Source organism: Choloepus didactylus, chromosome X, assembly GCF_015220235.1.
Source record: "Choloepus didactylus isolate mChoDid1 chromosome X, mChoDid1.pri, whole genome shotgun sequence".
NCBI lineage: Eukaryota > Metazoa > Chordata > Mammalia > Pilosa > Megalonychidae > Choloepus > Choloepus didactylus.
This window is the reverse complement of record NC_051334.1, coordinates 191,542,381-191,685,676: the sequence shown is the minus strand read 5'-3', so window position 1 is coordinate 191,685,676 and position 143,296 is coordinate 191,542,381. Positions and strand designations below refer to the sequence as shown.

Below are 143,296 nucleotides of genomic sequence, written 5' to 3'. Positions count from 1 at the left end.
TGGAAGAAGGAGACTTTCCAGTCAACATGAAGCGGTCGCAAAGGCTGGATAGTTGAACTCTGTCATTGGTTTGGCCAGGAGGCAGCTGGGCAACCCAGGGCTATCAGGCGGCCATTGAGCAGGTCTCATAAAGGGGGTCTGTGTCCAGAGGCCTGACACATTGGGGCCGGGTGCTTGCACAGGCCCATCCTACTTACCCCCACCCATTGAAGCTCCAGGCAGACTCACAGACAATTCTGTTTGGCTGCTGTGGGCTGAGAGGCAGCAAATGGGCAAAGAGCACTAGACTGTGAGTCTGAAGACCTGGATTCAAGGGCTGACCCTGTCTCAGATTCCTCTTGTCAGGCTCCCAGCACATCATTTGCACCCCGCTTCTCCAGGCCTCAGATTTCTTATCTGGAAAATGGGTGTGGTAACCTCACAGGAGAGGAAGTGGAAGATTCCCGAGGAATTATCTAACGTTGCACTGTTCAATAGGGTCACGACAAGTCATGTGTGGCTACTGAGCACTTGAAATGGGGCTCGTCTGAATATCAGCTGTGGTGTAAAAGTATTATGGACATACCAGATTTCCATTAATAAGTTTTTATTGATTACATGTTGAAATGATGATGCTTTGGATAAGTTCAGTTAAATAAAATATACTATTAAAATGTTAGCTTGTATATATGTTATTAGAATAAATTATAAAAAAAAAATCCATGGAACTGCATAACATGAACAGTGAACCCTAAATAAAACCATATAATTAGTAATAAAAAAAATCACTTTCACCTCTTTCTTTCTATTGTTCTCATGTGTCTGCTAGAAAATTTAAAAGAACATGTGTGGCTTGCATTATATTTCTACTGGACCACACTGCTCTAGCCCAACCCCTCATTTAAAAAGAAAGAAACTGATGCCCAGAAAGTGAGAGGCAGAACGGGCCTGTCCCCCATTCGCCTCAACCCCACAGGCCCTAACTCCTTATATTGTCATTTCATGGGTGAATAACCACAAGTGTGAAGTCCTCTAGGTGGGGGCAAATGGGGACAAGGCCACAGGCTCAGCTGGATAAGGTAGAACAGCTGATGATGCCCTCATTTCTCCCCATTGCACTGCCTCAGCCACAAGCCAAGCAGGGTGCAGATGAAGGGACACTGTCAAGGGCAATTGGCTGAGCCTCCTCACAGTATTTTCCCGGGGCAACCTGTACCCCAGAGCTCTCTTTGCCAAGCTGCCCTTGACCCGTTCCATTGTGGCTGTTGTCCCTGCCTACCTGTCACTTATAGCCAATGCATGAAAGTGAAGAAGATGATATAACGAATCCCCATGTATTCATCATCTAGCTTCAGCAACATTTTGCAAGTCTTGTTTCATCTATCCCTCTGCTTTCCTTTGTTTTTTTTTTTTTTTTTTTCATTTTTATTGACATTGTTCAGATAACATACAATTATCCAAAGATCCAAAGTGTACAATCACTTGCCCCTGGGTACCCTCATACAGCTGTGCATCCATCACACTTAATTTTTGTTCAATTTTTAGAAACTTTTCATTACTCCAGACAAGAAATAAAGTGAAAGATGAAAAAAAAGAAAAGAAAAGGGAACTCTAATCCTCCCCTATCCCTAAACAACCCCCCTCAATTGTTGACTCATAGTATTGATATAGTACATTTGTTACTGTTTATAAAAAATGTTGAAAAATTACTCACTGTAGTATATAGTTTGTAATAGGTATATAGTTCTTCCCTATATGTCCCTCTATTATTAACTTCTAATTGTATTGTCATACATTTGTTCTGGTTCATGGAAGTGATTTCCAGTATTTGTACAGTTGATCATGGACATTGCCCACCATACGATTCAGTTTTATGCATTCCCATCTTTTGACCTCCAACTTTCCTTCTGGTGACATCTATGACTCTGAGCTTCCCCTTTCCACCTCATTCACACACCATTCGGCGCTGTTAGTTATTCTCACATCTTGCTACCAACACCCCTCTTCATTTCCAAACATTTGAGTTCATCCTAATTCAATATTCTCCTCATATTAAGCAACCACTCCCCATTCTTAAGCCTTGTCCTATATCTTGGTACCTTATATTTCATGTCTATGAGTTTACATATTATAATTAGTTCCTATCAGTGAGACCCTGCAATAATTGTCCTAATGTGTCTGGCTTATTTTACTCAGTATATTGCCCTCGAGGTTTTGTCATCAACCCATTTTTTTTTAATATGGTTTTGTTCACTCACCATACATTCCAACCCAAGTAAATAATCGATGGTTTTCTGCATGGTCATACATTTATGTGTTCACCACCCTCACCACTATCTATATAAGGGCATCTACATTTCTTCCACAAGGCAGGAGGGAGAGTCAAAGAAGGTAGAGAGGCAAAAGAAAGAGGAAAAAAAAAGACAGCTAGGAAGCAGCAAAAGGAAAAATAACCTTAAATCAAAGTAGAATAAAGAATCAGACAATACCACCAATGTCAAGTGTCTAACATGCCTCCCCTATCCCCCCCTCTTATCTGCATTCACCTTGGTATATCACCTTTGTTACATTAAAGGAAGCATAATACAATGATTCTATTAGTTACAGTCTCTAGTTTATGCTGATTGCATCCCTCCCCCAATGCCTCCCCATTTTTAACACCTTGCAAGGTTGACATTTGCTTGCTCTCCCTCATAAAAGAACATATTTGTACATTTTATCACAATTGTTGAATACTCTAGATTTCACCAAGTTACACAGTCCCAGTCGTTATCTTTCCTCCTTTCTTGTGGTGTCTCACATGCTCCCCACCTTCCTCTCTCAACCGTATTCATAGTTACCTTTGTTCAGTATACTTACATTGTTGTGCTACCATCTCCCCAAATTGTGTTCCAAACCACACACTCCTGTCTTCTATCACCCTGTAGTGCTCCCTTTAGTATTTCCTGTAGGGCAGGTGTCTTGTTCACAAAGTCTCTCATTGTCTGTTTGTCAGAAAATATTTTGAGCTCTCCCTCATATTCGAAGGACAGCTTTGCTGGATACAGGATTCTTGGTTGGTGGTTTTTCTCTTTCAGTATCTTAAATATATCACACCACTTCCTTCTTGCCTCCATGGTTTCTGCTGAGAGATCCGCACATAGCCTTATTAAGCTTCCTTTGTATGTAATGGATCGCTTTTCTCTTGCTGCTTTCAGGATTCTCTCTTTGTCTTTGACATTTGATAATCTGATTATTAAGTGTCTTGGCGTAGGCCTATTCATATCTCTTCTGTTTGGAGTACGCTGCGCTTCTTGGATCTGTAATTTTATGTCTTTCATAAGAGATGGGAAATTTTCATTAATTATTTCCTCTATTATTGCTTCTGCCCCCTTTCCCTTCTCTTCTCCTTCTGGGACACCAATGATACATACATTATTGTACTTTGTTTCATCCTTGAGTTTCCGGAGACGTTGCTCATATTTTTTCATTCTTTTCTCCATCTGCTCCTTTGCGTGTAGGCTTTCAGGTGTTTTGTTCTCCAGTTCCTGAGTGTTTTCTTCTGCCTCTTGAGATCTGCTGTTGTATGTTTCCATTGTGTCTTTCATCTCTTGTGTTGTGCCTTTCATTTCCATAGATTCTACTAGTTGTTTTTTTGAACTTTTGATTTCTGCTGTATACATGCCCAGTGCTTCCTTTACAGCCTCTATCTCTTTTGCAATATCTTCTCTAAACTTTTTGAATTGATTTAGCATTAGTTGTTTAAATTCCTGTATCTCAGTTGAAGTGTACATTTGTTCCTTTGACTGGGCCATAACTTTGTTTTTCTTAGTGTAGGTTGTAATTTTCTGTTGTCTAGGCATGGTTTCCTTGGTTACCCAAATCAGGTTTTCCCAGACCTGAACAGGCTCAGGTCCCAGAGGGAAGAAATATTCAGTATCTGGTTTCCCTGCGGGTGTGTCTTGGAAAATTGCTCCACCCTTTGATGCCTCGGGTCACTGTGCTTTTCTGCCCAGCAGGTGACGCCTGTTAGCCTATAATTCTTGACTGGTGTGAGGAGGTATGGCCGTGTTCCCCCAGGCTCTGGGGTCTGGTTCTGAATGGAAAGGGCCCCACCCCTTTCCTCCTAGAGAAGACAGACCCCCCAGGTGGAGGTCATTAGCATTTCAATGGTCTCACTCTCTGCTTGTGCTGTCTCCACCCTTCTCCACTTCACAGCCCTGGAAACTGAAAATGACTGGGGCTTTCTCCACTGAGCCAAAAAAGAAACAGATAGTCCCCTTCAGACCCAGTCCAAGGCGACCCTCCGGCTCTCCCAGGTCAGTCGTCACCCATAGCCTCTGTCTGTTTTTTGGGGCTGCGTACCTGTAGTGAGCAGTTCACACTCGCTACTTAAAACCCCAGTTGGAGCTCAGCTGAGCTGTATTCGCTTGCTGGGAGAGAACTTCTCTCTGGCACCACGAGGCTTTGCAGCTTGGGCTATGGGGGAGGGGGTGTCACGACTTGGATCCGCAGGTTTTACTTACAGGTTTTATGCTGTGTTCTCGGGCATTCCTCCCAATTCAGGTTGGTGTATGATGAGTGGATGGTCTCGTTTGTCCCCCCGCAGTTATTCTGGATTATTTACTAGTTGTTTCTGGTTTTTTGTAGTTGTTCCAGGGGGACTACTTAGCTTCCACTCCTCTCTATGCCGCCATCTTGCCCCTCCTGGACTATATCTTTCCTTTGTTTTTAATGGAGTACATTGAAGTACATTCCAGGCATCATGTTATTTTTCCTCTAAATGCTTCAGTGTGCAGCTCTCACTGATCAAGACTTTTTAGAAAATGTGTCTAATGTCATGAACTCAACAAAATTAACAATGATTCCTTATTATCATCTAATGCTCGGTCTGTACTCAAATTCCCAACAAGGGATTTGGGAGGGCAAGATGGCGGCATAGAGAGGAGTGGAAGCTAAGTAGTCCCCCTGGAACAACTACAAAAAACCAGAAACAACTAGTAAATAATCCAGAATAACTGCGGGGGGACAAACGAGACCATCCACTCATCATACACCAACCTGAATTGGGAGGAATGCCCGAGAACACAGCATAAAATCTGTAAGTAAAACCTGCGGATCCAAGTCACGAGACCTCCTCTCCCATAGCCCGAGCTGCGATGCCTCGTGGTGCCAGAGAGAAGCTCTCTCCCAGCAAGCGAATACAGCTCAGCTGAGCTCCAACTGGGGTTTTAAGTAGCGAGTGTGAACTGCTCACTACAGGTACGCAGCCCCAAAAAACAGACAGAGGCTTTGGGTGACGACTGACCTGGGAGAGCCGGAGGGTCGCCTTGTACTGGGTCTGAAGGGGACTATCTGTTTCTTTTTCGGCTCAGTGGAGAAAGCCCCAGTCATTTTCAGTTTCCAGGGCTGTGAAGTGGAGAAGGGTAGAGACAGCACAAGCAGAGAGTGAGACCATTGAAATGCTAATGACCTCCCCCTGGGGGCTCTGTCTTCTCTAGGAGGAAAGGGGTGGGGCCCCCTCCATTCAGAACCAGACCCCAGAGCCTGGGGGAACATGGCCATACCTCCTCACACCAGTCATGAATTATAGGCTAACAGGCGTCACCTGCTGGGCAGAAAAGCACAGTGACCTGAGGCATCAAAGGGTGGAGCAATTTTCCAAGACACACCCGCAGGGAAACCAGATACTGAATATTTCTTCCCTCTGGGACCTGAGCCTGTTCTGGTCTGGGAAAACCTGATTTGGATAACCAAGGAAACCATGCCTAGACAACAGAAAATTACAACCTACACTAAGAAAAACAAACTTATGGCCCAGTCAAAGGAACAAACACACACTTCAACTGAGATACAGGAATTTAAACAACTAATGCTAAATCAATTCAAAAAGTTTAGAGAAGATATTGCAAAAGAGATAGAGGCTGTAAAGGAAGCACTGGGCATGTATACGGCAGAAATCAAAAGTTCAAAAAAACAACTAGTAGAATCTATGGAAATGAAAGGCACAACACAAGAGATGAAAGACACAATGGAAACATACAACAGCAGATCTCAAGAGGCAGAAGAAAACACCCAGGAACTGGAGAACAAAACACCTGAAAGCCTACACGCAAAGGAGCAGATGGAGAAAAGAATGAAAAAATATGAGCAACGTCTCCGGGATCTCAAGGATGAAACAAAGTACAATAATGTACGTATCATTGGTGTCCCAGAAGGAGAAGAGAAGGGAAAGGGGGCAGAAGCAATAATAGAGGAAATAATTAATGAAAATTTCCCATCTCTTATGAAAGACATAAAATTACAGGTCCAAGAAGCGCAGCGTACTCCAAACAGAAGAGACATGAATAGGCCTACGCCAAGACACTTAATAATCAGATTATCAAATGTCAAAGACAAAGAGAGAATCCTGAAAGCAGCAAGAGAAAAGCAATCCATTACATACAAAGGAAGCTTAATAAGGCTATGTGCGGATCTCTCAGCAGAAACCATGGAGGCAAGAAGGAAGTGGTGTGATATATTTAAGATACTGAAAGAGAAAAACCACCAACCAAGAATCCTGTATCCAGCAAAGCTGTCCTTCAAATATGAGGGAGAGCTCAAAATATTTTCTGACAAACAGACAATGAGAGACTTTTTGAACAAGACACCTGCCCTACAGGAAATACTAAAGGGAGCACTACAGGGTGATAGAAGACAGGAGTGCATGGTTTGGAACACAATTTGGGGAGACGGTAGCACAACAATGTAAGTATACTGAACAAAGGTAACTATGAATATGGTTGAGAGAGAAAGATGGGGAGCATGTGAGACACCACAAGAAAGGAGGAAAGATAAAGACTGGGACTGTGTAACTTGGTGAAATCTAGAGTATTCAACAATTGTGATAAAATGTACAAATATGTTCTTTTATGAGGGAGAGCAAGCAAATGTCAACCTTGCAAGGTGTTAAAAATGGGGAGGCATTGGGGGAGGGATGCAATCAGCATAAACTAGAGACTGTAACTAATAGAATCATTGTATTATGCTTCCTTTAATGTAACAAAGGTGATATACCAAGGTGAATGCAGATAAGAGGGGGGGATAGGGGAGGCATGTTAGACACTTGACATTGGTGGTATTGTCTGATTCTTTATTCTACTTTGATTTAAGGTTATTTTTCCTTTTGCTGCTTCCTAGCTGTCTTTTTTTTTCCTCTTTCTTTTGCCTCTCTACCTTCTTTGACTCTCCCTCCTGCCTTGTGGAAGAAATGTAGATGCCCTTATATAGATAGTGGTGAAGGTGGTGAACACATAAATGTATGACCATGCAGAAAACCATTGATTGTTTACTTGGGATGGAATGTATGGTGAGTGAACAAAACCATATTAAAAAAAAATGGGTTGATGACAAAACCTCGAGGGCAATATACTGAGTGAAATAAGCCAGACACATTAGGACAATTATTGCAGGGTCTCACTGATAGGAACTAATTATAATATGTAAACTCATAGACATGAAATATAAGGTACCAAGATATAGGATGAGGCTTAAGAATGGGGAGTGGTTGCTTAGTATGAGCAGATTGTTCAACTAGGATGAACTTAAATGTTTGGAAATGAACAGGGGTTTTGGTAGCAAGGTGTGAGAATAACTAACAGCGCCGAACGGTGTGTGAATGAGGTGGAAAGGGGATCAGAGTCATATATGTCACCAGAAGGAAAGTTGGAGGTCAAAAGATGGGAATGTATAAAACTGAATCGTATGGTGGGCAATGTCCATGATCAACTGTACAAATACTAGAAATCGCTTCCATGAACCAGAACAAATGTATGACAATACAATTAGAAGTTAATAATAGAGGGGCATATAGGGAAGAACTATATACCTATTACAAACTATATACTACAGTTAGTAGTATTTCAACATTTTTTCATAAACAGTAACAAACGTACTATATCAATACTAGGAGTCGACAATTGAGGGGGGTTGGTTAGGGATAGGGGAGGTTTAGAGTTTCCTTTTCTGTTTTTCTTTTTTCATCTTTCACTTTATTTCTTGTCTGGAGTAATGAAAAGTTTCTAAAAATTGAACCAAAATTAAGTGTGATGGATGCACAGCTGTATGAGGGTACCCAGGGGCAAGTGATTGTACACTTTGGATCTTTGGATAGTTGTATGGTATCTGAACAACCTCAATAAAAATGAAAAAAAAAATAAAAATAAAAAAACAAAACAAAACAAAACAAAACAAAATTCCCAACAAGGTTCTCAAACTGTTTTATTCCATACACTCCCTTCACTTTTTAGGTTTTTAAACTTTTTATTATGGAAATAGCAAAAAGTACAGTACAAAATAGTATAATGAATCCTTTTTAAACACAATCATAATACCATTGGTGCAACTTAGAAAATTACAATTCCTAATGGTGAAAAACTAAATGCTTTCCCCTTGCATTTGAAAACAAAGAAGGATGTCAGTGTTCACCTGTCTTACTCAACATAGTACTGGAAGTCCTAGCACCGCAATAAAGCAAGAAAGGGGAATCAAAGGCATACAAATCAAAAAGGAAGAAATAAAACTGTCTCTGTTTGCACAAGACATGATTATCCATGTAGAAAATCCCAAGGAATCTACAAAAGAACTCCTAGAAATAATAAGTGAATTCAGCAAGGGTGCAGAAGGCAAGATCAACACGCAAAAATCAACCACATTTTTGTACACTGTCAATGAACATTTAAAACACGGTATCATTTACAATTGTTCCAAAGAAAATGAAATACTTAAGATACACAACAAAATATGTATCTGTATGCCAAAAATTATAAAAGGTTAATGAAAGAAATCAAAGAACACCTAAATAGATGGAGAGTCATATGTTCATTGGTTGGAAGACAATATAATAAAGATGTCAATTCTTGCCAAATTGATGTACAGACTTAACATGATACCTATCAAAATGCCAGCAAAGCTTTTTGTAGACATGGACAAGCTTATTCTAAAATTTATATAGAAAGACACAATTTTGACAAAGAAGAATAAAGTGGGAAGAATCACCCCATCCAAGGTAGACTTTATACCTATAAGACTGACAGTGTGGTATTGGCAGAGGAATAAACACATGGACCAGTGGAACAGAATGTAGAACCCAGAAATATACCCACAAAAGAGCTGCCAATTTTGACAAAGGTACAAACACAATTCAAAGGAAGGTCTTTTCAACAAATGGTGCTAGAGCGATTGGCTATCCATAGGCAAAAAAATTAACCTCAACCTAAATCTTGCATCTCATATAAAAATTAACTCAAAATAGGCCCTGAACGTAAATGTAAAATGTAAATCTATAAGACATTTAGAAAAAAAGAGCACAGGAGAAAATCTTTGGGGCCTAGGTAGGCACAGTGTTCTTATATATGACACCAAAAGCATGATTCATAAAAGGAAAAATAGAAAAATTGGACTGCATCAAAATGAAAAACTTTTGCTATATAATAGACCCTACAAAAAGAATGAAATGACAAACCCCAGACTAGGAGAAAATATTTGCAAACCATGTATGTGACAAAGAACTTGTATCTAGAATATATGTGGCACTCTCAAACTCAACAGTAAAAAAGCAATCCAATTAGAAAATGGACAAAAGACATAAAAAGACGTGGAGAAGTTATCTTGCATACATTGCTGGTAAGGATGTAAAATGGTACAGAGGCATTTCACCGAAAAGAATTCACAGATGGCAAATAAACACCTGAAAAGATGTTCACCATCATTACCAATTAAGAAAATGCAAATTAAAACTGTGTAGATATTGCTACACAGTGATCAAGATCGCTAAAATAAAAAAAATATATATCAACAATACCAAATGTTGGCAAGGATGTGGAGAAACTGGATCTCTCATCCATTGCTGGCGAGAATGTAAAATGGTACAGCCATTCTGGGAAACAGATGGGCAGTTTCTTATAAAATTAAACTAGCATACATAGTACACGTGTGCAAGTGCCATGTGACCAAGCAATCACACTCTTGGACATTTCTCCTAGAGAAATGAAAACTTATGTTCACACAAAAGTCTGTACATGCACGTTCACAGCAGCTTTGTGACAGCCCCAAACCAGAAACATCCTAGAGGTCCTTCAGTGGAAATGGTTAATCCAAACTGTTGTACCTCCACACCATGGAACACTACTCGGAAATAAAAAGAAGCAAACTAGCGATGCACGCAACCACTTGGATGCATCTCCAGAGAATTATGCTGAATGAAAAAAAGCCAATTCCAAAAGATATGATTCTATTTATGTAACATTTTTGAAATGAGAACATTTTGAAACTGGAGGGCAGATAAGTGGCTGCCTGAGGTCAGGGACAGGTGGGGCATGGATGGGAGGCTGTGCACCCACCAGACACAGTCAAGATACTGAACAGTGCCAGCACCCCAAGGATCCCTGGTGTTGCCCTTTTACAAGCACATGTGATAAACTTGAACTGTATAGAACTAAATACATACAAGCGGTCACAAATGAATAAAACTGGGGAAATAGAAATAAGATCAGTGGATTTTATCAATGTCCATAGCCTGGCTGTGATATGGTCCTCTAGTTTTACAAAATGTCACCATTGGGGGAAACTGGGTAAAATGTACCTAGGATCTCCCTGTATTATTACTCCAACTTCACGTGAGTGTACAGTTATCTCAATAAATTACTCAATTTAAAAATTAATAATCCCTTAATATCATCAAGTATCCAGCGTCCACATTTCCCCATTGTCTTGTGATATTTCTAAGGGCGTTTGTTTGAGGAGGCATCCTTATAAGGCAGGCCCATTTGTTGCAATTGATTCATATGTGACTTGTCTTTCATAATCAGTAGGTTCACCCTCTATCTTTTGTTTTCCTTGCTATAATCGTTGTTCATGAAAATGGGGTGTTTGTTCCATGGTTTCCCTACAGTTGGGATTTTGCTGATTGCATCTCTGGGATGGGATTTAATAAGTTCACCCTCTTTCCTTTGCATTTTCTGCAGAGTCTTTAGTTGGATCCAGAGGCTAGGACTTCAGTCATGTCTGGCTGTCCCTCTTCCTCTGCTCTTAGCAGTCACTATTGCTCCTGGGTTTGCCATCTGTCTGTCATCTATCTGTGGCAGTGGATCTCAACAGGGAGCCATTCTGTCCGCCTATGGGACACTTGGCAATGTCCGGAGACACTTGTGGTTGACAACCTGGGCCGGGAGTGCTACTGACATCTAGTAGGTAGAGGTCAGGGACGCCACTGAACGTCCCGCCATGCATAGGACAGTCGTCCACTACAGAGAATTATCTAGCCCAAACTGTCAATAATGTGGGAGCCGAGAAATCCTGGCCTAGGTCCCTTATTTCATCAGGGGTAGCAAAATATTGATATTCTAATTCTTCTACCCCTTCTTCATTTATTAGCTGGAATACTTCCATAAAAAGAAAGTTCTCCTCAACCATTCGGTCACTTGAAGAAAGGCAGGAGAAATGCTTTACTTTTCCCCTTTATTTGTCAGTTTTCAAAAGAAGGAGTTGATTCCCCAGCATCCTCCAAAGATGATCCAAGAGACCGTTGTTGGTTTGGTTTTTTTTTTTTCTTTAACTTTTTGGTATCATTAGGAACTCATAGTACTTGATGGGCTCCAATCCATTGCAGTAATTACTGATGCTCAAATTGTCCTACCTTTGGCTAGCAGGAGCTTCTATAGATGGGTTCCTGGGTCCTTTTGCCATAATTTTGGTGGTCCTTAATAGCTTCCTTGCTTTCTGGTCTGGCAAGATGTTCCAGGTTTGTCTTGGACATTTCCTGCCCCAGACCTGGCTGCTGGTGGGTTTGCCATTGTTTTTAGGCCTTTTCAGAGACAGGGGTGTAGAAAATATTTTTAAGATAAAATAAGTTATGAATTCATACTAATACTTCCAATTCAGATTCAGGCCAGCCAGGTTTTTAGTTAGCCTCACCCATCTAATAAAACCAGCATTCCTACACGTGCACAGCAGTCTCAGAATAACAAAACTAGCACTACCACCACCAACAATATGATTTCTGAAAACAGCTTATGATTTTTTTGTAGTTCTTTTACTCCTTAGGAAATATCCAATTAGAGATGGTCAAACTACTGTTTTAAAGTCACTTGGAATAGCTCCTCTACACAGTTTCATGTCACTTTTGATTTTTGTTTTTGTTTAACTTTTGATTTTTAGAGACTCCTTTTTATGTATTTAAATTTGTTTAATAAATTATGTAAAAGGTCGACTTGGCTGCAAAGTCAGTCTTCGGGGGTTTGATCCTAAAGGCTCTTAAGGAAATAGAACTCCAGGTGGTCCATCTGACATCCCAGAATTCCTCTTTTTTAATCCCTGCTTGTTCCCACAGAGAACATATCATAGAGATGGCTAAAGTCTGCCCCACAGTTTTCCACCATGTTATACAGGGTTGTATTGGAAGATGGAATTAAGACTGGCTTGACTTTTGGTTGTGTGGATTTTAGGTTTGTTCTGTTTGTTCCACATGGTAAAGTAGGAGGCTGTGAGCAGATCTCAGGCTGCAGTACAGATCCCAGGCCCTGGATTAGAGGTCAGGAGCCGGGGGTTCCGGTCTGCCACGGGCTCAGTTCTCCCATCTATGCCCCATGGCCTCTGTCTTGAGTTGGGCCTGGCCGGGGGATAGGCCGTCCCCAAGTTCTTTACGACCCACATGCTCTCGCCAATCCCTTGAATTACTAAATTCAGCTGGTGCCAAAAAAAAGGTATTATTTATCCTGAAAAATATTCTCTTCTCTCCCACAGGGACTGCCCATGTAGGTGTGGGGCTGTAAGCAGGGAAATTAAAATATGCAAATGAAAAATGCAAATGAAAAAGCCAGGCATGGCTCACCATGGTGCTCTCAGGGTATTCTTGAATAGCAACAAATTAAAGAAATGCTATGTAATCAAAGTTTATATCAAGCCTTAAGAAAGAAAAACTCCATTATCTCTAAATATAGCAATGTGTTTCAATGTTGCCTTTGCATCTTGAAATTGTGTATGCTTCGCTGAGCTAGTGCGCGCGTGGAGCTCTGGGTTTCCTTGGGATGGTGGGGGGCGGGGGAAAGCGCTGCCTCTCCTTTTTCTACCCCTTTTGCGAATGTAATTAACAGATTACAATTAGCAGAGAAATGTAATTTTCACTACAAACCCTTCTGGCCCAGATCTGGTCCCAGTTTTTCTCTTATGTTACTCGGTTTGCCAATTCCTGCCTGGGGCAGGAGCAGGAAGTGGGGGCGGGGTGGGGCTCTCTGCTAGCTGGACCCCCCTCTCTGCTTGGTTTTAGCTTGGCAGGCTTGGGTTCAAGCACCACCCTGAACCTCAAGAGCGGCTCTTCCCTCCCTCCAGAAACCACCTGGGTTGTGGGGATTTGCATGTTGTCACATAGGGTTTGGAGTCTGCAGATGTTGGATTGAACAAGTCTTGCATTGGTTAGCCAAGACTCTCTTCCATGAATCTCGTATCTCAGATGGAGCTCTTATCAAGGCGCTGGGGCCCCAGGAGGCTGAGCCTCAGCCCAGCCCAGCAGGGAGCCCCGCCGGCTTCCCTGGAGGTCAGCATTTGCTAATGCCTGATCCAAACAAGGCTGATGTTTTGACTGGGTCTTGAAGGAGCAGCAGCTTAGCAGAGGCCGTTCAATGCGGCACTGTCAGGAGTGGCTTTGGGCTGCAGGGGATGGGGAGGGACCCTATACTTAGGAGACTGGAAAAGAGCCGGGAGCCTCCTTTCCGCTTCCAAACCAAAGGAAGGCTGAAAGACAGGGACTGTTTACAAGTGACGTTCAATTTGTAAACTTTGAAAAGTGTGTCCAGTGGACACACAGCCCCTCTGAAAGGGTTTGTAAAACTTTCTGGCTTTCAGACCAAACCCAGGTGATCTTTCTACTGGTCAGGAAAGCAAGCATTTCTGCTGCTTTTGAAAATCCAAGGTGATTCCCCCCAAGCTATGTGTTTGTATTTTATTTAACCAGCACTTTGAGTGTGCAAGACCCTGTTCTAACAGCTTTCCAAATATTAACTCATTTAATCCTGATGAGTAGGACCTGATGAGGTAAGTACTATCAGATGGACAGAGGTGGAAACTGAAGCTCAGGGCGATTAAGCAGCCCACCAAGGTCACACAGTTGGTCGGCGGGTGAAGGGTTAACCAACCGGGGTACATGGAATCCCCCTCCAGCAAGAAAAAGGAATGAACCACTGATACATGCAACAACTGGATGCATCTCCAGATAATTATGCCAAGTGAAAAAAGCCAATCACAAAAGGTTACATACTGCAGGATTCCACTTACAGGACCTTCTTGAATTGCCAAAATTACCAAAATGGAGAACAAATTCATGGCTGCCGGGGGTTGCAGTGGGTGTGGGTGTGGGAGCAAAGCGGCTGTAATGTTCTGAGCCATGGCTGCACCAAAGTCAATCTCCTGGTTCTGATATTGTGCTACTGTTTTGCAAGATGTAACTACTGGGGAAAACTGGGTAAAGGGCACATGCGGTATCTCTTACAATTGTATGTGAATCTACAGTTATCTCAAAATGAAAAGTTTAATTTAAAACATTGTTTCATATGTTGCCTCTTCCAGAAATCTTCTCCGCGAACCCATACTTGACTCTGAGAATTGTGAAGGCATGGCTCCATTGACGTCTTGCTTCCAGTGTTGCTGTGGAGAAGCCTGAAGACATTCTGATTCAAGATCGTTGGAATTTGACTTCTGTTTTCTCCTTTGGAAGTTTCTAGGATCTTCTCTTTATTCCTGATGTTTTGAAATTTCATGATGATGTGCCTACACGTAAAATTATTTTATAGCCCTGATTCATTGTGCTAGGCGCTCAGTGGACCCTTTAAAGCAGGAAACGCCTGTATTTTTGTTCTAGGAAGCTTTCTTGTGTGATTTCATTAATAATTTTCACATGTGCTCAGCTAGGTTCTCTCTCCAGAAAGTAAACTTCTGGTCATCTGTCAAGGTGGGAGCTCCATGGTTCAGGTTTATGTTTCTGCTATCTTCCCTCTGCTAAATCACTCACCACCATCCATTCACTTTCCAGGGGCACCTCTCATTTGCAGCTGCCTCCCTTCCTTGTCTTTTTGCCCCTGTGAGTAGAGGCTTTTCTTTATTTCTTTAATAAGAACAGCACAGAAGCTTCTCTTCTTCTCCATCTCTGTGTCTGTCCCTGCTGTTGCTGTCTTCTCATCACCTCCTCTTCCCAGCCCACCCTGAAGGCGGGTGCACAGAGAAGTGCTCCCAGCAGGCAAGGACCCGGGCTGTGTTGCAGCTTCAGGTGCCAGGCCCAAAACACAAAAGTGCGATTCAGTCAGGGCTCCAGGAGGCAGGGGCCACGGCCCGGGACAGCAGGAGACTGGATCAGGAGGCCCTGAAGGTCCCGGGGCTGGAAACCTCAACCAGATTCTGGGCCTTCCTCGATGGCCCGGCTTCACACCAGAGGGGCCTGGGCTGGCTGGCCGGCTGGGGCGTCAGGCTGTGTGTGCTCGAGGACCCTGTCAGTCCTGCCTCCTCTAGATAAATTGGAATCAGACCCAAAGAGGAAAGAAATCATCAGCTGGGCAGGCAGGAATCAGGCATTTGGATGGGGAGGTGGGGCCGAGGGCGCCAATTTCCCTTCCATTTCCTGTATATTCTGCACTGCTTTCAGTGTTTTAATTGATTACATCAACTATGCTCATTTCCCTGGACAAATTGGTCTTTACACAGAAGAGGCAATTACCTGGGCTTGTTCCATCCCATTCCGCAGAAACAGGCAGGAGCCTCTGGGGCCACATGAGATTATATTATCTGAAGAGACTGTGAGATTCAAAATCAGAGCAATTACTTCAGACTTATCACCTTTTCTGTTTGCCTAAAAATATCTGATGCTGGAGCCAGTCCTAAGGGCAGAAGGGCTGACAGCCCAAGACTGCCTAAAGGGCCCAAGCTCAAGAGGCAGTCGGGGGGTGGGCGAGGGCACAGGGCTGGTCCTTGTGGGCTGTGTAGCCTTGGACAAGCTGCTTGCCCTCTCTGAGCCCCTGCTGCATGATCCAGGGCAAGAAGCTAAGTCTCTCTGCCTTGCCTCCATTAAAAGAAGGTTATAGGATCCCATGAGATCATGGATGTCAATGTGTTTTGCCAACTCTCAATTCTTCACCCTTGGGAGGGCAGCCCAGGCACCCAGGGGTATCTGTGGGCCCGCTGGGGGAAGACATGGAAGCCACTGGAATGTGGGTCTAGGATGGGGACTAGGGTGAGGACTGCAAAATGCCTGTTCTAGTTTGCTAATGCTGCCATTATGCAAAATACCAGAAATGGATTGGCTTTTATAAAGGGGGTTTATTTGGTTACACAGTTACAGTCTTAAGGCCATAAAGTGTCCAAGGTAAGGCATCAACAATTGGGTACCTTCACTGGAGGATGGCCAATGGCATCTGGAAAACCTCTGTTAGCTGGGAAGGCACGTGGCTGGCGTCTGCTCCAAAGTTCTGGTTTCAAAATGGCTTTCTCCCAGGACGTTCCTCTCTAGGCTGCAGCAGCATCTGGGCCTGTGTGGCTCTTTTTAAAGTACTCCAGTAATCCAATAATGATCCACGCTGAATGGGTGGGGCCACACCTCCATGGAAATTATCCAATCAAGAGGTCACACCCTAATCAAAGGTGTCACTCACAGCTGGGTGGGTCATATCTCCATGGAAATACTCAGTCACAAGGTTCCAACCTAATCAACACCAATACATTTGCCCCCACAAGATTGCATTAAAGAATATGGCTTTTTCTGGGGGACACAATATATACAAACCAGCACAGTGCCTAAAGAGGTCTGACCTCAAGGAAATATGTATAAAAGACTCCATATCACATGATTCCATTAATATGAAATAAATGTCTATAATAGGCAAACTCGTAGAGACAGAAGGTCGATGAGGAACTGGCGGGAGTGCTCAGTGGGCACCAAGTTTCCATTCGGGATGATGGAAAGGTTTTGAAAATGGGTGGTGGTGAGGGCAAAACAACATTATGTGTGAGGTTAATCCCACTGAATTGTATATATGAAAGTGGTTCAAATGGGAAATTTTATGTTGTATATGCTACCACAATAATGTTTTCAAAAGGCTGAGAAGGACCATCCTGGAAGCATAAGATTCATTGAATGAAAAGACTTTTGAGATTCTCTAGCTCTAGATCCTGGAACAGGGGTGGGCCTCATGCTGGGATCTGGTTGTCCAGTCAGGCCACCGAGAGGTGAATGGCCCAATGGAGTTGAAGGAGGGTTGTGGGTCAAGTACACCTTTTGCCACCAAACTTAAAAATGTCACAGGGCTCAGAGAGTAGTGGTTCTGTATTGGGGTCACACATGGTGTCTGTGGGATGCCCCCCTTCTTCTGCCCAGGAATGAGCTGACATGGAGCTGGGTCCCAAGGGCTTGGCTATCATTGTAGAATCAGTTGCCCTTCACCCCAGAGCCTCAGTTTCCTACACTGCCCCACCAGCCTCAACAGCTCCCAAGTGCAGCCCCCTCCAACCCTGTTCCCAGAGCCCTAGAGGGTGGGGCACAAGGAGAGAACAGGGGCTTTGTCCTCCCTGACACTCAAACGCAGCCTCAGTGGCCTCTTTCCTGAGCTCTTGGCACTGGCCAAGCCAAAGCCACATGAAGATGCAAGAGCCCTCACTCCACAGTCTATAGTGCTGAAACCTAGCTCCCCTTCTGCCTGGCCCCAGAGAATTGCTTCGTGTGCTTGTGTGTGTGTGTGTCTGTGTGTGTGTGTCTGTGTGTGTGCACACATGTGCTGGGGCTATTGCATGCTCTCCCCTTTCCCAAGAAGCTCCTGCTCAGACTAAGCAGCAGTTTATTATGAATCTTATCCAACAGCAATATTTCTGTTTAACAACAAATATATAAGCTCAACTTGGCCCAAAAAGATATGACAAGAGATGTGTCTGCTCAGTCACCATCTGGCGCCCTTGTAGTTGAAGCCTCATAATTAACTTGAAGTCACCAGCTTGGTTCTGCTCAAAGGGTACTGAGCAGAGCCATTCATTCATTCATCCATTCATTCATTGAGCATTCACTGGGCACTGAGAGGTGCCCACCTCTGCCCTTGGGGCATTTACCATCCGGGGAGGGGGACAGAGAGCAAGTGATCACACAAACAGAGGCAAATAGGGGCCCTGCCAGCCTAGGGGTCAGAGACGGCTTTCCCAGGAGCTAACATGTGTGCTGGGACCTGAAGGAGGAGGGGACTTCACCAGGCAAAGGAAGACGTAAGACACGGGGCTAATTTGACCCTTACAACAGTCCTATAGGGTAAGCACGTTTATTGTCCCTGTTTTAGAGTTGAGGCCAGCCCGGAGTGCTTTCCTGGACACAGATACCCCATTAACAGCCAGAGGTGCTCTGTGGAGCTGATACCCTACCCTCACGCCACAGGGTTTTGTATCTTTTCAGTAGAATCACTCAACCTCTTTCTCAGGCTCTTTTAATTTTTAGATCAGCAACTAAATCAGGTTCAGGGCGGTACAGCATAATTAATGCCATTTTTCTCCAGGCCCTGAGGTTTCCAGTGTCATCAGCCCTAACTAATCCCGCCGTGTGAGTCCAGCCCTGCCCCCAGCCTCCCCCCCCCCCCCCCCCCCCCCCCCCCCCCCCCCACGCCTCTGGGGCAGCACCTCCAGGGCCCTGGGGCTGGCTCCACCGATGGGCTTCACAACACTCCAGCAAAACCAACTTCCTGTTTCGACATTGTCAGGACAGGATGAAATGGGGAGCTGGGTCCTCTTGTCTCCCCACTTCTGGCTCCTGACAGCTGCCAGATCCCTGAGGGCCTGGGAAGGAGCTCACGCCCCAGCAAATCCGCCCCCTTCCAGCCCCTTATCAGGCTGGCGATTTGTATACTTAATAGTATGACTAAGTGACAATTACATAACTCCCCCATTTGAAGCTGGATAGAAAATGTTGTGGCTGAAGTATTTTTGTTTCTTATGTCCCAGGCTTGCCAGGATTTCCACGTGTAAGAGCTCTCACTCTATTTTGGGCCGGGTGCTTCATGAATAAGAGGACATTCTGCCAACTTCAGAACACACCTTTTCCCATGCACTGGGAGGTCAGCTGGACTTGCCCATCTTCCCCCCAGCATCCCACCCCTACTCCCAATCAGCAATGTGCCAACTCTGACCCGGCAGAGAGCCAGAAATTACTGGAACTCACCTACCTGCTCTTGCTCCTAAATTCCCCTGAACTGAGGACAGAAAACACACTTCCTCTGATGAAAGGCCACCTGAGTACTGACAGCAGCATCTTCCTGCCTTGGCTTCTGGGCTGCTCCTTGGATGCTGAGCGGGAATCAGGGACCTGGGCTGATTCTAAGAGCTGGTAAGTTAGCTGTGTGGCTTTGGACAGAATACTCGCTCTCTCTTGCTTGCGTTTGCTCATCTCTGAAAGAGAGGAAATAGCTGCTTCCCAGGCCCTTGTGGAATCACTGTGAGACCCCACTGGGCACGCAGAGCCCACTTCGTGTTTATTGGCGCCAATGGCAATGTGTCACCATCCCCTCATGATCTCCTCCACACCGTCTACCTGGGCTGTGCCCCCCGGGAGCTGAGGAGGTTTACCACCAGGTGTATCATGTTCTTGTACACCAAAGGCAGGCCACGGGTGGGAGTCCTTATTTTTTTCCTGCCCTGGGAGATTCATGGTTATTACCCTACATCCAACTGGGTTCGCCAAGTTTGGGCTCCAGAAGTCCCTTGCAGTCATACCTCATGTTGAAGCCATTTTGTGAATTGCTGGAAAGGCCCTTTCCTTTCCCAGCTCTTGACCTCTCATTGCAAAGGATCCAGTCCCCAAAATCAGCCATCCCACTGCTCAGGCCCACCCTGGCCATTTGGAACAGGCTGCAGGCGTGGGGGGAAGGCCCAGATCCTCCCCAACGAGGCCTCCCGTGGGCCAGAGTCCTCCCAGCTCCAGTCCAAACCCCTTTCCGTTGCTGGTGGCAAGTCTCCAGCTCCCTTGGGAGACATCAAACTGCACCTTGAGGATGGAACTGGGCACGAGAAGAGGCCCATATTTTTCTTTGCTGGAGGCCAAAGGGTGCAAGGTGCTGGTAGGTGAAGAGTAGGTTTGGGTGTGAGAGCAGAAAAGAAGACTAGATGTTTCTGTAGAGGTAAACATGACTGTTCAGAATAAATTAGTTTGTCTGTGTGTGTTAAGGGAGCTGTTAAGAGGCGATTCCAGCTCTCTAGTCCAAGAAGGCTGACCGGAGCCTGAAGACCTCCGCAACCCTCCCCCTCCTCCAGCCACCCCTTCCCTCACTGTCACCTCAGTTCATCTCGCATGTCACTTTAGCGGGATCCTGCTGAGGCCCACAACTGCTCTGGGGACAAAGCAGATTGGAATACCCTGCATATTCTAGCCCCCTCTTGGATGGTCCCAATGTACACAGCATCAAAAAGGCCCTGAGCAGTCCTACAGTCTAGCTTTGCTGAATTTTGGTGTGACACCCCTATTATCAAAGTGAATGAGAAATGCGACATGGAAGTAGGGTTGAACACTCCCCACGGGGTGCTGGAAGGAGCAGTGCACGAGAAGTCAGGAGACCTCCATCCCAGTTCTGGCCCACCCCTGACTTGCTGGGTGGCCTTGGGCAAGGCCCTCTCACATCTGGGCCTCTGTGGGGCTAAGGGAACTTATGGCCCCGAGATGTGGCCTTGGAGAGCACATGGGATGGTGAGGACCCTTTCCTGGTTCTGGTCAATTTGATGGAGGGGCAGGACCCAAGGTGGGGCCTTCTGTTTGGCCGATGACCCCATGTTCCTGTCGCCTGTTCCTGACTTGGCCCTGCCACTCATGCCGGGTGGATGGGGCAAGGCCCTTCCGGGCCAGGAGAGTGTGAGCCAAGAGGCTTCCCATCAGTCAAGTGCAGCTGGCCCAGTCAGCAGCAAGCTGGCCTGCTCCCCTTTAGATGGTGCAGGACTCAGAGCCTAGAAAATGCTCAACATTTTGACCCATGGATTCTACCTCTGGGATTCTGTCCCGGGAAACTTGCACACACACCCCGAGAAGTACATCTTGGTTTTGTTAAAGTAGAGAAAAGCTGAAGCAACTGAGTGTCCAACAAGTTGGGAATGATTAAGGCAATAAGGCTACATCCACTTGATTGGAATAGTGTTGTCTTAGCTTGCGTTCCCCAGGAAAGCAGAGCCTGAGACAAGTTTATTTTGGGAAGTAGTCCTAGGATATAGGAGGGGGACTAGAGAAAGTGAAAGGGGAGGAGGAAAAGCCAATCCAAGGGGTGTTACTGACTTGGTCACTGCTGTGGGTAACGGGCTCCAATCCACTGGGGATCTGATGCAGAACCAATAGGATGTGCCTGGAACTGTGTGTCCAAGACATGGAAAGAAAAACATTTACCCACTGCTCAAGGCTGTCCCCGCTTCAGCAGGCTTGAGTGGTTAAGTAGACTGAAAGTAAAACAGCCGTGAAATATCCCTGGGGCAAAAAGTAGGGATACCTACCTGCTTGCAGCTGTTTGCACAATGTTAAAGCAAAACGCTGGGAGGAGGGGATGTGAGGATAGAAGATGGCTGAGTTGCATATGTAACCCTTATAAATGATATTTACTAAAAAGGTGTGATTGCATGGGAAATGCTTACCACATCATGCTAAGGAAGAGAGCAGGGTGCCGCCTTGAACGTTCTGTGGGATCACAAGTGTAATAGAAAAATCCAAAGCCTGTGCACAGAAAAGACAGGAAGGAAATATGGCTAGATCCTCTTTAATTTTTTTCTTTGCATCTTTCCATCTTTTCTGAATTTTCTTTAACAGAGCAGCAGAAAGGCCCTGCACTGGGTTCAATTCAATGCTCTGCTGTCACCATCTTGAAATGCTTAATTTTTGAACAAAGTACCCTGCCTTTTTTGGTTTTGCACTGAGCCCCATGACTTACGTAGCCAGTTCTGCTCCTTCACAAACACGCTTTTAGAACGACTGTATTAGAATTATAAAATGCTCACCCTGACTAAATAGTTCCCAGGTGCATTTAAGACTGTGTTTGCAAACCATTAACGACTTTAGGACTGAGAAACCATATTGAAGACCAATCGGAAAGGAGGATAGGGTCTCTCCCAAATGAGAATACAAGCCAATGAGAAATCCCAACATGTGGTTCAGGGTGAAATGGGACCCTAGAGGCTCTGGATCATCCCCTTTGGGTTCCCATCTTTCTTTGGCTCCTTTCCAAGTAGCCAAAGTTGGGGCAAGCCTGTTTGCCAGTCTTGTTTTTATCATTTGGGAGATGAGATAACAAGATCTGCTTTGTAAAGTTTCGGGTGACACTTGAAGGCCTCGAGGCCCTAACTCATGATTCCTGGAAAGTTGTGCTTCTGGGGTCTCCCAGAGGCTGCGAGGACCCTGGAGGGGAAGTGGGGTGGGGAGGGACTGAGTGGAGCCCGACCGTGGATGACCTTCCCAGTGGTACTGTACATATATCTGTACCACAGCCCCAAAGGAGGGTCCTGGTGGCAAGACTGAGGCGAGCGGCAGGCCATGGAAGCTTCTGGGGGAGTTGGCGATGGGAGGCAAGTTCGGCCAGATCCCGAGCAGACTTTTTCTTCCCAGTCTTCTGGCTGCCCTCCCCTCAGCAGTATCCAGGGAGCATTCCGGAGCAGGAGGAACCTGGCTACAGGCTAGCGAGGAGCCAATTCAGCAGCTCAGAGCCAAAGCACCCAGGCCCACATCCTCAGGTTAGAGCTGGGGCAGCCGATGCCCAAAAGGAGAGAGGTCTGCTCTGGGTGGGTGTCATTCCATGCCAACCTGCCCCACTCCTGTGCGTGGGAACAGTCACCAAAGGGGAAGCTGGTGGGGCCAGCAGGGGGCTGCAGCTGACATAGCTTAAAATTACATCAGCCTGGAACATTCTTTCCAGTGTTCTCTCCAACCACAGACTCGCTGCCTTCGGCCCGAGTCTTCAGGTGGTCCAGGGATCTGACTTTGGAGCTCTGCATTCAGCACCCCCAGCTCCTCCCTGCCACCCCACCACCAACTGTCCCCAGTCCCCATTTTGCTCCCCCTCACCTGGGAATCCATGTCCAAGCCAGAGCCCACCCATGGCTGTGGGGCCGAACTTCCCGCCTCCCCAGGGACCACTCTTGGGTAGTTCCCGCAGCCCAGGTCAAAGGGGAATCGTGGGGTGGGAGGCCAAGTGCTGAGTGAGTTCTCAGCTCTGCCCACATGCTCACCGTTCTCTGCCTCTCCTCCTGGCAAATCCCCAGGACACCTTTACAGCCCAGTTCCAGTGTCCTCTCCCCTGTGTGGTGGCCAGGGTCCCTGAACAAGAGCCTGCTCGGGGAGGGGAGGCGCCCACCCACATGGTCCTGCTGAGCTCGTGGCATGGAGCTGAGGCAAGACCCGATCACAAGAGGCGGGTGGGGAAGCTGTGGAGGCTTTATTCCTTGGGACTTTGTGGAGACTGGCTCCCAGCCCACATGGTTCTCAGGTACGTAATAGGGAGTTGAGCGAGCCGGCAGAAATAAATTTTATCAACACGCAATCCCTGCAGTCCCAGACAGGGCCTGGCTTCTTTCACCAAGCTGGGTCAATTAGCAGAATAAGGCAGGGCAGGTTTTAGTTTTAAAGGGTTTAATTAAAGTTTGGGTGCAATGCACACAAGCCACCAATATGTCTTCCAAGCATGTATTATTTGGAAATTGATTGTTACTTAGACTTATTTGTAGAGGAGTAATTCTACTCTACATCGAAGGCATCTCTCCCTGCCCCACCCCTCCCCTCCCGCCACAATTCAGCCCACGGCGCCAAGGTCTTGTGCATGGCGAGAGCTGACCCAGGGTGGCCCAGGAAGGTGGCAGGCAGGGCCCTTCAGGTGGTGGCCAAGGCCCAGAGGGCCCAAGGCTGCAGGCAGGTCAGGGCCAGCTGTGTGCAGCCTTGGCACAGGGGCGGGAGACTGCCCCTAGATGACTCTCCAAGCTGGAAGATGAGGGCAGAAAGGTGGAGCGTGGTGGCCTGGAAAGGGGCCCTTGGGACCTGGTTAGGGCAGGCAGCAGGGGATGCCCCCCCCCCCAGAGAAGCCACCAGCATAGCAGAGGGGCCCAGAAGCCACAGACGGAAGGCTCCGGGAACCCAGAGGGGTTTGGAAGAACCAGAAACAAGCCAGAAACCACAGTGTGGCTGTAATCCCAGTGGCCATGGGGACAAGGGACAGGGAGGGCTCAGGGCGGGGGGGATGGCACTCCCTGGGGCCCCCAGTGCTGGCCCGCCAGCCCCAGCTCTCCCCTCAGCTCCAGACTTTGAGCTGGGGATAAAGTTTCATAGTTTCCACTCCTTCATCCTCTAACCCCAAAATAAAAAGGTGGAATCTGAGAGCCTCAAGAATTCCAAGGATTCCTCCCCTGCCAAAATTAGTCCTGGAAGGGGCCGGACAGCTCGTGCTGGAGCTGCTTGGATTTTTTGGAGCGGCTGGCCTCCTGGCCTGCAACCATCAGATTTGTCACAGTGAAATTGGGCCCAAGTCCCCAGAGCCCCATTGGCCCATCCCAAGGGGGGAAGAAGGATGAGGGTCTCGGCACCAGGCTGGGGGCAAATCTGGGCCACAGCAAGCAGAACCAGTGCTTGAGTGGGCTGTGGACCTACCACCTGGGGCTGTCGTGGGGACCACCTGAGATGACCTGCCAGGTGTTAGTTCAGAGCTGGACACGCAGTGACCATGGAGCCAGGGCAAAGCCAGAGCAGAGGACACAGGCTTTGCACCCTGCAGACATGAGCAGCACCCACATCCACAGCCTCCAAGGAATCATGCTGGGCCTCCCTGTCCCTTTTGGTGCTCTTTGATGCCCTCTGCATGCCCTTATTCAGAAGCAGTCTGGCGTGGTGCTGGAGAAAATAGGCCCTGGCATTCGATGGGTTGGAGTCGAACCCCAGCTGCATCACTTGCTAGCCAAGTGACGCTGGGCATGGCACATTCTTACCTGTTCAGAGCCTCCCTTTCCTCACCTGTCACATGCAGGCTGATTGCCCAGGGTGGGGTCCCTGTCCACACACACACCCACAGCAGCCCATCCATGGCAGCTAACTCCCCCCCAGCCCCAGCCTGCCAGCCATCCCCTCAGGCCCCTGCAACACTCCAGCCAAAGGAGGTCAGTAAGCTGTCCCTGGTGCCATGGTTTGGCCTTCTCTCCAGCCCACCAAGGACCTCAGTTTTGATGCCTGATTTGGCAGGAGGAAGCCAATGCAGGACCTTGTCATCAGCTCACCGGATGAATGCCAGTGAATGTCAAAGCAATTGGCAGCAGCTGGGGGTGGGTAGAAGAAATAAGAGGAAGCCAATGGGGGAAGGGCAGAGAAAGCCCCAAGCTGGGAGGCAGGACACCTGGGATCAAATGCCACGTCCCTTCCCAGCTCATCCTAACCACGTGGTCCCTTCAGAGCTACAGTCGACTCTCGTGGTCTTTGAAAATGGACCCCTCTTGGAATGATTTTTAACTTGTCCACCTTCCCTGCCAGATGGCAAGCATCAGGAGGACACGGATGAGATGGGTCTGCCCCCAATGCCTGGCACATACCGAGCACTTGATGAATATGTAGTGGATGTAAGAATGAACAGGTGAAAGGATGAATGGAATGGACAGGCTTCTAGGCTCTTCTTCCTGTGGTCGGCCGCTCTGGATCTGGGGCTCGAAGGCCAGCACACATTTGTGCTGCTTCCTGAAATCCTGGCATTTTTCTTTCGGAATAATGGGGGAGTGCGTGTTAAATGCGAGGGAGAGGCGAGGGAAGAATGCGGCCGTTCAGCTCCCTGCCTCTGCGGCCTGGAGCGCCTGCCTGCTAGCCTTGCTCAGCTGTTCACACTGACCCGGGCCTGGGGCCAGATAACAGATGGAAGGAGGGAGGGAGAAGGGCAGGGAGGGGAGGGAGGCAATCTCCGAAGCTGGCTCTCCTAAATGTCCCCATTCCTCTTAAGTTTCATTTGTCTTGAGACTGCCATCCCGTTCCCTGCCAGACGTTTTTCTCTGTTTGTTGGTTTGTTTGCTTCTTTGTTTTTCTAAAGCAAGTGTGCAAACCAGCAACCCCTAGCCATTAGCTGTCTGCGGCCAACCCCAGAGGGAGCGCCCCCCAAGGCCCTGGGGGATGCCCCGGGCAAGGAGGGAAGTGGCCTCACACTCTCTGGTTGAAGACCAGCGGGTGGATGGAGAGCAAGCACCCTGGGGCTCATTCTAGTCTGCCCCTCTCATCACACAGATGGGACCATGGGCCATCCCTGCAGGCCTGAGCACACCCATCCAGGAAACACAACCCCGAGACACTTCCAAACACGCAGGCAGATAAAGCCCCGTGGGCCCAGCCCAGACAGGTGCGGAGTTCCTGCCTCTGTAGGAGCGTCTCCTGGCCGTGGGGAGTCTCGGGGTGGGCATGCGCACCAGCCCTCTGCCTGAGGCGGCCGGAGCTGGGACCCGGAGGCTGTCACCCGGGCCCTGTAACTTCTGTTTGGCAGGAGCTCAGAGAGGCGCCTGATGTGGTGGGGAAGACTGAAGGTGAATCTGAAGTGAGACTCCCTGCCCTCGGAGCCAGTGGCTGCCTTTGGGTCCCTTACTCGCCTTCTCAGCACCTCAGTTCCTTCAACTGTAACGTGGAGAAAACTACAGGATGGCTGCAGTTGGCACATCTGGCCCATAAATGAGCACTATACGAGTGAGCTTAGAGTAAGCATCTGACAGTTTGGAGCAGAGGCAGGAAAGAACACTATTTAACGTGTTTATCCCAGTGTTTCCCAAATGTGCTCAATCTCAGAACCCTTTTTCCTTAGAATAGCTATCCACATCTGGCAAAACTCATGTTCCATAGGACACACTTCTGGAAATACTGGACTAGATCAACTTTTAAAGACTTTCCAGCTCCAGCAGGTTAGGATTTTATTAATTTCTGCAACTTACAAATCTGTGACTCTGAACTAATTTTCATCCATTCATTGAGATGTGGGGGATGTCTGGCTCATGGACCAGAATATGACTGATCACAAATAGCTGTGCCGCAACAGCCCTGCCAGCGGCCCAGGGACCAGAGGGTACCAAGGATTTGAATGTGAGGATTCCACACTGATTGCAGATGTTAGCTGTGCAGTAATTCCTCTCAGTTCTGCACTTGAATTAGGGGCAATGGCCAAGAGCATGCTGGAGTCCATTGTGAAAGGTTTGCAGCAGGGGTACCTGGCTGTTTGAGGGTCATAGAGCTTTTTGAAAATCAGAGAAAACTTATAGAACTTCCCCCCGAGACAGACATGCAGAAGCACACAAACTTCCTCAGGCAGGTGGGGCTGAGGCTGGGGGGATCCTGAAGCTGGGAGGCCCTGGAGCACCCTCTGGGCTAGGAAAGTTCTCCAGTGGCCTTTTCAAAGGCCCTTTTCTTTCTTGGGCTCAAACCCAACTTAGGCCCCGTCTCTGGAAGCCTTTGGGACTGGGAAATGGCCTTGGGGCTCCTTGATGGGGCTGACTTAGGACCACGTTTGACTCCCAAGGAAGTATGGAGGTTTTTCCCTTGTCCAGCTGCAAGGTGGGGAGGGGAAGAAGTAGAAGGTGGACTCAGTGCTGGCCCCTCAGGGCTGACATTCTCATATGGGACCCCACTAAATTTGGAAGGCAATAGGAATTGAAAGTGTGCATTGGACAAGAAGGCTGGCCTGGGCTGCGATGTAAAGAATGTGGGTTGTGGCTTTGGGGGGTGTGGGGGTCTGACAACAGGTGTTGCCTGCATAAGGGACAACTTGGGCAAAGGTTTGGGGTGGAAAAGGGGTTGCATTGAGAGAGTGGGGGTGGCAGTAAGAAGGAAAGCCAAGCTTGGGTGGAGGGTGGGAACGCACTCCCAGCCATTCAAGCCAGGAAGGCAAACCCACACTCAGGTCAGCAAAGTCACCATGCGAGGCCCCTTCCTGCCCAGCAGGCAGGTAGGGCCAGTCAGTAGTCACTCGGCCAATTCAATCCCTCCAGAATTCCCCACAGCAGCTGCTCTGAGCCTTTGCCACCAGCCTCCTCCAGCCCCCACCCCACCCTGACTCCGCCAGCCATCCAACTTGACACCTCCCATCCCTCCCTTCCTTCTTTCCCTTCAATCTCAGAAGAAGAAGGCTTCCTTCTTCCCCTATGGATGAGCCAACCCACTCCCCTGGGTCCTGGACCCCCACCTTGTCCTGTCTCCTCCAGGACCTTACCTCTTCTAGAAAGAGTGATCTGCCCTAGCTGCCTCCACTTTCTCCTCTATCCACTTACCGTGACCCCTGCTTCCAAGGCTTAAGCAGTCAGTAATTTTTGATGCATCCTCTCCTTCCCTTACTCCTGCCAATGCACTTCCACCAAAGAAACCATTGGTCCCCAGCCCCTTCTCCCCACTAACCTACTCATCCTTCACAATAGCAGCTGAACCATCACTTCTAAGGGGTGCCCTCCTAACACCCCATCCCCCAGATTTCTTAGGGCACCTGTGATCCAGGCCCAGCTCCTCCATGGTACACATCACACCGGGAATATATACATGTTCTGGGGTTATCTCTGCAGGCAGACTGGAAACTCAGTGAGGGGAGGCATGTGCCCACTCTCTCAGCCTGTGCTCCTTAGAAAGCTGAGAGCAAGGCTAATGTGGGAGGCCTTTGTGGGGGGTGGGGAGGTGGCAATTCAGGGAGGGGGGCAAGGCCAATACAGGAATGTCATCTGTCTGGTTGGCCAAGATGAAAGGCAACCAGCTGCCTGAGCCTAAAAGGTCACGTGAAATGCATCTCAGGATCATCCGTGGGGGCAGAAAGAAGGCAGCAGCCATCCCATGGGAGGTGCAAGACCTTCAAGGTGGTGGCCGACTGCAATCTTTGCAAATAATTACTGCAAGAGGGTTGCTGAAAAATCAACAATTCCCGAGGCTGCAGCTGATTCCCAGGCCATAACTGACAGCCATCACCTCCTTCCTTCACCTTCTATTCTACAAATGCTCTACCTCGGACCAGCACTTTGGCCTGTGTGGCGTGCCTGGTAGGGTGATTCAGGCCTTCATCCCCAAGGAGTCTAAGCCCTCCATTGATTCGCTTGACATTCCACAGAATATCACATGGGTCGCTCATATTTATGAATGTCAATTGAACCTGGTGAGCATCAAGGGACAAGTACCCTAGATGCCTTAGTAAGACACATGGAAGCCAGAAGGTGGGAATCCAGGCCCCTGCATACTATATTGTGACAGAGGACTGAGCTCCAGGAAGAGACTATGCATATGTACTGCTGTCCTTCTCGTGTAAATACAAGCTGCTTTTAATTCCTCTTATTGATGGGAATTAAAAGATGCATTCTCCAGACCAATAGCCACACACCAAGTACCAAGGATATTTTTATCTTCTCTGGTAAAGATAGCACATCCAGCAGTGCAACCACAACTGGGTCTACCACCTGGTTAAGTTCACCATGAGCAGACCATGGTCATCTGTCATTGTCCAGCTGGTTTGGGTGGGGGCCATACAGGTGAATTGAACAAGGATGTGGTGGAGACCATTACCTGTGCATCCTTTAAGTCTTTGATAGTGGTGCTAATCTCTGGAATTCCTCCCAGTATGGGCTGTTGCTTCCAATTTACCATCTTGCCTGAGAGTACAGATAGTTTCAGGGATTTCCACTTGATTCTTCCCATCAAAATAGTTCTTACCCCAGAAGTCAGGGTACCAATGTGAGATAAATATATTCTAAAAATATCTATCCCAATTATATACTTGGGAACCAGGGAAATGATGACATGGTGTGTCCACAGACCCATTAGACCATTGGGCCAAAACTTCACTTATCACCTGACTTCAGTAGAACTCTAACAAGAAAAGCACAATGGCATTTCGATGTTAGTGTAAGCTCAGACCCCATATCCAATGGTTCTTGAAAAGTAGTAGTAGAAGGGATGTTGGGTCTGCTTTTCAGTACAGTCTGCCCTGCAGCTGCAGATGAGGGGCCCTTTAAATGCTTCCCTAGAGGCCCTCTAGCTTGCACCGGGTGTCTTGAATTGATGGTTGGATGGCTCAAGCCTGTCATTTTCCTTTTTGCAGGGTTCCCAAAGTAACTCCCAAATCCTTAATGATTATCACTGCCACAACTACCACATGCCTCACGGGCGAGAGTCTGAAAAACTGCGATGCCACTGCATGCCAGGCATTATCTCCACCTCCTCTTTCCACCAGAAATGGGGTCCTTATCCATAGCTGACCAGCAAGAGATCCAGCTGCAAAATCTCCTCCTTGGTGTCTGCTTTCTAAGGCCCTTCCTAGTCCCAACTATCTGGTTCCCCGGAAAGCAGAACCTAAGACAAAGGCTTATATGTGAGCCCCTTATTGGGGAATGTTATCTCAGGGATGGGGTGGCAAAGCAGGGAAGGAGGAAGAGCCAAAAACAAGGATGTGACATCCAATTGTCCACCACCATGTGTGACTGGCTGCTTGATGCCATAAGGCCACCTGGGAAGCCAAGCGAAATGTGTCCCCAACTGTTCTGCTCGGGGGGAGAAAAGGGGAGCAGCTCTCCATCCCCTCCTTTCCCCTGGGGCCCGGTGTCCCTCCATGGGACACTAACTCCCCTGCATGCCCAGTTTCCCCAGCGTTCCATACTGCAGTGTCCAAAGAGAAGCTGCGGGCTAGAGGCGCCCGACGTGGGCCTCGGGCAGGGTGCCGCGATGCTGTGTGCAGCCCGCGCAGGCAGGACCAGTTGCTGCAGAGGAGGCTGGAGTGAGACAGGTGAGGCTGAGCCGGGCGGATATGGTGCCTAAGAGGTGTCCCATAGACCAGGGCATGGAAGCCACCATTTTCCAAGCTGAGGAAGAACTGGCCACTAGGAAAAAGTAGGAATCCTTTAAGAGGGACAGAAGGAGGGCAGCCGCTGGAGAGCAAGGGCACACAGTGGGTCTCGGGAGGTGGGAAGAGGATCCATCAGGACCATGAGAAAAAATCCTAAGAGCATCCCCTTAAAGTCCCGTCTACGCCCATCTGCAGCTCGGGCTTTGGGGAAGTGGGATGGAGGGTACTTCAGGGCACAGGGAGGGAAACCAAGCGGCGGGAAGTAGCACTTGCTGCCTCTCCCCATGCTTTCAGATGAGTTCCTTGCCTCTGAGCCCATGGCCTCATGCAAATGCATGCAGATCCACAGGCGGGATGCCTTTGCCTCCGACTTGCCCCATCCCGGAGCCCCAGGAAACCACAATTTAAAATCATAACTGCTAATAAATCACAAAGTAATGTTACACTGGCAAAATGGCCATTTCATTAGCAGGCGCAAGCCCTGAGCCCAGAGCAAGAGGAATTGGCATGGAGTTTGGGCATGGGACAGCCAGTTCCAGCTGCCATCAGGGAGGAGATGTTCTGCTTGCTGTCTACCCTACTGTCCATCAAGAAAGGTTTGCCCCTTCTGGCCCAGCTGCTCAGGGCTGCAGAGGGAAGTGCCAGGCTTCTGCTCGGATCCCCTCAGCCTCACTGTGTACCGCTCCCTCCCCGTCTCCTGGGCTGGATGCATTCCCTAGGGTGAGCAAGGGGCCAGGGCAGAATGGGGAGTGTTCCGGTTTGCTAATGCTGCTGTTTTGCAAAACACCAGACATGGATTGGCTTTTATAAAGGGGGTTTATTTGGTTACAAAGTTACAGACCTAAGGCCATAAAGTGTCCAAGGTAACACATCAACAACAGGGTACCTTCACTGGAGGATGGCCAATGCCATCCGGAAAACCTGTTAGCTCAGAAGGCACATGGCTGGTGTCTGCTGATCCCAGGTTGCGTTTCAAAATGGTGTTCTCCAGAATGTCAGTGTCAGCTTCAATGGCTGTCTTCAAAAGGTGTCTCTCAGCTGCAGCTTCTCTCCAAAATGTCACTCAGTTGCTCTGAGGTCCCTCTGTTTGTGAGCTCTTTTTATAGGACTCCAGTGAACTAATCAAGACTCACCCTGAATGGGCAGGGCCACATTTCCATGGAAACATTCAATCAAGAGGTCACACCCTAATCAAAGGTGTCACTCACAGCTGGGTGGGTCACATCTCCATGGAAACACTCAATCACAAGGTTCCAACCTAATCAACACTAATCCGTCTGCCCCCACAAGACTGCATCAAAGAACATGGCTTTTTCTGGGGGGCATAATAGATAGAAACTGGCACAGGGAGGAAGCTGAGACTTGCAGGGCTCCCTGTGGGAAGCCTCTCGGGGCCACCACAAGGCTTCTGGTTGGACCTGCCCAGCTCTGAAGCCAGGCACCACGGCTCACCCAGCAAGCCAGGCATCTGCCACCATGTCCTGGGGATTGGATCTAGGGAAGACATTTGTTTTGCCGCTGATGCAACATGACCCTGGCCTGTGTGATCCAGCTCTGGGCCTCACACTTCCGGCACATAGCAATGAGATGGAAATTTGTCTGCTGCAAAAGGCACTGATTTTGCCTTTTTCTCTGAATCTGCTTTCTTTGAACAGTGGGGACATTTCAGTCCCTTATAAAGCACACACTCCCTCCCTCCTGGCAACTGCCCAGTGTCACAATTCCCCATACAGTGCCACCTGCAAAGTGCCTCAGGCAGCAAGCAGGCCATCCTGCATCCTGGGTGCCCAAGCATGCAGGGGCTAAGGCGATGCCCAGAGAGAATGCGTCTGAGCTCAGGAGAAAGGGCCAGGGGAGGCGAACGTCCCAGCTCCCAGCAAAGAGCAGGCAGCCACTTCCCTGCCCTTCGGTTTTGTTACTCAGATGGCACCCAGTGGCATCGATGCTTGTTCCTCCAGGCAGCAGGGCTTCCCTGCTGGCAGACACGTCCGTGCCACTGAGAGGCAGGGTAGGAGAGGTGTAGCTGAAGCTCTAGCACAACTGGCGGCCACCCACAGCCCAGGACGGGACTCCCTGGAAAGTGCTAGAGGTCCAGGCCTGAGGGCAGGCTGGACACTATAGCCCAGAAAGGGGACGGAGTCGCACACCCAGGGTCTGGCCTCTGGGTAATTTGATGGGAACGCCAACACCAGATGCCCGACGTCACGGCCCCTTTAGAAGCTTGCCTCCACCCTGCCACACGCACATGTATTTGTACTCACAGGCATGTGATGTATTGCAGTTGAGAGCTGGAGGGGCCCTTGGGACCCACTTTGTCCAGCCTGTCACTGGGTAGATGAGCACACTTTGCCCTCAGCAAACATTTTTCAGCAGCAGCTCCAGGTGCTGGGGCTACCTAGATGAGTACTAGCTATACTCTAATAATAGGTAACATCTGACAGACATTAACTCACTGGCTCCTCACACCAGCCCTGTGAGGTAGGGACCATGATCAGCCCTAATTTACGGATGAGGAAACAGCCCAGAGAGGCTAAGCAAGCTACCCAAGGCCACACAGCTGGTAAGTGGCAAAGCCTGGATTCAAACCAGGCTGGTTCCCAAGGGTTTTCTTTTACACTGCACTGCATTTTCTCTAAGGATGAGTGTGAGATGGTTAGTCCTTGCTCCTCCAGGTCCAACACTCTGCACACAGTAGGTATACAGAAAGCCTTCCTCGTGCATTCACTCACAAAGACACGTGGGCATTTACATATTGCCCAGCTCTGTGCTGGGAAGACACCATAAACCATAGCTGGTGGGGAAAGAGATGGATCAATGGGTCCAAGCCAGGGTGGCACAACCGTGCTAGAGCCAGCTCAAGAGGAGCCAGAGGAGATTTTGCATAAAGGAGCAGCTCCTTCTCCCAGGCTGCAGGGAGGAGGAGGTCAGTGCAGGCCTCACTGACCAAGGACTGAGGCATAATGGCTGCATGCGAGCAGGGAAAGGAAGGAAGAGCCGGCATGCACACAGCCTGGGCACGCGACAGAACAGAGAGTGTGCTTAGGAACCAGGAGTGGTTTGCTGTGCCTAGGACAGGAGCTGTCGGGGGCGGGGGTCAGGGAGCTGGGGGCAAGCATGGATAACGGCCTGGCAGCAGGGGCCAGGTCAGGTGGGCCATGTATGCCAGGCAAAGGAGGTGACTTCCAGCCTGCCCAGGACCTTCAAATCTTGGTTCCACCGGGGTGTGACTGTGTGATTTCAAGCGGATTGCTAAACCTCTCTGAGCCGCACTGCGCTCAGCTCTGAAATGGGTTTTTATGATGATCTGCTGAGCTCAAGGATGTGAAGCATAGGGCCCAGCACATAGAAGGTGTGCCCCAAATTTTAGCTGCTTTTATTGTTTATTGTTTATATGATTACGTTTCCCAAAGCCAGAAAGCTTCTGTACGTTGTCTGATTTCCCCCGGGACATCTGCCTGGCCGGTGTGCCAGCCTGCTGCTGGGGCCCGGCTGGTTTCCTGATGTTAGAACGGGGCAGTGGCAGCCTAGCTGGTTGCTAGGACAGCCACCGGCCAGGGTTTGGCTTTGTTATTTTTAATCACAAAATTGCAAATGGTCAGAAGGGTCCTAGAACAGTGGATGGAGCTTCTGCCCATGTGGGGCCTGAATCATGCCTGTGCTCTTGAAAAAATGTCATTGCATGAAGAGCAATAACTAGCAAGCCATCTGCGTACTTCTCTATATAAAAGCTCTGACGGTGTCTTTCAGCTGCATGGGTGGTGCGAGAGGCGCTCTGGCAGCCATCTGGATTGACGCTCCTTCCCTAAATCATTTATCCATCTCTGCGTAAACCATTTCCCAGCCTTGCCTCTGCTTCGATGGCTTTACCTATGGCATTCCGGGAGTGGCATTCATGGTAGGAAAGGAGCTGCGGAAGGAAAAATTGACTTGGCGCCACAGTTTTCTGGTTTCATGGTGAAATCAATGCAGGCCATTCCACGGCCCCTTAATTAACAGCTCACTAATGAAGGCTTTTTTTTTTTTTCTCAAAGATTCAGATTTTTAAAATCTTTGACGTCGCCAGGAAATCACAATCAACAGTTTAACAATTTCCCGTTTGTCTCCAAGGCACTTCTTTAAAATGTTTACCACCACCACCATCTCCAGAAACAATTAAAATTGCTTGAGCATACAGTGGAGGAGACTCTCCAACTCATTTCCCAGTGGCATTTGTCTGTCCTCGCTCCTGTCGGCCTCCATCTGCTGTGGTCGGAGAACTCGGGTCCCCAGGGGGACAAAGGAGCCCTGGGTCTCCCGGCCTGCCTGCTTGAGGAGAAAGCCTTCCCTCAGCCCCTGCCCCTGGCGTCCTCTCCCATCTTGCCATCAACTTGACAGCCACGAGAGAACCCCTGTTTCCAGTAGTAGCTGAAAGAACCCCCGTCACAAGCCATTGTCTTTATCTCTGTGGCCCTCGCCAGCGCACCTGGGCCACAGTCCCACTTTGGTGGCCTGACCCGAGGCTGGCTTCGTGGTGCTTGCCGCAAGCACTTGGCCGACTTCCAGCCTTCTTAACCTTCGTTTAGGTCATGAATGGCCTGAAGAATGTGACGAAAGCTATGGGCGCCTTTCCTGGTATGTGTGTACAATCCAGCAGCCCCCAGGATTGCCTGGAAAGTGCCGGGAGAACAGAATCCTAGGAATATTCATTGAGCAGATACTCTGTGCCAGGCACTGTGGAAGGGGCTGGGAATACGGCAGTGAACAAAACAGGTACTGATCACTGTCTTCTTGGGACGGAGCCTAGAGAGGAGGACAGAGCCCTATAAGTGCAAGAGAAGAAGCAAAGTAGGGAAGAGGACCGGAAGCTCCAGAGCTGGTTGTGGGCTGTTGGAATGTTCGGTAGGGTGGCCAGGTGACATTTGTGTCAAGACAAGTGGAAATAAGGGAGGCAGCCCTGTAAGCATGTGGGGCAAGTGCCTTCCAGTAGAGGGAACGGCCAGTGCAAAGGCCCCATGGCAGGGATGGGTCTGGTGCGTTCAAGGAAGAGCCAGGAGGAGGCCCGTGTGGCTGGAGCAGATCGGGTGAGGGTGGGAGGGAGGATGAGGTCAGCAGGTGGCAGGGGTGCCATCGTGAAGACAGGGACAGCAGAATTCTCTGCTGGAGCAGATGTGGGGTGTGGGTGAAAGAGGGGTCGAAGAAGACTCCAGGGCACTTGGCCTGGGCAACTGAAGGCTGGAGCTGCCACTCACTGAGGCGGGCAGACCATGAGAGGGGCAGGGGGCAGCCAGGAGCTCCCTTGGGCCACGCTGAGTTTGAGATGCCTGCTGGACATCAAGTGACAGTGCCGGGCAGGCAGTTGGCCATCTGACAGCCGTGCAGTTGTGATCTCACAGTGGCACCACTCACCACTCACCCTGCTGGTGTGTGGAGGTGCTGGGAACAGAGCCCCAATCTCTCACCTCCTTGGCCAGTGCTCTGCGCTGGAGGAATGGAATTTTAAAAGCATCCTGGGATACTGTGAGAAACACAGCCATCCTCCATTCAACTTTGTTTGACCGGAGCTCTCACCCGCTCTAAGGGACACTGGCGGCCTCGGGGTGATGACCCCTCCCTGCGGGGCTCGACAGGCCTGGACTCCACGAAGGTGAGGACTGTCACCGAAGAGCAGCAACCGCTCCTGGGCCGCTGACCCTCTCCAGAGCAGACGAGGCTGAGACGGCCAAGGCGCATTCTTTCCTAAGGGCCCGGCTGAGCGGCACGTCCCCCGCCGCGCCGGGTTGGGCCAGATGCGCCCCGGCGCGCGGGCTGCGGCGCGGAAGCCCTTGGGACTGGTGCCGGGGCCCGCACGCCACTCCTCCGCCAGGCAACTTGGGAAGCGCTCCGAGGTGAGACTTCGCGGGGTGCGCGCGGCTGGGCCGAGGCCGGGGACGCGGACGTGGGGGAGAGGAGGGGCCGCGTGGGCGGCGGGCCCACCCTTTTATACGCCGCCCGCCGCTCGGCCTAATGCACCCAGATGCGCTGGTGACAGGCCGCTTTTCAGAGGTGCGGGCGCGAGCGGCGAGAGGGCTCTGGGGCTGCGTGGAGCGCTGCTGCTGGCGGACCAGACGCGGCGTCCGCGGGCTGCGCTCCTCGCCCGCCTCCGCCGCCGCGGGGAAGTGGAGGTAACGAAGGACGCCCTGGGCCGGGGCTGTGCGGGCGGCGGAGGGCGGCGCGGGTCTGCGCTCCCGGGCAGACCGCGGACAGCAGGCAGGGAGCCCGCGTTCCCGCAGGAGCCGCAGGTGTGGGCGCCAGGATAACCTGCTCAGGAAGGGGCTGCGCCGCCCCTGTGCCAGCGGGGAGGGCGACTGCGGCCCGCGCCAGGGCCGAGGGAGCGTGGGTGGGCGGGGCTCGGCGGGGGAGGGTTGGGTACAGTTTATTAGCCGCCACCTGAGAGCCCTGGTCCCCGACGTCGCCACAGCCGGCCTGCTTGGCCGTCGGGCAGGAGCCCGCGAGGAGACGCGCATGGGGACTGAGGTGGCTGTCACTGCTCCCTCTCTCCAGGGAGAATGGGAGGGTTTGGACAGGCGACTTTGCAGTGAGGCTCCGGAGTCCACCCGGGATTTGTCCTCTGTCTTTCTCTCCCTCTCTGTGTGTCTCTCTTGCTCGGTCTCTGGTCACTTTCTCAGTCTCTGTCCGGGTCTGAGTCTGGGTGTCTCTCGCGGTCCCTGGCCCTCTCTGGGCGCCCCTCTCCCTCTTCCTGTCGGTGTCTCCCGGTCTCTCCGCCTCTCGCGGTCTCCTCCTGGGTCTCGGACCCCGGGGGGCCCTGGCCCTCGCAGCGGGCTTTCTGTCTGTGCGGGGCGCGCGGGGCTCTCGGGTGGCTCGGCCGGGCCGCGGGTAGTCTCCCTGCCGCGTGCGGGTTCCAGAGCGCTCGGGGCCTGCTGCGGCCCCCGGACTGCTCGGGCCGGGGGCGCCCGGTGACCCGGCTGTCGTTTCTCCCCGTCAGCTCTCCGTCTGCGCGGACCACCTGCCGCCGAGGGCCCAGGCCGCCCCTTCGCTGCGGCGCCTAGGTAAGTCGCCATGGCCTCGCGCCCCTCCCGCGGCTCCCTGGGTGCCCGGGTCCGAGAGGACTGGGAAGGGAGGCGGGCCACAGAGAAGCCAGCCTTCGGCCGCTTTTCCCACAAAACGTGGCCCCTTGGGCGCGGCCGTCAGCCCGCCGGGTCCCCGCCTGGAATGCGGCGTGGAGGGCTCGGGCCGGCGGGGTCGTGGGCGGGACAGCGTGGCTTCCCCTTTAAGGCCGGCGCCGCTCGTCGCCGTGAGTGTGAGGGTGTGTGAGTGTGCGGCGTGCGTGTCTCCTCCTCCCCGAGTGACACAGCAATGAGAAATGCCTATCATCAGTAACTTAAACCCCCGAAACTCCACCTTCCGGGTGCGCGGCGCGGAGCCGGGCGGTGGGAATGGAGCGAGCAGATTGAGCGGCCGCTGCAGCGCCGCCGGCATGAACTTGGCCGCCCGCTGAAGCGGCTGGCGGGCGCGGGGGCACCGACCGCTGGCCAGGAGTGAGCTGCGACCCGCCCGGGCGGACGGCGGGCGCCCAGGGCTAGGCTGCCTGCGCCGGTGGCCGCCCGCCCCTCGGGCACTGTCCCCGGCGCCCGCGGAGCTCCGCAGCGCGGTAAGGCTGAGGGCGGGCGCGGAGGGCCGACTGCTGGGGCTCCGGGCAGCACTTGCGGTCCCCACCCGCCACGCTCTGAATCGCCGAGGAGCCGGGGCCCGGGGATGCTGCGAGCCAGGGACCCCAAAGTTTGCTACGAGCACGCGGCCCACCTGGCGCCTTGAACCCACCGGGCACGGCTGAGCGCAGCTCGCATCGCCGGGGACCGCGGTCTCCGCCTGCTCCCTGCTGCCCACCCGGCGTCCGAAATCGGGCAGGGGGAGCCACGTACCCAGTAGGGAAGGCAGAGGGGCGGGAGACACGCGGGCTCCCCGGGCTGCGCCGAGCTACCGGGGACTCACGTTTGGTCCCGTCGTCCCTGAGGCCGGGCCGGCCCGCTGGGCGGAGGAGCCCCTTGCCGCCACTTGCCGCGCGCAGCGGGAGCGTGAGGTGTACGCGCGGAACCCGCTGCCCCGCGCCCCCTTCCCTGTCAACTCCTCCTCGCGAGGGCAGTCCCGAGCAGAATCGCTGTTCGAGGCAGCCGGGGACTGGGCTCCCGCCCGCGGTCGCGGCGCCCCCACGCCGGGCTCCACGCTCGCGGCTCCCGGGCCTGGGCAGCGCGGCAGAGCCCGGCGCTGGCGAGCGCGGGAGGGAAGCCCCCCGGAGCGCCGCCAAATACTTTTTGCCGCCAGTTGGCTGGGCCAAGCTCCATCCCGATGCGGCGTGGACCAAGCCGCCGGAAAGCTGGCGATGCCGTCTGATTGAGATCGGTGATTAAGTGCGGACTGAGCAGACACTAATAGGATTAGTCTGCCCGGAAAACTCGGCCCTGAAGCCGTCGGAGCCCGAGCTCACAGACGCGCCTCGGGCGGGGGGCTTCGCTCCTCACCGCGCTCCTGTAGCTGGGTGGGGCTAAGCCGGCACTCGGAGTCTGGATTTTTGTGTGCGCGGGTGGGGCCACAGGGTGGTGGGGGGCGCGGGGAGAGAAGGACTTCCCTTACTGGAGTGGCTTGGCATGGCCGTGCGACAGCAGAAGTCAGCCCCCTGGGCGCCGTCCCCACGGCCTGTTGCGGACAGCAGACCGAGGCCGGCTCCGGGACATTGTCTGCCAGGGCGGACGAGTTGAACGTTGGAGAGGCGGCCGCGCTGGAACAAAGACGCAAAGTCTCCCCGAGCCCGAACGATTTCGAAAGAGTTGGCCGGGGAGCGGGCCCAGGTCCCCCAGGGGAGACCCCCGCGGGAATTGCGCCGCCCCCGCCGGCCCCGGTCCCCGGCCCGCGCGATCGTGCTTGGGGCTGCGGCGAGCCGGCGGGCGGCATCGTAGTGGCGCGGCCCACCCGGGCTGGCGCGGGCTGCCGCTGGGTGCCCACGGGCCAGACAGGGTCGATCGCGCACCCCGCCGGGGCTTCCCGGCCACAGCCGCCGCTCGGCGCTCCTGGAGGCTGCGCAGCTCTTTTTCCCCTCCTTCCCTTCTGGTCCTTATAGAGTCCCCCTCCCTCCCATCCCCGCCGTCGCCGCCGCCAACAATCCGCTTTATAAAAAGCCCCTTTGTTTCCCAGGAGGCTGGAGAGAGGGAAGGAGAAAGGGACGCAGAAGCAGGGGGCGGGGGCGGCCGCCTCCAAGTGGCTTCGAGCCGCTCGGGACTGATGGGCAAGTGGAGGCGGTGGGGGAGGGGGCCGTGTTTCCGAGGACCCTCACGGGAGCCCGGGGAAGGCGCGGGGGGACCCCCGCCCCCGGCGAGCGCCATGTGTCCAGCCTGCCCTCGGCGGACACCCTGGGCCCCGGCGGCCCGGACTGCCGGGCGCGGAGCAGGCATGGGGCGGCGCACACTCGGCGGGGTGGGCAGACCAGACGCGGCTCGCCCCTGCGCTCGGCGGGCGCGGGCATAGGGGGCGCCCTCTCCTCGGTTTCGTTTTGCTGCCAGCGCCCCCCACCGCGCGGGCTCTGGGCGGCTGCCGGCCGAGGCGGCCGAGGCGGCGGCGGCTCCGAGGCTTTGGTCACCCCGCGCGGCGGGCTGCGCCGCTCGCTCCTTTCCGCGCCCTCCCGCCGCCCCCTCCCCCCAACCCACACTCACGCGGGCTCCCCCTGGGCCGACCCCTTTGTTTGGAGGCGGGGAGGGAGCGGGGGCGGCTGCTCCCGGAGTGCGTGCAGTCTGGGTGGGCAGCGCGGACGAGGGTGCCCCGCTGGAACGCGCGCCGGCCTGCCGCCTGGCGCGGACCCAGCGCCTGCACCTAGGGTGTCCGGGACGCAGGGGCTGCGGTCATTAGTTGGATCAAGGACTTAGTAGACCCCTGGCCCTTGCACCTGCCCCCTCCCCAACAGAAACTTGCAGGAACCAGGGCTTACCCCGAGGAATGTTGAAAAAAAAAATAACCCTTTAGCCATCCCGTGGGCAGTCATACCTCGCCCCCGCCCCTAAAGTGGTCCGCTTCTCTCATCTTGAAGTTTGTTCGGAAAGGGAATACAATGAGAAAAATCGACAAATAAGGAGAAGTGGGCGGGGCCCCAAACTCCGGCGGGTGGGTCTGAGCGCAGATTCCTCCCAGCCTCTTACCATCTCCGTCCTCCCCCCTTTCCTATTTTATCTGATGGCGACGTTTTATTTGTGCTTTTCCCATATCTTCCCCCTTCTACACTCCCCTCCCATCTCTGGAGGTTATTGCTAAGTGTTGGTCGTACATTTGTTCTTTGGTCCCTGGAACAGAAGGTGAAAAGTCAATCCTAGAGCCCCACCCCCCAACCCCATCCCAACCGCATCCGAAACCACAAGAAAGTAATCAAAGGGTAAACCACAGGTTCTACCTTCTCCAGCCACCCCTTTGTGCTTCCCTTCTGGAGTAAGATCATTGGAAAATAAAGCTGCTGATGTACGAGATGGAACATATGGTGCCTCCATAAGAGAGAAGCTGAAATGGCCTTGAACCTGTCGGACAGACCAGCTGTTTGCTGCCAGCCAGAACAGCTAATCAGCTTCTTCCCCTTAAAGTAACAGCCCTCTTTTCTCTTGATGGCCAGTTTGCATATTAAATAGACTATTCTCAAGAGGGAAAAAGTGATGGGTTCCTATACTGTTGTGTGCTTTGGTGGTTCCCCAGTGCCTCTCACCCCAATCCCACCCCCCACCCCTGCCTCTGTGTGTCGGGTGTGTATGTGTGTGTGAGAGAGGGAGTTTAAACACTGATGGAAGAATATTGCTCAAAGTGGAACTTGGGAAGGGGGAGGCAGAAAAAGGGAAAGAAGGAGATGGAGCCGAGAGATTTCCAGATGCCTGTGAGGAAACCTTTCTTTTGTTCCTTCAGGCTTTGGAAAAACCAGCAGTCCTCTCCTCCACCCCCTTTTTAAAAAAATAACACAAAGCTTTTCCTTACAAGATTGCCTTAAAAAATCATCCTCTTCCGGCTGTGGCCGTCTTCAGTTTTCCTTCAGTACAGTGTGTTTAAGAGGAGAAAAAAAAAAAACAGTTTGGCATTGGAAGAAGAGAAGCTTTAGGAGATACAAGGAAATTCCATGTTAGGAAATCATTAGCAAAGGGTGACTTCGACTGTTTTCCTGCCACTGACGCTGACAGTGACACAGATGTGTGGGTTGAAACAGGAACGTCACTGAATTTTTAAACTCAACCAGGAAATAGTCTGTTGCCGCTGGGGTGGGGGTGTGGAGGCGGGCGGGGAGGCTACACATTCACTATCTCCGAAGGTAGTTTACACTGCCAGGGAGCCTGGGCACTAAGGGGTTTTTCAAGCTTGGCCAACATGTTTCCTATCACTCCCCCACCCCCACCCCCCACCTTTAAGTTGATCACTTAAAGGCTTAAAATGCTCCTGTTAATAGTCATCCCTTGAAAACTCGATTACTGTTTGGGGTTATGAAATGGGCAGAGACTGATCTTAGACAACTGGTTCTTCTGACAACAGTTGGACTCTTCCCCCTTTTTAAAGGGACTTCCCATAGGTAGTAAACGTTTGGTTTTGTTTTAGATCTGATTTTTTTCTGCAGTGGTGCATGGAGAGAGATCATTAACCTAGGATTGGGAACCCTGTATTCTTGAAAACTCTCTGCACTACTTAGCCCGGTGATCTTGGACAAGTCCACTCTTACCCCGCTTGTCCCACCCCCCCCCACAGCCACATGACCTTTGAGTCTGAGTCCCTTCCAACTTAAAAATACCACAATTTTTGAACAAAATAGTCATTTTCGGGGAAAGTGAAACATGCAGTTCAACCCTGTCATTGGGGAAAACAGCTAGATGTAAAGAAGCAGGGCTGGGATTTTGAGAAGCGAGAGAAGAGGGCGGAGTAAACGAAGGGCAAAAGGCCAATGGAAACAATATTAAAGTGGCAAGTTTTCCCTTTCTTTGTGTCTTTTGCCAATGTGGACTCCTAACCCAGAGTCATAGACTGTGGAGGCTGGGAGACCCCCCAGGGGACCTCTCGTCCAGTAGCCCTAATCCAGCCTTGGACCTATTGATAGCAGGCTTCTTAATAATTGGGTTGGTTTACAGATAACGGGATCCTAAACTCTTTGAAATTAGAATGGCATATTTCCAAAGGGCTCATCTAGGATGGAGCAGATTTGCTGCTTTGTGCTTATTTAGCAAAGGTTTCAAGGACAAAAAGGCCTTCCATCTGCCCACACATGGACCACTGGGACACGGGCTCTGTACTCTGCTTCTGGTACAGCTGGCTGTATTTTAAAATCGCATTTCTAACTTCGAGGATGCAGCATCCATGCCAGGTTCTGCCACTGTCCTGCTTGATGTTAATATTGATTTTTTTTTAACGGGTGTGTGTGTGGGGGGGGTGAACATTATGAAGAAGGACCTTTCATCCTCTGAGCTCTTTGGCAATTATCTTGCTGCCATAAATGTTGATACACATATAATGGATGTAACTAAAAAATCTCCTTATCTAAGCAGAAAAGGCTGAGTGTTTGTTGAAGCAGACAGAATGCTGAGAGTATGAATAGACCAGCCCAGATGTCACCGGGGAGGGAGATAAATGATGGATGGAGGAACAGGAGCCGGAACTATGGATCAGCACAATAAACCAATTCCCATCATACACCTCTTGTGACGCCAGCCGGGGGTAAGCTAGGAAGCATCTCAAAGCCCAGTTGGAGACTGATTTTTTTAGACATTAAGTCCGTAAACATCTTCAGGACTTTGAGGAGGGAAACTTCATAAATCTGAATGAACCTGAGGGGATTTTATGGCAAACACTTTTTATTTGTTGTGGTTGTCATCGTTGTTTCGTGTGTAAACATATCAGGTGTTCTCCATGGAGGTGTGCGGCAGTGGTTTGTGTTGTATGTGCAGGCCGTGGGTCCCTGCCCCTGAGGTATTGGCTCAGGGCCGCTGCAGCCCGGGAACTGAAGGCTTGAGTTTCCTCGCCTTGCTTTCTTTTACCTTCCCATTTTCTTCTCATTCACGCAGTTGCCTGGTTTCCCTCACCCCACTCTTTGTTGACAAGTCCCCTGCTAAAATGTGACCTCTTCATAATTTCCAAAGCCATCAGATATGTCACCAAGCTGGGGCACCAAAGGCTTCCAGAGACGGGGCCTAAGTTGGGTTTGAGCCCAAGAAAGAAAAGGGCCTTTGAAAAGGCCACTGGAGAACTTTCCTGGCCCAGAGGGTGCTCCAGGGCCTCCCAGCTTTAGGATCCCCCCAGCCCCAGCCCCACCTGCCTGAGGGTGGGATCTTCTGTCTTGGGCCTCCCCTGGAGGAGCCCACTCATGGCGGCTCAGCTCTGCCTTGGCTGACCTCTGAGCCCGAGGAAGCCTATGCCTCTTTCTGCACAGCCCCCTGCAACTGGCTGCTTCCCCAGACCCCACTGCTCACTCTGCCCAGTAAGTGGCCAGTAAGTGGGGCTTGGAAAATGCCGTTTTCCTAAGGCTGGGAAGAAAGGGACAGACTATGGAATTTCACTGGGTTTTCCCACTTCCCCATCACCTGTGGGAGTACTGGGACTCCAGGCTGATTAAAGAGGCTGCGGAGCCTGAGCTCATGATGGCATCTGGGTCCAAAGGACCCTGGCTTGTGCCTCCCATCTTTGGAAGCCAGTTGTCTGGGGCATGGGGACACAGAGGAGGAAGAGGACAGACCCAGCTCTGCCCGGAGACTTTTCAAGCTGGAAGAGCAATCGGGCCGTGAAAAGGAGGCCCAAGGCCCGATCACTCTACAGAAGGGGAAAGTGGGGACCTTCCTGAGGGGACACAGTGAAGTGAGGGCTGAGCCCAAAGTTGAAAGAACCCTGCTCTTCCGCCCCATTCAAGTGCTGGAGAAGGCACATTTTAAATCATGGTGCACTAGATCACCTGTGCTTTTCCTAACATGTTGGATTCAGAGCTAGAAGCTTGGAACTAGTAGAAGAACGGAGGTTGTAAGTTAAGGATGAGTCGGGGCGCAGGCAGTGGAGCCTCAGAAGGGCGTGTCTCATCTGGTTTCCCAGTTGCCCATGCAGAGGTGGGCAGCCGGCCCCTCGGAGGGCTGGGCCCTGTGGGTTCTGTTGACTGTTGTGGGGGGTTGTTCAGGTGTGTTTTTAATGAGATTTCAGCATTAATATCTGCCACTGGAAGTCCCAGCGCTGACCTCAGAATTTTAAGTGGGTCAGTCGTTTTTGCACAGTTGCCAATGTCACGTGCTCTGCCGTGTCTGATTCTGAGAGACTGGCATGTGTTATGCCAGGTTTTAGGAAGAGGGCATGGTGTTTCTAAGCTGTGTGTCTGTCAAGGATTAATTTGACCTCTAATTACTACATTTTCTTTGCCATTTGCTGCATGAACATGTTGTAACAAAAGCTCAAAGAAGTATGCCATCTTATTTAGCTGCCACTCTAAAATTAATTTCAGGGATATAGAGTTAAGTCTGACACGTTAAAATAATTGTGCTGGCGTTTGAATTAAGCTGAAATATCTGGTTGTTTGTAGTGAGCCCCCAGTGATGGGGTTAGAGAGCAGGAGGGTGGCAGTCACAGCCATAGCACTCCAAATGAGTCCTGGAAATATTGGGGAGCGTGGCCGCACTAATCCCAAGGGGACAGCTGGTGTTCCCAGGGAGCTCTGAAGCTGCCCGCCACTGGCCTGTGTGCCCCCCGTGGAGTGGAACCAACGCTGCCGGCCCATGCACACATGTATACCTGCCTGGGAGCCCTTCCCTGCCTGCTACTAGGGCTGTGGCAGGTCTCCTCCCACAACAGAGGTTCGGGGGTCATTATCAAATTAGAGCCTCCCCAGAGCCTGTCCCGGGGGCAGCCACTGCCACTGTGAAGTCACAAGACAATCTGATGGCTCGCACCTGGGGACCTTCACCCCTTCTCCTCCTCTTGGCCTCCCTACCCGAAGTGGGGCAGCCCTTTGGCAGTCCTACAAACCTTTCATCCCCATGTCCCCCAAATACCCCAGGAAAGCCAACCCCAGCTGGTCTTCTGAACCCCAAAATGATTCCTGCCTCTCTGGAGCAGAGGCTGTTTTGCTTTCGGTGGGTCATGGACTCCTTTGAGAATCTGAAGAAAGCCCTGGGCCTCTCCTTAGAGCCCCATACAGGTATATGCAATGTTATGTCAAATGTCAGGGCCTCATGGACTCTCTTTGAAGCCCATTCATGGTTCCCCTGGGGCTCCTGTGACCCCAGATTAAGAACCCCTCTCTCTGGTGCCTTGGGCTGTGCCAGACTGCAGTCTTTCCTGATCACCATGTGGGCCCAGAAACATGGTGATATGGCCAGAGGAGCATGAGCTTTGCTGTCCATGAACCTGCCTGAGCCTCAGTGCCCCCAGTTGTCAGATGGGAATATCGGAATGCCAGCCCTACCCAGCTCACAGCATAGGGGGATGTTCCAGAGGGATGGCTGGGGGCACACTCTCTCTTTACTGTTACTGGTCCTGTTCATTTTGTCTGAGAACTTTAACAACAGAGAATCATTGAAAGAGCCTAGCCAGCCCCTTAGGAAAACTGAGTAGTGGTCCAGCCCCAAGATTTTGTCCTGGTGAGGGGTATCATGTCCTCTTTGGAGAGAATTCTCTGGAGGATCCTACAGGCCCTTTGGGGGAGGGGGGTCTGCCCAGTGTCACTCCAAACAGCCCTCCTTCAGGAGGGCTCATATATCACAAGTGGGGAAACTGAGGCTCAGAGAGGGTCTTCTCTCATTTTGATTTTGTCAGTCTAGTTAAGAGCTTGTCAATCTTGGTGATCTTCTCAAAGAACCAACTCTTGGTGTTATTTATTCTCTCTATTGTTTTTTTGTTCTCCAGCTCATTTATTTCTGCTTTAATCTTTGTTATTTCTTTTTGTCTACTTGCTTTAGGTTTAGGTTGCTGATCGTTCTCTAGTCTCTTCAGTTGTTCAGATAGGTCTTTAGTTTTAGCTCTTTCTTGCTTTTTGATGTATGCATTTAGAGCTATAAATTTCCCTTTCAGTACTGCCTTCACTGCATCCCACAGGTTTTGATATGTAGTGTTCTCATTTTCATTCATTTCTAGATATTTACCAATTTCTCTTGCAATTTCTTCTTTGACCCACTGATTGTTTAGGAGTGTGTTGTTTCACCTCCACATATTTGTGAATGTTTTAGATCTTTGATGGTTATTGACTTCTAGTTGTATTCCTTTGTGGTCAGAGAAGGTGCTTTGAATAATTTCAATCTTTTTAAATTTATTGAGGCTTGTTTTATGCACCAGCATATGATCTATCTTGGAGAAGGTTCTGTGAGCACTAGAGAAGAATGTGTATCCTCATAGTTTGGGATGTAATGCTCTATACATGTCTGTTAAGTCAAATTCATTTATCCAATTGTTTAGGTTTTCAATTTCCTTATTGGTCCTCTGTCTCGTTGATCTACTTATAGCAGAGAGTGTTGTATTGAAGTCTCCCATGATTACTGTGGAAACATCTATTACTCCCTTCAGTTTTGCCAATGTTTGTCTCATGTACTTTGGAGCACCTTGGTTGGGTGCATAACATTTATGTTTGTTATTTCTTCTTGGTGACTTGTCCCTTTTATTAGCATATAGTGACCTTCTTTGTCTCTTATGATATCCTTGCATTTAAAGTCTAGTTTATCTGAGATTAGTATTGCTACCCCTGCTTTCTTTTGGCTATAGCTTGCATGGATATTTTTTCCATCCTTTCACTTTCAATTTCTTTGTGTTGCTGGGTCTAAGATAAGTCTCTTGTAAGCAACATATTGATGGTTCATACTTTTTAATCCAATCTGCCAATCTATAGCTTTTAATTGAGGGGTTTAATCCATTCACATTCAATGTTATTACTGTGAAGGCAGTTCTTGAATCAGCCATCTTATCCTTCAGTTTTTATTTGTCATATGTATTCCCGTTCCTCTTTATTTCCTTTAATGTACCCTTACTAAATCTCTTCAGTTCTGTGCCCTTCCCCAGACCTGTCTCTTTCTTTTTTTTCTCAGGCGGTAGAGCTCCCTTTAGTATTTCTTGCAGGGCAGGTCTTTTGTTAACAAATTCTCTCATCATTTGTTTGTGAAAAATTTAAACTCTCCCTCAGTTTTGAAGGAGAGCTTTGCTGGATAAAGAATTCTTGGCTGGCAATTTTTCTCTTTTAGAATTTTAGGTAGGTCATACCACTGTCTTCTCACCTCCATGGTGGCCACTGAGTAGTCACAACTTAGTCTTATGTTGTTTCCCTTGTATGTGGTGAATCACTTCTTCCTTGCTGCTTTCAGAAGTCTCTCCTTCTCTTCAGCATTTGACAATCTAATCAGTATGTGTCTTGGAGTAGGTTTATTTGGATTTATACCTTTTGGAGTTCATTGGGCATCTTTAATTTGGATATTTATGTTGTTTAGAAGGGTTGGGAAGTTTTCCCCAACAATTTCTTTGAATACGCTTCCTAGCCCTTTACCGTTCTCTTTCCCTTCTGGAACACCAGTCATTCTTATATTGGAGCACTTCATGTTGTCCATCATTTCCCTGAGTTCCATTTCAATTTTTTTAATTTTTTTCACCATTTGTTCTTTTGTGCTTTCACTTTCCATCACCCTATCTTCAAGGCTGCTAATTCATTCCTCTACTTCTTCAAGTTTGGTGTTATGTATCTCAAGAATATTTTAAATTTGATTAACAATACCTTTTATTTCCATAAAATCTGCTATTTTTTATTTACTCTTGCAAATTCTTCTTTATGCTTTTCTAGGGTCTTCTTCATGTCCTTTATATCCTGAGCCATAATGATATTTATGAATACTTCTTTAATTGTTCCAAATTTTGTGCCCCTTCTGGCTTTTTAATTTGTTCATTTGGCTTCTCCATATATCCTTCAAGTGCTTTGTAATTTTCTGCTGGCTTCAGGGCATTTTCTTGTCTTGATAGGGTTATTTTGGAAAGTGAAGAATTATTTGAGCATTTATATATAATTTGATTTGCTGGAGTGCAGTTTCCCAAACCTACCAACAGTTGGTGCTCTTGAGGTACAGCTCCTTGGAGTGCAGTGTCCCTATCTACCAGCAGGTGGAGCTCTCAATTAGTGTGGTGGGTGGAGTCCAAACTGGGTGGGGAGCCAATCAGTCCCTGGATCTCTGTGTGCTTTGGGTAATCCCAGTCCTGGGGCTGCAATGTGGGCCCTGAGCAGGCAGGCAGGGAGTCTGCTCAAGGGCACCCTACAGGTGGGACGTGGGCCCTGCCTGCTGGTTCTCTGCCTCCCTTGTGCCTGGGAATCTCTGGGGTGTGGGAGGGGCTCCTGATTACCAGTAGGGCCTCTCTCCTTTCCCTGCTTCTCGCCGTTGCACCCACCTGGACTTCATGGGGGGAGAGCAGTTGCCTGCCGGATTCCCTCACAGGAGCTCCCCAATGTTTGATAGTGGGGGATGCCCCCCAGTAAACTGTCAAGGTAAGTGGATGGGAGTGGAGAGCCGCTGCTCACTCTCTTGCCCGGTGGTGGTTTTGCTGCTGCTGGCCTGGTGGGGGAAGTGGCAATCTGGATGGGTAACTCACTCACCATGTCCCTCCAGCCGCCGTCTCTCCTCCATTTTTGTCGGTGTCATGTCATGTACAGTGGGGAACGCTCTAAGGCTGGTCACACCCTGAAACTGCAGTTCCTGTCGTCCTCCAGTCCCTTTCTATTTGCTCTGATGGAGGAGAAGCACATTCCGCCTCACCTACTCCACCATCTTCCCAGAAGTTCCCTGTTTTTTTTTTTTAATTTTATTCTAATAACATATATACAACCTAAAATTTCCCCCTTCTAACCACATTCAAATATGTAGTTCATTTCTGTTCATTATGTTCACAATGATTTTTCAATAATGGAGTATTGGTCCTTTGGGGGCTATTATTTGAAAATTATTTTATTTTGAACAGATGGGTGGTTTTAGGTTTGACTTCATATTTTTTAATTTTCATTATGAACAAAAACTCCAAGCTACCCCACCCTTATTTTTGTAATGAGTAACAGTTTGTCTTGTCTAAATGAAGCTTTTAGTTTCTCAACTATTTGCACCCACAGTATTTGGTGCTTTTTTTGTAATCACATAAAAGTGTTGGGTACTTACAAATTATGAGCATTTTGGGGACTGTTTCTCTTGGTTTCACCTGACCACATCTTGTTTGGTGACTAGTCACACTGGGCAAGCCCTTTCCCCTTTCTAGGCCTCACCATCCGCATCGCCCTGGGATTCTCCTCTTATTATGGTACACTGTTGTATTTGCAGGATGATTTGACTAGTGTGGTATATGCTCTTTAAGTCCTTTCCATAGGTAAAATTCAGTGATTTTCTGAGAGAGATGGGAAAACATGTAAGCCAAGAAGAATGAGATGGGCTAGCACTTTTAAGTGCATGTGCTTCTCTGTCCACCTAGTTGCTGCTGGCTGCCAGCCTTTTGGGAAAATGTATCCATTCCCTCCCCCTTCCTCCTCCTCTCTGTTAAGAGTCTGACCGTCAAGTCAAGGCAGGAAGGAGGGTGGGAATGAAGGGCAGTGTCGAGACCCTTCTCTATGCCACGGGCCCTCACTGTGTGGGGCTGCAAGTGGAAAAGGAGGGCGTCGGCCTGAAACTGGATCCAGAAATAATCCTGATCTGGAACTTGGAATTGAGCAAAAGTCAGTTTGAACAATTGATTCAACAAAGTTTCCTACATGTCTACTATTGCCAGGTGTCAGGATACAAGAGTGAACAAAACAGAGGAAAAACCCCTCCTGGAAGGTAGCCTGGCAGGGAGATTAACAAGTAAACCATGTAGGATTTGAGAGGTGACAAGTGCTTTGAAACAAAATACAAAAAGGAAGGGAGTTGGGGAGTTAAAGATAAAAAAAGTAAGATTGGAGCAAAAACTTGCAAAATCATTGATCAGCCAGGCTGGTGCTGGCCAACAGAAATGTAATAATTTTTAAAAAGTAAAAAAAAAGAAGCAGGTGAAATTGACTTGATTAATATATTTTATATCACCCAATATATCCCAAATAGTACCATTTCAACATGTCATCAACCTAAAAATTATTAATGAGAAACTGTGTATTGTTTTTTTTTAACCACATTAAGTCTTCAAATTCCAGTGTGCATTTGCCCCTTACAGCACATCTCAAATAGGACTGGCCACTTGTCAAGCGCTCGCTAGCCCCATGTGGCAAGTGGCAACTGTGGCAGACAGTGAGGAACCAGACTCTTCAAGCTAGATGGTCTCATTTTAGCTGGTCCCTGATAAACTGTGCTTTCATAGGATGCTTTCTTTCCTGAGTGAGCTGATGTTATTAAAAATAACTAATATTGATGACCATGAATTCACATGCATTCTTTTATCTTGGATATTTAGTAGCCTTTTACGCCTTGATTCTCATGTATCTATACTTCCATTCATCCATATGTCCATCCCTCCATCTGTCCATTCATTCATTTCTCACCTCCCCCTGAGCCCTTGGCAATCCCTGATCATTTTACTGTCTCTATAGTTTTGCCTCTTATACCATGTCACATGGTTGTAATCATATAATCCATAGCTTTATCAGACCGGCTTCTTTCACTTAGCAGTATGCATTTAAGGCTCCTTCATGACTTTTCATGACTTGGTAGCTCATTTCTGTTTTTTATTTCAATTTTATTGAAATATATTCACATACCATATGATCATCCAAATGTACCATTGTTCACAGTATCATCATAAAGTTGTGCGTTCATCACCACAATCAATTTTTGAACATTTTCATTACTCCAAGAAATAAAAATAAAAATAAAAATAAAAAAGAACACCCAAAACATCCAATACCCTCCTCACCCCATATTATTCATTTACTGTGTGAGCCACAAGGTTGTCACAGTCACACGGTCATACCATTTAAGCTATATCATTATATAATCATCTTCAAGAATCAAGGATACTGGATTGCAGTTCAACAGTTTCAGGTATTTCCTTCTAGCTTTTCCAGTACACTAAAAACTAAAAAGGGATATCTATATAATGCATAAGAATAACCTCCAGAATGACCTCTTGACTGCCTTTGAAATCTTTCAGCCACTGACACTTTGTTTCATTTCTCTTGCCCACTTTTGGTCAAGAAGATTTTCTCAGTCACATGATGCCAGGTTCAGATTCATCCCCGGGAATCATGTCCCGCATTGCCAGGGAGATTTACACCCCTGGGAGTCATGTCCCACGTAGTGGGGAGGGCAGTGAGCTTACCTGCAGAGTTGGCTTACAGAGAGGGGCCACATCTGAGCGATGAAAGAGATAGGAGGGTGATTGACTAATCTGTGGTACATGAGGCAGTACTTATAATTGTGCCTAGGAGTCACCCCCCAGAAGGGCTGCACCAATTCCCATCAGCAATGTATGAGAGTGTTGGTTTGCCCAAAGCCTCACCAAAAAAGTGTTTGCTACACTTTTTCATTTCTGCAAATCTGATAGGTGAGAAACTATACAGCTGCCACAAAGAATTGGGAAGATCTCTATGAATTCATATGGAACGATTGGCAGGATATACTGTTAAGGGAGAAAGCAAAGCCCCAAAAAGTATCTCTTGCATGCTGCCCTTAATGTAAACAGTATATACAGATGTGAATTAAGTAAATAACTAATTTCCTGGCTCTGCGGACTGACAGGGTCTAGTAGCAATGGCACTCTTGTAGAAATGAGCACAGCTAGTGCCCAGCCCTCCTATGTATGGGAATTTAGGTTGTCTTCAATATTTTGCAGCAATGCTGTAATGAACAACCTAGTGCATATGTGTTTTCATATTGCTGGAGGTGTATCTTCAGGGTAGATTCCTAGAAGCGGGATTGCTGGGTCAAAGGGTAAACATACACATAGATTTGTTAGGTATTGTTTAAGCCTCTCCTTTGCAGTAACAAGCTTCATAAGGGCAAGCCCCAAGATGGAGGGCTTGGCCTACTAAACTGTTAGTCCCCAATGCTTGCAAGAATATCAGAAATTCCCCAGATTTTTCCCTTTTTGATTTGTTAATGTGTTGTAGTACACTGATTGATTTTCTTATGTTGAACCACCCTTGGATGCCTGGGATGAACCCCACTTGGTCATGGTGTATGATTTTTCAATGTTCTTTGGATTCAATTTGCAAGTATTTTGTTGAGGATTTTTGCATCTATATTCATTAGGGAGATAGGCCTGTAGTTTTCCTTTTTTTTAGCATCTTTGCCTGGTTTTGGTATTAGATTGATGTTGGCTTCATAAAATGAGTTAGGTAGTGTTCCATTTTCTTCAATGTTTTGAAAGAGTTTAAGTAAGATTGGTGTCAGTGCTTTCTGGAAAGTTTGGTAGAATTCCCCTGTGAAGCCATCTGGCCCTGGGCATTTATTTGTGGGAAGCTTTTTGATGACTGATTGGATCTCTTTGCTTGTGATTGGTTGGTTGAGGTCTTCTGTTTCTTCTCTGGTCAGTCTAGGTTGTTCATATGTTTCCAGGAAATTGTCCATTTCCTATACATTATCCAGTTTGTTGGCATACAGTTGTTCATAGTATCCTCTTATAATTTTTTTAATTTTTTTAATTTCTTCGGGATCTGCAGTAATGTCACCTTTCTCATTCATTATTTTGTTTATATGGGTCTTCTCTCTTTTTGATTTTGTCAGTCTAGCTAGGGGCTTGTCAATCTTGTTGATCTTCTCAAAGAACCAACTTTTGCTGTTATTTATCCTTTCTATTGTTTTTTTGTTCTCTATGTCATTTATTTCTGCTTTAATCCTTGTTATTTCTTTTCTACTTGCTTTAGGATTAGTTTGCTGTTCGTTTTCTGGCTTCTTCAGTTGTTCCATTACTTCTTTGATTTTGGCTCTTTCTTCCTTTTTTTTTTTTTTTTTTTTTTTTTTTTTTTTTTTTTTTTTTGCCCCCTTACTGGATTGTTGATCCAGTGTGTTTTATTTATTTTTTTTTTTTTAAATCATCATTTTATTGAGATATATTCACATACCACGCAGTCATACAAAACAAATTGTACTTTCGATTGTTTACAGTACCATTACATAGTTGTACATTCATCACCTAAATCAATCCCTGACACCTTCATTAGCACACACACAAAAATAACAAGAATAATAATTAGAGTGAAAAAGAGCAATTGAAGTAAAAAAGAACACTGGGTACCTTTGTCTGTTTGTTTCCTTCCCCTACTTTTCTACACATCCATCCATAAACTAGACAAAGTGGTGTTTGGTCCTTATGGCTTTCCCAATCCCATTGTCACCCCTCATAAGCTACATTTTTATACAACTGTCTTCGAGATTCATGGGTTCTGGGTTGTAGTTTGATAGTTTCAGGTATCCACCACCAGCTACCCCAATTCTTTAGAACCTAAAAAGGGTTGTCTAAAGTGTGCATAAGAGTGCCCACCAGAGTGACCTCTCGGCTCCTTTTGGAATCTCTCTGCCACTGAAGCTTATTTCATTTCCTTTCACATCCCCCTTTTGGTCAAGAAGATGTTCTCCGTCCCACGGTGCCAGGTCTACATTCCTCCCTGGGAGTCATATTCCACGTTGCCAGGGAGATTCACTTCCCTGGGTGTCTGATCCCACGTAGGGGGGAGGGCAGTGATTTCACCTTTCAAGTTGGCTTAGCCAGAGAGAGAGGGCCACATCTGAGCAACAAAGAGGCATTCAGGAGGAGACTCTTAGGCACAAATACAGGGAGGCCTAGCCTCTCCTTTGCAGCAACCGTCTTCCCAAGGGTAAAACTTATGGTAGAGGGCTCAACCCATCAAACCACCAGTCCCCTATGTCTGTGGTCATGTTAGCAACCATGGAGGTGGGGTAGGCGAATACCCCTGCATTCTCCACAGGCTCCTCAAGGGGGCACTACATCTTTTTTTTTTTTTTTTCCCCTTGTTTGTCTTTTTTCTTTTTTTTTTTTTTTTTTTTTTTTTTTTTAACTTTCCCTTCTTTTTTTAAATCACCTGTATGAAAAAAAAAAGTTAAAAAGAAAACAAACATACAATAAAAGAGCATTTCAAAGAGACCATAGCAAGGGAGTAAGAAAAAGACAACTAACCTAAGATAACTGCTTAACTTCCAACATGTTCCTACTTTACCCCAAGAAAGTTACATAATATAGCAACATTTCAGTGAACTTGTTCCTACTACAACCATCAGAAATTAACAGACCATAGTCATTTCTGGGCATCCCCAGAACGTTAAATAGCTTATCTGTTCTTCCTGGATTATTGTTCCCCCTTCCTTAATTGCTCTCTACTGCTAGTTCCCCTACATTCTACATTATAAACCATTTGTTTTACATTTTTCAAAGTTCACATTAGTGGTAGCATATAATATTTCTCTTTTTGTGCCTGGCTTATTTCGCTCAGCATTATGTCTTCAAGGTTCATCCATGTTGTCATATGTTTCACCAGATCGTTCCTTCTTACTGCCGCGTAGTATTCCATCGTGTGTATATACCACATTTTATTTATCCACTCATCTGTTGAAGGACATTTGGGTTGTTTCCATCTCTTGGCAATTGTGAATAATGCTGCTATGAACATTGGCGTGCAGATATCTGTTCGTGTCACTGCTTTCCGATCTTCCGGGTATATACCGAGGAGTGCAATCGCTGGATCGAATGGTAGCTCTATATCTAGTTTTCTAAGGAACTGCCAGACTGACTTCCAGAGTGGCTGAACCATTATACAGTCCCACCAACAATGAATAAGAGTTCCAATTTCTCCACATCCCCTCCAGCATTTGTAGTTTCCTGTTTGTTTAATGGCAGCCATTCTAACCGGTGTTAGATGGTATCTCATTGTGGTCTTAATTTGCATCTCTCTAATAGCTAGTGAAGCTGAACATTTTTTCATGTGTTTCTTGGTCATTTGTATTTCCTCTTCAGAGAACTGTCTTTTCATATCTTTTGCCCATTTTATAATTGGGCTGTCTGTACTATTGTCATTGAGTTGTAGGATTTCTTTGTATATGCAAGATATCAGTCTTTTGTCAGATACATGGTTTCCAAAAATTTTTTCCCATTGAGTTGGCTGCCTCTTTACCTTTTTGAGAAATTCCTTTGAGGTGCAGAAACTTCTAAGCTTGAGGAGTTCCCATTTATCTATTTTCTCTTTTGTTGCTTGTGCTTTGGGTGTAAAGTCTAGGAAGTGGCCTCCTAATACAAGGTCTTGAAGATGTTTTCCTACATTATCTTCTAGGAGTTTTATGGTACTTTCTTTTATATTGAGATCTTTGGTCCATTTTGAGTTAATTTTTGTGTAGGGGGTGAGGTAGGGGTCCTCTTTCATTCTTTTGGATATGGATATCCAACTCTCCCAGCCCCATTTGTTGAAAAGACCATTATGGCTCAGTTCGGTGACTTTGGGGGCCTTATCAAAGATCAGTCGGCCATAGATCTGAGGGTCTATCTCTGAATTCTCAATTCGATTCCATTGATCTATATGTCTATCTTTGTGCCAGTACCATGCTGTCTTGGCAACTGTGGCTTTTCTTTCTTCCTTTTTAAGGTATGAATTTAGAGCTATGAATTTCCCCCTTAATACCACCATCACTGTATCTCATAAGTTTTGTTATGTTATCTTCTCATTTTCATTCATCTATAGATATTTAACAATTTCTTCTTTGACCCAGTGATTATTTAGGAGTGTGTTATTTCACCTCCACGTATTTGTGAATGCTAAGGTTCCTTGGTGGTTATTGATTTCTAATTGCATTCCATTATGGTCAGAGAATGTGCTTTGAATAATTTCATCTTTTAAAATTTATTAAGACTTGTTTTGTGTCCCAGCATATGATCTATCCTGGAGAAAGTTCCATGAGCACTAGAGAAGAATGTATATCCTGATAATTTGGGATGTAATGCTCTATATTTGTCTGTTAAGTGTAATCTGTTTATCACATTGTTCAGGTTCTAAGTTTCCTTATTGGTCCTCTGTCTGGTTGATCTATATGAGGGAGTGATGTATTGAAGTCTCCCATGATTATTGTGGAAACATCTATTGCTTCCTTCAGTTTTGCCAATATTTGTCTCATGTACTTTGGAGCACCTTGATTGGATGCATAAACATTTATGATTGTTATTTCTTCTTGTTGAATTGTCCCTTTAATTACTATATAGTGTCCTTCTTTGTCTCTTATGATATCTTTGCCTTTAAAGTCTGTTTTGTCTGATATTAGTATAGCTACCCCGGCTTTCTTTTGATTGCAGTTTGTGTGGAATATTTTTTTCCATCCTTTCACTTTCAATTTCTTTGTGTCACAGGGTCTAAGACGAGTCTCTTGTAAACAGCATCCATTCCACCAGTCTAATGAAAAGACTAATAAGTCTGTTCCTACAACATTGCATTAAAGAACATGGCATTTCTGGGGGACATAATATACCCAAATTGGAACAATGTTTCATAGTTTTAAATCCATTCTGCCAATTTATATCTTTTAATTGGGGAGTTTAATCCATTCACATTCAATGTTATTACTGTGAAGGCATTTCTTGAATCAGCCATCCTTTGGTTTTTATTTGTCAGATGTATTTTTCCCTCTCTCTCTTTATTTCCTTTGGGGTACCCTTACTAATAGTCTTCAGTTCTGTGCCCTTCTCCAGGCCTCTCTCTTGTAGGGCAGGTCTCTTGCTACAAATTCTCTCAGCACTTGTTTGTCTGTGAAGATTTTAAGCTCACCCTCAAATTTGAAGGAGAGCTTTGCTGGATAAAGAATTCTTGGTTGGCAATTTTTCTCTTTCAGAATTTTAAATATGTCATGCCACTGCCTTCTCGCCTCCATGGTGGCCGCTGAGTAGTCACTACTTAGTCTTATGCTGTTTCCCTTGTATGTGGTGAATTGCTTCTCTCTTGCTGCTTTCAGAACTTTCTCCTTCTCTTCAGTGTTTGACAATGTGATCAGAATATGTCTTGGAGTGCGTTTATTCTATTTGGAGTTCATTGGGCATCTTTGATTTGTGTATTTATGTCATTTATAAGGGTTGGGAAGTTTTCCCCAACTATGTCTTTGCATACTCTTCCCAGCCCTTTATTCTTCTCTTCACCTTCTGGAACACCAATGATTCTTATATTTAAGCACTTTAAGTTGTCCATCATTTCCCTGAGATCCATTTCAAAATTTTCAATTTTTTTTTTGCCATTCATTGTTTTGTGCTTTCACTCTCCTAACCACTTTCTTCAAGTTCACTTATTCATTCCTCTGCTTCATCTAATCTGCTGTTATGTGTTTCCAGAATCTTTTTAATTTGATCAACAGTTCCTTTTATTTCCATAAGCTCCTCTTTTTATTTACTCTTGGAAATTGTTCTTGATGCTCTTCTAGGGTCTTCTTGATGTCCTTTATATCCTTAGTCATGACATTGATGTTTGTATGTACTTCTTTGATTAATTGCCACACTCTGCCTCATTCAGTCTTGCTGCTGCCAATTGGGCATGGAGATTTAGCTACTCACTGATCTTTGCTAGCACCAGTTGTTGGGGAAGGTGTGGTGTACACTAGTCCTGACTCACATTGCCTTGTTCAGTCCCATTGATGACAGGTGGGGGTGGAAGTTAAGTTTCCGATTTCACCTTGCTGACACTGGGGAGTGGGGGGTGGAATTGGTGACTTCTTGTGGTGATTTCCTTGCTGTGTCATTACCTTGCTGACACTACCCAGGTGAAGTCAGCTCCCCATTCAGCCCTGCAAACTCTATACCAGCAGGGGAATCAGAGCACCACTGCCAGCTTCCACCAGGCAAGGGTTGGAAGATGCCCTCCCTTCTTGCCCCCTAGCCTCCACACCTCTGGGCAGGGGAATCAGAGCACTTTCCTCTGCTTCCATGGGGCTGGGGGCTGGGATGAGATAGAATAGCGACTTCTCACTCCAGCCAGCTGAAACCACAGTTGGGGGAGGGGGGTTGATTCTGTTGTTGGTGTTGGCTGGAATAGGGCAGGTATTCTCAATAACTTTTCTGTTATCCTTGGGTCCCCTGTTCTCAGTCAAGGGGAACAGACTTTTCTAGGTGTCTTGTCTTGTCTTGTTTTGTTTGGTTTGGTTTGGTTTGGTTTCCCTGTGCCTGTTGGCTGCTCCAGGTTGGAAGCTTCTGCACTGTGGGTTGTTCTTTGGTTCTCAAGGTCCCTAGATTGTCTGACTTTTCTTTCTGCCTGTTAGAATGTTCCTGTGCTCATTTGCTGGGGTATGTCCAGGTTTGTCTAGTTGTGAGAAGGAGGACCTGGGAGGAAAGGGGCTATATCATCTTGGTCAGAACTGGAAGTGACCTGTAGCATGTTCTCTTGCTATTCTTGAATGGTTATTTTTCCACACCAAGTTTAGTGTCAACCTGCCTAGAACCATTCAAAAGCTCATTGTTATTTTGGGGTGAGGAGGGAGTGCATTTTACATTTATAAATTAAGTTACAGAAAATAACATCTTTATGATGTTGCCATCCTATTTGGAAGCAAAGGGGTCTTTCCATTGGTGCAGGTCTACTTGTGAGCCTTGCGGGGGTGGCTTAGCACTTTCTTCATAATGGTTTTGTACATTTCTTGTTACATTTATTCCTGAGGATGTTATTTTCTTTGATGCTTTTGTAAGTGGGGTTTTCACTCCTGTTGTGTATATGAAGTGAACCAGTGACTCTCCAATCTGGATCTGCAAACCTGATGTGTAACCATGCATCCCACCTGCTCAGCTGGCCAGCCCTCTCACTCCTCCAGCTCACTGTGGACAAAGCGCAGCTCCACCCCAGCTACCCGCCCCCTGCCAACCCCACTGATGGTATCACTCACCCAAAACTGTGGGGTTATTTCTGACTCTTCCTTTTACACCCAATATTTCTCTGGCATTGTAGAAGCCATGGTCATGAAATCTGTGTTAGAAGGACTCATAAAGCCATCTATCCCAGCCACTCTTCTGTTGCCTAAACTCTCTGTTCATTGCCCCTATTCAGTGGTTTCCTAGCAGGTGCTTGAACGTACATTTCCAGGCGTGGGAAACGTGCTCCCTTATGAGGCAGCCCATCTTATTTCTGGCCATTTCCAGTTATCACATAGCTTTCCAGGTAGGTATGTATCACTCAAATCCATCCCCTCCTTTCTAAAATCCTCACCGTGAACTTGTTCAGCAACCACCCTGCCCCACCGTGACCTCTGGCCTGGACTGTTGCTTCAGCTCATAATGGCTCTTCCAGGCCCCTCGGGGGAGGGAGGGAGGGAGGGAGAAAGAGGGAGGGAAAGAGAGAAGGAGAGGAAGGGGAGGAGGAGGGGGATGGGGATGAGAACACAGTAGCTTTCCGAAGGCCCATATCAGCATTTTCCGTGGTATTCCTTCTCTCCTGCCGTATCAGTGAAGGAAAAGAGGTATTGGTGGCATTTGGAGCAGGATGCCACTTCCTAAGCACTTGCTGCCATCAGGAGCTTTGAGGACAATGGAGGAGACAAACTACTAAATAAATATAATACCAATGACTATAAATACAAAGCAAACTACAACGTGCTGCCTCTCCACGAACCCCCATAGGACATCTCTCTTTTCTGAAGGTAGCATAATTATTTCTAGAAGGTTAATTCCTTTAGGGAAGGCACTGCCTTTGATCCATTTTTTGCATCTTCCATTCTGTCTTCTTCCCCTGTCACAATCCCATTCACTCATTAGGGTTCATCTCAGATGTTGCTTCTTCTGGAAAGGTCTCTCCGGTCTCCTTAGTCAGAATTCATTCTACAAACTTTTCTTGAGCCCCTTCTCTGTGCCAGATACTGTGCTGAGCACTGAGTGTGACATGCTGGTAGGGTCTGCTCTGAGCCACTTGGCCACCCATATTTTTGAGCAGGGAAGAGGGGCAGATGAGTGCTTTGGCAAAATCGCTGTGCCTGCAGTGTGGAGGGCGAATGAGAGGGCAGAGACTAGAGGCAGGGGAAGTCCCCTGGGAGGAAGCTGTGGCAGGAGTCCAGGGGAAAGGTGACAAGGATAAACCAGGGCAGTGGAGGGAGGCACAATCAACAGATGGCTGTCACCCCAAAGAGAGGCTTGGCTGACACTCCAGCCATACTGAGGCACGAGCTAGAACCTAGAATAGGAACACGGCTACTAACAACTCAGACTCTGTGGCAGTGGATAACAATCAAACGGGCCCTTGAGGGCCCTTTAGGGGTGTTGGAAGGGAACATGCATGTTGTAAAAAGCTGACATTGGCTGTATTGGGGCTGTGGATGAGACCATCCATTAGGACACATTGCTCTCTAAAAGGAGGTGCATTAGAAAATAAAATCCTGGGTGTTGTTAAGAAGTTGTCACATGCTGTTGTCAGAAGAACAAAATGGTGGCATTAGAGACCTACCACCTACAATGGCAGGGACTTTGGCGAGGACATGTGTGAGCCAGAGGATGTTGATTTAGAAATTAGAGAAAAGGCAAAGATATTAAAAACCATTGGAGGCTTAGAAACCATATTTTATTACTTGGTTTCTGAAAATTGGGAGCTTACTAATCCTCTCCCATTTGCCAGTGTGGAATGATGAGCCACCTCAGGCCACCCTGGTGCCAGAACATTCCATCTTACTTCTGAATGGGTCAACTTCACCCTATGGTGGGAAAAAGGTAAAAGCAGAAGTGTATGGAGCAAGGCCTGCTGTATCCATCTGATCCCTCACCCAGAAAGCTAAGGAAGCACAGGACCACCCAAATGATGAGCAAAGTACTTCAATACATAATAGAAAATGTCAAAAACTACACCTACTCCACACATGTTCCCATCTTCTGAGGTTCAAGGATATCACTGAAAATTCTAGAAGATGTGCTTCTGGCATGATTATTTTGCAGCTTTATTGAGGTATAATTGACACACAATAAACCGAACAGCTTGAAAATATACAATTTGGTAGGTTTTGATACACATGTATACACCTGGGAAACCATTATCCCAATCAAGAACTTTCCTTAACCCCCTTGGTCATCATCCCCAGGCAACCACTGATCTATTTCCTATCATTACACAGCAGTGTGCATTTTCTAGAGTTTTGTAGGTATGGAATCACAGAAGCTTCTTTCACGCTGCACAATGATTCTGAGATCCATCCCCATTGTTGTGTGTGTCAAGTGTTGCTACCTTTTAAGCGTGGAGCAGCGTTCCTTTGTAGGCCACAGCTGATTTATCCATTCACCCGCTGATGAGCATTTGGGTTGTTTCCAGTTTTCAGCGACAACTAATACAGCTGCTCTTGACATAAGTGTTCAAGGCTTCGTGTGGACATAGGCTCTCATTTCTCTTTGTATGCACCCAACAATGGAACAGCTGTGTGATCTGGTAGGTGTATGTTTAACTTTTAAAATAAATTGTCAGACTGTTTTTTCAAAGTAGTTGGATAAGATTACATTCCTGTGCCGGTGTGATCTTGTGAAAACCTGTGGCTCTCCATGGGATTGGCAGAGATCCATGGTTTTTCCCACGTGTTTTCTCTGTGGTGAACTTTCATTTGGCTCTTATCCCTGGCGATGGCGGGAGGCTCCATAGCACCTTTCTCCAGTGGCTGCAGAGCTCATGGGGGCTTGAGCGGGTGCCTTTCCAGAGGAAGGGTAAAGGATCTGTCCTGGGTGCTGGGGAAATTACTCTCAAGGCAGGGACCCCTTCACAGAAAAATGCTTTTAAATACATACAATAAAATAATGGGATCACAAAGGAAACCAATCATATAGAAATACACAAAAGGGATTTGTGATATATTAATATATGGGCTTCTTAACACATTAAATAACAAAATACCTGTGATTTCTCTTGGCAACAAAGCTACGGATTCCATAAATGCTATTGTGGTTTGTTGCCCACATTCATAATAGAAGGAAATGTTAAGCTTCAGTTAGAGGTTAATGAAAATACAAATGAAATGTTCTTTCCACTCAAGTTGCGGACTCCCTGAATTCTGTTGATGCACCTCAGGTCTAGAGTCCCTGCTAAGTCAATGTCAAATCTATTTTATTTATCGGGATATTGTTTCTCATTCCTCAGTTAAGTCAAACAGTTGCCCTTACAACTTTGTCTTCTACTGGGCTTTCTTCTTGCTGCCAAAGCACAACCAGAAAACTTGTGGTCCAGTCCTAGCGCCCCCACTCACCAGCTGTGTAACTTTGGGTGAGTTGCTGCACCTCTGTGGACATCAAACTAGCACCTAATAAATGTTAGCTAGAATAATAATTCTTAGGGAAAGAGCTTACAAACCAAGAGACCATTAGAGCAATCTACCAGCTTCTGAAAGTCAAGTGTTAAACTTTCAGTAGTTTTGCAAGCTGACTTATGTCATCTTACAGCATGGAAATCAGCAAATACTACAAATCAGAACTTTTCATCAGAGCTTCACCCCCCACCCTGGTGAGTTGGTTGTTACATTTACCATCACACCACTGGGAGAGGGCAGCTGGGGGCCTGTTCTTATCAAAATGATGGTGGGGCAACCTGTGCTATACCTGGGCAAAATGTGAAACATCAGATGGTTGTCAGGAGAAAATGAGATGCACCTTGTGGTCATGGTTAATTTCGTTGACTGTCTGTGGGCTCTTCCATCTACAAAGCTTTGAATGAAGGAAAGGGCAGGTTTTTCTGGGTTAATGTTCTCAGTCCTTGATAATTATTTCCATTTTAGTTAAATTGCAAAAGGACCTGTTTTCAGAGAAGAAAAAAAAAATCTGTTCTCTTTATCTTAAAATCCAGTATTTCTATATACTAGTTACTTACAAGTCAACTTTTATCTGTAAGACTCCAGTGCATTTTTCCAGAAGTGTACTGCTAAAGCACACAGCTGAAAGTTTACTCATTATGCAGCCCTGTTAGTGCTGCTTGATTCCAAATGTTGGCTTAGATGGTGTTTTCAGAACTCGTAAGTGGATGTTTATGTCTGCAAACGGAAGCACTGAACAGCTAGACTTGCTGTGGAGTCAGTACTGGAGTGGCATTTTCATGACCTGTTTTAAATGCTTCTCTGCTGGCTTGCCACAGCCTGGAAGCCACTTGTATGTGCTGCTTTCCACCCGTTAAATGTGGTAAGAAATGATGGAGAAAGAAACTGTAATGTAGAGAGGCCAGCAAGGGAACTAAGAACCCTGGGTAAGTGGAGTCTGGCAAAGAAGGAGGGCTCCTGAGCAGTGAGTTCCCATTAGTGCTGGCAGGGACTGGACAACCACTTTGAGTGTTCAGGATGTCCCAAGCTTTCCCTTGCCCGGTAGTCAGCATTATTGTGGTCCATGCACTAGTTCCCTTCTCTGAGTTTTCCTGGTTGTAAAGCTCCGTTCAGTGGAGACAGGCCAGCCTCATGGACCCAGATGCTTTAGACTCGTGAGCTGCAGATAAAGGGTCTGCTGGGCTGCCTCTCCTCTCAGGAGCTAACACACCAACACTGTCCATTTGTGTGTGTCTTCTGTGGCACTTATGTATTGTTTCTGTCAAAATGTGCCTATTTTCCAAAATGTCTTTTTAAAATGTAAGCTCCACATTTGGGAGTCAGGAGGCAAAAAAATGAACATTTTATGAAGTAAGCCAAAGAGATTGGTTCCTATAATTGACTTGGGAATGGTCTGTGGAGGTTGGTCACAGTCCTCTTGTTCTCGGCCCTGATGGGAAAGGACCTTCTGGAATTGTGCAGGGTCTGGGCCCACCTTACATGGCTTTTCACCCAGTCCTTGCCACATTCCAGAGAGGACAGTGAGGCCCAGAAAGGGGCAAGCAAAGGAGAGGCCAAGTCTCCAGAGCCTGACGCTGAGGCCAGCTTTTCCCTCTCTCCTGGAGGAATGGCTGATGACTGCTCAGGTCTCCTTTAGACTATGCTTTCTGTCACCCACTGTGTTTGAACCCAAGTTAGTAATTCTTCAATGCTGGCACCCTTTCCAGAGCTGTCCTCCACAAGGGCTGATTGCAGTGCCTGCTCAGTGTCCCTGCCACAAGCCAGGGACTCTTCTTGGTGCAGGGGACTCATGTTCCAGTGGGGAGAGACTGGAAAGAAACCCACCAATGCTGCTTGGCACACTGTGACAATGTTGCACTCCACCCAGCAGCCATTGCCACAGTGTCTGAATCCCACAGTGTCCAGGCTGGGGGCCTGGAGGCAGACAGTACCACTGGCTGCCATTTGGTAGGGCGCTGCTTGAAGCACTTTACAGGTATCATGCATCTGCTCTTCTCCAGTCCTCTGGGTGGGTGCTGTTATCATCGTCTTCTATTCATAGGTGCAGAAACGGATGTACAGAGAGGCTGAGTAATTTCCTCAAGGCCACACAGCTAGTCAGTGGCAGAGCTAAGAGTCAATTGCAGGCCATTGGGTGCCAGAGTCCATGCTTTAACCACCCAGCAACTCTGCCTCTCAGGATGGTGCAGAGCCTCATGCCTCTCTTGAGGGCCCAGGTCCCACTAAGTTCAAGGAAGGCCCAACAACCAAGCCAGGGTCCACCCCAGAGTCCTCTGTACAAAAAGTCAGCACCTTTGCTCTGGAAACTGCCAGGCCTGGCCCGCGCCCTGTTTCCCTTCCTTGGCCAAAGTGCCCTCCTCTGGGTTAGGAACCCTGGCCTTGTTTGCATCACAGAATGGTTGTGAGGCTCCAAGGAGCCAGCTCTGATCCTGCCATGCCACCCCCCCACCCCACCCCAGGTTTATCAGCACTGATGTCCCCTGCCTCTGGCTTCCAAGCTGAGACTCCGGGTTTTCCAGAACTCAATAGATTATTGCCACATCCCACATCATCCCGATCTCAGTATCTCCCTACAAACCTGCCCAGTGTGACCCTTTGCTGTCAAGGCTCCAGAGCTGTATTAAAAACCAAAGGTTTAAAAGTACCCCATAAAGTGTTCTAGAGCTACAATAGCATTCATATGGCAATATGGATTTTCATCGAAGGAAATGATCATTTATTTGGAAGAGAGAGGTCTACATGTCAGCAAGTTGACAGCACAGGTGTTCCTCTAGCCAATTCTTACCCTCGTCCAACAGACTTTACTGGCATCTCAAGCTCAACTCAGTGAAATTGTGCACTGATGGACTTTTTGCCTCAAGCCTTTATGGAGCTGTGAAAACTTCCCTTACTAATTTGATTTCATGGCCACCTTTCATACTCTCTTTCTTTCTCTCCTAAATGGCCCATGTGAGTCCCTGGAAAAGTTCCAAGACGTACTGTTAGAACAGGTTGCCGGGTAGGTAGGTCAGAGAAAAGCAGGTGAGTTGTTTCTGGACTCCTCTGAAGCCTTTGGCATCATCTCTTGTGGCACTCTCATTTACAGCTAGATGCCATCCCATTCTGTGATTGCCTAACCAATGAACTGACTGGGTCCAAAGGGTAATGGATGAATGTGGAGAGGCAAGTCCCAGGGCTCCCTCCTGACCTGTTGTGGTTTCTCTGGATGATCTGGGTGAGGATGGAAAAGTCACTCTTATCACCATTTGCCCATGACAAAGTGCCAGAGGGTGATGAATTCTCTGTAGCATGAAATTGGGGCCCAAAAATATATTGATGAACTCAAGATCTTCATGGGAAATTTAACAGGGATAAATGGCAGGTCCATCATTTGGGTTCTGAAACCATCTGCCTAAGTGTTACATGGGGGAGATGTGGCTTAAGAAAAACCTGGTTGACAGGGAACTTGGTATGTCTCAGGCTGCTGCATGCTGGTGAAGATATTCAGTTGACACCAAACGATATGGACCAGTAGGGATATCCAGGGGAGTGAAGGACGAGAGTGATGAGGAGGCTCAAAGTTAAAGTGACCTACTCAAGCTGGGACATGAACCCAGGACTCCTGATTCCAACTTCCAAGGCCCTGTTGGCAACACAATAGTCTGCTGCATACTGGAGACCAAGCCTGGGATTTGTTTCATTCTGCTGCTTCTGTGTATATTGGCAGATATACTGCTTGGAGAATTGGACAACATTTTAATGGGAAGCAGAGACCCGACTGATCTCTATATACATGCAGGGTAGAATCCTCTAACTTCCAATGCCCGAGAGAAACCCAGCAGAAATACTCTCTCATTAAAAGCAATTTCTTAAATGAATATGAAATGAATTTCAGAAACCACCAGAGACCTCTTAATTGTTGTAAAAGGTAAGACCTTTTAAAACAATACCATTTGGAGGCACCAAGGTTCTAGAGCTAACGGGACTTCCCTATCACTTTACTTTGCTGCAGTATGTCATGAAAAGTCTCTTTTATTAGACCTTCTCAACAACTCTATCATTCTTGCCTTGTATAAGCAAAAAGAGGAAGCATGAGGACTGGAAGCAGTATGACCCAGGCAGCTTGACTGGATAGGTGGGCTGCAGAGTCTTGGCACAGAAGTGTTGATCTTGCATGGCTCGGTGCTTCCCATCAACTGTGCACAGCAAGGACCCATAGGTCTGTGGGTCTCAAAAGTCTTGTAGTGATATGCTTTTCAAAGCTCTAGCTGTTGTAATCCTTAAACCCCAGAAATAAATATATGTTTGTATTTGATCAATATGTGGAGTTAAATATGCTATTGAAGCTGTTGGATTTCAAAAAAATCAGTGCAAAAGAAATAAACCCAACAGGCCAAGTCTAGCTCAGGAGAAACCAGAAGTGTTCTTTCTGGCTGGCTCGGGACTTCTCAGGTGAACAGAGCTTGAAACAGAACTTTGGTCTTTTTCCTGAAACCTCCTCCTCTGCCCCTGTGGCCTCTGCAGTTTTAAGTGCCAGCCAGCGGCATGTTTCTCTTCTGACTCAGGGAAAAGTTTTGATCGAGGAAAAATGTCTTACTCAGCTCAGTGTTAGCAGTTGGATCTATGGGTTGTTGTGTTTTTTTTTTTTTTTTAATTCAGTTTTATTGAAATATATTCACATACCATACAGTCATCCATGGTATACAATCAACTGTTCACAGTATGATCATATAGCTATGCATTCATCACCCCAATCTATTTGTGAACATTTTCCTTACACCAGAAAGATCAAGAATAAAACATAAAAGCAAAAAAGAACACCCAAATCATCACCTCCCCATCCCACCCTATTTTTCATTTAGTTTTTGTCCCCATTTTTCTACTCACCCATCCATACACTGGATAAAGTGAGTGTGATCCACAAGGTCTTCACAATCACACTGTCACCCCTTGTAATCTACATTATTATATAATCGTCTTCAGGAGTCCAGACTGCTGGGTTGGAGTTTGGTAGCTTCAGGTATTTACTTCTAGCTATTCCAATACATTAAAGCCTAAGAGGTGTTATCTATATAGTGCATAAGAATGTCCACCAGAGTGACCTCTCGACTCCATTTGGAATCTCTCAGCCACTGAAACTATTTCATCTCATTTTGCATCCCCCTTTTGGTCAAGAAGATACTCTCAGTCCCATGATGCCGGGTCCACATTCATCCCCGGGAGTCATACTCTACGTTGCCAGGGAGATTTACACCCCTGGGAGTCGGGTCCCACGTAGGGGGGAGGGCAGCGAGTTCACCTGTCGAGATGGCTCAGTTAGAGAGAGAGAGGGCCACATCTGAGCAACAAAGAGGTACTCAGGGGGAGACTCTTAGGCACCATTACATACAACTTTAGACTCTCCTTTGTGGTAATGAGCCTCATAAGGGCAAGTCCCATGCTCGAGGGCTCAGCACATCAAACCGCCAGTCCCAATGTTTGTGACAACATCAGGTTGTTGTGGTTTTGAGCTGTGACTCTAAGATCTGATTAGGACACAGCTGGTACTCCTTTGCTCACAGTAGATCAGAGATGGAACTTTGTGCTTGATATGTAGGTGAACTTGGCCTAAGGCAGCCAATAGAAATTTACTTGAATAGTTTTACTGGAGGAACCCTTGCTGCCTGTTAAATTACATTCGTCTTGAATGCTGCTTGCATACAGCTTTGTTGATTGTGCTCTTGAAGGGAAGTGTCTGGAGCCAATTCTGAAATGCACAGCAATGTTCCCACTTTCTTTGGAAAACAGAGCCATTGCTGCCAAATTGAAAATTAGATTGTTTCCTCCAAAGCCTTGACTATTTTCTTTCATTTGTGAAATAATCTCTGAAATATTTGCAAAGAAGCATTTCCCAGAAAGGAGAGAATTTATTTAGTCATAGTGAGTACTGAAATTGCATTTTCCTCCCTCCAGATGTGAGGGCACATTGCAGCTCTAAGTACAACACTAGGATTTTCCCCTATTATTCTAAATCCACGTAAAGAGTGGTATGTATTAAGGAAGGCAACTTTTCAGAATAGATCGAGTGTCTGCTTTCAGTCTAGCCTGGTGGGATTGCCTCTCGGCTTGGAGGCAGCAAATTGGCCTTCGTAGTGTCAATGCTTTCCCTCCTGGATGAGTCCTTGCCTCGCTCCGAGCCTCCATTTCCCTATCTGTACAAGAAGGGAGTTGGACCTTAAATCTCTAGCTTTCCCTCCCAGGATTAACATTCTAGGATTCTAACCAAGCTTGACTATAAAGGGGGAAGACACAGTGATTGCATCGGTCTGTCCAGCCCTGTCGCTGATGCCATTCCCTCCTCACATGGACCATGTGAGGGGATCAGCCCATTTTGCAGATGATGAGACTGAGGCTCAGAGAGGTCAAGTGACTTCTTCCCGATGGAAGGGGAACCCAGGTCTCCTGGCTGTCACTGCCGGCATTTGGGCACTAGGTGTTTGTTTACAAGCTGTCACTACACTCCCTGATGCTGTTGCCTGCTGAAATTGCCGCACAATCCAAACCTCTCCAACATTTTCCTCCTTCCTAGCCCTGTTTCCATTTTTTCCTGTATGGTAAATCTAGGGACAGCATTGTTCCTAAAATAATTTTGAGGTGAAAAAAAACTTCTTTTTTTTTGCCTTGAGGTCACAGCCAAGCAGCAAACCCAATTGGCAGGAAGGTGCAGAGCCCCAGATGCCCACTGTTACTGACGGGAATAACCCCAAGCCTAAGGAGGAAGTGTGTGTGTGTGTGTGTGTGCATGTGCACACATGCTGTGTATACTGCCATGTACGTGGGATGGCCTAGCCCCTCAGAGTCCACCGGGTCAGTTCCCAGCACCTCCCAACACAACCCCAGCTTTGATGGTCAACTTTGGAAGAGCTTTACCAAAGCTTGGCCTCAGCCTTCTGGTTTGCACTGGTGACAACCTCATGAATTTACTTTTATTTTGCCAGTTTAAATCCAAGGGCTCTTTCAATTCTCACCATGTATGATGTGTGTGGCATAGGACAGGGTGATTTTAAACAAGTCCAGTAAGAAATGAGGCCTTTAAACAATTTAGCCTCATGTTACCTTGCAGGCCTGCAGGAGCTCAGGTGACAAGATCCGCATGGTTGTCGTGGCTTGTCTGCCCTCATTTCTTGGTGCCCCCAAATTCCAGAAAACCTTGTTCCTGGTTTCGCATAATGGCTGGCCACTGTGTGCTGTTTGGTTTTACACTGGATTCTACCGTGACAGCCCACGTGTGGGAGCCCTGACCCCAAGGTGATTCGTCACTGAGTGGCACGTGATACCCAGGTTGGGGTGGGCCATTTTAAGCCTCAATGGCACAAAGCTATCCTCAAAACCAAAAGTGGGCAGGTTGGGGAGTTCCAGGAGAGCGCCAGTACTGCTGCAAAAAGTACCACCAATCATCTCTGGAACTTCAGGTATCTGTGTGACACCTGAAACTCAGAGTTAGAACTTGGCAGCTATGAATGTCAGTATTGCCTCATACGGCAACTGTTAAAAAAGCTTAAAAAGAGTCCAGACTTCAATTAGAGATATGAATGAAGCAGATCTGGTTAGGACTAAGGCAAATCAGGCCAAAGGGAAAACGATGATATTGACTGTGTTTTAAAACTTCAACTTCTTGTGAGACCAAGGAAAAAGATGTTTATTTGGTGCAAAATCTGTATTTCCTGTAGCATGCTATATAATTTAACTTGTACAGTCAGTTTATTCAACACCATAATTACATGGAACTTTGAATAGGAAGTGAGATCTGGTAGGTTTGTACAGGTTAGTGTGAAATCTCAATGCATCCCAAAGTAATTTGGGCAGAGAATGAAGATATGTTTGCAGGGACCCCTAGGGAACTGGGGAAAAATGTGGAAATTTTGGACTTCCCCACCTGGGTTGTTAGTGGTGTTCTTGCAAATGTTGAGGACTAACAATTTTGTAGGATGAACCTGCAATCTTGGGACATGCCCTTGTGAAGCTTGTTGCTGCAAAGGCGAGGCTAAGCCTACTTACAATTGTGCCTAAGAGCCACCCCCAGGGAGCCTCTTTTGTTGCCCAGATGTGGCCTCTCTCTCTGTAAGCCAACTCTGCAGGTAAAGTCACTGCCCTCCTCCCCTACGTGGGACCTGACTCCCAGGGGTGTAAATCTCCCTGGCAACGCAGGATATGACTCCTGGGGATGAGCCTGGACCTGGCATCATGGGATTGAGAACATCTTCTTGACCAAAAGGGGGAAGAGAAATCAAACAAAGTAAAGTTTCAGTGGCTGGGAGATTTCAAATGGAGTCGATGGGTCACTCTGGAGGGCACTCTTATGCATTGTATCGATATCCCTTTTTAGGTTTTAATGTATTGGAATAGCTAGAAGGAAATACCTGAAACTATCAAACTCCAACCCAGTAGCCTTGACTCTTGAAGACGATCATATAACAATGTAGCTTACAAGGGGTGACAGTGTGGTTGTGAAAACCTTGTGGCTCATACTCCCTCTGTCCAGTGTATAGAAAAATGAGTAGAAAAATGGGGACAAAAACTAAATGAAAAATAGGGTGGAATAGAATGTTTTATGTTTTCCTTTTATTTTTATTTTTAATTTTAATTTTTTTGTAGTAATGAAAATTTTCAAAAGTTGCTTCTGGTGATGAATGCACAACTATATGATGGTTCTGTGAACAGTTGATTGAACACTGTGGATGACTGTAGAGTATGTAAATATATCTCAATAACATTGTAATTAAAAAATAAGAAAGGAGGGAAAACTGGCCCAGATGATCAATTCAAAACAAAGTACAAGTCATTAAGAACTTGGCTCCAGTGTCCTCAGCCATCAACTCTTATTTTTTCTTACCTCAATTCTAAATACATATAAGTATCAGCCAATCTAAAAATAAAAACAAACAAAAATTCCCTAAAAAATAAAGTAGCACCAACCAGAGCTTCAACTATTTCTGTACCAACTTTGTGAGTTGTTTAGTGATGATGTGGGTCATTGGGGAAAGGTCAGATAGAGAGCGAGAAAAGGCCCATTGGCATCCTGCGGGTGGAGGATATAAACTGTTTTTTCCTCCAAAGGCTTAAAAGATGTTGCTTCATCTTTTCTCCAAAAGGAACATCTTTTGAAAACCCCAAGTTATATTAAGGAGTGATCATTTGGGCTTTGAAAAATAGCTTTATATAATTCCAGTATCATACAGTTCATCTTTTTAAAGCATGCAACTGAAAATGTTTTATTATATTTGCAGAGTTGTGTAACCACTACCACAATTAATTCTAGAACATTTCATCACCCCAGAAAGAAACCCCGTATCCATAAGCAGTTACCCCCAATTTTTCCCCTCAACCCCCCTCAAGCCCTAAGCAGCCACTAATCTGCTTATTACCTACGGATTTGTGTATCCTGAGCATTTTCTATAAATGGAGCCATACAACATGTGACCTTTTTGATTGGCTTCCTTCACATAGTACAATATTTTCAAGGTATGGATGAATAATATTCCATTGTGTGTGTGTGTGTGTGAGTGTGTGTACCACATCTTGTTTATATACCACATTCATCTGTTGCTGAACACATGGGTTGTTGCCCCTTTTTTGACTATTATGAGTAACACCGCTATGAACATTCATGTACAAATTTTTGAGTGGAATTGCTGGGTCATATAACTCTATGTTTAACCTTTTTAGGAGTTGCCTAACTTTTTTCCAAAGCAGCTACGTTATTTTACATTCCCACCAGCAATGTGGGAGCGTTCCAATTTTTCCACGTCAATTTGGGCTTTTTAAAGTCAACTTTTAAAAAGCAAAAGTGATGTTTTAGAATGTTGGTTGATTTATCAGCACAAGACTATAATTATATGCCCTGAAGCGCTTACATAGTGTCAAACAGGGATCTGTAGACTCGGATAGAGCGTCATGTCCTCAGAGCTTTCCGGTGACCTCCTACAGGGGCCAGTGGTGCCACTGAGAAGTGGGCATCGAGCTCGGCTTCCTGATGCACTTCACCTCTTGCCCTTCCATCCTGAAGCCCAAGACTGTTTCTGCTCCTTAGTTCAGGTGGGGGTGGTGGTGGTGTGCAGGGACCCCTTTGAGATGTTAAAAGGAAGATTCCAGTCCTTCAGTGTTGCCCCACCAGTGTCCCCACGCTCCCCTTTGATTTGTGTCATGCCCCGGGCCAGGTGGCAGCAAGGTAGAGGGAAGGCGTCCTCCACGTGGGGCGATTTCCCAGACCCAGATTCATCTAGAGGGAAGGAGGAAACAAAGCCCAGCAGTGGCCACTATGCTGACATTGTGAGACCCTTCTTTGACTTGGCCAAAGGCAGTTTCAGGTGGTGCGCCCTCACTGGGCTCCCTTCCTTGGGCCCTGCTCCCCAGTCCAGGGCCCAGCCAGTACTCGAGCAGGGGGCCTGTGGCCGTGGGGAGCGGGCTGCAGCTCCTGACCAGAGGATCAGGCCTTTGTTCAGAGACTCTGGCCTCTACCCCCACCTGTTGCCTTTACATTGGCTGCTGGTGGCTGCAAAGGGGCAGGGCAAGAAATCAATGGAGTGGAGTCTGTTTAGAAAGCTAAAACAGCCTTTTTTTTGGCCTTTATTCTTTAGGGCTGAATGGGCAGCTTGTTTGATGTCTCTGGGTTTTGTGTTGCCAGCCCTGAAATGAGATCCAGGCTCCATCCACCACAGAGATTCAAGATGCTGGGCCCACCTGAGGCCAGGGAGCTAGTGATGGCCTTGGCAGCATCCAGGGTCTCTTTTTCCCTTTTTTGTTTGGGTGCACTGTATATTATATCCCATTTTGTCATCATAGGGGTGTCTTTAGACCCTAGTTTTGAGTGCAGTCACAGCCAAGTCCTCAGACTTAGCCCCTGAAACACCCAAGGAAGACTTAGGTAGGAATTGTTTTTGAAAAATACAAATATCTGAACAAACTTCAGTAAATTATTTGACAAAAGCATGCTTCCAAGGAAATGTCCCCCCAAATAATAAGAAGGCCTCATTTTCCACCTGGATCCGAACACTGGAAGCAGGAAGTTACAAACAATGCAGAGAGGTCTCCCAACAGTGCATCTTACGTAACAACAGTGCAATGTCAGAACCAGGAAATTGATGTTGGTACAGGTTTTTGTTTGGACATAAGTTTTCATACCCCTGAGATAAATGCCCAAAGAGTGCGATTATTGGGTTGTGTGGTAGTTGCATGTTTAGTTTTATAAGAAATTACTAAACTGTTTTCCAGAGTAGCTGTGCCCTTTTATATTCCCACCAGCAATGTATGAGGGATCCAGTTTCGCTACATCTTTGTCAGCATTTGCTGTTGTCACTACTTTTTATTTTAGCCATTCTGATCTATCCGGAGTGATGTCTCACTGTGGTCTTAATTTGCAATTCCCTCATGGCTGATGATGTTGAACATACTTGCATGTGCTTTTTGGCCATCCATGTATCCTCTTTGGTGAAATGTCTTCATGTCTTTTGCCCATTTTCTAATTTGGTTGTTTGTTTTCTTACCGTTGAGTTGTGAGCATTCTTTATATATTCTAGGTACAAGCTGGATATGAGGTTTGAGAATATTTTCAAGTCTGTAGCTTGTCTTTTCATCCTCTTCACAGGGCCTTTTCCCAGAGCAAAAGGTTTTAAATTTGATGCGGTCTAATTTATCACTTTTAGTGTCAAGTCTAAGAAATCTTGGCATAACCCTACATCACAAGGATTCACTCCAATGTTTTTATCTAGAAGTCTTATAGTTTTATGTTTTACATTTAACTCTGTGATCCATTTTGAGTTAATTGTTCAGTAAGGTGTGAGGTTTAGGTTGGAGTTTGTTTTTTATTTTCTTCCTATAGATGCTCAGTTGCTCAGAACAATTTATTGCAAAAGCTATCCCTCCTCGATTGAATTGCTTTTGCACCTATGTCAAAAATCAATTGGGATATAGAGAGGAGTGGAAGCTAAGTAGTCCCCCTGGAGCAACTACAAAAAACCAGAAACAACTAGTAAATAATCCAGAATAACTGTGGGGAGACAAATGAGACCATCCACTCATCATACACCAACCTGAATCGGGAGGAATGCCCGAGAACACAGCATAAAATCTGTAAGTAAAACCTGCGGATCCAAGTCACGAGACCTCCTCTCCCATAGCCCGAGCTGCAAAGCCTTGTGGTGCCAGAGAGAAGCTCTCTCCCAGCAAGCGAATACAGCTCAGCTGAGCTCCAACTGGGGTTTTAAGTAGCGAGTGTGAACTGCTCACTACAGGTACGCAGCCCCAAAAAACAGACAGAGGCTATGGGTGACGACTGACCTGGGAGAGCCGGAGGGTCGCCTTGTACTGGGTCTGAAGGGGACTATCTGTTTCTTTTTCGGCTCAGTGGAGAAAGCCCCAGTCATTTTCAGTTTCCAGGGCTGTGACTCCGGGAAGGGTGGAGACACCACAAGCAGAGAGCGAGACCATTGAAATGCTAATGACCTCCCCCTGGGGGGTCTGTCTTCTCTAGGAGGAAAGGGGTGGGGCCCTTTCCATTCAGAACCAGACCCCAGAGCCTGGGGGAACATGGCCATACCTCCTCACACCAGTCAAGAATTATAGGCTAACAGGCGTCACCTGCTGGGCAGAAAAGCACAGTGACCCGAGGCATCAAAGGGTGGAGCAATTTTCTAAGACACACCCGCAGGGAAACCAGATACTGAATATTTCTTCCCTCTGGGACCTGAGCCTGTTCTGGTCTGGGAAAACCTGATTTGGATAACCAAGGAAACCATGCCTAGACAACAGAAAATTACAACCTACACTAAGAAAAACAAAGTTATGGCCCAGTCAAAGGAACAAATGTACACTTCAACTGAGATACAGGAATTTAAACAACTAATGCTAAATCAATTCAAAAAGTTTAGAGAAGATATTGCAAAAGAGATAGAGGCTGTAAAGGAAGCACTGGGCATGTATATGGCAGAAATCAAAAGTTCAAAAAACCTACTAGTAGAATCTATGGAAATGAAAGGCACAACACAAGAGATGAAAGACACAATGGAAACATACACCAGCAGATCTCAAGAGGCAGAAGAAAACACTCAGGAACTGGAGAACAAAACACCTGAAAGCCTACACGCAAAGGAGCAGATGGACAAAAGAATGAAAAAATATGAGCAACGTCTCCGGAAACTCAAGGATGAAACAAAGTACAATAATGTACGTATCATTGGTGTCCCAGAAGGAGAAGAGAAGGGAAAGGGGGCAGAAGCAATAATAGAGGAAATAATTAATGAAAATTTCCCATCTCTTATGAAAGACATAAAATTACAGATCCAAGAAGCACAGCGTACTCCAAACAGAAGAGATATGAATAGGCCTACGCCAAGACACTTAATAATCAGATTATCAAATGTCAAAGACAAAGAGAGAATCCTGAAAGCAGCAAGAGAAAAGTGATCCATTACATACAAAGGAAGCTTAATAAGGCTATGTGCGGATCTCTCAGCAGAAACCATGGAGGCAAGAAGGAAGTGGTGTGATATATTTAAGATACTGAAAGAGAAAAACCACCAACCAAGAATCCTGTATCCAGCAAAGCTGTCCTTCAAATATGAGGGAGAGCTCAAAATATTTTCTGACAAACAGACAATGAGAGACTTTGTGAACAAGACACCTGCCCTACAGGAAATACTAAAGGGAGCACTACAGGGTGATAGAAGACAGGAGTGCATGGTTTGGAACACAATTTGGGGCAATGGTAGCACAACAATGTAAGTACACTGAACAAAGGTAACTATGAATACGGTTGAGAGAGGAAGGTGGGGAGCATGTGAGACACCACAAGAAAGGAGGAAAGATAAAGACTGGGACTGTGTAACTTGGTGAAATCTAGAGTATCCAACAATTGGGATAAAATGTACAAATAAGTTCTTTTACGAGGGAGAACAAGCAAATGTCAACCTTGCAAGGTGTTAAAAATGGGGAGGCATTGGGGGAGGGATGCAATCAGCATAAACTAGAGACTGTAACTAATAGAATCATTGTATTATGCTTCCTTTAATGTAACAAAGGTGATATACCAAGGTGAATGCAGATAAGAGGGGGGGATAGGGGAGGCATGTTAGACACTTGACATTGGTGGTATTGTCTGATTCTTGATTCTACTTTGATTTAAGGTTATTTTTCCTTTTGCTGCTTCCTAGCTGTCATTTTTTTTCCCTCTTTCTTTTTCCTCTCTACCTTCTTTGACTCTCCCTCCTGCCTTGTGGAAGAAATGTAGATGCTCTTATATAGATAGTGGTAAAGGTGGTGAACACATAAATGTATGACCATGCAGAGAACCATCGATTATTTACTTGGGATGGAATGTATGGTGAGTGAACAAAACCATATTAAAAAAAAATGGGTTGATGACAAAACCTCGAGGGCAATATACTGAGTGAAATAAGCCAGACACATTAGGACAATTATTGCAGGGTCTCACTGATAGGAACTAATTATAATATGTAAACTCATAGACATGAAATATAAGGTACCAAGATATAGGACGAGGGTTAAGAATGGGGAGCAGTTGCTTAGTATGAGCAGAATGTTCAACTAGGATGAACTTAAATGTTTGGAAATGAACAGGGGTGTTGGTAGCAAGATGTGAGAATAACTAACAGTGCCGAATGGTGTGTGAATGAGGTGGAAAGGGGAAGCTCAGAGTCATATATGTCACCAGAAGGAAAGTTGGAGGTCAAAAGATGGGAATGTATAAAACTGAATCCTATGGTGGGCAATGTCCATGATCAGCTGTAGAAATACTAGAAATCGCTTCCATGAACCAGAACAAATGTATGACAATACAATTAGAAGTTAATAATAGAGGGGCATATAGGGAAGAACCATATACCTATTACAAACTATATACTACAGTGAGTAGTATTTCAACATTTTTTCATAAACAGTAACAAATGTACTATACCAACACTGCAAGTCAACAATTGAGGGGGGTTGGTTAGGGATAGGGGAGGATTAGAGTTTCCTTTTCTTTTTTTCTTTTTTCATCTTTCACTTTATTTCTTGTCTGGAGTAATGAAAAGTTTCTAAAAATTGAACCAAAATTAAGTGTGATGGATGCACAGCTGTATGAGGGTACCCAGGGGCAAGTGATTGTACACTTTGGATCTTTGGATAATTGTATGGTATCTGAACAATCTCAATAAAAATGAAAAAAAAAGTCAGTTGGGCATTTTTGTGTGGGTCTGAGTTCTCAGTTCTGTGCCATTGATCTATGCAAGACAGCACATTGTCCTGATTACTGTGATAGCTCTTTATATATTCTGAAAACAAGCCCTTCTTCAGATACAAGATTTGTCTAAAAACCATATAGTTTTATGTTTTACATTTTGAGTTGATTTTTGTGCCACATGGTCTTGATTACTGCAGCTATATAATAAATCTTATAACTGAATAGGCTGATTTCTTCCACTTTCTTTTTCAAAATTGTTTCTGCTCTTCAACTTCCTTTGCCTTTCCATATAAGTTTTAGGATAATCTTTGTCTACATCTACAGAAAAAATCTTGATGAGATTCTGATAGGAATTATGCTAAACCTATGTATCAATTTGGGAAGTATTGATCTCTTTACTATATTGAGTCCTCCAATCTATGAAAATGATATGTCCTTCCATTCATTTTGACTTTCTTTGATTTCTTTCAGCAGTGTTGTGTATTTTTCCACATACAAGTCCTATACATGTTTGCCTTGATTTACGCTTAAGTATTTGTGAGCGGTTGTAAATGGTATTGTTTCTAATTCTGATGTTTAGGGTTCTGTTACTAGTATAGAAATACAATTGATTTTTGCATGTTGATCTCATATCCTTTGATCTTGCTGTACTCACTTATTAGTTCTGAGGTGTTTTTTGTTTGTTTGTTTGTTTTGTAGATTCTTTGGGATTTTCCATGTAGACCATCATGTCATCTCTGGATAGAGATTGTTTTACTTCTTCCTTTCTGATATGTATGCTTTTTATTTCATTTTCTTGCCTTAATGAACTGCGTAGAGCTTCCAGTACTGTGGTGAATGGCAGTGATGAGAACAGACATCCTTGCCTTGTTACTGTCTCTGAGGAAAAGCATCTGGTCTTTAACCAGTAAGAGTGATGTTAGCTGCAGGTTTATTGTAGATGTCCTTGATCAAGTTGAGGAAGTTCCCCTCTATTCCTAGTTTCCTGAGAGTTTTCATCATGAAGGGGTGCTGAATTTTGTCAAATGCTTTTTATGCATCAGTGGATATGATCATGTGATTTTTTAGTTAATTTTTTTTTTAATTTTCAGGTAATTGTAGATTCACATGCAAACATAATCAGCGTGCTATTTCCTTAATTTTGTCATGTCAAGAATGTTATAATAAGTTGACCATAGAGTATGTATGCTTCTGGGATTGGCTTTTTGCACTCAGCACAATTTTCCAAAAATTCATCCAGGTCATTCTGTGTATCAACAGTTCATTTCTTCTTACTAGTATTCCATGTTAGCCTTCCATGCTATAAATGGAGCACAGTTTGTTTAACCATTTATCCATTAAAGGTTGTTTCCAGTTTGAACCGATTAAGAACAAAGCTGTTATGAACACTCATGTGCAAATTTTTGTATGAACAGAAGTCTTCATTTCCCTGGGATAAATGCTCAGGAGTGCAATTGCTGGGCATTATGGTAGTTGCAGGTTATGTGTTTTATGAAACTGCCTAACTATTTTCCAGAGTGGCTGTACCATTTTACATTCCCACAACATTGTATGAGTGATCCAGTTTCTCTGCATCCTCACCAGCATTTGGTGTTGTCACAGTTTTTTTTTATTGAGGTGTAATTCATATAACAATTGAGTGTCAGGACATTCACAATATTATGCAACCGCCACCTCTATCTCATTTCTAAATATTTTTTTCATTCCAAAATTAAACCCCATACCAATTAAGCAGCTACCTGGCAATCACTGATTTACTTCCTGTCTCTGTGGATTTCCTATTCTGAATACTTTATATAAATGCAATAATATAATATGTGACATTTTATGATTGGCTTCTTTCACATAGTAGAATGTTTTCAAGGTTCATCCATGTTGTGGCATGTATCAGTACTTCATTCCTTTTATGGCTGGATAATATTCCATTGTATAGATAGACCACATTTTATTTATCTGTCCATCCATTGATGTACAGTTATTTCCACTTTTTGGCCTTTATGTATAGTGCTGTTAGGAAATACTGTAAAAGTATTTGTTTGAGTCCCTCTTCTCAATTCTTTTGGGTTTATACCTAGGAGTGGAATTGCTGGGTCACGTGGTAATGCTTCATAAAATGAGTTGGGAAGTGCTCCCCCCTCTTCTATTTTCCTGGAAGAGATTAAGTAGCATTGCTGCCAATTCTTCTGTAAATAATTGGTAGAATTCTCTAGTGACACCATCTGGACCTGGCATTTTCTTTTTTCGGGAGTTTTTAAAATGATAATTTCAAATTCCTTTATAAATATTGGACTATTCAGATTATTTCTTACTGGGTGAATTTTGGTAATTTGTGCTTTTTGAATAGTTGGTCTATTTCATCTAATTTGTCAAGTGTATGTATGTAGAATTGTTTGGTGACTACAGCGTCTGTTTCTTTCATGATATTGATAATTTCTGTTTTTTCTGTTTTGTTTTCTTTGTCAAACTTGCTAGAGGTTTGTCAGTTTTATTATGTTAGAAAACAACTTTATTTCCATTTGTTTTCTCTATTGTTTTCTGTTTTCAATATCGCTTATTTTTGCTCTTTATTGTTTCATTCCTTCTTGTTTTGGTTTTATTTTGCTCTTCTTTTTCTTGATTCTTGAGGTGAGAGCTTAGATTATTGATCTTTAGATTTCATCATTTCTAATGTAAGCATTTATATAAATTTCCCCCTCAGCACAGCTTCATTTGTGTCCCACAAATTTTGATATATTGTAATTTTCATTTTCACTCAGTCAATATATATTTTTTATTGCTCCTGAGATGTCCTCTTTAACCCATGGAATTTTTTAGAAGTGTGTTGTTTGGAGATTCTCCTGTTGTCTTTCTCTTATTGGTTCCTAATTTGATTTCCATTATAGACAAAGAAAATGCTCTGTATAATTTCAATTCTTTTAAATTTTTTTGCAGTTTGTTTTATAGTCTAGAATATGGTCGGTCTCAGTACATGTTCCTTGAGTGCTTGAAAAGAATTGCATTCTGCTGTCATTGGGTGGAGTGCTCTACAAATGTCAATTAGATCCTTTTGGATGATGGTATTGTTGGGTTCTTCTGTATCCTTGCTGATTTTTGGTCCAGTTGTTCTGCTAATTCTTGAGACAGGATGTTGAAATCGTAATTGCAACTATGAATTTTTCCATCTCTCCTTTCAGCTCTGTTAGTTTTCGGTTCACATATTTTGCAGCTCTGTAGTTTGGTGTATATACATTTAGGATTACTATGCCTTCTTGGTGGATTGAGCTTTTTATTATTATGTAAGGACCCTTTTTGACCCTGATAATTTTTTCTCTGAAGTCTACCTTATCAGATATTATTAAAGCCACCTGTGCTTCGTTTTAATTAACATTTGCATAGTATATTTTTCCATCCTTTTACTTTCAACCTGCCTATGTCATTATATTTGAAGTGAGTACCTTGTAGACAACATATAGTTGGATCACAATTTTGTCATCCATTCTGCTAGTCTCTGTCTTTTAATTGGTATCCTTAGACCATTTTTATTTATTTAATTTATTGATAAGTTAGAACTTAATTCTGCCCATTTTTTTAAAAATTCACTTTTATTGAAATATATTCACATACCATACAATCATCAATGGTGTACAATCAACTGTTCACAGTACATATAGTTATGCATTCATCACCACAATCTATTTCTGAACATTTTCCTTACATCAGAAAGAATCAGAATAAGAATAAAAAACAAAAGTAAAAAAAGAACACCCAAACCATCCCCCCCCATCCCACCCTATTTGTCATTTAGTTTTTGTCCCCACTTTTCTACCCATCCATCCACAGACTAGACAAAGGGAGCATGATCCACAAGGCCGTCACAATCACACTGTCACCCCTTGTAATCTACATTATTATACAATTGTCTTCAGGAGTCCAGACTACTGGTTTGGAGTTTGGTAGTTTCAGGTATTTACTTCTAACTATTCCAATACATTAAAACCTAAGAGGTGTTATCTATATAGTGCATAAGAATGTCCACCAGAGTGACCTCTCGACTCCATTTGGAATCTCTCAGCCACTGAAAGTATTTCGTCTCATTTTGCATCCCCCTTTTGGTCAAGAAGATACTCTCAGTCCCACGATGCCGGGTCCACATTCATCCCCGGGAGTCATACTCTGCGTTGCCAGGGAGATTTACACCCCTGGGAGTCGGGTCCCACGTAGGGGGGAGGGCAGCGAGTTCACCTGTCGAGATGGCTCAGTTAGAGAGAGAGAGTGGCCACATCTGAGCAACAAAGAGGTACTCAGGGGGAGACTCTTAGGCACCATTACATACAACTTTAGACTCTCCTTTGCAGTTACAAGCTTCATAAGGGCAAGTCCCATGATAGAGGGCTCGGCACATTAAACCGCCAGTTCCAATGTTTGTGACAACATCAACACCAGTCCAGGTGAGGATGTCCAACACTTCTGCACCTTCCCCCAGATCCTCGGGGCTGGGGAGGGGGAGGCTGTAAATATATTTTTTATTCTCTGTCCAAATTACTTTGTGATGTGTCACTATTTCACTCTAACCTATACTAACCTACCGTATCTCACTTCCTATTCAAAGTTCCATGTAATTGTGGTGTTTGAACAAACCGACTGTAGAGTTATACTGTTAAGAAAATATAGATCCTGCACCAAATAGACATCTCTTCTCTTGGTCTCATATGGAAGTTGAAGTTTTAAAACACAGTCAGTTTCAACCTTTACCCTTTGGCCCAGTTTGCCCTAGTCTTAACGAGATCTGCTTCATTCATATCACTAACTGAAGTCTGGGCTCTTTTTCAGCTTTTTTTTAACTGTGGCTGTATGTACTAGTACTGACATTCATATCTGCCAAGCTCTAGCTCTGAGTTCTGGGTGTCTCAGAGATACACATTGTTCCAGAGACCAATCAGGTTGTACACTAAGGGATCAGCATCTCAAAGTTTAGAGATAGGCCTTACAATTCAGGAATAGAGTTGACTGCTGTAAGAGCTTACAATCTAGGGACTATTATAATAATCATGTCCACGTTAGGCTATGTTCTAAGATTCAATTCTGAGTTTACACATTGTAGTTAGTCCATATTGGTGAGGCATTATAGTGTTTGCCTTTATTTCTGGGGTACTTCACTCAAATGCTGTGTACAGGATCCACTCACCTCGTTGTGTGTCTCGCAGCTTCGCTCCTTCTCGTAGTTGCCCAATATTCCACTGTATGCACACACCACAGTTCACCATTCTGTTCCTCAGTCAGTGTACCCTTAGGCCACCTCCACCCATTGCAAATCATGAATACTGCCTCCATAAACACCAATGTGCAAATGTCCATTCATGTCTCTGCTCTCAGATCTTCAAATGACATACCCCATAATGAGGTTGCAGGACCTTATGGTCCCCACATACTTAACTTTTTGTGGAACCACCACACTGACCTTCAGAAAGGCTACACCATTCTGCCTGCTCATCAACAGTAGATAGGTACATCCCTCTCACCATGTTTTCTCCAACACTTTTACTCCTATGTATATTTTTCCTACAATTTTATAGAGTTATATTCACATACTATACATTCATCCACAGTGCACAATCAGTTGTTCATGGTATCATCATAAAGTTGTACATTTATCACCATAATCAGCACTTGAACATATTGATTACTACAAGAAAAAAATTTTTTTAGCAATAATAAAAAAGATGATAAAAAGAAAAATAATGTGTCATAGAATACAATATAAGTAAGGACAGAAAGTAACACCACTACCAAGAATCCCATATTCCTCCCCTATATCCCCCTCTCATATACATTTAGCATTTCTGCCCATTATTTTTTACTGTGTGTTCTCTCTGTTTTTTTCTCCATTTTCTTTTTCTTGACTTCCTGTGGGTTACTTGAACATTTTTAAAGAATCTCATGATTCATGTATCATGTTTTTTAAGTGTATATTTTTGTGTAGTTTTTTAAGTGGTTGCTCTAGGTATTATATTTTATATATACATAACTTGCCACATTCTACTGGTGACAACATTTTACCAGTTAAAGTGAAGTGTAGAAACCTTACTTCTCATTGCATCCCCTTACCCTCTCTATTTATATTGTAATTGTGTTAAATATTTCTTCTACATACGCTTAGAACCCCATAAGATAGTGTTATAATTGTTGCTTCCACCGTAAAACATAATTTAGAAAACTCAAGAGAAGGCGAGTCTATTATATTTACCCATATTTTTGCTCTTTCCATTGTTCTTTCTTCCTTGCTGATGTCCAAGATTCCTTTCTGCTTAGAGAATTTCTTTTAGTCATTCTCTTACAAGACATCTGTTGTTGACAGATTCTCCTGGTTTTCCTTCATCTGAGAATGTCATGATTCCATCCCTTCCATACTTGAAGCCTATTTTCATTGGGTATAGCTTTCTGAGCTGAGAGTTCTTTTCTTTTAGCACTTGAAAAACATTGTGCCGCTGTCTTCAGGCCTCCATGGTTTCTGATCAGAAATCCACTGTCATTTGAATTGTTTTTCCACTATAGGTAAGGCATCAACTTTCTCACACTGCTTTCAATACTTTGTCTTCACTTTTCAGAAGTTTTATTATGATGGGCCTTGGTGTGGATTTCTTTGGGTTTGTCCTGTATGGGGTTCACTCAGCTTCTTAAAACTTCAGGTTTATGTCTTTTGCCAAATTTGGGGAGTTTTCAGCCATTATTTCTTTGAATACTTTTTCAGTCCTACTCTCTCCTTCTCTTCTGGAGTCCAAGGACATGAATGTTAGATCTTTTGTTATAATCCCATATGTCCCTGAGGATCTGTTCATTTTATTTCCAGTCTATTTTCTGTCTGTTGTTCAGATTGGGTAATTTCTATTGTTTTATCTTCAAATCACTCATTCTTTCCTCTGTCCCTTTCATTCTCCTCTTGAGCCCATGCATTGAGTTTTTATTTCAGTTATTGTATTTTTTTATTCTAAAATTTTCATTTGGTTCTTCTTTTTATCTTCTGTTTCTTTGCTGAGACTTTCTATTTTACAGTGTTGGCATCCATTGATTATCTTTTTTCATTTAGTTTGCTTTCTTCCTGGTTCTTGCTATGAAAGGTGATATTTTATTAAAAACTAGACATTTGGATATTATGTAATAAGACTGGATTGTATTTTAATCTTCTGTTTTAGCTGACTTCTTCTGACACCATTTCAGCAGGGAATGGGGGGACACCACCTCATTTCTGTCACGTGGGTATAGAAGTCCAGGTTCCTCACTTAGCCTTCATTGACAAGTATGGTGGGGCTCCTCAGTTCCCTACTTGGCCTCCACTGATGCCATCCTGGCTGGGAGGGGTAGTGTGTGATCTTCACTGACTCTGAGGAGGGTGGGGTTTGTGGACTCATTGCCACTGTACAGTGATGAAAGTCTGGAGTCTCCACTAAGCCTCCTCTGACACCACCCTGTGGGGATGGGGAGAGACACCTTGTTAGTGCCAGGTGGGGGTAGAAGTCTAGGCTCCCCACTTGGCCTTTGCTTAGGGGACAAGGTGAATCTTTTCTTTACTGTATCCATTCACATATCTGGGTTGCCAGACTCGTCAACTCCAAGCTTAGGATATATGAAGCAAAAAGAAAATCTGGTGAACTCACTGCCACATCATTCCTCAAGTCCTGGGTTGTCTAGCCGCTCTGCCTTCTTCTGTCCACCTTTCAGGGTCTTCTTATTTTTGTTTGCATATAATGTTCAGGGGTTTTAGTTGTACTCAGTTGGAGGAATGGGGTTAAGTACTTCTCTCTCTCTCCAGAAGCAGAAGTTTAGGCACTGAAGCTGTAGCTTCTGATTCTGTACTGCCAGAGAGGTTTATGGGAAGGAGAGCTGTCCTACTAAATGAATGTCTTAGTAGAGCTCTCATTTCACATCCAGATAATGAAAAGCAAATAGAAGTTACAGCTTTACCTGGATTTGCCTCTGTCTGCTCATCTGTCATGGAGGGGTGTGCACTGGGGTAGCTGTGGTGACAGCCTGCTTGGGTAGTTTCCCTAAACCAGTGCGTTGGGGTTTCATAAGCCCCTTCTGACATCCATTACTACCTTCTAGTGTCTGTCAGGCTGTGAATGTGGTCATCTCACTTAGCTGATATTGAAAGGGTCAGAGTTGCGGCTGCTCCTTCTTTGGGCCGTAAGGCTCACTCTCGTAGAGCTGAAGGAACCCTAAGACATCACCTGAGCCAACCACCATGTTTTTTCATAGGAGAAAACTGTGGCTAAAAGAATGAAATAGGCTTTCCCTGGATTCCACTGTGTGCCACATGAAAGCAGAACCAGACCTCAGACCCACATTCCCTGCCCCTAAGTCCAGTTTAATTCTAACAGGCTGCTTCTCCACCCACCCCTCAGCTCTCTGGTGAGTTTTGCTGTGTCCCATAGCCAGACACTGCCCCCTCATCCCAGCAAATTGCCTCAAAGAAGTGCCCCTCATCCCTAGGGGTGGCGGTGGGCTCATTGAGGGTGGTGGGCTGGGGAGGGAGACAGGAGAAGGAAAGTGGCTGGCCTGTCACAAACCTGTCCTCAGAGACAAAGTCTGTGATTCACGGGGTCAGTGGTCTCATCTTCATATCTGAACGACAGTGTACTTTTTGTCTCCCTAAGCCCTGTGTCTAGGTCGTTTTGGAAACGCCTTGGAGAGTCAAGAATAAATTTGCAGGTCAAACAATGGATGACTGGAAAAGTCGGCTTGTAATCAAGAGCATGCTTCCCCGTTTCGCCGTGGTGGGAAATCGTCAGGAGCCCAGAAAGCTCCAGGAATCGGTCAGACAATGGGCTATGGGGGGATGGGGGGCATTGAATGCTTCTAATCTTAAACTTGAACATAAGATGTGTAATTGAAATTCTCTGTGAAAACTTTGTAGCAGGTAACCAAGTCAAAATGTAAGGAACTCAAGTTGACCTTCAAGAGACCTGGGAGATGAGCTGGCCCCACCCCTTGTGAGTCCCTGGAGGAGCTGAACATACAATTTAAGACTCCAGTGATCTTTGCATTGCACCCCTTTAAGAAGAAATAGAGGAAGGGTGAGAGGGAAGAAGATCCTACTTTTCTTCTTAATAGAAGTTGAGAGTCGGAATGGCAGGCACTAGATGTGTTGCAGTAGCTTTCTGGGAGGACTGAGAGAGGGATTCCCATCCAACTCTCTGGTCCCAGTGTCTTTTTTTAAAACTTATTTGACACACTTCTGCTTTCCTCCTTTGGAACCAAAACTCTATCCAGCCCAGGTTCTGAAACTCAACTTTGGGGATTCCAGTTTTAGTTCTCGGGGCCAGGATGATGCTAGAAGGGGCCATGAGAGCCATTGGTTGGCTGAATTTGACAATGAAAGCTGCAACATCACCAATCTACCAAGACTCGGCAGCATTTACAGCAAGCACAATGGCTATTATCTCAGTGTATTGGGCTCACAGAGGAACGGCTTGCTTAATCTCTGAAAGTAATAGAGTGGAGAGGGAACATCTCTTCTAGAGAGGTGGTCTGTTTCCTTCCTGTTCATAGAACTAGGAGCCGGGAGCTCTGATGTGTGCACAAGTGAGGGGGACAGATTATTGAAATCTTGCTTCTCATTTGTTCCCCCTTGTTGTCAACCAACAGTGTATTATGAATGTGATAACCAGTCGAGGATGTAGGGGTGTACAAAATCTGGCTTACTGGAGGCCCAGCTCTCCCAGACATGACAGTCGGATGGGATGGCAGAGATGGAGCAATTAGGTGGCCAGCCATCTGTCCTCTAAATTGCCAGCCCTTCAGTTAGGCATCTTCCAGAAGGGAATCCCTAAACCTCCAGCCTAATTACCCTTGGTTTTTTGCTTCTCTGTTATGGTCAACATCTGAATCAGTGAAGGAAAACCTCCTGGCAATAAACCCAGAACCCGTTATCAGTTCAGCCGTGGCTTTGAATTTGTTTCACACTTATTTCCATTTACTTGGAGCCACAATCCTAGAAGAAAAGGGGGGGGGGGGGTGAATTGTATTTGCAGGGGTCCTCTTCCCCTCTGCTCAGCCACCTCATCAACCTTCTTTTAAAAAGCAGCTCCTTTGGTTTTGATCAGTGTCACCCTTGATGCACTTATTCTGGGACCAGCCAGGAGGATGTTCCTTAGAAGTGGGTCCCTGGGGTAGCTGTCCATACCCTCCGGGATCTGGGCTTCTCTTTGGAAGTGGCTTTAGAGCCCTTTGTAAGCCTCTCCAACAATTCACCTTCATTGCTTTTGAGTCCCACCTTGCACCCAATCAGAATCTGCCCTTCTGGTTCCTCCATGGCCCACCCATACGGGTCCTTAGATTGTGACAAAGGTCAGATGAACCAGACGTGAGAATAGCTACATTGAATTGAGCCTGGAGTAGGTGCCAGGCACTTTGCTAAGCAATATCTCCTGCAATCCTCATGATAACCCTGAGAGGAAGAGATTATTATTATCTCCAGGAAACCACAGCTCAGAGAGGTTAAGCAACATGACCAAAATCACAGAGCTTGGAAGCAGCAGAGCTCAAAGCCTGCTGCCATCACCCCTGTACTCAGCTGCCTCTTAGACCAGAAATCCATTCATTGCAAACCACAGGACACTGAATGCATATCGCACAGGAGGCACATTTGTTCCGTACTCCACAGGCACCCTGGTTCACAGACTCTTGTGATCTGGGGAAGGAGGAGCTTTACCTTGTGAGCATCAAGTCTCTGAAGAGGGTGTATGGAGTGCTTTTATTTGCTTCCTTGACAGGTTTTGATTTTTATTTTTATAGTAGACTTTGTTTTTTACAGCAGTTTTAGGTTTACAGAAAAATTGTGCACAAAGTAGAGGGAGGTCCCATATGCACCCTCCTCCCAGCTTCCCCTATAATTACCATCTTGCACTAGTGGGGTACATTGGTTACAATTGATGAACCAATGCTGATGCATTATTATTAACTAAACTCCACAGTTCACCTTAGGGCTCACTCTTTCTGTTGACCAGTGCTGTGGATTTTGACAAATGCATAATGTCACATATCCCCAATTACAGGGTCATATGGAACAGTTTCGCTGCCCCAAACATCCCCTGGGCACCACCACTTCATCTCTCCCCACCTCCCCCTGAACCCCTGAACCCGTGATCATTTTCCCGTCTCTGTGGTTTTGACTTTAACACCATGTCACAGAGTTGGAATCACACAGATTGTGGATTTTTCTGTCAGTCTTCTTTCACTGAGCAATATGACATTCCTCCACAGCTTTTTGTGGCTTGATAGCTCATTTCTTTTTAAGCTTATGGAGTTTTAACAGGAGACACACATTTTTGGTCCTTCCCAGGGAGCTTAATATCTCGACTCCTCCCCCAGAGGAGTCGGCTGATGGTTACTAGTGGGAGAATCTCAAAGGCATTAGTTGTCCAGATGATGAGGGCTTTGGAGCCCACCTGCGTGTGTCACATGCCATCTCTGTCTCTGTCTACACCCCACCATGCATGGTGCAGAGCACTGGCTGATCACATAGTACTTGGAGATTACTGGGGAAATGCAAGGTAGTTTTAGTTGTAGATCAAGTAAGAGAAATCAAGAGCTGAGTTTGCCTTCCTTCTAGAGATTGCAAATTCCCCGGCTCCAAGCAGCCATCTGCTCCATGCATAGGGTAGCTTCTGGACAAGATGGGGCATTAAATGGACAGTGGAAGGAAGAGGGCGCTTTTTGCTCATCATCTGTGTTCAGCCACCAGTCGTCCTGCCCAGTACTGCCCCTGAGCTTCCCAAGCTTGGAGGCACATGCTTTTCCTGGCAAAAAGAGCACTGGATCTAGAGTAAGGAAATGTTGGGTCTGATCCCAGGAGTATAAGTAGCTGTTTGTGAGACCTCTGGGGGCTCAGAGGGGCTGGGGACTTTCCCAAGGTCACATAGTCAGTAGGTTGTGAATTCGGGTGCCCTGACTCCAAAGCGCACCCTCCTTTGGGGCTCCCCATGCCCAGATTAGGGGCTTTCTGCGGGCCAGGGCAGTGGACACAATGCTCTCGGCTTTCCTGGAGCCTCCATGCCGGTGGCAGAGACAGACTGCAAGCTCAGGGAGGCAGCGGCGGCTGGCGTGGACCCGGGGTGGGCTCTAAACAGCAGTATTGGTTCAGGGGCTTGGGTCTTGGCCAGTCCCCCGTGATTCACGTGGACAGGTGGGTTTGGGCCACTTGCGGAGCCCAGGCAGTCCTGGGGACATCAGGGAGGCAGCTGTCACCACCACTTCTGGAGCTCTTCAGGCTCCTCATCTCTCTGGCTGGCTTCTGGCTTCAGGGATGATGATGATGATAAGTATGGAGGTGAATGCATTTTAAACCATGCAGGGCATTACTGCTCTTTGTACTTTGGAATGATCAGAGATTGGCCCTTGTCCAGTTCTTTTGATGAGACAGGCGATGGGAAGCGACTGTTCTCGGTCTCTCCGCGGAGTGCTGAGTGGCTGGCGCAGCCCTGAGCTTTTCTATTGTCGGGGTCCTCCCCGGAGCACACAGCTGTTCGCTCCCCACCCTCCCCCTCCTTCTGCACTTGGGGGCCCTTTCCAGGCGCAGAGACCCTCCCGGGCCCAAGGTAACAGGTGTCTGGAACTGGGGCTGCCCCAGGGAGGGGAGTGGACGCTGGTGGACCCCTTCTAGGCTGTGTGCAAACTGGGGGATTGTGGCGGGTTGGCTCCCCACACTCAGGGCTCTTGCTTTCACTGAAAACCCCCAGCTGGAGAACTCGGTGCAACTCTGTTTACAGACAGATTTTTGGGTTATAAGTTGCCCCTGGGGTGCTGACTTCCAGGCCTCTGGAACATAAATATTTACTTCTGAGATTTGGCATATGGATTTTGATTATAGAATAATTTATTAAACTTCTCCTCCCTACCCCCCTTTGCCTTTTCTTCTCTTCCCCTTCCTTCCCATCTTCCCTTCTCCTCCTCTCCCCCCTCCTCCCCTCTTATGCTCCGTAAGTGCCCAGTAAGCCATCCATCTTTGCCAGAAGGTTCCTTAGAAATTGCCCAGCCAAAGCCCTTTGTTGGACACAGGCTGAGGCCAGGGGCACACAGAGGGGACATGTCTAGGGTCATCGAGCCACTGAGTGAATTCATCACTGAAAAGTGGTTGCCTCTTGGCCTTGTACTGGAAACGGGAAGAGAGCAGGATCATTTTCAGAAAAGCTTTTTCTTCAATGATTGATTCCAATCTGCAGATGCCAGCTGCGCCCTGTCAACGAGGCCAGGGGCCTTGGGGTTACGGAGATGAGTAGGAAACAGCCCCAGCCTTCAGCGCGTTACACTGAGGATGTGGGCAAGGTCCAGACCAAAACCTGGGATAGGAGTTAGGAGGATGGGGGGCAAAGCGAAATCTTAGGGATCCTTGAATGCCCCAGCAAGGAGGGTGTGCTTTCATCTGCCAGACAAAGGCTGGGGGAGCAAGGCCAGCGGGGATTCTGGAGGAGAACGCTGTTCACTCATCTCACCCCCAATGATGCCCAAGAATAGTTAGTAATTATTATTATTCACATTTCTCAAATCTGTGAAAGGCCTTGCTCTTCCCATTTTATAGGTAAGAAAACTGAGGCTCAGAGAGGGAAAATGGCTTGCCCAAGGTGAACACAGGTTAAAGGCAAGGTTGAGACAGATTGTGAGGGTTCAAGGCTCCTGCCTCCAGCCTTCTCACCACCCACACTGCTAAGTTCTGCTATTTGAGTCTCTTTGGTGATCACATCACCTCCTCCCAATTGGACAGGGACGGGTTTTTTGAGTGCTGTTCCTGGTGGTGGCACAGAGAGAACTGATTTGAATCCCTCTCCAACAGTGTCCGGAGCTCAGGGAGTTGTGGCTGGCAGTTCAAGCCCTGGAAGCTGAACTTGAATCTTCTGACCCAGACACACAGAAATGTGCCCCACTATTTGAGGGCAAGTTCAGGGTTTTGCCAGAAAATGGATGGGCCCGGGAGGATCTACAGATTCCCAGCAGCCAGGCTCTGTTAACAGACACAGTGAAAACTGCATTAGGATTTCCCCCCCCTGGCACGACCCTGGGATGTACAATTTAGAAAACTTTGGGGCAAATGTAGGCAAATCCAAATATCACAACTAAGAACAGCTAAGTATGCAGGGCTGAAATGACCGGGCTTTCTCTCAGTGCCCCAGGATAATGTCCCGTTTCCTTTGGGGCTGGCTGGCTCCCTGCCGTGGCAGACACACACCCACAACCATACACACCGGGCTCTGCTGCCCGGGCTTCCTCTGCTCCACCCCTGACTGATATGACTTTAGCAAGCAGCCCAGCCCCTCTGGGCCTCAGTTACCCATGTGCAAAACAAGGGTGCTAAGTACAGCCCTGCCCACCTCCCAGGATGCTCTGAGACTCAAAGGATATTGCATGTGAAAGCTCATCAGCCTCCTGCAAAAGTGCTTATTCCTCCTACAGGCCCAGCTGCTGCTGCTTCTGACCACCTCGTGCCCAGAGATGGCCCTGGAAGGGTTTCCTGCTTGAGTGAGAGATGAACAGCAGGTGATGGGGCTCCAGATGTAGATGGGCTGGGAGAGCTGCAGGTGGCAGGGACTTCCGAAGGACAAGGTGGTGCCATAATAGCCAAAATGTGGAAGCAACCCCAGTGTTCATCAACTGATGAATGGATGAACAACATACGGTCTGTCCATCCAATGGACGATCACTCAGTCGTAAACAGCATGTAGTTGGTACATGCTACTTGCACGAACCTGGCTAAGTGAAATAAACCAGACTCAGAGGGATTCCATATCTATGAGATGTCAGAATAGGCAAATCCATACCGATAGTGAGCAGACTAGTGGGTGCCGGGGCTGGGGAGGAAGGGAGCGGGGAGTGGCTGTGGATGGGGTGATGGAAATGTTGTGCAACTAGATAGAGTTGATGGCTGTTCCGCTCTGTAAACAAACTAAATGCCACTCAATTGTTACATGAATTTCACCTCGGTTAAAAAATTGGTGACAACACCAAATGCTGGGAGGATGCAGAGGAACGAGCCTGCCTCCAACTAACACATTCCCGAGCAGTGTCATCCACGAGATAAAGATGATGACTTTGGGGAGCCAGGAGGAGGGGCTTGTTTAGGGAGGGAATATGTCTTTAATTCTTCTTAGTGGGTGCCACAGGATGAATTATGAGATCATTGCATACATGTCCATCTCTAGCGTAGTTTGCTACCTCTGCCATGCTGACATCTCCATCTTCAGAGAGGTCGTCTGGGGACAACGCTTGTCCTTACAGAGCTTGAGGTCTAAACTGGTTGCCCAACATCAGATGCTCGGAAACTCACAGGGGCAAAGTGTAACAGTATTGAAGAAAGTTTCGGGGTGGAGTGGAGAAATATTTGTGAGGGAACCAGCAAGCAAATTGGCCTGAGCTGACAGGGAGGGGGCAATATTCACCCTTTTGACGATTTTCCCAAGAGCCCAAGTGCCCGCTTAGGGAGGGAAATTGAGGCTCCCCAAGCTGACCTTTCCTGGAGACCTTCTACATTCTTCCCCAGTAGAAAGTGGGCCTTTTGTTGGTGTTCATGTTAAACCTCAAGCCAGTGTGTCTGAAAGTAAGTTTGGAACAGCCTGACAGACGTCTTTAGAAAGAGTCCTAGACATAGGTATATTCCTTATCCTCGTTATCATCTTTTCCAAGAAGCCTTTGCCCTTTTTGTCATTTGTCAAAGGGGAAGAGTTGCCATATTGTCATTGTTCAGACAGGACCAGAAATAAACTTGCTTTGGGAGCTGAACTTGGCCCCTATCAGAAGGGTAGCCTTTGTTTTCTCGTGGGTGGGAAGCCATCACGTGCTTTCAGATGCCTTGTAGTGAAAGTTGGTGAGGTCATGGGTGGTTTTGTCTGCTCAGTTATGAAATGGGGCCAGAGACATGTGGTGAAGCAGGAAGGTTTGTTTCACAGGGACTGGGAAGTGTAGTGAGGGGCCTGCCACCCCCACCAGGACGCCAAGGGGGGATGTCATTCCAGAGCAGGGACCTCCCTGCTGTGCTTGAACTAAAATGGTGGCAGTACCCACTGGCCCAGGCTTGCCAGCAAAGGCATCAGTGTGGCACTGGGCCTTGGGGAGAGCCAGCGAAAGAGGGGGCACTGAAGTGTGCCTTTGTCACGGGGAAAATTAACCAGATAATGGATTTCCATGCCCAGCTGATGCCTGGTGAAAGCATCTGCTGGCATAGCAAGGCAGAGCATTTCCATGTGGGCACAGCCCGCCTTGCCTGACCTCTTTTAGGGCTGGCTGATGTTCTCGCGGTGCAGCCAGGGCACTGCAGGCTAACTGTTGCAAGCTGTTGTCAGAAAATCCAAAACAAAGAACTCCACAGCCTCTAACTGTGGTGTCTCAGTCAACGGCTGCTCCTCAGCTGAAACTGCTACTTCTGCCAGCCTACCCAGTGCCCCATCCCCGGGGAAAGCAGGGTGACCTGCCCCCATTAGGGTCCTCACCAAGTGTCCCAGCTGAAGACTTGGCTTAGCAAAGGATCACCTGCTGCAGCTCCTCGGATGCACCTGGAACAGGGCACCCCTTGACGCCCTGCAGGAGCTTCCTGAGAGAGTCACATTTGCTCTGATGTGGAGGATGGGTGATCTCCCCCCACCCATGTCCCCCACCCTTGGCCTGCCTGGTTGTGCAGACTTAGTCCATTTTATACATTTATACTTTTAATATATATTGCATGTCCTCAAATTCTTTAGAAGAGACCAAATTTCAGCCTGGGAGCCCATGGCTTGTTTGTGGGCTGCCCCATGGTCCACCCCTTCATTCAGGTGAAGTTCCCTGAGGGTCTGCAGGGGGCCAGGTGTGTGGTAAGCTGCTCCTGGAACATTAAACAGCAAGGCCGAGACTCAAAGCTGGTTGTGTCTGCCTGGAGCCCAGGGCCCGATGTCACGCTGCCTGTACCCAGGCTCCAGGCAGTGGTTTTCCATTCAGAGTCAGCCACGGAGCTTTGATGCCTGGGCCTCACTCACCCCAGATGAGACCCAAGCAATGGGTTGGTGGCGGGAGGGCCTGGGAATCTGGATGTTTCTCGGTAATTCTGCTGTGCAGCAAGGCCTGAGCTACACAACCCCCGGGGGGGGGTCTCCTTTGGCATTCGCTCTGCTCCTGAGCATGCCCAGGGCCCCAGTGAATTCTAAGCTCATCCAGGGAGAAGAACCAAATGTGAGGGACTCACAAGGTCAGCACCGCAGGGCCTAGCAACACATCCCAAGCTTGCATGCTGAAGTACGTCAGGAGAAACACGTGTTAGATTGTTGGTATTGTAGCGATTTCCTTTCCTGATTTTGGTCATTTAGCACACACCTTCCTTCACACAGAGGAATTTCTTATTCGGATAGCTTCCCCCACCCAGCCCCTTTTATTATTATTATTATTATTATTATATTATTATTATTACTACAAGTGTTTCTCATTGAAAGCAAACAAGCAGTATAGAAATGTCGAGAATAGAAGAGGGATTGCCAGTCATTCCACTCCCTAATACTTGAGTGGCCGGGTGTAGACCCCTCCAGGTTAGTTTTGTATGCATATAGCAGTGAGTGTGTGTGTGTGTGTGTGTGAAAATGAATGAAATCATACTGTTGTGCCACTTGTGTTTTCCCCTAAACAATATCTCTTAGCTGGGTTCCAGAGAGCACAGCCAGACCGGCCTCATTCCTTTAGAGGCTCTGTTGTATTCCGTTTCTCCTGCAGCCTGCTGTGTGTGACCAAGACAGGATGGCAGCCTAAAAGCTAAATGTCTAGGTTGTGCTTTTCCTTTTTAAAAATTGGGGTATCTGTAGGCAAGAAGGAATTGAAAGCATCTTAGCTACTTCTAGTTTGCTCTTCAATGCCTGCCAGTTAGTGATTTCTGCGGGGTTTCACTGAACTCTCCTTTAATTGGGCAAAGAATATCTTTTGTGTGGCTTTCTGTCATGTTGAAATGTTCCAAGACAGTTTAAATGAAACACAACAACAAAGAAACAAGCATTGTGGTTCTGAAAATAGGCTGCGTTTTCTAGTTTTGACAATTATTGGTCTTTAAACAGAGAAGTCTGTTTTAACCTTGCAGGTTTCCTGTTCATTAGCTTTAATGTGCCAAACCTTTATAAAAATGCCTCTCTCTCTCCCCCTCCCTCTCTCTCTCTCTCTCTCTCTCTCTCTCCTCTTTCAGCCACAGAGAACTGTTAAGAGGAGACACAAAGCAAATAATTTCCAATTTCAAGACATGGCTGAAGGGGGTTACCCTAATGAAATCAAGAGGCCCTGTCTTGAAGACGTCACCCTTTCTATGGGCCAAGGTGCCCATCCCGGTGAGCTCTGTGCGGAGCTGCAGGTCCCCCCACTAGCAATGAATCCTGGCTCTGTGGCCATGGGCAGAGCAGGCCCTTCGTTACTGCTTGAAAATAATTCTGTGAACGGCAGTGCTCTGGGCTCCCCGTTTGTGGTGTCACCAGCTGCAGAAATGGGACAGAAAACTCCTGCTGGGCCTTACTATGACAAAGTAAGCAACATGGCAGCTGTTGACCAGGAGCTTCAAGATCTGCTGGAGGAACTAACGAAGATCCAAGAACCTTCTTCTAGTGAGCTAGATCTTGAGAAGATCCTGGGGAGCAAGCCTGAAGAACCACTGCTCTTAGACCATCCCCAGGCAACCCTGGGCACAGCTCCCAAGCCTCCAGTCCAGATGCCCCACTTGGAGAGCCTGGCTCCCAGCAAGGGCTTTGCTTCCACTTGCAGCCAAGTCATGGGCACGTCGCTTCAAATCCCGCCCTCCTCCGCAGGGATCAACTATGCACTTCCTTCAGCCAGTAAGCAGATGGTCTCGCCCAGTTCTTTGACAGCACAGGCCAAGAACCAGGGCCCAGCCATGCTCCCCGTGACATTGCCCCCGCTGCCGGGGCCCCAGTGGCACCATGCCCACCAACTGAAGGTGCTGGCGGCCAGCAAGCAGGGGTCTGCCACAAAGCAGCAAGGGCCCGCGCCCGGTTGGGCTGGCCTGCCCACTCCTGGTGTCTCCCCACCTTACTGCCCAGTGCCATCGCCACAGCCCCTGCCACCGTTCAGCCCTCAGAGCGTCATGGCTTCCTGCATGTCATCCAGCAGCTTGTCGGGGAGCATCCTCCAAGACTCACCCAATGCCTTACCCTCCAGCATGGCTACCAGCAGCAACGCCGCCCTCGGACCCACCATGCCCTATGCTCCTGAGAAGCTCCCTCAGCCGCTGCCATTCAGCCCTCAGAGCTCCATCCTTGCCAACCTGATGTCCTCTAGCATCAAGACCCCTCAGGGACACCTGTTGTCTGCACCGCCTGCCAGCAACCCTGGGCCCTCCCCACCCTATCGGCCAGAGCAGCTCTCCAGCCCAGGCTTGCCGCAGCAGTCCTTCACCCCCCAGTGCCCTCTGACCCGGGGCCTCACTCCCACCACCAACCCGCTAAGCCAGCAGCAGCAAGCCAATGCCATCTTTAAGCCCACGGCTGCCAACTCATCCAAAACCCTGAGCATGGTCGTGCAACAGGGACTGGCCAGCCCCAGCCTGGGAGCCTCGGAGCCGTTTACTTTTGGCAACACCAAGCCCTTGTCGCATTTTGTTTCTGAGCCAGGCCCCCGGAAGATGCCCCCCATGCCTGCCACCTCTAGGCAGCCTTCCCTGCTCCACTACCTGCAGCAGCCACCGCCGTCACAGGCCCCCTCCGCCATGGCCACTGCCACTGCCACCTTGCAGCAGCAGCCTGAACACTCATCGTTGCTTCTGCAGCAGATGATGCAGCAGCCCCAGCGCTTTCCGTGGGCCGCGGCCTTGGACTCCATGCCCTCCCTGCCCAGACAGGTAAGAGGCTCTCCCAGCTGCAGGTGTGGCTTTGTGTTGGAAATGAGAACCGTGTCACATGCTCTCCTTTGGGGGGCAAATCCAACCTCCTGGCCTCTCTAAGGCTGGACTTGATTCTGGAAAAGTGTTCTGAAGCCAGCTAATTCCGTGTGGTTAAAGCACAGCCCATGGGGGCCAGGTTAGGGTGGCAGGGTTGGCTCAGGACACCCTCCAGTTGCCCCCAGGGGAGGGTGGGTGGGAGGCAGGTGGATTTCACACCACTGGCAGCATAGCCCCCAACACAGGGCCAGTGAGGACTTCCTAGGGTGCCAGGAAATTGCACCAAAATAGTCAAATCCTGTCGCTGCTAGTACAAGGATGCAGGCCGGGCCTTCTAGAAATGCCCCGGCAGACTTTCCCTGAGCTCCTTCAGTGCGCCGCTCTCTGCGCTGGGCGCTAGGCAGGTCCTGAAATGTGAGACTGTTGCTCCCAGCAGCTCCACCTCACAAATGGTGACGCGGAGGCTCAGCGAGTTAGAATGGCTTGCCCAGGGCCACACAGTTAGCAAGGGACAGAGCGGGAACTTGAAACGAAGCGGTTTTGCCCCAGAGACTTCTACACACACACACCCCGTCCCCCACATCTCATCAGTGCCTATATCGGCGATTCTAACCGGGTGGTGTCTATCACGCGTCCTACTTTGTGTGGCTCTGGTCCCTGCAAATGACCCTGAGACATCAGCTTAAAATGACACACTTATGTTACCTCATTTTCTGTGGTTCAGGAATCCCGGCCCATCCCTTTTGCTGTATTCTGTCCTTTAGAAGAGAGGGGATTGTCCACAGGTCTGAATCCCGGAGGCGGGATCCTTGGGATCCGGGTAATTGGTCACGGGTCGCGGGTCTGCCTTCCCCGAATCCTCTCACGGCCGCTCCTTTCCACTGCTCTGATCCCTGTCCAGGTTCAGTCCCTCTTGATTCTTTATCCAGAATCTTACAGTTGACTCTTAACTGGTTTCCCCAATAAGCCATCCCCGACTCGAAAACGGTGAGCTGATCCTGTCTCGGACTCGCTCTGACGTCTTCCAAGGCCCGTGAGCTGCCCACACACCATCCCCCGGCCTTTCCTTCCCACCTTGGCTGTCCTGTCTGACTCCTGTTGCTTCTTGAGGCTCAGGCGCCATCCCCTGCAGGCAGCCTTTCTCGGATGGCTCTCGGGCCTTCTGTCCCCCCCACACCTCCCTCTTCCGTGTGGCAGTCGAGGAGGGGATGCCCCTACAACACTTGGCCCGGGACCTGCTGACCTCTTTTCTGAGGGTCTTGTGTGCGAGTGGCCCGGGCAGGCCCCAGCTCTCATGGAGCAAAGCCAAGCCGAGTGCTTCCCACCGGGGAGTTGGTTGAGCGCCCCAGCATCCACGGAGGCAGCCGAGCAGGCAGGACCAGGCAGGCCCCCCAGGGGCTTGGGACCCCCATCCACAGTTCAGGAGCACTTTGGTTTGATTCTTTATAGGCCTGTTGCCATCTGTTTGCATGGACTTCTGCAGCTGGCTCGGTGGAGCGCCAGCCTCAGCCCTGGAACTCTTACACTAGCAGGCAAGACCCTCAGCCTGGAGACACATCACCAGCTAACACTGTGAGCCTCTCTGTTTGTTTCGTTTTGTCTTCACTGGGGGATCAGCTGGCGGTCGTGACAATCACACACAACCGATGACCTGTCTGGGGTTGGGTGAAGCTTTGAGGAGAAAGTCCAAGCAGCCAAGCTCACTGAGGCATGATCAAGGGTGCTGGCCACGCCCGCCCCCCCCCCCCCAGCAGAGGCGAGAGGCCGGGCAACCCACATGTCCTGCTGTTGCTACTGAGGCCAGTTTGCCCCGGGACAGGACTCAGTGCTTTTTCTTGCCTTTTCTCGTTTTAATCCTGAGAGGTGGGGCTCGTCATAATTTCCTTTAATATTGGGGAGACTGAAGCCCAGGGATGGTACCTGAGTTGCCCACAGTCACACAGCAAGTCAGGGCTAGAGCCTCTGGAGCCTTCCGTGCGTGCCTTAACCTCCCTGAGACTGTGTTCCCCCCCTAGCAGATGGGGGTGATGATAGGCTGTTGTGAGGAGTCAACACTTTAATACATCTAAAACACTAGGAACAGGGCCTGGCACGGAAACATACCAACTAAGGGCTTGCTGTCCTTGTGACTGACTCCTGACCTTGAGTTTTCTGAGTTTCCTGTTTTCTGGAGCTCAGGTGTGGCTCTCCAAGTAGGTGCTGGGCCAGGAGAGGATGGGAGCAGTGCTCCGTGCAGATGACCATGAGGTTGGCAGGAGTTGTGAAGCCTGTGGACACCTCTGGGCCTCCTGGTGGAAGAGGGACAGGAGCCATGTTTGTCCACTGCTCTTTCTCCCATGCTCTGTCCCCTCTCCCCTGCTGAAACTCCCTGGGTACGTCACTAAGAAGGGACACATGCTCTTCCCCACCACCAGAGCTCCTTCCTCAAGGGTCCCAGCTCTTGCCTCAAACACTCACCTCTTTCTTTCTTCTTTGCTCTCCCCTGGAAGAGTGACCAGGGCCCTGAAGTTAACGGGGAAAGGCCCTGAGAAGGAGCAGCTGTTGTGGTCGCTGTGGAAGGACCAGCCTTTTCTTTTCAGCTGGATCCTAGTTTTTTTTACAGGAGTAGTTTCTAAACGTAGGATGAGAAACAAACTCTCGAGTCCGTAAGCATCAGTGCAAAATCTGGCTGTCTCTAGTAGCTCATTCTGATTTGCAGATGAGACTCCTCAACATTGGGAACTTCACTTTTCCTGCGGAACGAACTGATTGCAAAGCGACGTTCCCTTCCAGTTAAGGCAAAAGGGGGACTGTGAGCTGGGAGGGGACCAAGTGGCAAATGGGACTCCAGGGCCAGGCCTGCTGTTCCCTTCCTTCCTTTTCTTCTCTCCTCTGCAGCACCTCAGTCCCTGCTCCTGGCAGCAGACAGACAACCTGCTGCTGGTGATGGATGAGAGAGAACAGAAGGAAGGGTGTATAAGCCAATGGCAGGGTTAGGGCCAGCTTTGCCACCAGGGCCTCTGGTCCTGCTTGGTGATGGGCATTGGGACTTGGCATTCCTTCTCCTCTCCACCACTCAACCCGCACCCCAACCCCTGCCAGACCCCTGAAAAGAACCTTCTAGAAACCCCAGGTTTCTTTTGGTATAGACCTCCCATTGAAAACCAAAAGGATAAAAGCAGGTTCTTTAGGCAAAAAGAATTCCCTGCTCTTGTCAAAGTTACATCTGCCCCATTTTCCACTGCAGAGAGAGAGTTGAGGGAGGTCTCAACTGGGCCTTTCTCCATTCTCAGAATTGCTCATGAACACTTTAAAAGGACTGGGGAGCAGGGCCGGCCAGAGAGCCTGGGGGCCAGAGCCTGGGCCTTGCCCTACCCCCCATCTTCTATGCCAGACTGAAAAAAAAAACGTCCTGATTAAGCATTTTTATTTTTTAAAATTTTTTTCATTTTATTTTATTTTTAACTTTTTATTGTAGTAAGATATATGCAACTCAATATTTCCCATTTTGACTACTTTCAAGTTCACAGCTCAGTGGTATTAATTACACTCACAATATTGTGCTACCATCACCAACATCCATTACCCAAACTTTGTCATCACCTCCAACAGAAACTCTGCACCCATTTAGCCATAACTCCCCCTTCCCCTCCCCACCCCAGCGTCCGGCAACCTGTAACCGCCTATCTGTCTCATTGCTTATTCTAGGTATTTTATATAAGTGAGATCATACAATATTTGTCCTTTTGTGTCTGACTGATTTCACTCAACATGAGGTCTTCAAGGTTCTGCTGTGTGGTGGCATGTTCCAGCACTTCATTTCTTCTGACAGCTGAATAATATTCTGTTGCACAGATAGACCACATTGTGTTTATCCATTTATCAGTTAATGGACACTTGGGGTGCTTCAACCTTTTGGCTGTTGTAAATAATGCTGCTATGAACACTGGTGTACAAGTATCTGTTTAAGTCCCTGCCTTCAATTCTTTGGTATCTACTAAAAATTGGTATTCCCCGGTCATATGGTGATTCCGCTTTCTGAGGAACCGCCAAACTGGTTCCCACAGCAGCTGCACCATTTTACATTCTCACCGCCAATGTACAATGATTCCAGCTTCCCCATATCCTCTCCACCACTTGTTATTTGCTGTTGGTTTTTTTTTTTTTTAATAATAGCCGTCTTAGTAGGTGTGAAATGGTATCTCATTGTCGTTTTGATTTGCCTTTCTCTGATGGCTAATGATGTTGAGCATCTTTTCATGTGCTTATCGGCCATTTGCATATCTTCTCTGGAGAAATGTCTACACAAGCCCTTTGCCCATTTTTTAATTGGGTTGTTTGTCTTTTGGGTGTTGAGTTGTAAAGTTCTATATATATTCTGGATATTAAACCCTTATAGGATATATGGTTAGCAATTATTTTCTCTCATTCTGTATGTTGCCTTTTCACTTTCTTGATTATGTCCTTTCATGCACAAAAGTTTTTAATTTTGATAAATTCTATTTTATCTGTACTTTTTCTTTTGTTGATTTTGCTTTTGCTGTCGTAGCTAAGAAATCACTGCCAAATCCAAAGTCATGAAGGTTCCTCCCTGTTTTCTTCTAAAAGTTTTATGGTTTTAGCTCTTATGTTTAGGTCTTTGATCTATTTTGGGTTAATTTTGACCATTTTTATTTTTGTATTTAAACACGGTTGCACATAAGATCTTAGTTATACCTTTCTTTCTAAATTGGGCTGCAAAGAGCTGTTAATTTGGGTCAATTTTTTAGCTGCTTTGGGAATAAATGGGATTATACATCTTCTAACTACATTTCAAAAACATAGGGACAGAGATCACTGTGTTGGAAAAGTCTTATTTTAAGACTTATTTCCTGAATCGCCAGGGAATGCAACTCCAGGCTGTTGAATTTGGGAAATGCAGGCTTGGAAGTTCCTGCTGTTACCAAGAACCAGGTGTGTTTTTTCTAATTTCTGTTTTGGTTTCTGAGAACCATTACTGATCCACCTCAAAGCTACGTTCCTTTTTCAAAAAGCGGAAATGTAAAATGAGCCTCTTATCTACATGCCAACCTTTTAAAAAGTCAGTATTTTTTTCTGCCAGAAGTTGAAGAATGAGTGAGCTGATGCCTTGCAGCGAAGGCAACTTTAGTTTGTGCCCTTAGATTAATGATGCGACAAGCAATGGGGCCAACACCAAAGCTTATGGTGATGCCAACAGCTCCTGAATGCAGATGTCGTGACGAAAGAGATCAATTGAGAAACTTTTTAAAAAGACTTCATAACTGCCTTATGAAAGGTGAAAATGCAGCCACTTACCAAAACCTTCTGTCTGATGTTTGGTTTGGTTTGGTTTGGTTGGTTGGTTGTTTTGCCTTAACATACCTGAAGAGAAACAATGAAATTTGTTGATGTCAGGGTGCCCAGAATGAGACCTTCTAAAAACAAAGTGTATAAATTATTGTATACTAAGTGATTTAACACAGCATGTGCTCGACTGTACCCTCCCCCCACTTCTGGAACCTCCCCCACCCCCCAGCTCCCCACCCCCACCCCATCACATCCATTAATGATCCCACCTCAGGGATTTCTGGAAACCTTTCCTGAGGCCATTTGTACTTTTAGCCAGTTCTGACCTTTGGGAGTTGGCAAACCCTCCACCTGGGCTGTTTTTGAGCTTGAAGGGGGAACAAAGAGCAAAATATTGCTTAGAGTTAAAGCCCCCCACTCCCACCCCAACCCTCACCCTCCACAAGGAAAGAGTTTCTGCTTCTTTCTAAGGAGCTGAAAAAGTTTGGGATTTGATTGGATTTTGTTATTTGCCCACAACGACAAGCACTGCTTCAATTTCTTTGCTGCTGTTGCTTTGTTGCTAGATGAGAGCTTATCGCACCAGTTCCCCCATCAAAAGCTGTGAGGCCCCTGAAAACTGAAAGGAATGTGAACGTTTTGAATAACAGCTTCTATCTTAGAGAGAGGGATAAAGACGTTTCTCCACTGATCAATTTCTTCAAAGCTTTGTTCCTTCTCTCCACATTAACCAAAAGTTTCATGGTAGATTAGAAAATGCGTGGCTAGGAATCACACAGATGAATAGTCCAACTTCATCAGCAATTATTCCATCTTTTCCTTTGCTTTGGGAGCTTTGGATTTGCAGCTAAATGCATATCGTCTAGCTGGCTTTTTCGCCGGTAGAATACTGCCAAGTTCTACCATCCCGCAATGTTGAGTAGAGGAGGTGAGCATAGCTGTGGGGACCCCAACTTCTTTGCAGGCCCATGTCTGGTTGGCTCACGAAGAGATTTGACAAAGCCAGCTGGCTCGGTAGGCCAACAGATTATAGCAGACTCCTGCTTTGCCGTTTTGAGTAATGATCATTTATTTCCATGTAACAAAGCTCCGAACCCGGTGTGAAATCCCCAACCACTCCTGAGCTAGTCTATGACTCTCTGCCATATCAGGCCACCCTCCCCATCATGAGGGCTGGAAAATGCAAAAGGCAGGTTTGTAACCGAGGACTCATCCATTGATAAAACTGAGTTTGTTGGCTTTCGACATGTTGCCATGGCCTTAGGAACTGACAAAACTCCACCAGGTCCCTGCCACAAGCAGAAAATGTTTGTAGGACTTGCAGAGCTAGACTGACATTCACTTTGAGTCTACGATCCTTTTCACACCCCATTTTCTGAGACCAGTTACAAAATCCCACGGTCCATGAACATTCTAGTCCAGTATGTGGTAGCCGTGGCCCCACCCGCCTGAGCTCATTGTCCACTCAAAAGCCAGCTCACACATTCCCTCATGGAAGAGGTTCTTGAAGGCTGAGCTTGCTTTTCTAATTCTGCAGACAGTTGGTTTGTGACTATCTCCATTCCCAGGACATCAAGTTTTTGACATAATATTGGTTTAGGAAGAAAGAGAATGGACCCTCACGACTGTTTCTAAAGCCATTAGCATCCTACTCAGCAATGCCTCTTGCAGGCTTTTAATATTTTGTTTACAGTTATTACCTCTGAAATCAAATCTCAACCTTCTGGTATGTTCTTGGACTTTTCAAGGGATTTAAAAATTCAGGAGCTTGGTGCCGATAATTGCTTTTAGGAACTAGCACTGCCTATTTTCCATAGATGAATTCCAGTTTGGATTGTCAATTATTTTCTTCACAGAACCCACAAAGTACAGATCCGAGTTTGCATTGGAACTGAATATGATCCAGAAATTCTTAATGTTGTTAAGCTTCGCTGTTGCCTCTAAAGTGTGCCTTGCATTCTGCTAATGCAAAATAGAGTATTTGAGCTTGAGATCTGAACGAAGAGCCCAAGATGACGATATTTGCTCCACACCGGACGTGTTGACTGGAGTGTGCTGGGGTGGATAATGATAAGGGAACGTGACTGAGGACTGTGCAGAAAACTCAGTTCAAACTGGCTTAAACAATAAAGGGGACTTACTGGCTCCTGTGAATGCAAGTCTAGGGCTGGTGTGATTCAGCAGCTCAACAGTGTCACCAAAGATGCTGTTTCTTCCCTGCCTCTTCTGTAGCATCGGCTTGGATCTAAGGCTGGCTCCCCCTTGTGGGCACACGATAGCTGCAACTCCAGGGGCTCCAGGAGAGACGGCTGCTTCTAGAAGCTCTGTCAGAAGAGCAAGGACACTTTTTTCCCAGAAGCCCACAGGAACTCCTCCAAGCATACTGGCCTGAAATGATCGCATGCCCACTCTGCTGCTCCATTTAAGCCTGAGCAAAGTGCCACACCCTGGAACCCCCAAAGCATAGGGGCTGCATAGGGCAAGTGCGGCAGTTGCCTTCCAAAACACCTACCTCTGTGGGAAATCTATTTACCCCTCCCCAAAGGGATCCAGCTCCAAGTCTAGAAACGCTGGGTAATGTGCTGTCCCCATGTCCCAGGTACCTCTGGCCACCATGCTCACTCGGCAGCGAAAGAACAGGTTTGCAGCAATGGAAAAAAAACAAACGCTTGGAATGAAAGAAAGAGCACACTCGCCCTGCTGGAGACATTCCCATTCAAAAGAGTTTGCAATATTGTGTGAGTCAAATGAGACGCAGCTCCAGGCCATATCTGCCCACAGGACAGCATCAATCAGGGGCTTGGGAAACTTGGCTTTTACCACCAGCTTCGTTACTGAATTTCTACCATGAGCCAGACACTGAGCACCTTCCCTCCTCACCCCCTCTCTTCCTTTCCCAGCACTCCCCAGTTTGCACATGGAATCAGTCATTTATTTGAGCAATTATCTGCTTCATGTCTACTCTCCTAACTAGACTGTAAGCTCCACCAGGTAAGGGACCGTGTCTGCTTTCACTCGCCATTGTGTCCGCAGCACTCCGCACAGGTCTTAGCTCCTAGTAGGTGCACATGAAATAGCCAATGGATCAATGATTGAGTGAATGTAATCCTTACAACAAGGTTAGCGTTTTCACATTATAGAAGAGGAGACTAAGGTTTAGCCAAGCCTACAGCTGATTAAGTTGTGGAATCCAGATTTGGTCTTGGGTCTGTCCCACTCCACCAGGCCATTTACTGTCCTTGTGACTGGGTTAGAGGAGATCAGTGGTGCCCCAACTTGAGTGTGCGCCGCCCTCACGCTGGAACCCGGCTGGCTGGGCCCTGCCCCCAGAGGCTCTGAGTCAGCAGATCTGAATTCCAGTGGTGCCTGGGAATTTGCATTTGTAACACGTGCCTAGAGGATGCTGATGCTGCTGGCCCAGGACCCCTGCTCTGAGAACTGCTAGTGCAGGTGATCCTCATGGCCCTTCCAGTTCAGGCCTTTAAGATTCTGGGATTTTTCTTAGCTATCTCTTCTGCCCTACATTCCTCACAAGTGATGGCTTTGCAAATGGGATACACACGACTTTACCACAAACATGCTTCTCCCAAACCCTAGTGGCCTTGGTGTCTGCATCCAACTCTCCCTGCCCTCTTCTCCGTGGGAACCTGGTGCCCTCAGGAGCCCAAGGCACCTCCCTCCCTCCCTGCCCTCCCGGGCTCCTGTCTCCAGACAGCATCCCCTGGGGCACCCAGCTCCCTCCCTCCCCCAAGCCCTCACTGTTTGCCAGTAGGCACTTGAGGAAGGCAGTAGAGGCCCCTCTAGCTCCCAGCCGGGCTGATGTGGGTCAACCCCAGTTTTCCCACTGGGGGAGTGGGAGTTGAGCAAGGCTGGAAAAGATTGCCCTCCAGGAGCAGCCCAAGGCTCCTGACGTTTGGTTCAGGACTCTGGGCTCAGGCATTTGGGGCCTTGAGGGAAGCAGAGGGCCTCGCTTCTGAGACAAGGACGGGCACTTCCTACGTTCTTTGCAGTTGAGCACCCATGCCGGGATTCCCTGCCCAGCCCGGAGCTCTTTATCCTCTGCGGCACCGAGCCCAGCAGTGAGAGCTTTCCCCCTGTCGATGAGGAAACAGGCTTTGAGAGGTACTGTGACTTTCCCAAGGACACGCGGCTGCCAAGTGAAGGAGGTGCTAAGTCTAGACCCCAGGTCTGTGGCCGCCCCTTCTGACATTCCTTCCTACCCCTCGTGATTGGTGACACAGGAGTGACCAGGTTCCATTAGTTCTTGGACCACCTACTGCCAGGCCTATAGAGAGGCTTTCGCTGCAAGTGGATGGGCGTGTCATCCAAACTCTTTGGGGGAAGAGCCTCCTCTCCTCTTCCAGCGTGTGACAACTCTCAGAGCCCAGGCCGTTGACCCTGGTGGAATCAGGGCTGAATGGCAATCAGTAAATGCTAATGGCCAGAACTTCATGCGGGGGCTGGAGGGCTGGAAAGAAGCAGTGGTGCTGGGACACCAGAGGCCCAGTGGCTGGGAGGTGGAGGGCAGTGGGGAGAAGAGCCTGGCACAGTGAGAGCTCTTGCTTCCTGGTGGGACAAGGAAAATGAGGCGGACTTTTCAGAAAGTCAGGGGGAGAGATGTGCAGCTGGGCCCCGCCTGGGAAAAGGCTCTAGATGGGGTGGGGTGCATTCCAAACAGCTGGCCACCAGAGACGGCACTGCTATCACTGTCCAAGGACATTTGGGGGGTGGGGTGGGGACAGTGGTGTGTGCCAGAAGGATTCCCAGAGCCTTTGGATTTGAGCTGAAGAAGGGAGGTCTGGCACCTGGCTACTGTTCCTCTGTCTGTTTCACCACCAAGGATTTTGCCCCTCACCCCATGCCCCTGGGCCTCCAAAAACCTCCGTGTCCTCTCTTCCCAAGGGCAGGTGCAGGGGCTGGCAGCAGTGTGCAGAGTAAGCCTTTCCCAACACTGGCCTGGAGAACTCAGAAATATGAGGCGGTGCCCTTTTGACTTAGAATCAGAGAGGCATTGAAAGGGGTCACTTCTGCATGGGACACTCACCTCTCTTCTCCCTCAGTGGCATCTGCTTTCTAGATAGGGAGGTCTCCTCCAGGCTGCATTCGAAGCTGAGCACCCTCACTTCCACTTTCCTCGTGTCCCTTCCTGGCTTTTGGGCCAGAGGAAGTGGCTGCCTTTGGGGAAAAGGGGTTTCAAGAAGACTCACTGGACTGAAAATTGGACGTTGCCTCATGAGTTTTGGTCCGCTCCAGGTCGGGGCAGGGCCCTTCCCTGCCACGAGCTTCAGTGACCCCACCTAAGCCACGGAGAGTTGGTTGCACCCAGTGTCTCCCAGACTGTGAGCCAGGGCCATCCTGGGGACTTGAGTGAGAGGACAGCAAAGAAGGCTCTCCCCCTCCCATGAGAGGAGAGAAGGAAGGAGAGCAGACGGGTAGCTGTGAGGGAGAGAGGCAGGGAGGCACAGGGTCATGTTTGTGGTTGAAACACCCATTTGAGTGTTTATTTTCACAATGTCTCTGGGGAGAAGGCAAGCCCCAAATCCTGAGCCCAGGAAAGGTTGGTGCTCATGGCAAGAACTGAGGTTGCCGACACAAGGCAAGCTCAAGTTCCCTGGAGAGAGTGGCTGAGCCAGTTCCCTGCAGCCTCAACACTCCCCTCATCCCCTCTGACTGGAGCATCCCCAGAAAGAGCTGAGATTGGCAATGGAAAAGAAAAGTAAATACTCCCTGAATTCCAAAACGACTTTTTTAACCTCTGAATGATGACGCCTTTATATAAACTTGGATTGTTCATTTGATGAAGCACTATAGTTCCCACTTACATGATGCCTGTTTTTCCTGAAGGAGATCTTTTTGTTAATCTCATAGAAGAGTACATAAAGCATATCAATAAAGACAGCCCCCATGTACCCACCACCCAAGTTAAGAAATAGAACATTAAAAAAGCCCTCCATGTACCCCTCCCGCCTACAGCAGTAACCACTGCCCTGATTTGGAGATAATCATTCTATTGCTTTCTATATACTATCATCACCGACTGAGGGACTATAAATAAATAGTCACGTCATTTTGAACAGCCAAGTGGGAAGCACAGAGCTAGGTGTGTAAGGAAAGAGTCAAAGTGCCACTGTTAGATGAAGGCTTCCAGAAGAAGAGAACCTAGCATTCCCTGGCTCTAGTCTGCCCCCAGCTCCCTGTCCTGGGAAGTCGGTGGCTGAGGTCACAGTGAACCTTGGAACGTGTAGGGTTCCCCACCACCAAGACTCCTGGGAGAGCAGTGGACACAGTGCTGGGCACGCAGGAGGAATATGGTTGGAGGGATTGGGCTGCTCTGTTGTCTGCCTCCAGCAGGTGCAGCTGCCAGGTGGAAGTCAATGGAGAACACCTCCAGGTGATGACATGAGTGTCCTCAGCTGATCCAGGTAGCAGGGCCTAGAAGGCAGAGCAGGGAATTCACCAGCAAATGGTCATCCAGAGACCCCGACCCAGGGCATAAGCCCCTAGATCTCTGCCAGGATCGGGGTGAGGCAGATGCTCAGGGACATGGAATTGGGGAGGGGTTCCAGGGATCCATCAGCTTCTTAAACAGCTTTCAAGCAATTTCCATTACGTTAACTGGCCCACTTTATCCACCAGAGAGGACCTGGAGCTCCTGCTCCTGAGCCTGCTCCTGAGCCGGATCCTGAGCCAGATCCTGAGATTCTGGCACATAGAGCCAGTTGGTTTCCAGCTTTCTCTTCTGCCATCTTGTAATTCAGCCTCCTTGGGTCTGTTCAGTCACTTAACTTTGGGCCATCCTTGTGGGACTGTGCCTTTAAAAACAAAACAAAACAAAACAAAACAAAGCCCTTACTGTAGTTTGAATCTCACTTTGGGAGGGAGTGAATTTAGGTGTATATGTTAAATCTGCTGTCTAAATCTGGAAGTCTCCAAAGGAAATCCTGCTGCTCCCTTCCTCGGTTTCCTGAATGTGATGGTTAGTTGGATGGCTCCTCTGAAACCCTGGTGCAGGGGACGACTGTACCCAGCAGGAGACACTGAGGTGGGGGAACACGTGGAGGGATCTGCATAAGCAGAAGGGTGATGCTTTGAACGTTGCTTGATCTTGAAGCATTTTTAGTGTTTGTGATTAAAAGCCTGGAATTTGGAATAAGTCAAACATGGGTTCTTCTTCCAGCTCTGCCACTTACTTACTGTGTGACTTTGAGCAAGTTGGTTTGCTTCTCTGAACTTTAATGGCTCCATCTTTCAAGGTTGCTGTGAGGATTAAATGAGATGAAACCTGTAATGTCTTTCACTAGGTGCCTGCCACCTGGTACACGTTCAACACATCGTAGCTGTTATCAGCATTATCATGACACACTGAGAACTTTCCAGAAGCTGTCAGAGCAACTAGTGCCACAGACTGCTGAGACTCAAGGCTCCAGAGAACCTTGATGCACTTCCCCTTTGCCCCAGGTCCTGATACCCCAGTAGCAGTCCTCTTGGCCTTGTCTTGCTGCCCAGGTGGTTCCCAGGGCCCACCTAGCCCAACCAAACACATGGGCATCCTACTTCATTATCCAGCATTACTGAAAACAGGCCCAGCATTCACCATACAACATGAAATTTAAATTTTAATTAATAACAAGGACACACTATTAAAAATTCCATTCCTCATTCGTACCAGCCACATTTCAAGTGCTCAACAGCCACATGTGACTGATGGCTACCATACTGGACAGTGCAGCGGTAAAGCATTCCATTCTTTCTGTGATGAAATGCACAGCAGCCTGTTAAGAAAGCATTTGGTGGGGAGGATTGTGGGGAGTTGGTGGAGAAGGGGGCTCCAGGAATCAGTTTCTCCACTAAAACAGCTGTTGAACTGGCAGGAACTGTCTGAATCAGCTGTTTTGAAACTCTGGAGTCTGGTGGAACAGTGTGCAGCATCCAGGGAAGAGCTGGAAGAAGAAGCTGGTAAATTGCGGTAAATATTGGTGAATTTCACCTTCCATGCTACAGCTACCATCTCCCATCCCCAGCCTGTGGCAGGCAGCAGTAGGGACTGCAGCCTCAGCTCCAGGTGCAGCTTGCTGGTGCTAGGGTGGGCTATAAGGACCTAATCTTCCAAAACCCAGAGGTCTATGGTCTGATTACCGATCACTGCATTTGATTACCTCCTTCAGTTTGCTGGGTGGCCATTGTTCCAATCCCTCTTAAGCAAAAGCAGCAGAGGAGACTCGAAGAGGCAGTAGCTATTTTCTCTTTCCAGTCCCACTTGGGAGCAAAAATAGTTTAGAAAGTACCAGCCCTAAACAACAACAACAAAGCTTAGCAATTCTAGAGGAGTAGGAGAACTAGATATCCAGAGTTATAACAACATAATACTCAGAATGTCCAGTTCTCAACAAGAAATTACAAAATACAAATGAAGCAGAAAAGTATGGCTCCTTCATGGAAAAAAATAAAAGAATTTGCCAGAAACCATCACTGAGGAAGTTCACACATTGGAACTATTAGTCAAAAACTTTAAACCAACTCTCTTAAATGTGGTCAGTAAGTGAAAGGAATCCATATACAAAGAGCTAAAGGAAATTAGGGAAATGTATGAACAAAATAAAGAGATAGAAATTATGAAAAGGAACCAAACAGAAATTTTGGAGCTGCTAAGTACAGTAATTGAAATGAAAACCTCATTAGACTGATTTAACAGCAGATTTGAACATGTAGAAGAAAGAAGCCACAACAGTGAAGACAAAACAATTGAAATTATCCAGTGTGAGGAGCAGAAAGAAAAAAAAAAGAAAAATGAACAGAGTCTGAGGGACCACATATGTGTCATTGGCGTCCCAGAGGACAAGAGAGAGACAAAGGGCAGAAAAAGTATTTGAAGAAGTGATGGCCAAAAACTTCCCAAATCAGATGAATGACATAAATATACCCATCCAGGAAACTAAATGAACTCCAAGGGGGATAGACTCTAAGAGCTCTACACCAAAACACATTATAGCAAAATTGTCAAAATCCAAAGACAAAGAAAGGATTTTGAAAGCAACAAGAGAGAAATGACTTGTCACATGCAAGGGATCCCTAAGTAAGATTTACAGCAGATTTATCATCAGAAACCATGGAGGCCAGGAAACAGCGGGATTACATACTTGAAGTCCTTAAAGAAAAAAACTGTCAACCAAGAATTCTATATCCAGCAAAATTATCTTTCAACAATGAAGGAGAAATAAGACATTTACAAAGCTGAGTGAGTTAATTAACAGAAGACCTACCATTCCAGAAATGCTAAAGGGAGTCCTTCAGGCTGAAATAAAAGGAGTCTACACAGTAACTTGAAGCCATAAGAAGAAATAAAGAACACTGGTAAAGGTAACTACATAGGAAAATAAAAGATCTTGTATTGTACTCTTGGTTTATAACTGCTCTCCCTGCCCCCATATGACTTAGGCAAATGTGTAACATAACATTTAAATCTATGTTAATGGGCATACAATGTATAAAGATGTACTCTGAGGCAATAACAATATGAAGGGAGAAGGGCAAAGATATCTAGGAGTGGAGAGTTTGTATACTCCTGAAATTAGTTTGCTGCTAGTCAAACTGGGTTGTTATTAGTTTAAGATGTTAATTTTAATTACAAAGGTAACCTCTTTAAAATTAGAATTAGAATTAGAATTAGAATTAGAGGTACAAGCTCTGAAATCAGATCCAGGTCTGTATCCCAGCTGTCTGTGTGGCCTGAGTGAGCCCCTCTGCAGTGCCACATCCTGTAAACTGGGGATAATCTCAAAGGCATGTGTGCACAGAGCTCAGTAAATATGTTAGTTGCCATTATTTTCATTGTATAATTACAGTCATTCTCTGTTTACTGACAGGTTTAGTATCCCAACAGCGTGGGAAATGGATGAGAAAATGTGCATAAACATGGAAAAAGGCTCAGCTGACAATGGAGGGGGGCATGGTTAGGGATATGGGAGGATCTGAGTTTCCTTTTTTTTTTGTCTTTATTTCTTTTCTGGAGTAGTGAAAATGTTCTAAAAATTGAAAAAAAAATTAATTTTGTTGATGGATGCACAGCTGTATGGTGGTGCCGTGGGCAATTGATTGTACACTTTGGATCTTTGGATAGTTGTATGGTATCTGAAAAATCTCAATAAAAAATAATAATAATAAAAGAAAAAAAAACAAAAGACAAAAAAAAAGGCTCAGCTGATCGTTGACATTCATTCCAAAAAAGAGAGCAGCACAGTGCTCACCAGATTATAATCTCCCAATAGCCTGTGACATTAGACCAAGCCCATAACAGAGTAAAGTTGATTGGATTCTGCAAATACTTGCTGAGTCCTTTGCTTGTGGCAGGCACTGTCTGGGGAGTGGAGGGATGGAGAAATGGTTAAGACATGGTCAAGTAGGAGCGGTCAGCCACCCAGAGATGTTCAGCTGCAGGAGCTGGACCTCAAAGGATACACAGGACAGAAACTTGGAGAAAGGGCCGTCCAGGCTTGAGTGAAGCAAGGAGGACAAGTACAGAAGACAATCCCACAGGGCTGGCTGCCTGGAGAACTCCAAGGCGATGCAGGTGACTGGGTCCAGGGTCGAGTTTGTGACAAATCCCAAAGATGGTCGGAGTCAGGCGATGGAGAACTTAAGGGCAGACTTTGCAGGATGCGCCGTGTTTCCAGGCAGCGGTGAGCCATTGGAGGATTTCTTGGTAGGGAACCTGGGCCAACCTGGTTCCAGCAAGCTTCCTGGCAGTCCCAGAAAGCCCAGGCTTGGGGGAATGAGTGGGTGTGTCCTCCGTGAAATCAGGCACCAGACTTGCATAAGCCTCCCCTCCCCGTGGTCTCTTCCATGAAGTTCAGAATCATGTGGAACCAGCCAGTCCCACAAGTGGGTAATCATGCCTGCCAATTATTGACTTACTTGCTTTTCTATGACTTTCAGTGGCTTCAAAGAGAGGGATGGATTTGCCTTATGTTTGGAAACCTCTAGAAGTTTAAATGTCCCTAACAACCTTTTCTTTGGGGGTAGGGGGAGCCTCCCACTTAAAGGATGTGTGATCTGCAGTTTCTTTTCCTAACTGAATAAAACTGAGAAAGTGCAGGAACATCAGCTACAAAGCTCTCTTTCGACTAGAGTCAGGGTTGCATTTCATCTCTTTTACTTACTTCATTCTGTCACTGGGGGTTGCACTGGTCTGAGAAGTGCTGGCTACCATTCTGGCCCACCAGGCCCTTCCCCACACTGTTGGGACATCTGCTACTGGTCCTTTGCACGAACCACCTGCAGCGTTTTCTGCCAATGGACAACTGAGGACCTGCAAGCGTATGTTCATGCTGATGGGGGGATCCTGTTTCCTGACCCATCACCAATACCCTACAAATCACAGGAAGCTATGAGGGCTTCCTGAGCAAAAGCTTAAAATGCTTCAGTTCTGTACAAATAAACCCAGTTCGTGGCTTTTAGAATGTGTCATCGCGGAGTGAGCAAGTAAGCAGAATTCTGATACAATGCACAATTCTTGTATATTGGGATCTTTAAAACTCCAAAGTGACTTTAAAATACTGCTTAAAATTAACAAGGAGCTAGATATACAGGCATATGGACTTGCTAATTGTAGAAAGTGATATTTCTGCTCATGTCCCAGATGACCTTGCTCCAAGGACAAATTGGAGCTTGATGAAATGAAGTTGCAGATGGCCAGTGAATAATGAAACGACCCAAGGGGAGGGGCACTGAATCTTCTCTAGTTAGTCGGTAAATTCCATCAGAATGGCAGGAAAGTCTTTTTTTTTTTTTTTTAAATTAAGTTTAGTTTTATTGAAATATATTAACATGCCATACAATCATCCATGGTATACAATCAGCTGTTCACAGTATGATCATATAGTTATGCATTCATCACCCCAATCGATTTTTGAACATTTTCCTTACACCAGAAAGAATCAGAATAAGAATAAAAAATAAAAGTAAAAAAGAACACCCAAATCATTCCCCCCCATCCCACCCTATTTTTCATTTAGTCCTTGTCCCCATTTTTCTACTCATCCATCCATACACTGGATAAAGGGAGTGTGATCCACAGGGCTTTCACAATCACACTGTCACCCCTTGTAATCTACATTATTATATAATTGTCTTCAGGAGTCCAGACTGCTGGGTTGGAGTTTGGTAGTTTCAGGTATTTACTTCTAGCTACTCCAATACATTAAAACCTAAGAGGTGTTATCTATATAGTGCATAAGAATGTCCACCAGAGTGACCTCTCGACTCCATTTGAAATCTCTCAGCCACTGAAACTATTTCGTCTCATTTTGCATCCCCCTTTTGGTCAAGAAGATATTCTCAATTGCAGGGAAGTCTTTTTCACAAGTATGTTGAGGCACTCGGTAAAAATATTTCATGTTGTTCTTTTGTTTTTGTGTTTTAATTTTTTTTGGGGGGGGGCAGTCTTCACCTCTAAAACTCTCCAGGTAGTTAGGTTGTCTTCATATTCCCATTGTTACATATTTATCATTTGTTCTTAAAAATCTGCCTGCAGCCTCCCACCACCCCCCCCTTTTAAACCTTGCTTATACCTTTTTTAATGACACCTTCTAACTGTTTCTACATTTCAAAAATCATTTTCCATATGGCAAGTTAATGTCTGAACATACACTCACATCCACACCATGGCAAACTACGTGGGAACAAACCTGAGTTTACATCCTGGTCCGCTACTAACCAGGGGTGTGACTGTGGGCAAATTACTTAACCTCTCTGGGCCTCAGTTTCCCCACCTGTAAAATAAGGACAATAACAGCTCCTACCTCATCTATGTCTTATTTATAAGGATTGAGTGAGATCAGATATTTAAAGCATTTGGGTTGGTGCCTGGCACTTAGTAAATGCTTGATACATTCAGTGGTGACAGTTTTTATTGTTATTTCAATTGACACATCCAAATGTCTACTCAGCTCTCATCCATTACAAGGACTTACTCACAGTTGGTGTTTACTAAGTGTTTATTGCAACGAATTGAATTGACTCCAGGTGTTTAGCTTTGTGCTGAACAAACTCTTAGATTTGGGGGCGAATGTTTCCCGTTTCCCTGGGCTGTTTGGTAGCAGATGCAGATGGTCACTTGCAGCTTGGGTGTTAAGAGAAAAGCAGGCGCGTGAAGATGCTGTTTCATACAGAAGAGAAGCTACTTCCCATCAGGCAGGCTCCCCCCTGGGACTTCTGGTCCCCACTGTTGCCAAGCGCTTGGTGGGCTTATCAGGGCATCAGGGCTGTACCAGCCGCCCAGTGGAGTTTGGAAGCTTTCCACTGTCGACTCCGAGGGCTTTTTAATTGCCTTCAGCTGAAAGAATTGGGTCATCTGTTCATTCTGGCACAATCCCTGTCTTCTAAAGTAGGATGGAGAGGTGAGGTGCCACCCACATGCAAGTCCCGAAACCTCGGGCCCCTGGAGGTGTGAGGTCCAGCGGAGGCTGCAGTTCAGGAGGACTTGGCTGGTGGGAGACTTTGGATTTTACACTCACCATTTGGTTTTGCAGATTCCTCAGCATGTCTACACACTTACCTACAAACCAGTTTAGAGTTGTGTGCATTGCTGCAAGTGTGGAGTGGGGGTGTGTGACTGTGATTGGTCAAAGTCATTGAAGATGAACCAGCCACTTGCCTTAGCTTTGTTCCTGTTTTCAACAAGACGATAATTGCTCAAGGCAGGGGCTTCTTAATAGGGGATCCAGGGATGGGGATCAAGTGGCCCCAAAGCCCTCTGGAATTGTAGGCAAAATGTTGGAGGGCAGGACACCTCAGTGCTTTTTTCCGTGAAGAGAGACCATAGCTCTTAACTGATCCTCAGACGAGTCTGTGACCCCAGAAAAGTTAAGCACACGGTGCTCTCGGCTTTCGTTTCCCCAAATCAGTTTGTGTGTGGAAACACAACACCCCAAAGACCCAGCCAGGAAATCAGGGTAGTGATGAGATCAGTCAGAACCTTGTCTTGGCCAAGCAGCTGATGGATTGTTCAATCGGTTGTTGTAGACTCATGTAGACAAAGCCTGCAAGCTCGGGGAAGCCAGGGCCCCCCAGGCCAGCCTCGGGCGACAGCCCCCGTCCTGCCAGGCCCTGGGGAGCGAGTCCTTCCTGCGCAGCAGCTCCTTCGCTCAGGAGCTGGCCCGAGACACCGCCTCGCACAGCGCCTCAGAGGTGGCGCCCTGGGGCGCCTGGGAGCCGAAGGCCTGGAGGCAGGTGCCCGCTCCACCTCTGCCTAGCTGCGACGCCGCAGGTAAGTGCCGCCCCTCTCCGCGCCTCGTTTCCCTCCTGTGTGACGCGGGCGCGGTCCCCCGCTCAGCCTGCCCGCAGCCTGTAACGCTCTGTACTCCACCTGCCAGGACTTTCTAGCGCTCGCTCACCCTGCTAATTCTCTCCTTACTCCTGGGCGTTATTTTGCAAAGGGACAACCCAAGGCCAGCAGAGTGCTCCAGGGGGATGAGTGGGGATTGCCCTGGGTGCTCCCCACCTGCCGACAGACTGTGAGCCTGATGCGGACAGGGCTGAGCTTCTGCACCCCTGAAGCCCCACAGTTCCTCTCTGCCTAATTCCGGAAGCGCCTCTCCTGCCTGCCATCTTATGTGGGCTCAGCACCCTGTGGTGCTCCTCGCCCTCAGCCCAGGACTGCAGCTCCAGAGAAGGGGGAAGGCAGATTGCCCCACCAGAGGACTGGAGGCCCAGGGAGGGAGGACACGGTGCCCAAGATGGCTGTGAGTTCGGATCGTCTTCTAGAGTCAAGAAGGAAAGGCTCACCTTGCCCCGGGAGTCGCATCGGTGCTTGTGAGAGCAAGATGGTGCGCGGCAGCCGGAGCATGTGACTTGGCTGAGGCTTTCACTGGGAGCATGGGGTGGGCATTCTGGTGCCTGAAATGTGCACAGGATTTGCAGGGAGCACTGGGGAAAAGAGTGTTTTCTGAGGGACAGTGGTCAGGAGACAGCCATCCAGCTGTCCCCTGTATCTACTGCCCTGTCTGGAAGATGAGGCAGTTCTTTCCATGCTGGGGTTATTGAGGGCCATTTCTCTCTTTTTAACCACCTTTTCTCCTTGTGCTCTCACAGACACAGTGCTCTGCAGCTCTTTGCTTTTTTGCTGAAACTGGAGTGATCTGGTCAAGCCAGGGCAACAGAATTAGCACAGCAGACAGACAAACTGTCCACTCAGAAGCCACAAACAAGGGGGCCCCAGCTAGCTTGCCCCAAGAATTTGATCCCCCCACACACGCACTTATGTCTCTTCCCAAGCCAAAGCATGTGTTACTATGTGAAATGACAGTGATATCCCAGGGAGGCGTGGCCCTGATGGCACATCCTTCACTCACCATCATCCTGCCTCCTCTGGAGCATTCTAGAGAAACTTGGAGAGTTAGCAGGGATGGAGGAAGTAATCAACTCTTGCCTGCCATTCATTGCAGGGAACCTTTCTGGAGTATTCCTACCCAATGGCTGCTTGCACACTTCCAATGATGGGGAGCTCACCCCTTCCAAGCAGCCCCTTTCATCTTTGGAAACCAGTGGCCAGAGGTGTTCCCAGTGATTGGCCTCCCACTCAGACAGAGCCATCTCACACCCCACCCATAGCACTTCCTTTGGGAAGTACAAGTGCTGCTCTAGGGTCAGCAGAGCAATTTTTATCCCAGACATTTTAGCACTTCACCATCCAAACTTTGTGTCCTCCAGAGAAAGCCCCTTGGAAAGGCCAGCACTTACTCTGCCTTTTGACTGTGTCCACCACTCAAATCCACCCTCCAAGGCTGCAGAATTGCCGTCCCTGGGACCCCTTGGCCACCCTAGAGCTCATTAACCTTTGGGACGGCTAGCGGAGTGCCTCGTGCTGTGGGAGCACTCACCGGGCAGGGGACCCCTGAAATGGGCTTTACAAAGTAAGGCTTTAGAGCCACTCCCTGCTTCTCCCAGAAGCTCTCTCCTTTTACTCCCCCTCAAAGGCAAGGTGCTTTCCTCTAGGCGGTCACGGGGCAACCCCAGTCTCAACCAGGCTGAAAACCAGGAGCTGAGTGGGCATCAGTCCGTGAGTCCTGCTGATGAGCTGCCCTCCTGCTGACCACCCCACCCAATTACAGTGAGCCCTTGCCAGAGGCAGTGATTGAACAGACAGTGAGATTATGTCCCTCTATGATGAGGGACAGACAGGCGGCATTAGCACGTGGTGGCTGATGAGGGAGGCCATGGGGGGAGTGTCGCAGGTTCCTGGGTGTCGGGGCAAAGCTGTCTGAATGTGGCCCTCAACGTGAGGGCCTGGAGGGGTGGCAGAGGAAGAGCCTGGGGCTGCCCTGGGGCTGTCAGTGTCACCAGGCACGGGAGGACCAGGTGTCAGGCCAATGGCAGCCCCAGCAAAATGAGGCATTTGACGGCCGCGCTGTCTGGGCCTTCCTTCCAGCACTGGGCAGCAGCTTTCACCCACCATTTCCTCCTGGGCCCCGAAAACATTGGTCATTTCCTGTTTTCTCCATTTTCCAAGGGTTCTAGTTGTCAGTGTCAAAAGGCAACAACTGTTTTCTTGGGGCTTATCTCTGGAGCACATTGATTGGAACAAAGGATGGGGCCTCCGTCTGCAAAACAAAGGAAGCGGCCACCTGGGGAGGGCTGGAGGGACGACAGGGCCAGGGTGGCACGAGGTTTGGGCCGGGAGCTTTCTGTCGCAAGGCCGCGGCCCAGTTTCCCTTCAGCTTCAGACGCTTTGGATTTCGCACCACCTTGGATGAACCCTCGCCAGCACCCCTTTACCCAGGGCTGTCTTTTCTCTTTGCATCCCGTTCCCTGTGGACTTTTCCGTCCCTCCCCTGCTTTTCCTTACTCTCTGGCACCCCACCCTGAAGACCTCTGTGCTAATGGGCGACCAGTGGGGATGGATTTAGGGGTGGTGTAGCCTTGCAGGCCACACACGTGTCACTTTGGGCAAGTCACTTAACCTCTCTGAGCCTCAGATGTCATTTCAGTAAGTTGGGGACAGAAGATTTCTGCCCCCTGCTCCTAGGGCAGGGTCAAGGGCAAGAGCACAAGGGGAGGGAAGCAATACAGTCCAAAATAGCTGTCCAGCCTTGCATCTCAGGCAGAGCCGAGCGTCCCGCCGTGTCCTGAGGCTGTGGCTTTGGGCAGCTGTGTGACCCCCTGCTGGGGTGAGGCCAGGGTGAAACAGTGTGTGCAGAGCTTAGGAGAGAGTGCCCAGGGCGGCAGCCCGGCGTCCCTGTCCACCCAAGCCTTCCCGAAGGGGGCAGCACCCTGGGGCAGCCGCCAAATGCCCACAGCCCAGCAGCCTGGAAGAGAGTGAGGCAAGAGCTGGGACGGGAAGCAGGTGAAGGGCAGGATTGAAAAGCAAACCCGAGTCTTCCCAGTGCCATGTGTTTGTCCTCTCTGCCTTGGCAGGAACTGCTGCCAGGCCCAGGAGCTGGGCACACTTCCAAGCGCAGGCTCTCCACCCCGTCCCACTCCCACCCCAGCCCCACTGGGCCCCGGGAGCAGCCGCCTGAGAAGCCACTGGCTGGAACACCCCATGCTGTAGGTTCAAGTTTTCCAGCATCTTGAGAAGGGGGCAAGGGATAGCAGCAGGGGAGCAGAGATGATGGGGTGACTGTGGCCCAGGGTGTGGAGCTGCGAGCACTGGACTGGGAGTCACAACCTGGACCTGAATGGCCGTCATCTGATTCTCTCCCCACTTCAACCCCTGAATGGCTCCATGGCTCTTGGGCTGGAACTTTGGCCTCCTGTCCCCTCAGCTGACTCAGCCACCCAGGCTCCCTCCTCTGCATGCCTGGCTCTGAGCCTGGAGGTGGGACACTCATCCAGCCAAGCCAGGAGCAAGAAGGGAAGTTGTTGGTGTTTGGCTACCTGGTGATGGAGCGTGCATCCATCTGACTGGGTGTGATTGTCTGGCCATGGGTGCCAGGAGCTCCTGGAACAAGCCTGGGCTGTCCTGAGTCCAGTGCCAACCGCCACTGACACCTGTCCCCTGAATGCAGCCACCACCACAGGCATGTCCTGACCCGGGCAGAGTAGTGTAGGACTGTCACCTCCCTCCTTCTACATATGCTGCTTCTATTAACACAACCTTCTGTTACGTTTGCTGTTTTGGTAACCACCTCTCACTGCTGGCCCATGCTGAGCAGGCAGACATCCAGGATACCTACATTTTTTTTCCACATGCTCTTGCTAGTCAGCTCTGTCTTCCCTGCCCCATCCTGTGCTGTTGCAACTAGGTTTTTGAATCCAAGAGCAGAATCCTACTTTCATTTGCTTGGGAGGGCAGGTGTGCATGCAAGCCCTTGCTGGTGTGCTCACCGTGCTTTCTGCTCCACCAAAGCCAACTCCTGGGGTCCCTCGCAGGCATCCCAAGGCTCACATTTCCGGGTAGCTGTCATCTAACATGTCTCGTTCATTTTCTGTTTAGCAAGAGAAGCGGATCTCAGGTCTTACGGCAATGACCCCTGAGCGGGGGACTGACTACCTAGCCCAACAGGTGCGCCAATTTCAAGGTAAGCTTCAAGGTCAACATGTAGCCCCAGGGTGGGTCGGAGTCGCCTGGGGGTGGCAGGCGTCCCCACCCTGCTTTTGCCTCTGGCGCAGCTATGAATTATTTATTAGTTGGGGAGACGGCCGTTAGCCAAAACACCGGGCATGTTCCCTACCTCGTGGAGCTCACGGTTGGCCCCGTGCTTCCCGCACACCCTTGCTCCTCCGTTGTCCTGCAAAAGCCACTGCTCCTTTGGGCCTGGGTCCCAGCTGCCCAGGGTGGAATGGCACGTCGGGCAACCTGCAGCTGCAGGGACAGCCAAGTTCCAGGAAAGCTGGTGGCCTCCAGGGGCTCACCTTGTGGGGTAAGGTTCTAGCCTAGTGATACTAATCCAGGCACTGTTAGAAGAGGAGAAACCCAATTGGTGGTTGAGAGCGTGGACCTGGGGTCCGACGGAGCGGGGCTTGCATCCTGACTGACAGCCTCTTTCTGCAGCCGTCCAAGAACAAGTCACCTCCAAGTGTACCTGCACCAAGATGAGCTCCCCGGCCAGCCAGCACGTGATGGCACCCAGAGCTGGGCTCTTTCACAACAATCTGATTCCAAGGGTCATCCCAGCCACCTGGCACCAGAGCCTGATCTCACCCAACCCCCAGGTTCCCGTACCCACACACTCGGGCCAGACCCCCATGGACAGCCTGGGCACCGTCTGCCAGTGTGCACAGAATCCCAAGGCAGCCCCCTGGGTGGCGGCTGCAGCAGCAGCTGTGACCGCAGCGGTTTCGAGGGGGCCACCTCTGAGCCAAGTAGACAATGGCATTCAGCAGCATTTTGATAGCAACTCCATCTTCACTAAGGCCCCGGGAGGCAGGCCTGGCCGGAACGTGGGCACCACCCTAGCCAACCCCCACTTCAGCCTGTTGGGCATCCCCAAGTCCCTCCGGCAGGGCCTGGCCAGCTTTGGCCCCTTGAGTCCCATCCAGGGCATTGAGCCGCCAAGCCACGTGGCCCCTGCTGCGGCCACTGCCACCGCCGCCACCATCACTGCCAGCCGATCCCCGGGTCCGTTCGACAGAATGGGCAACCCCCCTGAGCTGCTCCCCCTGAACAGTCTCATTGCACCCCCTGACTGCAGTGAGGCGGGTGTCACTGACGCCCTTCAGAAGGGGGCCAGCGCGAGCCCCGAGGAAGACTGGGTGTGCAACCTGAGGCTGATCAGTGACATTTTGGAACAGCATGCCGCTGCCCAAAATGCCGCAGCCCAGAGTGCCGGCCAAGTCCCCCAGGGCACCCCCGGAAACCCCCAGGTTGACGTCACTCTCGACAGCAACATGAATCCATAGCAAATTCCCAAGGGACCCCAGCCCCTCCCCCCAGTTGTTTCTCATTACAATGTGAGTGGTCTCCGTCCATGCCCACCCCTCTCTCTACCTGTGGCAAAACGAAAGCTGGTAATTTTTCAAACTACCTGTACATATTTGAACATTTTGTAAATTGTTTTCCTAAACGTTAATGACAGAAGTATTTATACTTCATTTTGTGACTTTGTAAACAAAGTGACGGCATAGCTTTCGTTTTGGTATAGCTGTGTTTCTTATACATTGTTTTGTGTTTGTTATACATTGTTACAAATATGCAGACTGTTTTGTGAGCTCCAGTGATACCTTGTGAAGCCAGAGGCTGAGTCGCTTTGGGTTCCGACCAAGAAACGTTGTGCAAACTGCCACACGCCAAACACAACCACCTGGCCGTTAGTTTCCCTTTTCGCTAAAAAGTCTATTGCTTTGTGTGAGCCTTAATCTCTTCTGCAAACCTTAAGATCTCTGCTCGCTCTTTATCTGATGAGTATGTTGCAGCAGAAGCTGTTTTAGCCTACGTGCCCCCTCAAAGGAAAGTTGCCAGGAAGCTGGAGAGCTCCTTAGATTCAGGAGGCAGAGAGAACAACCTGAGTTTGCAGGGAGCAGGTGAGATGTTCCTGGTTTCAGGCCTTTCAGAATCTGTTTTGATCTAAGACTCCACGGTTTGGGGGGAAAAGTCTGTAAACATTGTTGATTTGGGGTTTGTCTTTGATGGCTTTTATCTGCAATTATCATCATGTATATTTAAATGTCTGTTGTGGAAAACCCACCCCCACTGTCCTGTAAAGTTTCCTGAGTGTCCAGACTTTGTGTAATCATATTTTAATGGCCACATCACAGTTCATTACATTTGCAATCCGGCTTTTGTTTCAAGCCAGTGTGTTTTTTCTTCATTCTGTAATAAACAGCCAGGAGAAAAGTGTCTCTATGTTTTCATTTTTCAAGGGATCGTTCTTTCAGAGACTACTTGATGTCTTGTGCATCACAGCACAGAAGCACGTCACTTTTTGACCCCAGTCCCTCATTTTACACAGGATGAAACAAAGAGGACAGGGGGAGGCCATCCTGGGCCGGGGGCAGGGGACAGAGCGAGAAAGACGCTGGCTGGCCCTCAGAATCCAGACTCTTCTTTCAGGCCATTGCTCTGTCGACTTGCTGACTACATGTGGCCCCAGAAATTAGAGGAGATAATGTGGACAATGGCATAGAAGGGCAGTGAAAGCTGAAACTTCAGGGCTCATGGGGATCCACTGAGAGGGTGACAGACCCAATTAAGGACCCAACTTGTCCCACACCAGGTTTCCATGGGGCACCCACATAGGGGGCTCTCCAGGGGGGCCTGGGGCAGGTGACATGTCTGTTAGATGAGAGAGTATAGGGTTGTCACCTCACAGAGACACCCACGAAGACTGCAGGAGGCCACCAGGCAGCTGAGCACCCCGTGGGAGGTGGCCACGGAGAGCAGGGACTTCCCTGTCCCTCCCACTGCGCCTGACCCAAAACCTGGGGCTATAACTAGCCCTGCTCGTGCTGGGAGTGGAGGTGACAGGCGAGGAGGAGAAGGGCCTTGCTCCCACCCCCACCCCCAGCCCCCTGGAGTCCCCCGCCAGGAAGTCCCCAGCAGGTTCCTTTAGATACTGACCTGCCGCCCCTCCCTTCCCCTCCAGCACTGGCAGCCAGTGGGGTTGATGCCAGTTGCTTCTAGTCTAAACTGGGCAAAGACAACAGGGAAGTCCGTCAACCTCACCTTCATGCAGGCAAGTGTCCTCCTTACAGCTTCACCTGAACTTGGCTGATGGACCTTCAGCCTCAAGGCAAAGCAGTGTATGGCGGCAGGGCCCAGGCTGTCCCACAAGGTGGCTAGGAGGAGGCAGGCAGGTGACAGGGGCTCAAAGATGGAACCACAGCTCCTTGAAGGTGGAGAAGGAACCAGTTGAGGACACCTCGTTCCCCAGGTGCTATGGCTAGCAGGGCCTACAAATGCTCTAAGAAGAACCCGCTGCCCGCCGCACCCCCAGGGGCTGTGGGGTAAAGCATGGAAGCAGCAATTGGTCCAAAGCCCCAGCTCTCAGCCCACCTGGCCACACAGGCCCTTCTGATTCCTGCAGATGTGTCCCTCAGGTGTCCCTCAGCTCCGGTTGTCGCCTCTGTCATTATCTTTCCGTCTTCCCATGGCTCCCAGTGTTGTCCCTTTGCCTCAAGGCGCCCTGGCAGTGCCAGATCCCAGACAGGCCCTGGCCTCCCCACAGGGCCACGCCAGGCTCTTGGGCCCAGAACCCTTGCCCAGGGGCAGGATGGTTGGCTCTGCATTGGGTCCACCTGCCCAGGGACCACTGCTCAAAACCAGCCAGCCAAGGCACGAACACTCATGTCCTGTAGACCTCCTTCCTGCCCTCCCAGCTGTCCTCACTCAGCTCTGCTGGTCCTCCCAGCCCCACAACATAAAAAAATAAAAATGAAAATTCAAAATCTGAGTTTGAACCCATGAGCTGGTTCTGTTGCCTGTTCCCAGAGACGGTGGTTTGACTCCCCCCTCAACCCCACAGGCAGCCTCGAGGCTGAGCAGCTGCACAGCACTCCTGCCAGCCCCAGCGGTCCTTCCCTTCCTTCTACCCCTCGTCCTCCTGGTGGCTGTCCCAGATGTCCCAAAACAGTCTGCCACTTGAAACTTTACACAGGCTCCCCCCATTGGACTGTCCACGGAGATCTCCAGCTCAGGAGGGACAGACCCAACTGCTCGTGGTTCCCCCAAGCCTGGTCACCCTCCTGCCCAGCGAAGGGCAGCCATTATTGTCCCCTCCCCACCCCCACGGTCCTGGAGGCCCTGAATCAACTTAGTTCTCAAGTCCGGAACCCAAGACTCAGCCTTGGTGTTTGTCTTTCTCTCACCCCTTTTGTGTCTTGGAAAGATAGACTTTCTTCCTCAAATTAAGAATCACAATAAAAACCCTAAAAGGATTATTTTTTGAACACCAGAAAATGATTCAAAAGTTCATCTGGGGGAGAGGATCTGGGGGAAGGTGCGGATGTGTTGGACATCCTCACCTGGACTGGAGTTGATGTTGTCACAAACATTGGGACTGGCGGTTTGATGTGCTGAGCCCTCAATCATGGGACTTGCCCTTATGAAGCTCATTACCACAAAGGAGAGTCTAAACTTGCATGTAATGGTGCCTAAGAGTCTCCCCCTGAGTACCTCTTTGTTGCTCAGATGTGGCCCTCTCTCTCTCTAACTGAGCCATCTCGACAGGTGAACTCGCTGCCCTCCCCCCTACGTGGGACCCGACTCCCAGGGATGTAAATCTCCCTGGCAACGTAGAGTATGACTCCCGGGGATGAATGTGGACCCGGCATCATGGGACTGAGAGTATCTTCTTGACCAAAAGGGGGATGCAAAATGAGACGAAATAGTTTCAGTGGCTGAGAGATTCCAAATGGAGTCGAGAGGTCACTCTGGTGGACATTCTTATGCACTATATACATAACACCTCTTAGGCTTTAATGTATTGGAATAGCTAGAAGTAAATACCTGAAACTACCAAACTCCAACCCAGCAGTCTGGACTCCTGAAGACAATTATATAATAATGTAGATTACAAGGGGTGACAGTGTGATTGTGAAGACCTTGTGGATCACACCCCCTCTATCTAGTGTATGGATGAGTGGAGGAATGGGGATAAAAACTAAAGGACAAATGGGGTGGGATGGGGAGATGATTTGGGTGTTCTTTTTTCACTTTTATTTTTTATTCTTGTTCTGGTTCTTTCTGATGTAAGGAAAATGTTCAGAGACAGATTGTGGTGATGAACGCATAACTATGTTATCATACTGTAGACAGTGGATTGTATACCATGGATGATTGTATGGTGTGCGAATGTATTTCAATAAAACTGAATTTAATAAAAAAAAAAAGTTCATCTGGGGGAAAAAAGAAACAAGAATAGCTAGGAAATTTCTGTAAAAGAAGAATCAGGAAAGGGTTTTAGCACTAGCAAATAATAAAACATCATGAACCTGTGACACTCTTGTGGTACTGACACAAGAAGAGACAGGCAGGTCAATGGAAAGGAAATAGATAAAGGTATACATGGGAATTGAGAATATAAGAAAAGTGGCATTTCAAGTCAGTGAAGGAAACATGGATTATTCAATAAATGATGTTGGAAAAACCTACTAGCCATTTAAACAACAAGTCTGAATCTTCTACCTCACTCCTGACATCAAAATAAATTCAGATGGTCCAAAGATCAAAATATAAAAAAGAAAGCATAAAAATACTATAAGGAAAGAGTGGATATTTTAATAAAATCAGGGTAGAAAAAGGTGTTTCAATCATGATATGAAACCCAGAAGCAATAAAGAAAAAGACTGCACAGGAAAACATGCCATGAAGTCAAAAGGTAAACAATAAATTAAATATATATATATATATACATGTGTGTATGTACATGTATATACATATATTTGTCACAAATGATAGGTGAAGGGTAATATTCATAATGATTAAAAATGAAAGACTAGTACAAGAATTTCATAGCAATGTTATTCACCATAGCCAAAAACTACAGCCATACAACTGCCCCAGGTGTCAATCAATAGGAGAATGGATAAATAAACGGTCATATATTCATAGAGCACAACACTACTCAGCAATGAAGGGAAAGACTGCTGACAACCTGCTACAACCTGGGTGACGTTCTCATGCACCGTGCTGGCTGATGGATGGGTAGCAGGAAGAGTAAAGGGCTAGGGATGTGATAAAGCAAGTAGAGCAAAATGTAATTGTTGTGCCTGTGGGTATTCAGTGAACATTTCTTTACACTTTTCTGAACATTTGAAATTTAATAAATTGGGGGAAAACATGTTTTAAAAGTTGGTAAGTGCTTTTTCAGTACAAATCTAGCAAATCAAGGCAGGAGAAAAAGGTCACCAAGACAAAGTGTATACTTGGGAGGAGGAAGAGGAGTAGTTTTCAGTCTTCCTACAGCCCCTTTTCCAGAAGCCACAGGAAGAGCTCTACAGCCATTCACTAAGGGAAATGACCAAATAGCTTCATCTTTTCTCGTCAATTCTGATGACACTTTGCAGAAGCTGATCGCTCAAACAGCTGTTCGCCTGTTCTGCTCACCTGAAGTTTCTCTGTATTTTCAATATCTTTGGTATTGTTCTTTTATAACTTGTTTCCATTTTCATCTTCTTAAATTATTTACCCAAATAAATATTTGTTATTTTGTATATACATCACAAAAAATAAAGGTACCACTCTTTCCAATCAATAAGGAAAAGAGTAACTACACAATGAGAGAAAAATGAGCAAAGGACATGGATAGTCAGTTAATAGAAGAAATGAAAATTGCCAGTGAACTCTGAGAGGATGCTAATCCTCACTAATAAGAAAATCCATGACCCTCTGCCCTGTCCTTTCTATCCAAATGACCCTGAATGCAGCAATTCATGAAAGCCGGTGTAGATGGGGGATGGGGACATAGGTCCCTGCTCTCCTCGCTCTTGGTTGGAAGGCAAACAGAGGCAACTTTTGTCAGGGCAATTTGGCTCACCTTCTCCATTTGGTTCACCTTTGGCTGTGCGTCAGAACCACCCGTGGAGCTTTTGAAACATGCATATGCCCCAAAGATGATCATTTAGTGGGGCTAGGGTAGGGCTTAGGAATCTGTATTTGATATCAAAAGCCTGGCCAGTTATCCTTAAGCCTAAAGCTTAAAATACAGGGTTCCTAGGCCCTACCTTAGACAAAAATGGGGACCAACCCAAGTGTCCATAAAAGGGACTGATTAAAACCATTCAGTGGAGTGCTGTGCACTTGTTAAAAAGCATGTGGAACTTTTCATTTGTTGGAGGTCTGGGCTCTGCTGTCAAAACTGGGATGAAATCCTCTCCAGGCCTGCCTGTAGCAATTTGAGAGCCTTGAGCATCACCTTCCCGTTTAGACCCCAAGATCCAAGAGAAGCTTCAAGTTGTAACCAGACTTCCATGGACCCAGCACATAAGTTTAACCCAATTTTGGCTCCTAAGTCTTCCCAGATACCTGCAAAAGAAAGTTCTCAGGAAGACACAGCAGCCTCTCATCCTTCCCCCTCAGAAACGCTGGGCCTTAGTAACTTGACTGTTAGGCCTGGTACCAGCTACCCATCCTCTCCACTAGGAAGGCTGCCCCAAAAGCAGAGCAGTGAAGAGGAGATCCAACCAAAGAAGACAACTGGAAGAGACATTGTTGCTTCTGAAAAAAAGACTAATGAAACAGAGAGCCCTCACTCAGTGTTTAGCTCGGTATTTACAGTATCAAAATAAATAGAGATTTGAATTTGAGTATCACATTCTATGAATCAGTCTTGGAATCATAGAGTGAGGAAAGTCCCATGAAAGAGAAACTCCGAGGCACCTGATATTTGGAAGTTAAAAGTTTGTTTTCCTCACAGGATGGAGATCAGATTGGATACAGGCATGCGTGTGCATATTGCCTTTCCGAGATGCTTTTTGGGAACAGAAAACGGTGTGGAATGGTCAACTGTAGCAACAAGATGCAAAATTATGCCACAGAATCTTAGTAGCAGCAGATTAGATCCAATTTCAGTGCCAGCACCACACCATGCCAATAATAGTCTTAGGATCTCTATGGGGCAAGCTGGTAGTTTTCAGAGATAGAGGATGTTTTTTCTCTCCTCGGATCTGTCTTTTCTCCCTTTCCTGTTAACTGCAGTTTGAAGTTATCTGTACAGTTTGAATGCCTTTCTGAATTTTTTTTGAATTTTTAATGCAATTTTATTAAGATATATTCACACACCTTACAGTCATCCAAAGTGTACTATCAGTTGTTCACAGTATCATCATATAGTTGTGCTTTCATCACCACAATTTTTGAACATTTTCATTATGCCAATAAAAATTAAAATAAGAATAAAAATAAAAGTAAAAGTACAAAAGAAAACCCAAAACATCTCATACGCCTTTCCTCCCCCTATTATTCATTTAGCTTTTGCCCTCCTTTTTTCTACTCATCTGTCCATACACTGGATAAAGGGCGTGTGAGACATAAGATTTTCACAATGACACAGTCACACCATGTAAGCTACATAGTTATACAATTGTCTTCAAGAATCAAGGATATTGGATGACAGTTCAACAGTTTCAGGTATTTCCTTCTACCGATTCTAATAAACTAACAGCTAAAAAGGGATATCTATATAATGCATAAGAATAACCTCCAGGATGACCTCTCGACTCCATTTGAGATCTCTCAGCCACTAAAACTGTATTTTGCTTCATTTCTCTTCCCCCTTGTGGTCCAAGAAGGCTTTCTCAATCCCGCAATGCCAGAGTCAGGTTCATCTCTGGGAGTCCTGTCCCACGTTGCCAGGGAGATTTACACCCCTGGGAGTCATGTCCCATGTAGGGGGGAGGGCAGTGAGTTCACCTACAGAGTTGGCTTAGAGACAGAGGCCACATCTGAGCAACAAAGAGGCACTCAGGGGGAGACTCTTAGGCAGAATTATAAGCAGGTTTAGCCTGTCCTTTGCAGTAACAAGCTTCACAAAGGCAAACCCAAAGATTGAGGGCTTGTCCTACTAAAATGGTAGACCCCAATGCTTGTGAGAATATCAGGAATTCCCCAGGTGGGGAAATTTAATATTTCTAATTTTTCCCCAGTACCTCAAGGGGGCTGTTCCAGTTTGCTAATGCTGCCCATTATGCAAAATACCAGAAATGGATTGGCTTTTTTAAAGGGGGTTTATTTGGTTACACAGTTACAGTCTTAAGGCCATAAAAGTGTCCAAGCTATGGCATCAAGTATACCTTCACTGAAGGAAGGCCAATGGCGCCTGGAAATCCTGTTAGCTGGGAAGGCACGTGGCTGGCGTCTGCTGATCCCAGGTTGTGTTCCGGCTTCTCTCTCAGCTCCTGTGCATTCTTCAAAGTGTCCCTCTTGGCTGCAGCTCTAGTGATCTCCTTCTGTTTGTGAGCTTTTTTATAGTGCTCTAGCAATTAAATCAAGACCCAAGCCGAATGGGTGGGGCAACACCTCCATGAAAACAATCCCATCAACAGGTCACACCCTAATCAAAGGTGTTACTAGCCACATCTCCATGGAAACAATCAAAAGGTTTCAACTTGATCAACACTAATACGTCTGCCTCCACAAGATTCATTAAAGAACATGGTGTTTGGGGGACATAATACATACAAACCAGCACAGGGGCTTTGCAAATACATTTTTATTCTCTGCCCAAATTACTCTGGGATGTATTGGGGTTTCATGCTAACCTGTACAAACCAACCAGATTTCACCCCCTATTCAAGGTTCCAGGTAATTATGGTGTTTGAATAAACTGACCATACAAGTTAAATTATATAGCGTGCTACAGGAAATATAGATTTTCTACCAAATAAACATCTCTTCCTTTGGTCTCACATAGAAGTTGAAGTTTTAAAACACAGTCAAATCATCCTTTTCCCTTTAATCTGGTTCGTCTTAGTCCTAACCAAGTCCATTTTGATCATATCTCTAATTAAAGTGTGATATCTTTTCCAGCTTCTTTATCATTTGCAATATGGGGTAATGCTGACATTCATAGCTGCCGGACTCTGGCTCTGAATCTTAGGTGTCACACAGATACCCAAAGATCCAGGGATGGACCAGGTTATACACAAACAGCTCATCATCTCGGAATTTAGAAATAACCATTACAACTCATGAATAGACATGACTACTATCTAGAAACCTTTACAATAAGCCTTCCTCGGTAACCTATGCTCCTAGATTCAATTCTCAGAGATGGTATGTTATAGTTAGTCCATATTAGTGAGGCATTATAACATTTATGTTTTCAATTCTGGCTGATTTCACTCAACATACTTTCCTCAAGGTCCATTCACCTAGTTGCATACCTCACAACTTCATGTCTTCTTACCAATGCTCAATATTCCATTGCATGTATACACCACAGTTCACCATTCTGTTCATCAGCCGATGAACCCTTAGGTCACCTCCATCCATTGCGAAATGTGAATACTGCCACCATAAACACCAGTGTGCAATGTCCATTCATGTCTCTGCTCTCAGTTCTTTCAAGTATATACCCAACAGTGGGGTTGCAGGACCATATGGCAACCCCATACTTAACCTCTTGTCAAACCACCATTCTGCCCTCCAGATGGGCTGCATCATTCTACTTCCCCACCAACAGGGAATAGGTACATCCCTCTCTCCACATTTTCTCCAGCACTTATATCCCTCTGTTTATTTTTTAAACAGTTTTATTCACAAACCATACAATCCATTCTAAGTAAACAATCAATGGTTACTGGTATAATCACATAGTTATGCATTCACCACCACAATCTATATGAGGACATTTCCATTTCTACAAGAGGAAAAGGAGAAAAAAAATGAGGAATTAAAATATAAAAAGATAAAAGAAAAATGAAAATAAAGTAAAATATAAGGAAAAGGTCAGACAACACCACCACCACCAAGAATCCCATAATACTCCCTTATAACCCCCTCTTATAGACATTTAGCTTTGGTATATGTCCTTTGTTACAATTAAAGGAAGCATCCTACAATGTTACCATTGCCTACAGACTCTAGTTTGCATTGATTGTATTCTTTCCCTTGTATCATCCAATTTTAAACACCTTGCAATGTTGACATTCATTTGTTCTCCTTCTTTTAAAAACATTCTTACATTTGTACATTAATCACCATCATTGATCACTCTAGGTTTCACTAAATTATACAATCCCAGTCTTTATCTTCTATCTTTCCTTAGTGTCATATATGCCCCTAGCCTTCCTCTTTCAACTGTACTCACACTCATCTTTGTTCAGAGAACTTACAATATTGTGCTACCATCACACAGTATTATGCTATCGATTTATGGATCTATGCAATGAATCCTGTTTATTCTTATGTACTCCTTCAGCATCAAATGCCCAATTTTTAACCTCTTTCTATCTCCTGATATTCTGTGCTCTCAACTTTAACTCTCAAATTTTGCTCATCAATGTTAGTTCATATTAGTGAGTCCATAGAGTATCCATCCTTTTGTTTCTGGCTAATTTCACTCAATGTAATGTCTATTGTCTACCATTTTGACTTTTGGAATTTATATATCATATCTTATTTTATTTTACTTTCCCTCTTTCTCCCTTTTTACTCTCACTGATAGTCTTCATTTCTGCTCTCTTCTCCAAATGTCTCTTTCCTGTTGTTCCGGTTTGAATGTATTGTGTCCCCCAAATGCCATTGTCTTTGTAGTTTTGTGGGGCAGACGTTTTGGTGCTGGTTAGATTTGCTTGGAATGTGCCCCACCCAGCTGTGGGTGATGATTCTGATGGGATGTTCCCATGGAGGCATGGCCCCGCCCATTCAGGGTGGGCCTTGATCGGTGGAGCCATATAAATGAGCTGACTCGGGGGGAGGGAACTGAGTGCAGCTGGGAGTGATGTTTTGAAGAGGAGCAAGCTTGCTAGAGAGGAACGTCCTGGGAGAAAGCCGTTTTGAGGCCGGAGCTTTGGAGCAGATGCCAGCTGCCTTCCTAGCTAGCAGAGGTTTTCCGGACGCCATTGGCCATCCTCTGGTGAAGGTACCCGATTGCTGAGGTGTTACCTTGGATGCTTTGTGGCCTTAAGACTGTAACTGTGTAGCGAAATAAACCCCCGTTTTATAAAAGCCTATCCATCTCTGGTGTTTTGCATTCTGCAGCATTAGCAAACTTAGAACACCTGTCTTTTCCTATCTGCCTATAGTGTTTCCTTTGCTATTTCTTGTAGAGCAGGTCTCTAGTTTACAAACTCTCTCAGTGTCTGTTTTTCTGAAAATATTTTAAATTCTCCCTCATATTTGAAGGACAGTTTTGCCAGATATAGGATTCTTGGTTTGTGGTTTTTCTCTTTCAGTAAATTAAATATATCATACCACTTCCTTCTTGCCTCCATGGTTTCTACTGAGAAAGCTGCACATAGTCCTATCAAACTTCCTTTGTATGTGATGGATCGCTTTTCTCTTGCTGCTTTCAGGATTCTCTCTTTGCCTTTGACATTTGACAATCTGATTAATAAGTATCTTGGAGTAGGTCTATTCAGATCTATTCTGTTTGGGGTATGCTGTGCTTCTCGGCTCTGCAATTTTATGTCTTTCCTAAGAGGCAGGAAATTTTTGTTGATTATTTTGTCCATTATTGTTTCTGCCCATTTTTCCTTCTGTTCTCCTTCTGGGACACCCATGACACTTATATTCATGTGCTTCATGTTGTCATTCAATTCCCTGAGTCGCTGCTCATATTTTTCCATTCTTTTCCCTATCTGTTCTCTTGTGTGTAGGATTTCAGATGTCCTGTCATCCAGTGCATGAATCTTTTTTTCTGCCTCTTCAAATCTGCTGTTTTATGTCTCCATTGTGTTTTTCATCTCTTGTTTTATGCCATTCATTCCCACAAGTTCTGCCAATTGTTTTTTCAAACTTTCGATTTCTTCCTTATGTTTGCCCAATGTCTTCTTACTATCATCATCTCTTTTGCCATATCTTCCCTCAACTTGTTGATTTGATTTTTGAAATGATTTAGGAGATTTGTTTGATTAATAATTAGCTGTTTCAATTCCTGTATCTTATTTGAAGTGTAAGTTTGTTCCTCTGACTGGGCCATATCTTCGTTTTTCCTAATGTGACTCATAATTTTTTGTTGTCTAGGCATCTGGTTTCCTTGATTACCCCAATCAGATTTTCCCAGACCAGATGGTCCCAGGTCTCAGGAGGAGGCTGTATTCAGTATCAGGTTTCCCTGATGCTGAGCTCCAGCAGGTTGTCAGACTTTCCTGTGAGGCCTCTAGTCTCTGTGCTTTTCCTGTCCTGCTCAGCAGGTGGTGCTTGTCAGCCCGCAGCTCCCCCCTGGCATAAAGAGGTGCAGTATATTTAATTCTCAGTAGACCCTGTCCTGGCCAGGAACTGAGGGTGTCAGAAGCCAAGCTTAAGCTGATTCTGTTTTCTTCCCATACCCTGTCCCCAGGCCCTAGGGTCTGAATTCCCTGAGGGAGGGCAGTCACTTGAGGTGGGACCTGCCTCCACCTTTTCTTAGGGAAGATAAACTCTTTAGAGACTTCTCCTACATTTGACTTCTTCCTTTGTCTCTAACTATCTTAACTCCACTCTTGCCTGGGTTACTGCTGACAATTGAAAATGCCTGAGGCTTTCTCTAATGAGCTACTTAGAATGAGAGAAAAAAAAATGGAAAAATGAAAAAATCCCCTTTTCAGAACCAATCCCCAGCCCCCCAGTTATCAGTCAAGAACCAGAGTTGGTGCCCAGTCCTGTGTGCCCTTTTCTTGGCACAAAGCCCTTTTCAAGTATTCTGAGCTCAGCTGACTCCAAAAGCCTCTGTTTTTTTTTTTTTTTTATCATCATTTTATTGAGATATATTCACATACCACGCAGTCATACAAAACAAATTGTACTTTCGATTGTTTACAGTACCATTACATAGTTGTACATTCATCACCTAAATCAATCCCTGACACCTTCATTAGCACACACACAAAAATAACAAGAATAATAATTAGAGTGAAAAAGAGCAATTGAAGTAAAAAAGAACACTGGGTACCTTTGTCTGTTTGTTTCCTTCCCCTACTTTTCTACACATCCATCCATAAACTAGACAAAGTGGAGTTTGGTCCTTATGGCATTCCCAATCCCATTGTCACCCCTCATAAGCTACATTTTTATACAACTGTCTTCGAGATTCATGGGTTCTGGGTTGTAGTTTAATAGTTTCAGGTATCCACCACCAGCTACCCCAATTCTTTAGAACCTAAAAAAGGTTGTCTAAAGTGTGCGTAAGAGTGCCCACCAGAGTGATCTCTCGGCTCGTTTTGGAATCTCTCTGCCACTGAAGCTTATTTCATTTCCTTTCACATCCCCCTTTTGGTCAAGAAGATGTTCTCCATCCCACGATGCCGGGTCTACATTCCTCTCTGGGAGTCATATTCCATGTTGCCAGGGAGATTCACTCCCCTGGGTGTCTGGTCCCACGTAGGGGGGAGGGCAGTGATTTCACCTTTCAAGTTGCAAAAGCCTCTGTTTTTATTTATTTATGGTTTTTTTTTTCATTAGCACATCTCCAGAAACCTTGTGTTCCTTTCCTACTTGCTCTGGGTTTATCTCTGCTTGTAGCATGTATTCAGTAGTCCAAATTTGTTAAGTAAACTGCACTTGGAGATTGATTGAGCTACCCTCCCTTCCTCCTAGTAGACTGCTTCTTTTTCACAGGGAAGTGCTTCAGCTCAGCCTCCTGTGCCGGTGTGTGTGTGGGGGGCACCAGCTCTGCAGTTTGGGGAGCTTTACTTACAGTTCTTATGCTGCAATTTCAGCTGCTTCACCCATTCCAGACTGCTGTATAATGTGTGTCCAGTCACAGATATTCCCCCAACACTTGTTCCAGATTATTTACTGGTTGTTCCTGTCTATATGCTAGTTGTTCCAGAGGATTATCGAAATCCCACACCTCCCTATGCTGCCATCTTGTCCCTGCCTTTCTGATTTTAATTTGCTTAGCTCTGTTTTATGACCAGCCATACTTTGGCACATTGCATGTGCCTTTCCAGATTCTAGAATCAATGATAAGAGGAGACCCAATATTAAGAGTATGAAGGAAAAGGTTGTTGGGGCAAAGGGATGTGGAAACAGGTGTTGGTGATTTTACCCTGCACTGTTTAGGTAAAATATGATTGAGATGAAGTATCAATAAGCAATATGTGCAGCAATATTTTTCTGCTCCACACCAACTGGCTTTCAATTTTCAGTGTCAAATAGATGTGTTTAAGGGAAATTACCATTAAAATTCAGTTTGGATTGAAAAAAAGCATGCAACAGGAACCCCCACCCTCTCTGAGACCCACCAAAGTGCAAGCCCTCTCCTGGACACTCCCAAGCCCTCAGCATAATTGCATCAATCTTCTTTTTGAAATGTAGGAAGGAAAGTGAACTTCCAGGCACTATTGCTGGTTATCTGCAAATTGAAATATTCTGGTCATTGAAAATGTGAAGCATGTGACATGGAGCCATCGTGGAAATGCAACTTCATCATGCCCATTTTTGGGGTCACTTTACTTTGGAGTTTGATAACTCCATCTTCCTGCATGCAACAGCATGGCTTGTAGACAGCAGCAAATGAGGAAACACGTGGCCCTTTCAAAGCATCCGCAGAACCTTGCATGCATGCCTGTCCAGAGCCCTGCCTCCTCCTGGGAACAAGGGGAACAGGCTTGACCTCTGACCACCGTGACCAGCAAGCATAGTCACAGCCCACAAAGACCCAGCTGCCCCAGGGCCTCATGGGACTTGGACACATTCTGCCACTTGTTAGCTAAGGGGCCTGGGCAGGTTGGCAAACCACTTACGTCTCTGTGCCTTAGTTTCCCATCTGCCAAGCTACAGATGTAGTCAAGTCAATTGTGAGCCATGGTCTGCCCGAGCTGGGAGAAAGAAATCCCTGAGGGAAGCTGCCCCCCACCCCCCACTCCTTCTTTCTCAGATGGTCCTTCCCACCTGGTGATGTTAGCGGGACCCTTTGCAGTGTGGGATTTGCCTCTTGGATGAGTGGCAAATTAGGACGTCAGTAGCTGAGCCTCACCTCTAGCGGCATCGCCTCTAGTATCAGCAGACCGTTCCCTTCTGGGGTCACCTAGTACCAAGCTGACAGCCCTCTCTGTGCTCTGCCCTGCCATCTTCCACACCCATCATCTCTCTCTCAGCTTGGGCCTTGCAGACATGGCATTCCTAGCACCTTCCCGAGTCTGCCCTCCACACCCAGGTTCCAGCCCCACCACCCACTTCTGTACCTGCTCTTTCAAATGGAAGCACACTGGTTTCATTAGTAACCTCTTCTTTTTCTTCTTCACTAGAATGGTTTGTAATTTTCACTACAGGAAGAACACAAAAAATAGAATCCACTTCCGATACCCCAAATAAGAGTTTTGTGTCCACAACCAGGCAAAAGTCTTGAAAGTCAGGCTTTATCTAGGGAGAAACATTTTTGCTGGGTTTCTTCCCCCCTAAATTCCTTTGCTTGATGTAATGGTTAGTTCTGTGTGCCAACTTGGTTATTCAATCAGACACTAACCTACATGTTGCTGGGAGGGCATTTTGTATACGTGGTTAACATCCACAATCAGTTGGCCTGAAGTGAAGAAGATTATTCTTAATAATATAGGAGGGCCACATCCTGTCAATTGAGGGCCTCAAGAGCAAAACTGAAGTTTCCCTGAGGAGAAAGCCTCAGGAATTTTGGATTTACCTAGTCAGCCCCACGATCACATAAGCCAATTCCTTGCAGTAAATCATATATATATATATATGATATATATATTCAAATCATCCTGGTTGGACAGAGACAAAGCCCATATGTACAGCAAGTGTTGAAGGCTTCTGACTCTTCTCCTGCCCTAAAAGGCAAATCCAACAGTGCCTACCCTCAAAGAGCTGGTGGCCTAATGGCAGGTGCAGTAAAATGACAGCACAGAATTCTGTCAAGATCCAAATGGTCTGCTGCAATTCCAAAGAGTCAGGCAAAGCTAGAGCATCAAAGGCTTCAGGCAGAGGGAGGGGCAAGATGGCAGCATAGAGAGGAGTGGAATTTAGTTAGTCCCCTGGATCAACTAGCAAACAACCAGGAACAACTAGTAAATAATCTGGAACAACTGCTAGGTTACAACCATGACTGTCCACACATCATACACCAACCTGGATTGGATGGAAAGCCTGAGATCGCAGCATAAAATCTGTAAATAAAAACTGCAGAACTGTACCGGGATCCCCCTCCCCCCATGGCAGACTGAAATGCAAAATCTCACTGTGGGAGAAAGCAGCATTCCCGGAGCAAGCGAATATAGCTCAGCCCAGCTCCAACTGGGGTTTTACTTAACAAATGTGGACTACACAATATAAGCTACAAACATAGAGAAAACCCTAACAAGCAGACAGAGGCTTTTAGTGATGACTGGCCTTAAAGAGCCCAAAAACTCCTGTGTCCCAGGAAAGGAAGCCCAGAAGATCAAGTGCTCTCTCTGACTGATGGGCAAAACTGGGAGGCCATGGACTGGCTCCGAAATGGGGCTTTCTTTCCCTTTTTCTCTCTCTCAACCCGAGTAGCTCAGTGGAGAAAGCCACAGCCATTTTCAGTTTGCAGAGCTCTGACCCACACAGGGGTGGAGTTAACAGAGTCAGAGAGACAAAGGAGTAATTCAAGTGCAGAAGATAACTCCCTAAGGGGTGTATCTTCCCTAAGAGGAAGGAGGTGGGACCCCGCTCTAGTGCCTGCCCTCCCTTCAGAACTCAGACCCCAGAGCATGGGGGAAAAGAGTCAAAACAGAAACAACTTAAGCTGAGAACTAAAGGGACCACACCTCTTTACACCAGTGGGAAGTGACAGGCTGAGAGGCACCACCTGTTGGGCAGGTTAGGAAAAGCACAGTGGCTAGAGACCTCACAGGAAGGTCTGTCAATCTTCTAAGACACACCCTCAGGGAAACCTGACACTGAGACCCTCCTGAGACCTAAGCCCTTTCTGGTCTGGGAAAATCTTATTGGAGTAATCAAGGAAACCAGATGCCTATGTGAGAATTAGATTAAGTTTAGCTTTCACACAGGGTGGGGGCAGCTCAGGGGAATGGCAGAGGGTCAAGAAGCCAAGCTATAATCAGTGGCCAGTCCTCCTGTTTATCCGCCCACTGTCCTTGCAAGGTGGAGACTGGGGTGGGGGGAGAGGTTACTTAAATAGCTTCATAAGTTGTTACCAAACTAGCTCAGACTGGCTCTGCAGTTCAAGAACAAAGGAAAGAGGGGTGGAGACTTCTTTCAAATGTTCCAAGTTTGCACAGGAGACTTTTTTTTCAAATGTTTCCAATTTGGGCAGGCTGCATGTTTCAAATTTGCGCGGGCTAGTTAGGCTTGTCGAATAGAATGTAACCCCTGGAGTATCCAGCCAATGGAGAAACAGGGGAGGGACTTGCGGTTAGGCATAGGGAATAAATACTGCTGGGTCTATTGTTCTGCGCTCCAACCCCCACATTTTGGTTGGGCTTGTTCGTGCAAGATCGTGAATAAATTCTTTTCTTCTCCACAATCGGGTGAGCGTTTGTTCCTTTTTAGGAATAGTGCTTGTTTCTCACACCTAGACAACAGAAAACTACAAATCACACTAGGAGAAACAAAGATATGGCCCAGAGGAACAAACTTACACCTCAACTGAGATACAGTTGAGATATTGTTTCACTTTAATGGAACAATCTATTAAAGATTTTCAAAGAGATATGATAAATCAAATCAAAAACCAAATCAATGAATTCAGGGAAGATATGGGCGAACATAAGGCAGAAATTGAAAGTTTGAAAAAACAACTGGCAGAATCTATGGAAATGACAGTCACAACCCAAGACATGAAAAACACATATTACATATTTTTGTCAAAAAATTACATATTTTTGACAAGAACTACATAAAAGCAGGGGTATGGAGGTGTATAGGAACATAGTTTATGTGTCCTATTGAAGTTAAGTTGGTATCAAAGAAAACAAAATTGTTATAGTCTTAGGATGTTAAATTTAAGCCCCACGGTAAACACACAGAAAGTATCAGAGAATATGATCATAGAGATGAAAAGTAGAGTATGGGTTATGAGAAGTGGGGGAAGGGGCAATGGGGAGTTAATAAGAAATGAGTGTAGGGTTTCTGTTTGGGGTGAAGGGAAATTTCTAGCAATGGATGGTGGGAAGGTGATGGCATTGAAACACTGTGAATGTGATTAATCCCACTAATGGAATGCCTGGGAGGGGTTGGAATGGGAAGATTTGTGCTGTATGTATGTTTCCACAAATGAAAAAAAAGACAGTCTAAATAGATAATGACAATTAAATGCCATAGATGATCCTGGATGAGATCTAAGAATAGAGGAGAAAAGGCTCAAAAGGACACAATTGGGACATAAGAAAAAATGAAATATAGAATTGTAGCAAACTGTGGCCTGAGCAAAACAGGCCTGCAGATCTTTGGTGCACAGCATTTCTGCATGACTTAGGCAGCTAAATGTTTAACCTATTGTCTTTCTAAGCCAGTAAAGAGAAAAGGGGTAAATTGACCTTAAAGTGTAACTTTATGCAAGCAGGCAGGAAGTGAGAGGCTCTTAGTCTCACAAAAAGAGCAAAATGTAATTGTTCCAGTGTTATTCTAGTCCTTCCTGCACCACCCCTCAGGTCAGAGTGACCTGTTCCTGCATCTATGCTCCCCCCACCCTTAGGAGGGCCTTTGTCTTAAACCCTTATAAAAGGCTTTCTGTCCTTTTTGCATCTCTTCGTCATCTTTCCTGAGAATGCGATGCCTGCCCGGCCTGATAGGAGCCGTCATGATCTCTCCACGACTTCTCACCCTGTAAGTAAGACCTGAATAAAAGTTCGTGTATCAGAAAATGCTTGTTGTCTTCTTTGGCCTTTGGACTGGCATGGCCCTCTTGGGCTGCAACAAGAATGTAAGCTCTGTATCAATGTTAAATTTCTTGAACTTCTTAACTACACTTTATGTGATTGCATAAATGAATATTCTTGTTCATAGGAAATGTATATGTGAATTATATTATTTGTTCAAGGATGTGTGCAACTTGCTCTCCTATGTTCAGAAGACAGAGCAATAGATGATGGATGATAGATAGGGAAGGAGGGAAAGAAAGAAATGGTAAAGTGACAAAATATTAAATTTGGTAGATCAGGGTATGAGTGGAGGGGGTTTGGGGTATGCTGGAATTCTGTGTATGGGGTTTGTATATTTTTTGCAACTGTTCCTGTAAGTTTGAATTTATTTCAAAATAAAAAGTAAATAATAATAATAATAATAGAGGGGCATATAGGAAAAAAGTATACCTATTGCAAACTATATACTACAGTTAGTAGTATTTTAACATTCTTTCATCAACAGTAACAAATGTACTATACCAATACTGTGAGTTAACAATGGAGTAGGGGTTAGGGGTATGGGAGGATTTGAGTTTTCTTTTTTGTCTTTATTTCTTTTCTGCAGTAATGAAAATGTTCTAAAAATCGAAAAAAAATTAATTGTGGTGATGGATGCACAGTTGTACGAAGGTACTGGGGGCAGTTGATAGCGCTATTTGGATCTTTGGATGACTATATGGTATGTGAATAATCTCAATAAAATTTTTTAAAAAAAGGCTCCAGGCAGCCTCCACAAATTCTCTGCTCCTCTGCAAAACAGGTCTCCACTTCACTTAGGACATAGACTGGACACTTTTGTGATTCTTTTGAGTTCCCACAAATACCTTAAAGACATGGTGGCCGTGTTCTCCAAACCACCAAAGAGACACTTGTTCTGCTGGGATAAAGTTATGAAGCTGTGTTTTTTATTTGAATTCATTTAAAACATGGAAGATTTCACACCAAAATTCTGAGAGACTTTTATCTTTGACCTAAAATATCTTTGCCTCTAAAAACTTTCTCTTAATGCCAACAGTAATGCTTGCTCTATTTCTCCGTGTAGGCCAGGCACTGGGCCGGGCATTTTCAATGGTGCCTGTGGAGGCGGGACTTGGAAAACCTGCCCCTCTACCAGCGTCTCTGAGATCCTCTGAGCTGGGCTGGGCTGGGCTCCAGGCCCCAAGAGAGGGGCTCATAGTTGCCAAGGACAAGCTGCCCCAGGGATGGGGAGAGGAGACAAGTGGGGCCTGGGAACCTGGCAGGGGCAGCCCGGAGAACATTCCATAGTCCCTCTCAAAGCTAGGCAGAGAATAACCAGTATTGAGCATGCATCAAATGGAGGGGCCCCCCAAAGTCACGTTTTCCCAACCAGTTTCTTAACAGCACAAGTGTTCCAACTACTTCTGGATATTTTATATTTTCTCTGTTGAAAAGAGGCCTTGTGTCCAGTGGGAAGGGCTCTGTCACTTTCTGGCTGTGTGCTCATGACTTCAGTGACTGGATCATCACAGTTTCCCACATTGCCGAGCAGCGCCACTGGGCAGGGCCACAGGGCTTACAGAGCACCCAGAATCCAACCGCAGAGAAGGAGCTGCCTCCTCGGTTCACACCAGGACTGGGCTCTGCACTTGGCAAATATTCTCCCTTTTATTCCCTCAACAGATGTAGGAGGGGGGTACCTTTAGGCTCCTGGTCT

The 143,296-nt window shown here is 47.1% G+C and overlaps 2 protein-coding genes across 3 annotated transcripts; one reads left to right on the top strand and one right to left on the bottom strand.

Moving 5' to 3' along the window:
• Window positions 1-36,924: 36,924 nt before the first annotated feature.
• On the top strand, window positions 36,925-124,033 carry MAMLD1 (mastermind like domain containing 1). Of its 2 annotated transcripts, none has more exons than XM_037821726.1 (7): window positions 36,925-37,027; window positions 37,732-37,795; window positions 86,750-86,908; window positions 96,277-97,935; window positions 99,424-99,546; window positions 121,691-121,775; window positions 122,249-124,033. In XM_037821726.1, exons 3-7 carry the CDS (start codon window positions 86,813-86,815, stop codon window positions 123,094-123,096), a joined length of 2,811 nt encoding a protein of 936 aa, XP_037677654.1. In that variant the 5' UTR covers window positions 36,925-37,027; window positions 37,732-37,795; window positions 86,750-86,812; the 3' UTR covers window positions 123,097-124,033. The 2 variants fall into 2 exon arrangements, with proteins under 2 accessions (XP_037677654.1, XP_037677655.1); XM_037821727.1 differs by lacking the exon at window positions 36,925-37,027 and adding an exon at window positions 117,280-117,523 and having other exon boundaries at window positions 37,309-37,795; window positions 122,249-122,384.
• On the bottom strand, window positions 37,411-44,421 carry LOC119522550 (collagen alpha-1(I) chain-like). Its single transcript, XM_037820961.1, has 7 exons — window positions 44,324-44,421; window positions 39,559-40,607; window positions 39,378-39,440; window positions 39,232-39,307; window positions 38,669-39,133; window positions 37,908-38,622; window positions 37,411-37,791 (listed from the first exon to the last, which is right to left on the bottom strand). The coding sequence occupies exons 1-7, from the start codon at window positions 44,419-44,421 to the stop codon at window positions 37,411-37,413; spliced, it is 2,847 nt and encodes a 948-aa protein (XP_037676889.1).
• Window positions 124,034-143,296: the final 19,263 nt, after the last annotated feature.

What these genes read in the sequence shown, in the direction of transcription:
- LOC119522550 (XM_037820961.1), bottom strand. Translation starts at nt 44,421, where the DNA reads ATGGGAGGCACAAGCCAGGGTCCTTTGGACCCAGATGCCATCATGAGC. An exon ending in CGGCCAACTCTTTCGAAATC is followed by an intron (nt 39,441 to 39,558) that starts GTTCGGGCTCGG and finishes TGTCCGCAACAG; the next exon opens with GCCGTGGGGACGGCGCCCAG. An exon ending in GGCCATGCCAAGCCACTCCA is followed by an intron (nt 39,308 to 39,377) that starts GTAAGGGAAGTC and finishes ACAAAAATCCAG; the next exon opens with ACTCCGAGTGCCGGCTTAGC.
- MAMLD1 (XM_037821726.1), top strand. Translation starts at nt 86,813, where the DNA reads ATGGATGACTGGAAAAGTCGGCTTGTAATCAAGAGCATGCTTCCCCGT. An exon ending in TGCCCTCCCTGCCCAGACAG is followed by an intron (nt 97,936 to 99,423) that starts GTAAGAGGCTCT and finishes GATTCTTTATAG; the next exon opens with GCCTGTTGCCATCTGTTTGC. An exon ending in ACAGGTGCGCCAATTTCAAG is followed by an intron (nt 121,776 to 122,248) that starts GTAAGCTTCAAG and finishes CTCTTTCTGCAG; the next exon opens with CCGTCCAAGAACAAGTCACC.